This window comes from Manacus candei, unplaced genomic scaffold (genome assembly GCF_025592945.1).
Source record: "Manacus candei isolate 608988 ecotype Guabito, Panama unplaced genomic scaffold, ASM2559294v1 h1tg000237l, whole genome shotgun sequence".
NCBI classification, from domain to species: domain Eukaryota; kingdom Metazoa; phylum Chordata; class Aves; order Passeriformes; family Pipridae; genus Manacus; species Manacus candei.
This window is the reverse complement of record NW_026138285.1, coordinates 1-137001: the sequence shown is the minus strand read 5'-3', so window position 1 is coordinate 137001 and position 137001 is coordinate 1. Positions and strand designations below refer to the sequence as shown.

General features: G+C 40.2%; 2 protein-coding genes and 2 long non-coding RNA genes across 5 annotated transcripts in view; 1 reads left to right on the top strand and 3 right to left on the bottom strand.

The window, feature by feature from the left end:
• The window catches only part of LOC127464570 (cytochrome c), a 1610-nt gene extending 233 nt beyond the window's left edge, over nt 1-1377 (bottom strand). The window contains exons 1-3 of the mRNA XM_051774909.1: nt 1253-1377; nt 326-502; nt 1-157 (exon numbers count right to left, since the gene is read on the bottom strand). The exon at nt 1-157 is cut by the window's left edge and continues 233 nt beyond it. Of these exons, the coding sequence (XP_051630869.1) occupies nt 9-157; nt 326-494 (318 nt within the window). The 5' untranslated portion in view covers nt 495-502; nt 1253-1377 and the 3' untranslated portion in view covers nt 1-8. The remainder of the gene's footprint in view (nt 158-325; nt 503-1252) is intronic.
• Nucleotides 1378-35921: 34544 nt separating this feature from the next.
• Nucleotides 35922-39545, bottom strand: NPVF (neuropeptide VF precursor). The gene is made up of 3 exons (XM_051774910.1): nt 39392-39545; nt 37853-38201; nt 35922-36970 (listed from the first exon to the last, which is right to left on the bottom strand). Exons 1-3 carry the CDS (start codon nt 39527-39529, stop codon nt 36963-36965), a joined length of 495 nt encoding a protein of 164 aa, XP_051630870.1. The 5' UTR covers nt 39530-39545; the 3' UTR covers nt 35922-36962.
• Nucleotides 39546-60359: 20814 nt separating this feature from the next.
• Nucleotides 60360-83472, top strand: LOC127464573 (uncharacterized). The gene is made up of 3 exons (XR_007901452.1): nt 60360-60560; nt 81396-81533; nt 83268-83472. It is a non-coding gene; the product is annotated as an uncharacterized LOC127464573 (long non-coding RNA).
• On the bottom strand, nt 72788-106534 carry LOC127464572 (uncharacterized). 2 transcript variants are annotated; one of them, XR_007901450.1, is made up of 5 exons: nt 106223-106534; nt 105726-105866; nt 86396-86561; nt 73114-73313; nt 72788-72857 (listed from the first exon to the last, which is right to left on the bottom strand). It is a non-coding gene; the product is annotated as an uncharacterized LOC127464572 (long non-coding RNA). The 2 variants fall into 2 exon arrangements; XR_007901451.1 differs by lacking the exon at nt 86396-86561 and having other exon boundaries at nt 106223-106526.
• Nucleotides 106535-137001: the final 30467 nt, after the last annotated feature.

Sequence of the window (137001 nt, the reverse complement as noted above, 5' to 3'; positions counted from 1 at the left end):
GATAACTTTTACTTTGAAGTGGCATCTTTGAGGTATGCTATTAAGTCTGCTCTCTCAGCCTTCTTCTTAATACCCGCAAAAATCATCTTTGTTCCTGGGATATACTTTTTTGGATTTTCCAAATACTCCATCAGAGTATCCTCACCCCAGGTGATACCTAGAGAGAAGGAAAAAGAAGATAGTTAATGACTTTTATATTCTTGTTCTTGCTATTATTTCAGTGTGTTTATTATTTTAATTTTTGGCAGATTTTAGTACTTCTAGAACTATCATCGAGAACTCAGTATTTTTGTTCCTTAGCTCAAAAGAGCAGCTTTAAGTTTACCTTTGTTCTTATTAGCATCTGTGTACGAGAAGCCTACAGCTTGTCCAGTCTTGCGTCCGAACAGGCCATGCAGGTTGGGTCCAGTCTTATGCTTCCCTCCCTTTTCAACTGTGTGGCACTGGGAACATTTCTGAACAAAGATCTTCTTGCCCTTCTCGATATCTCCCATTTTCAGCACTAGACCAAGCACACAGAGGTCAGTATTGCCATTTCAAGGTCAGCGACCGAACAGAAACTTTAAAAGTGCCCCGCTGGTTTACAAAACCAACATCTGTTGCCCATGGGCCTGGGAATTCTCCAGCACACGGTGCATCCACAAGCTATAGCTCCTGGGTTTGAAAATTAGTACAGAACTACGTATAAGATATCAAGGTGTTAAACATGCTTGAAGAGCAGGAAAAGCCTTCCCTCAGACAAATCGCCCCACGGCGCTTGAAGGGCACGACGACAGCTTGTGAAGAGCAAACTTAACACAACGCCTACATACAGCTCGTACACCTGGAACAGGAGAGTTTGCTGGTGACCAACAGCCCCGTGTAAAAGCACAGGACTGTTCGCAGGCTTTCCTTTCCAGCGGGAAAAGCGCACCAGTAGGGCCGGAGGGCGGCGGGCACCGGACTGTCCCCGCGACCCCGGATGACCCCAGAGTCCCTGTTGGCGGGAGCGCCCAAGGGCGCCCGCGCCGCCTGGCCCCGGCTCCCCCTGCGCCGAGCTGACCTTGGGCTTCTCCTCCAGGTCCCGGCCCGTCGTGAGGCCGCCCGGTCCCGCCGTGACCTTCCTCTGCCCCCCGGCCACCGCCTCAGGCCGCGGCCCCGGAAGGTGGAATTGGGCTCAGGACCACCGGGCGCGCCGCCCGCTCCCCGCGCTCCCCGCCCGGCGCTCGCCGCCCCCACACACAGCCCGGCTATCCCCGGCCAGTGCCCGCACCTGCCTACCCAGCTGCCTCGCTGTGCCCTCAGACCCAGTGACCGCGCTCCGACACCTCCCGCTCGGTCTGCGCCCAAGGACACGCCGTACTCCGCCCTATGTAACCCGGCGCCGCCGCCACCAACCTATGCCGGCGCGCGGGACCCACCGCCCCCTCGCGACAACCAATCAATTGCCGGCCCCTAGAGCTCTGACTGGTTGTAACGGCTGTCCGTCAAGTTACGTCACGGCGCCGGGCGCTAGCGGGGTAGGTTGCGACCGGCGGGCCTGAGGACTTCCTTCCTGCCCCCGCCCCCACCGCCGGCGGAAAGGCGTCACACGTCACTCTGGGACGTACGGCGCGCGTGGGAATGGGGGGCAAGGCTGGGAGAAACGGGCTCTAGCGCATGCGCACAGCGCCAGTCGAAGCAAGGGTCGCGCGGTCTGGACGGGCACGTGGCCACGGAGGAGCGGGGGGCGGGGCCTGGTCAGTGACGTAACGGGATCTACCCCCCGTCCCCGCGCGCTGTGGGGGCTCCTTGAGGGAGCGCGCGGCGGGGCGGGCGGCTGCGAAAGGAGCGGGCAGAGGGCGGGCGGGATCCAACCCGCGTGTCACGGAGCCAAAGTGAGGGTACTTCCCCTCAAAATCCCCCTTGGTGACACTACCCATAGCGCCTGCAGTGTGCTGCCACGTGGGGCTGGGGGGAAGCAGGTGCACAGCTTTGTGGGATGCCAAAATAGTACTGTCCTGAGGAAGATGAGAGGCTTACAGAAGGGACCACTGCCTGAACGTATGAAGGTGTCTCAGACGTCAGCCCAGCAGGCTGGGCAGCGCGGTGGTGCTTAAAGAGAACGTGTTGATATTCGCATAGTGTGGGCTTCCAAGCAGAATATAAATAATGAATTCCAGACATGACTGCCATCTCACTCTGCTTGGCAAGGTGGAGGAAGAGCTCTTAGAAAAGCCCAGTGTCATAACGTCCATTGTTCAGAAGAGGTGGACTGTTTACCTTAACAATGGACATTAAAACTGTGAGAATTTCCCACTGTCTGGCATTTGAAAAATTTTTTTTCTGTGTGTGCTCTTATGCTGTGCTGGAACTGGTGTAAGTGTGCGCCCGTAATTGCTTGTGGAGCAGTTCTCATCTGAAGTGCCAACATGAAACAGGAGTGAGGACAGTAAAAATACATTAAAAATACATCAAAGGTTCTTCTGATGGCAGAATTTTGCAGATAATTCTAAGATAATTCTAAGAACATTTAGAAATCATCACTCCCTAGCTCAGACAGTGTATTCCCTTCCAGTACTTGTTGTGTCTATAGCACTCTTTTTTTAGACTTTTTACTATGATTGTAAGGACTGAATTCGATTTAGTAAGGCTTCTGTGTCTTAGATGATTCCAGGAGCCAGATGTATTAACTTAATATCACAAGACACGTGATAAAACCCCTGGTCTCTCATATTTTTAAAGGAGGAAGGAGCTGAAAGCACCTTTTAAGCTGCTCTAAGAAATTACAGCAGTGTAAATTCTTAAGCTTCTTTAAGCACTTGATGTGGACTGATGCCCAGCTGACATCTATTCAAAGGTTCTCCCTTTCTTCACAGAATGCAGACTTCAAGCATCTGTAGCTCTCTTAATTTCTGTTGCATTTTACCTTTTAAATTTTTTCGTACTGAGCATTGCACGTTGTGCTTCATAGTTAACCCTTCTGATGCACGTGGAGGGGCATTGTAGCAATGTCTTTTTAGGTTTTTTCCAGGAAGTTGTTTTTGAAAACTGCAACTTAATTCAAGACAACCAAATTGTTTTTTGTTAAACTTTTGAAGTAAGAAAATAAGGCTCTTGGGGAAAATATTGAACCTGTGAGGTTTTCAGTGCTAAAGATTAGTGTACTGAAATCAGTCTGTAAAATGAGCTGTTATTTTCTGAGCCTTACACCTGATGTCTGCAATGTGACTGACTGCCAGCAGTCATGATCCAACATGATACAACAAAGAGTATTTGTGGGTTTGCATACTGTATTGTTACTGGAAGCAGAAGTTCTACCTGATGTAAAAAGACTATAGTTTAGAAGATGTGTTTTCACAGTAAAAAGAAGTATCTTGAGTGGAAAGGATTTGTCTTGTCTGATTAGGTCCATTTGGGCATTACCAAGTGTGGATTTGGAGAGACACAGTGGTAAGAGCTGGTCTGTAAGTAAAACAGGAGGTGCAGGAGAGGGGTTGTTCAAACTGCCCAGTGTTTACTTTTTGAAATGTTCTCTGGTAGGACAGACTAATAGTGAAATTTTACTCTTCTCTGCTAAATATGGCATCTGTAGTGTGTGTGTGAATCCCGCACATGTCGTATGACTTCCTCTGCAGGACAGAATATGTTGTGGGACTTCCAGAGGCAACACTGAAGACAAAGTCAGGGCTTTTCTGGCTTTGTGGTTTGAATTGCTGGAGTAAACTACAATGACTCAGGGTGCATTTTCAATGCTCTATATTTTTCTACATATATTAACATCCATTAGACTGTTTGCCTAGAAGGCTCATATTTTAGTCTTTCAGTTATGCACTGTGGTTACACCTGAAATACCTTTGCCTTTTTACTAGCTCAGGCTCATAAAAAGGCACACTGGAACAATACTTAATTTGCAATCAGAATTCTGAATGTAATTCTATGTAATCCTGTCCTAAAGGAAGGAAAAATAAACCAACTGTGTGAAGTCCAATAGTAAAGAAAATATATCAAAAGAGCCATCTAGCTCTCCTTTGGAGGCACACTGCAGATGAAAGAAGAAAGATGGCATTACCTTATGGACCTAGACTGGAACTCAGGAGAACGTGTGATTTTTTTTCTCAATTCTGTGATAAACTTGTTGTTTGGTCTTTGGCAAATACCTTAAGAACCCATTTCTTGTGTTGAAATCTTCAGGGATGAGGTGTTTGAATACCTTGGCCTCTTTTCATCCTCTTACCACGTGGAAGTGGATTAAGCCTGAGCTGCTGCCAGTTATCAGTGAATTGTGCCAGCGTTGGGGAGTCTGTGATTTGTGCTGCAGTCACAGTCATGTGAGCCGGTTTTAAGAAAGAGCTTGAGTTATGACCTGAGTCATAAATCTTATCTCGTCACAAAACACTACTGACTAATTTGCACCATTATGAATTGTTCAGAAGACCTGCTTGCCTTTTTTTTTAATTTTATTTCTTTTTTTTTTTTTAATATATTAACCTTTGCAATTGTTTGGGAGAAAGGTGTATCTCCATAGTTTTTTCAAATCCTTGTTTGCCAACATGAAAGAATGATTCTAGGCTGGGTTTGAAAAATCCTTGATGCTAGGACTTTTCAAAACTGTTACAATGCAAGTCCTTTCATTTGGAATATACTCATGGCTTTATGTTTATTTTGTCTTTTACCCATTCACTCAAACAGGTGACGAAAAAAGTTAGGAAGCATTAGAGACTGAAATGCTAGGACAAGAGGGCACGATGTTAAGCTCTAGCAGGGGAACTTTAGGTTGGATATTAGGAAGAAATTTTTTATGGAGAGAGTAGTCAGACACTGGAATGGGCTGCCCAGGGAGGCGGTGGATTCGCCATCCCTGGAGGTTTTCAAGATGAGACTGGATCACAGAATCATGGAATCATAGAATCAGATGGGTCAGAAAGGCCCTCTGAGATCATCAAGTCCAATCCTTGATCCACTACCACCGTGGGTACTAGACCATGGCACTAAGTGCCACATCCAGTCTCATCTTAAAAACCTCTGGGGATGGAGAGCATGTGACTAGCATGTGACTTTTTAGCTTTCTCAATCATATTTTGATCCACTGCTTGAATGAACTTTAGCAGTAACTGTGCTGAACAATCCTAGCATTTGATATTCAATGTATGTATGCTTTAAGCGGATGAATATTGTCCAGACAAATCAGCATGGCCCAGGGTAGGCCTCTGCCGGTCACTTTTTGGAAGGCAGAGGGCAATACAACTGCTCAATTTTGAATTAATGTAAGCTGCTAATTTGGATTTTAGTTTCCAGAGACAAACTTCTGAAAGTGTTCTTTGAAGCGTTCAGCATCATAGAGCAAAACATTTGTTTCTTCATCACACTAGAGAAAAAGTTAGGCAGCTTTTCCATTACAGATACAGGGATTCAATTATTAGAAACTTGTAAATGCTATTTCAAAAGGGATTTCCTTACTTGGATTTTTTTTTTTTAATGCAACACAAAAAAAGCAGGACAATTTGGGGATTTTTTATCCAGGCCCATTTTGAACTATAACTAAGGAAATGATGGCACCTTACTTAGTTACCCTGCTTCTTGTAGGTCTGTGCTGTTTGAACCTGAAAGTGCTGTAAAGCCAGCAGAGCAGGAAACTATTCCTTCTGTTTTACCTGCATAATTGCTTGGTCAGTTGTAATCAATCAGAGCTGTGTATGTAAAGCCAGGTAATGATGAATTAGCAAAACGCAGCTCAACTTAATTTGCTCTGCTTCTATACCAAGTTGTGCTCCACTTGCGTGAGTAGCATTGAATGCAAACAGTATCTTTTCACTTTTCTACAGGCCACAGAGAATATAAAAACTGTTGAAGACAACAAACACAGAGTTTTTCAATATAAAACTATTCTATTCTTTAGAGTAAATATTTGCATTAAAATAGAATCTGTTAATGTTACTGATGCACCCTGAAGGAAGAAAGGCAAATCACTCCTGTAAGTGGAGGAGGATAAATCATAGAAATTCTGCCGAACTTACACTGGTATGGTGAGTAAGGAAACAATAGTCTGCAGTGTTAATACATCACCTTTGAATACACATAGTGCAATAAGGACAGTAAGTTGATGAGTTCAGTGAGGTTGCCCATATTAATACCAGCTGAACATCTAGGCAATACTCTGCAGTGCTGTGCCATTCACGTGAGAGCTGCCAAGTTGGTTTATGGAGACTGCTCAAGGCAAAAGGTCTTTTGAATTGCTGTCTTGTGTTGGTGCCAACTTAAAATGATAAGGTAAAAAGTAAGCAGATAATCACAACTTCCCCGTCTGCAAACCCTGAACAACTCATTAATCCATTACAGAAGTTCTGTCAATCAGCTCTGTCAAGACTGATTTAGTATACTGAACTTTTACCTCTGCTTTAGAGTGAGCTTTACCCTGTGCTTAAGTATTATCGAAGGGAAGGTTTAATTCTGCCAGCTGAATCTGATAATACTCTTGTCGGGGTTGACAGAGAACCTGTCAGCAGCCTGGCAATTAGTGACGAGGAATTTTAACAACTTTTAGGAAATATTTACTGTAATGGCGGACGGAACAAACGTAATGCAGCCCAGACCAAAGGTCACCAGTCACAATGTGTATAGTGTCACCAATAGCATGTCACAGCATGGACAGTGTCTGCAGTGTCACCAATAAGAGTGTGTGCAGTGTCTACAGTTTTTTATGCTTGAGACTTTTGACCAATTGTGTTGTGGCACGATAGTGTACAAAGAGTATAAAAGAAACACTTGAGAGCAATAAACAGCTTCCTGTTCACCTTACACCTGGACTACGTCTGATATCTTTGTCGCTTTGGCCGTTCCGACATTATCAGCGACATACTCTTGCCAGTATTACTTGTGGTGGAAGCACAAGATTCTTAGTAAATGCAGTATTTACTCATTCCATGTCTTCACCTAGTTCTCCAATTAATATGCAAAATGCTTTCATGTGGTAGCTATCCAGGATAAGGGCTAGGACCTCTTCCTTAACAGAGATATATTTTATTGTCAAGCATTTTTATTGCTTAGGAAAATCAGAATTAATGCACAATCCTCCTGAAAAACCTCAGATAATTTACAGTTTGTGTCCTTCGTTAAATGACAAAAAACAAATTTCTTTGAGAAATTTAGGGGATAACACTTAGTAGACTCTCACCGCTATCCCAAATGCTTACCTGTGAAGTCCTGACTCTATTGTGATTTCCAGAGCCCTTACAGCATGTTGGTTGTTCTTGGAGACAGATTTTATTCTAGCTGTTTAAAAGTGGAGTTGAGGGCCACTATCTTTGGTGGATTTGAATAATACATGTGACCCTTTTCTTCAACAAAATTAGGAAGCTGAAGGATAAAAAGAAATAGGTAAGTATAAACCAAATATATGTGCTGGATGGAAAAAAGTATTTTAAAGACTTGAAATACCCCGTGTTGCATCATGCTCCTCTCCCTCAATTGTCTGTTTAGCAAGTGCTAATAAAAGTAAAATCTGGTAGAAAAATGTATTTGCTAAAATATTAGTACTCAAGTGGAAGTTTCAACAGGTACATAATTCAGCTGAACACAAGTAAAATAATTTTGAATCAAGTTCTCCGTGGTAGTCACATGTGGTAGGCAGGGAAAGCTATGTAAGCTTTCTTTTGTAGTCACAATTATAGACTGCCTTAAAATGGACTGCCTCTTATTTCTTCCATTGCCACATCTGTAAACAGGGTGTCTACAAAAGCTGTATCTTTCTTTTTTGACTGCTGTTCTACATTATTCATAGCTTTTATCTGTCATCAAACTTCAGGCTGTATCCCTTTGGGAAGAGATCTAGTGTTTAGCCAAGCTGAAGAATAGTAAACATGTGATCATTCATAAACAAATTCACTCTTCTGTTTTATGGACCAGCCCAGTCTCCATCATTACACTGGGCAAGGCACAGTTGGAGTCAAAGAACATCCACAAAGAGGACATCTATTTTCTTGAAGACAGGGAAATAGACACCAGCCTGTCAGTATGTTGGCAGGAGATGTAAGGAGGAGCAAATATCTACTGTTGCCCAAATCCATTTTTTTGGAGGTCTGCAGAGCACAATCTGTGCTCCTGAATGAAGCACACCCCCCATCCCCACCCTCTACTCTCCCAAATATGTGGTCAGAAGCTATTATTGCTTCTTCTTGTCTCCAGAGCTACTGATGCCTAATTCATGACCTGCAAGTGTTTGGAACAGTATAGGAGCTCTCTGTGTAAAAATGTCTTCCATGAAAGAGATGCAGAGAAATTTAATTTAAAAAAAAAAGGCCTTTTGCTCTTTTCTGTGTGAGCTACATACTTGGAAGTACGTGTGTGTCCTTGCCAGTGCACAGCCTTCTTCAGGGAGTCAGAGAGAATACTGGCAGCTTCATGCCTGAACATATTACGTACAGGGGAAATATTTAATATATTCTAATGAAACACCATTGCTCAGAATGACAGATGAATCTGCATTTTAAGCTGTAGATGAATGTTCACTATAAAGACAGCTCTGCTGATAGAAAAGGTTTTTCTGTGAGCTGCTGCTAATGTCTCTTTTACCTTTGGAAATTGACCTCTGATGGATGTGCAAACAGAAATCCTCTTCACTCTTTTGGTACAAAATCAGCAGAATTAGATCGGATCAGCTTTGTAATCAGCATAAGTTAACCAAATGATGTGTGATGAAGTCTTTTTGGGAGCACTCTGTGATCATCTGCACCACTAGATCTGCAAGACTAGTTGTCTTAGGCTGAGAGGTGGTAACAAGCAGCTGAGGGCTGGATCTTATACCAGAAAAAAACCCTGCCTTTGCAGAAGGCCATCTTTCCATGGCCAATTACAGGAGCTCTGAACTAGTTCACACCCCAGCAGGGAAGATTCTTGTTGCATTTTCTGTGCATGGTTTTTACAAACAGCAACAGCAGACAATAAAGCTTGATGAATTGTGAAGCTGGCTCTGAACTCATAATGTCACCATCAGGAATAACTGAGTGCTTGTAGATGTCTTGTAAAAATCCAATGCAGTACAGTTAGTTTCCAACCCTATTTCTCTCACTACTTTTTCTCTCCAGAGTCTTTCTGGAAAGACTCTACAGAGTCTGTCTATCTCTGTTTCCTTATTTAACTTACAACGATGCTGCCAGCATTAATTACATAATAGCTACAATGAGTTTTGTAAAGGTGAGATGTGGACAAGGCACAAAACTTTTAAACACAACCTTCTAGTAGTAAAAGTCACCTGAGTGTGATCTGGGTTATTGGCACTTAACCAGAGATTTTTCCTTCAGTCTCTGAGAACTGGAGTGTCCACATCTCAGAGGAAGTAAAAACATATGGAGGGAATAGCAAATGAAGTTAAAGTATTTTCCAAGTGCCAGTGGTAGCTGTCCCCTTAGCTAGTAATTCTGAACCTGCTAAGCTTTGCTGGAAATAGGTCTTGGTCTCTGATGACACTCCTGTTGTGCAAAAATAGGCTTTGTAAGTCCACCTCCACACGATTAGTGTTTCTTAAATTGACCAATGATCAATGAAAACTGATTAAAAATTACTAGTCCTAGCATTACATATTCTGTGAAAACATTTTGGTTTTGGATGGACAAATACTCCACTAAAAATAGCTCATGCACCCAGTTACATATGTAGCTGTACAGCACTGTGCTGATGACTGGGAATGGCAGCTACGTAATGCGAATTGACCTTCAACTTAACATTATCAGCTTCTACTCTCCTGAAAAGCTTCTTCTGCATGCTAGCATATGCTTTTTCTGTTTCACCCCGTTATTGCCAAACTCTTCCTGACAAGCAGTACCATGGCACATAGGGGTGCCGGCTTTCTTCTGTCCTAAATTCCCCATAACCATGTGTGGTCATTAACTGCCAAGGACTCTTCATCAGTTCATGCAGGTGATCTTTAAAGTCTTCCAAAACAAAGTACCTGTCAATTGTAGTAGAATGCCTACAGGAAAAAGCAGATTAAGAACAAAAATTTCATGCCCTTTCCTTCCAATATGTTATGTAAAACATTCTCAGGGTAAAATGCTGCTGTTAAAAACAAACACCTCATGATGGCTTACATAGTGTTCTGTAAATAATGAAGTCCAGGGCTTCATCTCAGTCTTTGTAAGGGATAAGAAGAGTTGTTTTTTCTCCCTGAATCTTGTTCTACCATCTATGTAGTGATAAAATGTTTAAAAACATTCAACTCTTATTCCAGGGCTATTTCCGTTGTCCTCAGCAAAGGTATAGCAGGCATAACTTTGGCCCCAAAAGTGCTAGTTTTTGATCCCACTGATGCTTTTTTTTTAATTTTCATTTTTGTTTCCCTGCTTTGGACTGTGAAGAATTATTTGTCTGACAGAAGATATCAGATGCACTAAATGATCCATGTTGCTTTTGTGGGGAATAGCAGCTATGTTAATAGCTCTCTTGGCTTCTGAGGCTACAAGGTAGTCACATGAGTTGCATTTATTCATCATTCTCAGTGCTGAGATACTCTCCATGGAGACTGCAACTATCAGCATATATAGATCTAATTTAAGCCAAGGTGCTCACCTTGACCACTGATGTATTCAGATTCTGGCTCTGTTAAACTTCACTAAGAAAAGAGTCACGGCTTCAGTGGTGTTTCTAAGTAAGTTTCAAGAATAAATGGTAAACCAGCAGAGCACTGTCTTACCTCTGGTCTTCCTCAGAACAACCGTGTCAAAAGCCTTGCTAGAAATATTGGTATGAGAAGGCTGATGACTGATCCCAGTGTCTCAATCCTCAGTGTCTCGATCTGAAGTTTGGGAACACGGTGTACCTAGAAATGTGTGCAGGGTAGGGCTGAGATGGGGGAAATGGCAGGCACAGTTGTCTTGCATTGGTTTGAGTTGTTAGGAAGAAGAAAAAAAGAAAGAAAATTTCCTTATTTCACATTTCACTGAGTTTTAGATTAAATATGACACTTTGCAAGAACTGGGAGATATATGAGAATCAGAAGGGTGATATCTTAATTCTTTAATCCTCTTTTGCTTGCACCCTGAAAAGAATTCCCAGTGATGCTGCCCTTGTAGCTTTTATACATAATCAGTCATACTGATTCTCATTTACTTTTATGGGACTTAAGGGAAGGAGAATGTGGACTTGCTTCTTGCACAGCTCCAATTAATAGTAACTGAGTTTTTGCTTGTGTAATCAAAATTTGCCTCATTTATTTCTGGAAGGAAGGAGGATAAAGTTAAACTGGAGATTTTTATGGGATACTGAAAACTAGGATTTCATGAAGTGCCCACGTTCCTGTGGCTATTCTTTTCAGCTTTCAGTTGTTAAGGACAAAATAACTAAAAACTTTTAAAATCAGGGGAATAATGAAATCTGAGGAAAACTGAAGCAGTGGTTTATTGCAGTAAGAGAGACTACCAACCTATCTGAATTCTTCTAAACTTTACCACAACTGCATACAGAAGCTTACTGGGAGCAAAGACCTTCGCCCAACTGCTGTGTAAAGCAAAGTCCCAACCTTATACAGGAGCCAAATTAATTCTGTTCCTGAAGTTGTGCATCATGACATAATGAGACATCTTACCAAGCTGGGCTTTTCTGAGACTTCTCTCTCATAAATCTGCTTTATGAGAGAGAAGCTGTGCTTTGTAGGTGCTCCCAAACGCTTTAATTCACGTTAGGTAAAGAGGTCATGAACAACACAGCCAAGAAAACAGATTAGCCCATAGGCAAGTCAGCAAGATCGATATTTGTTAGGAAAGTGGGTGTGCTGGGCAAACACTGCTAATCTGCTAAAACTAATCATTACATGCTTCATTCAAGAGAGATATTTTTGCCTCATAGTGTTACTGTTGCTTATTGCCAAGGAACCTGCACTGTGCAATTATGGCTGTAAGAGGAACAACTTGCCCTTTTATTTCATTAAGGAAAGATAAGATAAAGTGGAAACATACTTAGCCATATTGCCTGGTGTTTTGCAAAGCCTATATTAGGGAAGGAATGTAATAACTTACCTGAAGTGACCCACATTCATTTGCATCTCCCACACTTTTATCTGAATCAGTGCAATCAATATACATTAGGGACTAATCAATGTGTAAGCAGTGCAGACAAAATTCTTACTGATACCACTTATTACATGAGGAATGTTTTGTGTTGCCAGGTGCCAAAGACTGCAAAAACATCAGGAATATGTGATGTGCAGACTGTCTTTTTAAAAGGAGTGAGGAAAAAATCTAGCTTTTACACTTTTATGTAATAAATTCTATATTAATTAACAATGATATGTGGTACTAGTAAAAATGAATCCTTTTGTCATTAATGCAAAACAAAAATCATATCCTGTTTACACTTGCAGAGAAAATACTCATTCTTTCCATGCTGATAAATTATTTATATTTTTACCTTGAAAACTTATTTTATGCTTCAAATATTTTTGTTTAAACAGCAAAAGAAATACTAATTTTAAAGGGCAAGAATTTCGTCACTGAGCCCAGCTAAGAGTCTCTTGGCAATTGCACTAAGCCAGAAAAATATCTAAGATTAAAAAAATAACTAATTTGCTTAATGGTTCTTTGTGGTATAATGAAAAAGAAAAAAAAATGCCTGAAGGACAGTATTACTAGGCTAATCTAAGTGGTTCACCTGGAGCTCCAAAATCTTGTGTATTTGTCTGGAAAGAAGGATCCAGCAGTGTTTCAAAATTTGGCACTGAGATGCTTTCAACAGACTTTTGCTGGGGTCTTGCAGTATCACACAAGAAACAGTTGCTGGTATTATATTATCCGCCCCTTTATTTTTAGTCCACACAGGATGTGGAGTCTATCTCTCACTTGAAAAGAAGTCAGACTCATGCTGGAGGGATTTATACTCCTCATTTGGAAAGGCCCAGAACCAATCCAGGAAGTGGTCCAGATGGACAGCATCCCATTTCCCTAGCAATGGGTGCACTGTGGGCACTCTTTAAACATTTTTTGATAAAATAGTCATAAATGAAGCTTCACATGAGAGGGAGTATCCTTATGGAGACATTGACTTCCCTGGAGTAACTCTGCAGCTCCTCTCCTGATGTAGTGCAGAGGATTAGGTGGAGAGACACACTTGTTCAATAACAGCAATAAAAGACACATTGGAACCTGTGTGACCTTCATGAGGGTCTCCCACTTAGCATTATTTTTCTACTCTGCGACACATACTAGGAACCTCTAAAGATCTGTTTCTTCTTTCAAGTGTGGTTTTGACCTGAAAGTGATGCAGCATGGGGAGCCTCATGACCTTCACCTTCTTTGCCAGATCAGGCCAGAGAACATTTTGCTGCTCTTCCCTCTTAATTTCCCCCACACTCAGTAAAATATTCAGAGAATAAGACGTATCACTCTTACCAATTTTAACAGAAAGGGAATTATGACTGGAGAACAAATTGTTTCATATGTGTAAAGTGACTTTCTCTGCAGCCTTTTACTCTTGCAAAGGGAGGCAATCTTGCCTAACCTTAAAACCTGCTTGGTCCGGGATGTGCGGGTCTGGGAACCACCACAGGTCAAGGAGCTGGGGGACAGACAGAGGAATGTAAGTTCTGTGTGGCATGATAAACAGTGAAAACATGTTAAAACCCACAGGGGAAAAAAAAAAACACCACAGTTTTCATTCATTCTATGCTGTCACTGAACCCACTGACAACCTCATTGGTGTGGCTTGTCAATGGATGGACAGCTGCCAATGTCTGTGTGTATAACTAGGGTTCTTGGCAGTGGCTGAAGGGTGTTTTTCAAGGCCTTTCCTGATTTTTGCAGTCTTGTTTGATGTGAACTTGAGGACTCATTACACATTTAGAAGGGAGGAGGCAACTACTTTCCTCCAGTACGTTTAACTGGCGTATGTATGTGACTCACTGCTAATGAGCTTAGAAAAGCACATCTGCACAAATCCAGTGATTGGATCTAGTGCAAAACTGCACAAGGATAGATAATGTTCATCCTTAAGGCAAAGGCATAGTTGGCCCATGAAAGTGTGCAGTTATTGCAAATACCTGATAATTAATTTCCCACAAAAGATAGTAATAGCTCAAAGGAGTTCTCACAGGCTATAAGGTAAATAAACTGAGTGTTAATAGCTCCCAGGTAGGTCTGCAGAGCACCACTCAGAGGATATTTTTCAGGAAAGTTTCCATGTGGCTGTCACTGTTTAATAGCCCCTGTTGGCAGGAAGAATATTTGCTCTGAAAGATCTTGGACTATGAATGTGGAAGACTTCTTTTTTTGTGTGTTTTGCTTTTTGTTTTGAAGGATAGATTCTTTCCTTCAACTTAAAGGTTTTGTGAAGACCAAGAATATAGAATATTATAGGAAAAGAAAATGCAAAAACTAGGACAAAGCAGAAAATATTTTTAGAGACCCAGCATATTTCAAGTCAAGATGTGAGTGCATAATAATAGAGAAAGTACTCAGTGTGCTGTTGATCAAATAGAGTCCAAGGTTATGTACTTTTCAGTATGTATGGGGACAGAGTTCGATCTACTCCTGTGAAAAACCTCCTTCCTCCTTATATAGCTCCATAGGACATGGAGTCACAGCAGTCCCTGGTTTCTTCCTCTTAAGGAAGAAAATCCCCAGACAGGTGTTGTGATCTCTGCCCCAGCCTGTGTACCTGGATGATCCGTTCCGGTGAGCAACTGTCACGAGGAATGCACCTCACAGCTGTATAAAAGGGACTGTGAAATCATCACAGAATTATTCTCAGGTTTCTAATATACTTATCAGTGCTAATATGTGAGGTTATTAATTTTCTACCTTTGAAGAATTTACATCTACACTTTAAACTACCTTAATCTAAAATCTCAGTAGTTTGATCAAATTTAGGTGTTTTGCTGGTGCCATCAAGTGGCAAAATGTTGGATTGCAAAACTCCAGCTCATCCAAATTCAGCCTAGTACCTCTTGAACAACAGCAATGAGGAAAATAGCCCTGGACAAGCAAGCCTTCTCCAAAAATACAGATGTATATAAATATATATGAGAAAAATGGACTGAAATACTCATGGTGTCATATTACTTCAGTTTGATCTGGATTCTAACTAGTAGAAAGGCTAATATTTTTGGATATTACTAGTAATACCCAAATACTAGTAATAAATATAGGCAACCTGTGAAGCAAACTCAGAAACGCTTGTTGAAGAGATACATAAACTGAAGTGGCACAATGCTGTATTCTGAATTTCCTTTCCAAGTGTGTTTGCTGTCCTTTCTTACTAGCTAATCCTTTTAACAGAACATGGCCCTTTGACTTCATATCGTATCTGCACTTCATATCACCAGAGTGTAATGAATATTCACTTTGCTGATATATTCACTAAATTCACAAATTGGTTAACAGACAATTTAAACATACAGTTCATCGTTCATACACACACATCACTTTTTTCCTCAGCTGAGTGATGTCATAGTATTGTTGAGTAGGAAGGCCTCTGTGCAAAGAAAAAGCATAAATATATAAAGCTTATCCTCTATTTCCTCATAAATTTGTATGTTTTTGTCAGATGACTCTAATAGCAAAACTCATAGACGATGAGTTCTGAAAATTATCCTGGGTTTCAAAATCTACCTCATGCAGGGCTGGGTTTTCAGAAGTGCTGAGCACCCATACCTGAATTTAAAGTTCCTGAGAACACTGAGCACTTCCCCCCATGAAAGCCAGGCTCTCAGAGACCCTCACCACACACACACCCCCCTAACACTCAGCAGGAGCTGTGGGAATGCCTCAAGTGAGCACAGCTTCTAACTTTTGACACTATAATGAGTTATTTCTGTATCATGGGGATCACTTTCAGCTCCATTTGATGCCAAAGAGCTCACAGCATATAGCCAAACTGTGTGGTACTTTTCACTGACGAGAATCTGAAGAGAAGACAGCTCCACACCAAAACCCAAAAACAACAGAAAAGGGTGAATGAGAGAGCCAAAATGATGGAATTGCAGTTGGAAAAATCAATCATAACCAGTAAGATTTTCCTGGTATTAGAAAAAGGCTTACAGTTCTCACCTGCCTTTGCTAAAGCTGAGCTTCACTCGAAGCATTTAATCAAGTGTCTTTTGCTAGAAGGAATGGGTGGCCTTAATTGCATGGCTGAAGAAGAGATGCTGGCTGCAAGAAAGGCAGAGAAATGAGCTGAATCAGAAGATATTTGTTTGACTTCTGTGGCTGGTTCAATGGGTTTGAGTGTTATGACACAATTGAACAGGAATATACTGATAATACTCTGGCTCTAACCACACATTGATAATGGTTATTGTCTTTCTTCCCTTTCCTCTTTAAGCATGTTCCCCCATTCACACTACCAGGGTACTGTGTGCACCTGTGCCACGGTGCCGTCGGGTGAGTGATACCGGCGTCCATGGTCAAACTTAGCATTCCAGCTCTTGTGCAAGACTGTGTGTTCAGAAGTACTGAGCACCTCCACCTCGTTCCCCTTCTTCCCTCTCAACCCCATCACACCACAGTAGTACCCGACTTCCATCCAAAGGCCAGGTGCCGTGCACCCTTCTGAAATGGACAGCTGATGCTGAGGGAGCTGCCTTCTGACAGACTGTGCCACAGGAGGATGCTACTATGGAGCAGCAGTGCTCCCTTTAGAGCCAAATTCAGGGATTTAAGAGGTCTGAATGCTGATTTGGGATGATCAATGCATATGTCGGATTACCATGGCACGACTTCTCTTTCCAGCACTAAAATGGAAACCTACTAACCTGGCAGCGCTTAGTTTTTGCCTAGTTCAGTGCTTGTGAAGATGCACTTTTCACTGCTTCTTTGTTTGATGCATGCAGGTGGCCTGGCTCAATAAGAAACACATTACATTTGAAGTCTTTCGGAGCAGTGCTTCTGCAAAGTGGCAGTAGCTGTATCTGTAGGAGGATGTCTTGTTCCTTGTGCTTTGAATCAAAAGGTGGATGACTTTCCCATTCATATGTGTTTGCTCCTCTCAGAAGAGTATGTAATTGTAGTATTTTGGCTGTAACTTGGAGAGGGGCCTGGTTGTGCATGGGGTTTGGAACCAGAGATCTCTTCCAATCTGAATTCGGCTGTGACTCCACCACCCAGAAAAAGAAGCTTTCATGAGCTGTTCTTCCTGTGTTCTCCCTGCATCTTGGCATCTTCTGGGTAGCACTGGGCATTGCTTCATTTCGTTCTCCTCTTAAAGCCAACTTTTCCAGCTCCTTGCCATCATATGTAAAAGCCACAGATTAGTTATGCAGAGATGCACTGGAAAATATATTCTTCATTTTTTTCCTAATAAATTTCATACGCGTCATACAAAATGACTTAAAAACAAGCACAAGCGCTCACACCCCTCTTATAACTAGTTTTAGAACCACAGAGTCAGTAACTTCGGTACTTGCCTTATGTACTATACTTTCACAGCCAAAAGCTCTGCACATATATAGAAAATACCAATATCAGCATAATTTAATAGTGCATTATTTACTAGAAAGTTATATTTAAAACAACCCTAAGTGTGGGATGTTATTTAAATACTTTTATATGGTTCTTATGAAAAAACTGTATTGCCTCAATAAAAAATCGATTAATTCTCACTGTGGATATTTCCTGAAGTGTTATTTACAGGGTATATAGTAAACATATTTATTTAGGCTTCTTATGCTTCCCCTGCTGAAATCTGTGGCGCTACTATCACAGGCACAACCATGAAAATACTTCATTTGCATTATGCCTACTTCAGCTTTCTCCTCTATAACCGCTTTCAGTAGTGTAAATTTTTAATTAATTTCTAGCCTGTATCTCTGGTATGTTTCACGGAGGTCAGCGAAACTGTTGCTATTGGGGTTACTGTAGCCCTGCTGCTTACCTGTTTTCTGTGTATTACAGAAATTTAGTGTGGAGGAGAGGCTACTCTATTTTGCCCCTACAGTAGCACCACCAGCATTGTGGCTACCTGGGTACAGGTAGCTTCAACTTTTCTGTGGTAACATTTCACTGTGAGAGTTGCCCAAGACAAACAAAAAATGGATGTCATGAACGTAGGTTTATAAAGTAGCTTGCAAACCTCTTCTCCCTTTCTGACTGCTACGCTGGTTTTCTGAGATGGGGCATGTAGTTGCTGTGACTCATCTACTTTCTCATGAGGTGTTACACCTGAGTTGGCTAAAAGCTTCCCTCGCTTACGATGTGAGGGGAGGAATGCAGAGACACAGACTATATGCCATCTAGGCAATTTCCACCTTGTGGAAAAGGGAAGGCTTGTTTCTGGGCTTCTTTTTCTCTTCAGAATGGGATTCAGTTGGATTGATTAGGGACTTTACACTAGTGTGCCTGGACAACAAATAATCCAAGGGATTGCATATTCAGAAAACAAAAACACAAGAGCAATGAAAATTCTTGTTTCGAGATCATTATATAATCTTGCACCAATCGTATCACTATGGGATCACAGCACCTTGCCGTGCTTCTGAGTTGGAAGTCCCATCAGCATCATTTAACAAGCACAGGTGCTGGATTCTCCCCCTGGGATGTGGTAGTCCTGGTTATATGTACAAATGGGGGGATGAAAGTCTGGAGAGCAGCCCTGGGGAAAGAGATCTGATGAGTTAACAGTGTGCCCTGGCAGGCGTAAGAGTCAGCTTTATCCAGGGGTGTAGGAGCAGCTTAACAAGCCAACAACAACCATCTGGATGATAGAAGAAGAAGAAGAAAATATTAAAGCAAAAATGTTGTGGTCCTGAGTGAACCAGAGCTCAGATTAGTGTGTGTGTGAAAAGAATCTCAAGGTCAAGCTGGAAAGCTGCTTGACATGATTGTTCTTTGTGGCTGAAGGCAGCCACAGGAGTGTCTGTGTGGAAGGTGTGCAATAAGTAAATTCTGACCTGACTTGATAGTTTGGACCTTATTCTGTATATAAATGGAATAATAAAGTTACAAGAGAGTTCTGCCTGGACAAAGTCTGTCTCCTGTGGATTCATTAGCTGAAAAGGGTGCTGAGTGAGGGACCTTCTCTGCACAAGGGTGCATCCAGCACAGCACAGTGAGCCAACTAAGGGAAGTGACTGTCCCACTCTACACTGCACTGATGTGGCCCCACCTCGAGCACTGTGTGCTGTTTTGGGTGCCTTAATATAAGAAGAACATCAAACTATTAGAGTGTGTCCAGAGCAGGACGACCAAGATGGTGAAAGGCCTCGAGGGCGAGACTTACAAGGAGTGGCTGAAGTCTCTTGGTTTGTTCAGCTTTAAGAAGAGAATACTGAGGGGTGACATCCACACAGTCTGCACCTTCCTCAAGGGGGGCAGTGGAGGGGTGGGTGCTGATCTCTCTCTGGTGACCAGTGATAGGACACAATGGAATGGCATGAAACTGTGTCAGGGGAAGTTCAGGCTGGATATTAGGAAAAGGTTCTTTACTGTGAGGGTGGTCAGACACAGACACTGGAGTAGACTCTCCAGAAAAGTGATCATGGCACCAAGTCTGTTGGGGTCCAAGAAGCATCTAGACAATGCTCTTAGTCATATCGTTTAGTGTTAGGTAGTCCTGTGAGGGGCAGGGAGTTGGACTTGCTGATTCTTATGAGTCTCTTCCAACTTGAGATATTCCATGATCCTTTTACCTAGAGGTTATCTTATGTAACACAGAGGAGAACAAGGGCTGGGAGGCATGTTTCCAGTCTTTGAGTCACGTTTTAACTCTTGGATGTCGGAGTCTGCATCTTCCATTCCTGTTCTCCAAGGAAGACTGCAGGACTATTCTTGGACTTTTCTGAGCCCTAAGCAACATGTTCTGCTTCCAGAGCTTCCTTAAAAGTCAGTAATGGTGATTTGAAACCTACCCAAGTACAGTAGATTTCAACAGAGATTTGGCATCATCATTTGCTCATCTATCAGGAAGTCTTTCTTTTTTCTTTTTTTTTTTTTTAACTTATGTTGTTGTAAAGAACAAGAAGTTTTGGAACCGGTTTCAGTGGAGGTGGCACCAACCCCACTATATTCTAAAGAAAAAATTGGCTGTAGTAAGAGGCTAGGAAAAGGAACCTTGACTCCAGAAGCATACCCCAGAGTTCTACCCCTCAGCTATTGTCTAGATAGATCTCTTCTTTTACAATAGCTTTCTGAAAAAGCTGAGCACTGACTTTTCATTTTTATACCTATGGTATTTGTGGATGCTGTAAATTAGGTCAGAAGTGAGATCTTCAAGGTCAGGAAGGGTGTCTGGGGGAACAGCCAACAGGAAATAATTATCAAATTATGGACAAAACCCCAAATATGTAAATTAGGAACTTCAAGTGTTTTCAACAAAATACTGTGTGGAGATTTGTGAGTACCAATATATTTCCACATTATTATTTAGGTATTGTGGAAAGAATAAAAGCTTAAAGTGCCCATTTTTGGAATGCAGATACTTGCACATCTCTACATTGCTGTCTGGTTCTTTTCTTGGTAAAAGCACTTCCCTTAAATATTTTGACGGTGAGAAGTGTATGTGTAGCCTACACTGACCAAGAGTCTACACCACTACCATAAGGCATTTATGTCTTTTGTCCTTTAACAAATGTACATGGAGGTTCTTTGTTCTCTTGTCTTCTGGTAGTACAGGTAGTGCAATTCCTCCATGCTTCCTTTCTGCTTTCCAGGGAAGATTGCAGCAATAAAGGAATTTCCTGAATTCTTTATATCTGAAAGAAAAAAAACAGAAAAAACAACCCTCCAAAATATCTTTTTGTGGCAGCAACAGTGATGGTTACCTGAAATATTTTAAACAATGACAACTTGGCTTTATTTTCATGGCTCTGACTTACTCAGCTTATTGTGAGTAATGCTGTTATGGTGAACTGTCACTAGGAAAAGTTAGTACAACACTGATTGGCAATTGTTTAATGAAGGTTGGATGAAGTCTATTATCTTTTGATCTGTGAGAGGAAGAAAGAAGGTGATAGATACATGCAGCATGTACGTCTTGCAGTGTAATTGAGTCCCAGATGCCAGCATGTAGATACCTATGCTGTCCTCCCAGTACTACGTAAGTGGCATATGGACAGCAAATATATGCAGTAGCACAGATGGAAGCTTCAGTATCTAATTCCCACTGATTTCAGGATTTCTTATTTATGCCTTTGAAAACTTTTCCTCTCCATCTCTAGAGAGGGGGGAGAAACGTTATTGTTTAGTAGCTGTAATTCACACTGAATGCAAGCTGTGTCAGCCACTTCATATAGATGTGCTAGTGACTGAGGATACTCAGTACATTTCCATATGTTGGTGTAATTTGAAATCAAGCAGTTTGATGTGTTTTGATGCGTGTTCACCTCACATAGTTCTGGTTTACAGAGTTATAAAGTTGGACATCAAACTCACAGAAAATTTAAAACTTCCTTTTCTTTTGGGTTGCAAGAATTTTTCAGTCAGGAGAATACATGCACATCCAACCATCTTATTAAGGAGTCAAGTCCTGCAAGGAGCAGGAAGTTGTACTCATGATTGTTATGGGTCCCTTCCTACTTGAGATATTCTATGATTCTGTAATTGTATAAGAGCCAAAGTGAGTGAGCCCTTCCATCACTGAGTGACCCCCATTCTTGTTTAGCTACACCTTATCTCTACCACCATCTTTTTCTGATATTGTGTGTTTTTTTACTAAGGAGTGAAGCAGCTGGACATGGCTGCAGACCAGTAGGAGTGCCTTTGTTGACCACAGTGTAACCACAGCACTGCTATCACAGCATAGGCTGTGGTGAATCATGGAGATATTCTGACTTGCTCTGACAGGGCACAGTTTCTTTGCACTATGTTCCAAAGTATGGCATTGCTCTAGGTTTCTGGATGTGTGTTCCTGATGGAGCAATGTGTATCAGCTAAAGAAATTCTTGTTTAAGCAGAAATGTTATTAATCTTTTCTGGCACTGAGCATTACTTTGGAAACGAAGGGGAAGGGGTGCTTCTTATTAATCTATACTGGGAAAAAGTGCCAATCTACAGGTACTACCGGTATTCGGGCTTATGGTGTGTTTCAGTTGTAAGGTTCCTCTAATTCTGATTTTGTCTTACATTGTTTCAAAGGTAGAATAACATCCCCAAGCACACATCTCTTAAAATGTGAGAGGAAATAGGCTCCTTATTATGTGCCTATGAGCATTTCAATGGGCATTACAATCGTAACATTGGTTTTGAGTATAGACTTTTAAGTAATTTACAATAACAGCTCCAGAAACTTCTCTGTTTGACTCGAACTGTGGCAAAGTCCTAGATATCTAAATAAATCTTAGGAAAATCTATGGGAGAGCTCACAATCTACAACACACAGACAGGGCTGGTACATTGTGGTTTGTTCTCCCTGGTTTCTTGGCAGTGCAGTGTCCTTCTGTCATGTAATTCCTTCTGTGTGGTTCAGCATCACTGCTGCTGTCTGATGCTGTTCCTTTATCCATTTTGCCAGGGAGCAAAGGACAATATGTTTGTACAGTATGATGAACCAAAATAAGAATCTCATGTGCCATAGATTATCAGAAAACTTTTCAGGTTTTTAGTTTCTGAAGGAACCGAAGCATCTATTTCTTAAGTTCTATCTACAGCTTTATTTCCCCTTTCTGAAAGTAGGCAGGCAGATGCCAAGTCACCTGTGTTGCTGTGATGTTTGTCTTCATTAGGCCAACTCTCATTGGAAACATTAATAAACCATTCCTGCTGAGTGCTATCTATGGGCTACTAAGTTGCAGAACAAGCACTTTACCTTAGACGTAAAAGAGAAACATTGTATACAAAGATCTGATCATCTATTCAAGTCAAATAGGACTGTGTTAAACCTAAAATATTTTCAACTCTCCTTCTCACAAAGGATCATTTATAGCTGATATTGAAGGTCTCAAGGACACATTAAAAAATGTCTCAGCCCAGAGACTGTCAAAAGAGGGCTACGTTGAACACATTTTTAAAGATTGGATGATGAACAATCCTTAAGAGTCTCAGTAATATAGTCAATGATTTAGTAGAGACTATTAGCATTTATAACTTCCACAATTATAGAATTATTCTGCATTATTTTTAAAAGCTGAGAACAACTGTTCTATCTGTTTATTTGTTTGTATTTATGTGACTAGGAAAAAATGCAACATTTTAAAAACATGTATGGTACTGTAAAATGTGCAGCCATCTTCTTTCCAGGCATGGATTGCTGATTTCATGTGAGTGTGTGTTTACAGTAGCAGAAAAATGTAGCTAACTTACATGCGTTACAATACAGATTTTCCTGTTCACAGAGAAAAGAATGTTACAACCTGTCTATGTTTGTAAACCTTTCATGTTTGTGTTTCAGAGTTGGGTCTGACATAATTGTCACCTGAAAGATGCTTTGCTAATGCATTCAGATCCTGACATCACAGCCCATTTTGAGCATAATATTTCCTTTTATTTGGTATCTTGTGTAGCCAACATGATTCCCACCTGTACATTTGTTACAATTTAGATCAGGTCTATAATTCAGCAAACTTTCAAGTCTATCAATAGTTAAAAAAGTGCAGATGGAAATTCACTAAATTCCTGTAACTGGAAGGAACACCGCAAAAACTTGCCTCAGGGCAGAGATATAAGTGGGAGGCATCAAGACACAGTTTGACAAGTGTACTTATTCAATAATATCAAAGTACTGTGACTGGAATTCAGATGTTGTATATGAGACATTACAAATAATGGAAGAAGTTATCAGTAGTAGTAAACCAGAAGGCTGTCAGAAAGATGGAAACTAAGACCTGACTGTGCTAACAAAAGAGATAAAATCTCACATGAAAGAACACTGGAGGATTTGAGGCTCACTCTGGAATCTGTAATGTATAGGAAAACGAGAAATTTAGATTAAAAAAAAATTGTTGGGAGTACCAAGCAGCGTAGAGGTTCAACTTTACAAACCTTTGAAAACTGCAGGAATTCTGCCATATCCTGCAGCCTAGCTAATAGTATGACTGAACCTGCAAAATACAATAAAAACACATTGATTCCTGGAACTTCACAATTACACATTAATGACTATGAAAGCAAAATGCAGAATTCCTGTAATTTTAAATTTTAATTGAAAAGTTTTTCTCAGTAATTCTAGGTCAACCTGTAATCTAGAAAAAGATATTGTTTAAAACAGGAGTAGATCAAAGACTAGCATGATAGATGTTGGTGATTCATTTTTGAAATATGCTCATTTTTTCCAAATTAGAAATGTAATACACATATTGGTTTTATTATTTATGAAAATTATTTCAGGAGAGTTTGAGCGCTAAAGCCACAGTAAAATGTATTTTAGCAGTCCTCTTTTCAGCTGTAATGAACATCTTTCCTAGGAAACTGATGGATTATTGCACAAAGTAGAGGATATTTTGGTTCATTAAAGGAAAAAGAAAAAAATGTGTCTTGCCAGAAAAACATAACTATGAGAAAATACTTTTGGTAAGAGTAAACTGATCTAAAATACTTCTAATGGAATAATTTACCTTTAAAAGTTATGTTCTTACCTGTCTTGTGAGACAGTTGGACAAGAAGGAATTTGAAGTAGAGTTAGTACCTCATTTGAATCAAAGGTTCTTGGTAGGATTTCAGGTCCCTCATTTTTTCCACAGTATTGGTGCAGGTCATGTGGTAGCATCATATTTCATATATGAACTTTTGGGAGAAGATGCAGGATAAAATACCAAATGTCAAAGAATTTGTTAGTCCACCTGGATACTGAGGAGGAAACATGAGTTCTGCCTAATTCTGGCAAGCGTCGACAAGAAACAGCGGTTGCTTTTACTACTGCTACCTGGTTATTGTACTGGGCTATAAAAGAAAACCAAACCAAAAAAAGGAGGCAGATTAAAGAGATATGATGCTGTTGCTTTCTGTTATTGATGAACATAAGCTAGAAATAAGCTATCAAGTAGTCAGAGGAGGAAGTTTGGACTTAGAAAGTCTCACTTGGTGAATTCAGATTCACTATAAAGTTCCAGTCTCACTCTGAAAAGGATATTAAATCCATGATACTTTTAAAAGAAAATAATTTTTTTTCCTTAATTGCCATGATTTTTATTTCTACTTCTGTGCTGACAGGAAATGCTTTAGTTCTTCTTTCACCAGTATTTCAATACTGGTTGATTAGCTACTTGTGAGAAGTGCTGTGTTAGGTCAGTATAAACTCCTGTGCTCTCCAGAATGCCATGTGGGCATTTATACCTAAACAAGTTGCCTCTGTTGTGAGCCGCTCTGTTGTGCAAGAGGAAAGCATCAGGACTTGCACTTTTTACCCAGAGAGGCTCTGGTTCACAGTGACAAAGAGTCTTCTCTCTGAGATGGAGTAGATGAAGAAGCACTACTGCTTCCTCCCCCATCCACCAAAAGCCAGCAGAGCATTCCCTTGTATCTGTGCCCTGCTTCTTCTGGGAGAATCTTGAGGAAGGCCCCAGGAGCCCACTTGCCCTATGACAAGGACAGTAGGGGCATGTAGTAATGTCTAGTACAAGTTTACAAATACAAAGGGAAGCACTCTGCTCTCCACAAGCTGTGACAGAACTTCTTTTGACTAAACCCCAGTGGCTCATCACGTGGAGAAAGCTGAGAGGCCTTTGTTTGACCCCCTTACATTTTCAGTTGTATCTTTAAGCCACTTCTGTGCTGCTGTGCTCTTAATGGTCTGCTAGGTTTCAGATATAGATTTTAAAATGGCAAGAGGAATCTGAGGGGTCTCAAGGAGAACAGTGCAATATATATTCATCTCACTGGGGGACATGTTTGCCATCCTGACTTATGCAAAACTTTGACAAAAAAAGATATGATCAAACCCTCTCCTTCTCTGGAATATGTCAATGAAATGCAAAAGACTTTGCTTTGTCTTATTAAAATAGGAAACTAATTTGAAAATATTTTAAGTATGTTATTCTTCTAGGATATCTGGGGGTTTGGGCCATATGGTTTTGAAGAGAAGAAGCTGATGTGGCGTATTCAAGTGAAAAAAAATCAAATTAGTTCTATCACGCTGGCAATTTATAGAGTGTTGGGTGGTCTGCTATATGCTACATGAGCACTGGGGGAATCTCATCCTGGTGATTCAGATTCAAGTACAATTGGCTTGCAATGAGAAAAATATTCCGAGTTGTTCATCCACAATCTGCAAGTGGGCAAGAAACAGAAGGCAGACATTCCTTCCAGCAGAACTGCTGTGGTTCTATAATGTAACACACTTCTGAGTCCACATTATTCAGAACTTAGTAGAATTTCCTCTCTATCTGGCTTTACTAACCTTTCTCAGACATGTATTTCTGCCTACCAAAATTACAGGTGGAGCGTGTGACCAGTAGATTTTTTGCCTCTACCTGTCGCACATATGGGGAGGTGCCACATTTCGTAGGTTTTCCTTGCAACTCCACAGCAGCAGATGCCCACTGAGGCGGGGATCTATGCCATCAATTTTACTTCATCAGTCTCCTCGCATTTTAATCATCATCCGTAGCACCAGATCATGATCTCACTGCGTTCAGCTCCAAATCCACAATGTACATACAGACTTACACCCCTCTTGCAGTCTTACCCAGCTATCAACACAAGTGCCACTGATAGGCAGTACCCATACGCCCTCATCAAAAGGGTACTGAACGTATATGTACCATGTCCCTGCAGCTGCACTAGTCCAAAGCCACCATGCAAATCCTAAAACTTGCCTTCGTCTCCAGAAAAATTTTCATTGCACAGCACTTCCAGGTGACAGGCTTGGGGACCGCAAGTTCGTATCCATTCACACTTCCCTTTAGCAGCAGGATCCAGATCAAGGTCCAAGACATCCCTATGAACAGTGGTCTCTGGATGAAGTCCAATGCATGCAGAAAGACACAACACTGTCTGTTCAGTTCTGTTCCCGGCAAACTGGCCTGATTCCTTGGTAGAAGAAGCCAAGGGGATTACAACTCAGTGGCTGAAGTCCCAAATCCTTATTGATCTAGGGGAAATTACCCACAAAAGAACTTACTAGTTTCCAGGATGATATCTCTCCAAAGGAGGAGCCATGATCATACATATTTCAGCCCCAGAGCTTTCATAAATTCATGGTCAAGAGAATGAATCATCTCACTATGAGGCTTTGATGAGAAAAAGCTTCCAGTGGGAGAAGGCAGGAAGGTATAGGAAAATGATACATTATTATTCTGAGAAATGATACCTATACAAAAATTGATTTCTAAATGTAATAACCTGTGTTTACAGAACCCCAAAGAGATATTATTCCAAAAGAGGAGACAATTTTTGGGGAATAGCCTCTCTCATCCCAAGCTTTATTGTCTGTCTCTGTGGAAGAAAACCTTAATAAGAAACTGTGAAGGGTAGAACTCAGAACCAAGCCTGCCTTCTTGTTCAGTCCAGAGCACTGTGACTGTGCTTTGTCTTGTGTTCTGGTAGAATTTGACATCACAGTGAGAGGGTGTTTGGGAACTTCTGGAGTGACATACAGAGAATGAGACAGCTGGTGATGCCAGCAGGTGGTTAACTGTTGTATGAGGGGGGAGGATGTTAGAGAACACCTGGCATCTGGATCCAAGACATATATAGGACGATGTGCAGTTTTACCTCTCCTGAATAAAGCAGTAAATACAACCACAAGTCAAACCAGTTACAGAAAATTTGATTGGGAATAATTGAGTGAAATCATGTGGGTGTCAGTTCCATTTCTGACAAATTGGCTGAGCCTAAGTAGATTTCAAGTAAGGCAGGCAGCACAGCAGCAGGACTTCTGTGAAGTGTCAGTTTTTATTCCCACTCTTGGAGATACCAATATTCTTTGTTTAGGTCCTGTGTGGGATTTTCACGCCATCCTTCAAACAGTTGGACCTGGCCACTGGTGGAGTTTGGATTCTGGTTAGTTGGCTTGCTGGATGTTTCTGCCTTCCTGTATTTGACAGACATGCTGATAGATTTTGATCTGGTTTACTTTCTTCTGCTGACCTTTTCTCTCAATGTGGTTTTTGTTTGAGTTGAATTGGCATCAAAATAAATGGATATGTTTGAAAAGAGTGTTTTTGTTCTCTTTTTCTCACCAGTCAGAGCAAAATTAGCTGGAGGTCCTACTTTTCTTGGAAAAGCAGTGTGAAAAAAAAACCTGAAAGCATGTCTTTTGGCAAGTGATAATACATAAATATCTTTTCTGAATACCTATTAAATGCACTGTCATGTTATTAATATCCAGTAGAGCCAGTAATGTGTTTATTATGATTTTGGACCACTGGTTTGTTTTTAACATGGATGACTTGACCATCACATTAAAGTGAACTACTCTTTAATATTTGTGCCATGTGCAAGTGATATAGCTGTATCAGTGATTTCCATAGTTCACAAGTTCAATATAATCTGAAAAAAAATATTTTCTGTGTTTCTTTTTCATGCTTCATCCTAGTCTAGAGCTGGATGTATGGAAAAGCTAAGCAGAATCTTTTCATTCATTTCATTTATTACTCAACCGTTGAAAAATCTCTGTTATTTCCTTCCAAAAAAATACTATGGAAGATTTACAGTTGTGGTTTTAAGATACGATGGGAATGACCTGCCTCATTTGTTGTTATAGAGGGTGTGCTGACTGGAGGAAAAAGGCTTAGGACATAACTTCTACACTCTCAATCTTCACACAGAAGAGGTCACCCCCACATGTAAATCTATCAGTACCTAAGTTATATGTTTCACTGGCGCCTGTATCTTTAGATTAGTGAGTTTCTTTGGAAAACAAATAACTGTGATGGTGAAGGTCCTTCATACATCTCTGTATAGCTCCCTTACCAGGCTGCAGTGGATTCTGTGCTGATGTTCTCTGCTGATGTGACAGTGCTGTCAGGGAAAGATGGACATCACAAAATCACAGATTCGCAGAATGTTTGAAGTGGGAGAGGACATCTGGAGGTCGCTCAGTCCCTTACTCAGACAGGGCCACCTAAAGTAGGCTTCCTAGGACTGTGTTTCCAAGGAGGAAGACTTCTCAGCCCCTCTGGACAACCTGGCCATTGCTCAGTCACCCTCACAGTCTAAAGTGCTTCCTTGTGTTCAGACAGACTCTCCTGTGTTTCAGTTGGGGCCCATTGCCTCTGGTCCTGTCACTGGGCACAAATGAAAAGAGCCTGGCTCCATCTTCTTTGCAGCCTCCCTTCAAGTATTTGTACACATTGCTGAGATCCCCCTTGAGCCTTTTCTTCTCCAGGCTGAACAGTCCCTTTCTCTCAGCCTTCCGTCGTATGAGAGATGTTCTAGGCCCTTCATTGTGTTAGTGGCCTTTCACTGGACTTCCTGCAGTAGCTCCATCTCCCCTATTCTGGGGAGTCCTGAACTGGACCCAGTATTACAGTTGTGGCCTCACCAGTGCTGAGTAGAGGCTCCCTCAACCTGCTGGCCACTCTTCCTCATGCAGTCCAGATACCATTTAGCTTCCTTATAGGAAGGCATGGTGTTGTCCCCTGTCCAACTTGGTGTCCACCAGCATCCCCAGGTCCTTTTCTGCAAAGCTGCTTTCCAGCTAGTCAACCTCCAGCATGTACTGGTGTTGGGGTTGTTCTTCCCCACATGCAAGACTTTCCATTTGCCTTTGTTGAATTGCATGAGGCTCCTATCAATCCATTTCTCTAGCCTATTCAGATCCCTTTGGTTGGCATCATGACCGTCTGGTGTATCAGGCACTCCTCCCAATTTTCTATCATCAGCAAACTTGCTGAGGATGCACTCTACCCCATAGTCCAGATCATCAATGAAGACATTGAACAGGACTGTCCTCAGTATTGGGTCCTGGGGTACACTGCTCCTTATTGGACTCCAACTAGACTTTGTACCACTGATCATCACTCTCTGGGCCCAGCCATTCAACCAGTTTTCAGTCTTCTCATCCAGGCTTTAATTCATCAAGTCCTCTATGAGGATTTTATGGGGAATAGTGTCAAAAGCATGACTTAAAGTAAACTGTGCACTGCTCTCGCTATGTCTACCAAGTAGTCATTTTACTGCAGATCATCATCAGGTTGGTCAGCCATTACTTCCCTTTGCTGAATCCATGCTCCCAATCACTTTGTGCCTGGAAGTGGTTTCGAAGGTTGTTCCCACACTCTAGCAGTTATGTGGAAAGTCAGATAAAGAAAACTATCCCTTTTGCTGGGGCAAAGGGAGGAAGGAGCCTTACAACAGGGCATCCCTTTAATTCAAAGAATAATCTGCCTTCCTAAGCAGAATATTCCTCTTGCAGGGATTAAAATCAATTGATGGCTCTGCCAGACAGATGAAATAGCAATTTGTGGTTTGCTGTGGTAAGTATATGATCTCAGGTCAGGGATCTTATAACCTTTCAATTGACTAATGCAGAAAAGATGACTTGCTAAGGCAGTCTTAAACCAGTACCCTCTCCAAGGTGTATATTCTTCAGATGGTGAAATGTGACATAGCCAGTGGAAACCAAAAATAAAAACATAATTTCTAAGTGAATAAAGCTATGTTGCCTACATGGTGGTGGGCCAAGGAAAGATGAGTCCCATTCAGCTAAATAGGGAGAAAAGTAATTTATCTAATTAATGCTTTCCCCCTAAAATAGAGGGATGTGAGCATTTCAGTGAAGAAGACTGAGAAATCATTCTCTGGACTTCTTACTGCTTTTAATAGCCATGATATTGTGAGAACTACACATGCATTCAGTTCCAAAAAGAGCCAGATCAAGCTGTTTATTGAAGTGAGAAATTATACGTATTCTTATCCCTAAGCTGGTGTTAAAAGGCAAAAGTTAGAAAGCATTGATACACAGCTTAATAATACACACTGCAAGAAATCCTCTCTTCAGGCTTTATGTCAAATGCCATTGTAATTTTTTAGGTGTTTTTCTTTTTTTCTTCTTTTTTCTTTTTCTTTTAATTTACTTGTTCTAGGAATAGTTATTTAAAGACAGAAAGTTGAGATGACCAGATTTGTTAAGGCTGAAAGTTCATTAGGTAGATTTTGTAAAGCTGACTGTGTAGTTTGCATTTTCCTAGCTCCTCCAGGAGCTTCTTGTGGCAATTTACAGCCCAGGTTCTGTGAGGAAATACCGGATTCTCCCAGAAATCAAGCTTTAGAAGGACTGTTCTTTCTGCCCTCTCGTGGCCACAGGCCAGTTTTGCAGTTTTGCAACGATGGGAATTCCGAAGGCTTACATAGCATTTCAGTAATTCCAAATGTCTTGCTTTTACTTTAGAGAACGGACACCAAGTTTTGTATCTCCGAGTTAGGTTTTCTGTATACAATGTATTTATGTGTATCTTTCATTTGAGCATAACAGCTGACTATTTAGATTATCAAATTAATTACGTACAATTCTTTTAGTTTTATGTCATAAACCAGAATATGAAGCTGTGACTTGCATGTTAGAAAAAACAGTTAAACATTTATTTTCTAGGCACTAAGGTAGTTTTCTTCTAGGGCTTGTGCCCTACTTTTGCCTTGTTAACATGAAGAATGTTGCATAATTGCATGCGGCAGCTTCTTCACACACAACTTTGGCGAATCTTTAACTTATTTATAAGTTAAATTGCACTCAGTTTCCACGTCGTGTCATGTCAATCGATCGATCAATCCATACATTGGTTCCACTGGAGTTACTTTAGATTTAACCCAGACTGATGGTAGGATCAGGCCACAAGGTCAATTTATATTTTGCAAAGACCTCATACAGTTTCAGTGTGATGATGTGTCCCTTGTATGAATAATGCTGTCCAATACAGGCTTATAGAGGGTTGAATGGTTTTAGTTAAGGCTGCTGCTTATCAAATTTTCTGATAGTCAAGTATCCAGAGACAGAATAGGTACACATGCATGTACAGTGATGTCTTTCATGCTTATTCTCTGGTGAGGGTCTGAACAAGAAATTTCGTAACAGATCTATGAGAGCATATAATGCAATAGTGATTTAAGAGAAAAGTATTAAAAAAAATAATAGATTATTCACTGTCAAAATAATACTAACAAATGAGAATATTTTTCTGTTACATGTTGGAAAACAGTGGAAAAAACCCCTCATTACCTTGTATATTACCTGCAAACTTTTTCCTGCATGTTCCTTTTCAGTCAGCCCAAGTTACTGTATCCTCATCTCAGTGATTTCTGTGATGACTAAGAAAATCACTTTTGCACATGTTGCAGTGTCTGCACCATCTGCACTTAGCAGCAGAGGCAAATAAGATCCAGAAAAAATTTATCGCTAGTTATACATCTGAGACTGGGGTGGGCTCTGCAATCCTCCAGACCACTCTTGTGGATTCATTAAATCATATGCAGTATAAATGTGCAAGAATACATTTGTTAGGAAATATCTTGAAATATAGAACTTCTAGAAGCATGTTGTGGTGGCTGAGCTGACACAGGAAGTACCATCTGAAAACTGTCTGCTCTTTTCCCTTCCCCTGCTCTTTCTGCAGACTTGTCACATCAAGAGCAATTCAGAATCACCCGTGTTCACTTCTTTCAAGATTCCATAAACCATATGTGATCCCAGTATATCTACACTATAGATATCCTGCAGTACCTCCACTGGTACTTTATGTCTTCACACACATCTAAATTAAACTTCTGACTTTTCTTTCATAGCTGCCTGAAGAAATCAGCTGCCTAATTAAGCAGTACCATTTCATTTGAAATGTTGCTTGAGGGAGAGGCAAACCTGCAGCTCTCAGAATTGATGATGGTCTCTAAAGGCAAGTAGGTACTTAGTCAAAATGGTAACCACAGTGAAAGACAAGCTCAGCACCCAACATATGCTTTTATGTTTTCCTTGAGCCTCTCTCTTCAACAGCAGTGTTTAAAGAAAGCTTGTCTCCATTCTTTTACAAGTAAATTTCTCCGTATTGGCCATATAATAAATTCCAAACACTTTTATTACCCCAAGATGTAGATGTATTTTAAATATCCACAGAGCTAAGCAGCTAGGAGAAACAGCTGATTTTAAAAAGTTCCTCTCTGTTCTCCTTCACTAATTCATCCAAATAGGAAGTGTTCCAGGTCCAAATGCTTCAAACCCAGAACAAATATCCTAAATATGACAAAATAGGGGAAAATAGCTAAGTAGTCAGCATATTCCAGAAAATGAGAACTGTTAAATGCTCCTGCCTAGCTGTGCCATTATTGCTATTGACTAGGAAACCTTCTGTTGTTGCAGGTGACCTACAGTTGGTAAGGGACTTGGGATCAAAGTTATAAAGGTATAGAAGGAAATAAAGATTCCTTTGTGAAGTGTTTTGTCTTAGTCTTACATTTCCCAAGCCTGAAGAACTGTAGAATCACCATAAAATGTTTGGGTTAAAAGGACCCTCTGAAGATCATGTGGTCCAACCTCCTGTTGAAAGCAGGACCTTAAAAGAAGTAATTGTCTGCCAAGGTGCTGCTATGTGAGACAAAGTAGTACTTAGGTGCTTCTGAAAATTTGAGATTTAGCGAAATTAATTTTCTTGTGCAGAATTTTTCTGACCTATCTCTGTTTTAATCACCTGACTCCTTCTTTAAGACCTGTAAAAAAAGGAAACAACCTTCTGGTTTTCCCTTCACCTTATGCACTCTCAGCAGGTTGGAGGATGGTCATAAAGGGATGGAATGAACTTTAATAGCATTTAATACTTTCTGTTTTTAGAAAACTATTATAACCATATACTTTTCTAATATTACAAATACCATGGTAGCCTACAAAGTTGTTTAAGTTTTCTGAAAGCCTGTCTAGAATATTTATTTCACCAGTTAACTTTAGACCTCTAAGTGAATAATTTGGATGGCAGCTGTAAGAGACACCCATTTTTTGTTGGTTTTCACCAAAATTTTAATTGGATGCAGTTCTGAGTAAGGCCATAGGACTGACCTTTTGGCGAATTGTTGTATAGGATAAATGTACATAGATATGAAAAGAAGAAAAAAACTTATTTGACACTGTCTGTTGTTCTTGAGATAAAATACACATAAGGATACCATAAGCCTCTCTCTTCTCTCTTAATGCACAGATTTTTCTCATCCATACTCTGTCCTACGAAAGATCTGAGTGGCACTAGCTGAAGCCCTTCTACACTTTATGTGATCAGGAGAGCAGCACAAATGCAAATCAGGTATCTGTGGTTGTCCACGCATCTGCGCCAGATGTACTTTAGTGGCTGTCACTAAAGAAAGTATTACCAATTCCTGCTTGTAGCTGCTCTTAAACCTGAGGCAATTTTTAAAATGTCCTGTTTAGAGTTTGAAAGTTTCTAGTGGTCTGTGATTGCTAAGGCTAGCCCAGTTGTAATATTTTGAAGAAAATGCAAAAGGCAGTTGCAAAAGCAGTTGAAGGGAATTTAAGATTGACAGATTTCAAATGCCAGGTTCCCAAGTCTGGCTCCTTCTGAGGGTAAACAGAAAGTGTCAATTTACATTCTACTAAATCTATCCAAATGATGTATTGAAATCGACCACATGATGAGCCCTTGGACTTATAAATTAATCAGTAGATTGTCAGCTGTCCTCTCTATAAGTTTAAGTCAGAATCTAAAATAAGCCTGGTGGTTTTGCATGGAGACTTTAATAATAGACATAAATATTACTTGTATGGCAAGGAAGGCTGGGAGCACCTGAACCCTACTGGAATTCATGCCAGTAAGCATCAATTGTCTGTCAATTGATTTACTCGAGTCCTTTCCTTGCTTTTTCACAATTCATGAATAATATTTATATATGGATAATAAATAATCTGGTGAGTGATAACTAGACCAATGTGTGTTGCCTGTTGTGCCACTTCTTCATCCATTGCACTATCCAGTGATTGTTTTCTTGACTCACATACTCTCAAGCCAAACAAATTTTGCACAGCATAGCATAATTCCTCCTTTATGTAGTTTTCACCTGGCTGTTCTTCTGCTGAGGGAAAATAAATCAACAGCCATCTCCTGTATCCATGCTGTGAAGTTTGCAATAAGAGGGCCACCTGATTGTACTTGCTGCTGGGCCAATGTTTGGGCTTCTGCTTTCCTCCCATAGCAGCCATCATTAATGCCAATTGATGTGTACCCTTTCCCTATTGCTAGGTGACATGTGCCTTAAAAAGGCAGCTTCTATTGCTGCTCAGGGATTCTCACAAACCTTATTTACTCTTGGTTCACATGATGTGCAGTGAGGTTTGCAGGACCAGAAACACAGCTCAAAGTTCCGGGCATTTCCTTCCGCTGTTCGTTTGACTGTAAATCACTTAAAAGATCCCAGTTTTCCTGACTCAAGAAAGAATAACACCTGTTGTTGTGGCAGGTTTTTAGCCTGTGTCTTGGACTTTCACTGATCAACAATCTGTTGATCAGTGTCCTTCATCATGGACTTGTCCGTAGTACCAAAATGTTATACTGCAAAACAGGTCTTTTGCCAGACCTTGTTAGGTAAAGTGCTTTCTGAGGCTTAGAGAGAAGCCCAGGGATTGGTTTTGGATTCTTTCATTCAAAAGATGCAATCGCATTGTTTTTAATCTGTTTAGATCTCTTTGTTATTTTGAGTATGAGTGAGTAGAGAGAATAGATATTCTCAGGACAGTGGTCTGATTCCTTTGGGTTGAATTAGACCAGTTATAGGTTGAACAAATAGTGTTGTGTTTCAAGTAGCCTCATTAACTTTGTAGAGGAATGGCAACTCAAGCTCTGTCCCAACTATGAATTTATCTGATCAATTTGATTAGGTTTTTTTTCCAAGTTTCTCTAAAGATATGTGGAATGTAAGGATATCTGGTTACTGGTTATTCAGCACAAAAGACTAAGTAAGACAAGAGACAGGAGAAGTAATAAATTAAACTCTTAGATACCTTGAGCAAGAGGAGATAACAAAACTGTAACAAAGAGCAGAACTCTTAGATCACTGCTTATGGGACTCTAGAGGAACCACTCAATGACTTGAGGAGGTTCAGCCAGAGCTCTGTATCTGGTATCATGGATCTCATGGGAAAGTGCAAAACAATGAGATATTTGAGAGGGCTTGTAGGATCTTATAAAACTTATTATGGGATGTTGTAAAGGATGTGGGAAAGTGCTAGTCTTGTTTTGGGATGTTTAGGGGAGCACAAAAGACAGTTACAGGAAGGGATCAAGACAGAAGGAGGGAGAACGAGCATAGGAAAATGGAGAAGAGGAGGGATAAAAGAGACTGACTGCATGCAGTCAAGCTGCTACCAGTAATTTTAGTCAGGCTATGTCCTGTTCCTGGTCTCATGTCCTTGTTAAACTCAATAATTGAATGTTTTCCTATATGAGTGTGCATGGACACTGTGAACATATGCGTGTATGATCTGCTAGTAAATCTCAAGCCGGGCTAGTTGGTGAGTTGAGTGAGTTGAGTGAGTGGTCTGCTTGACATGCAGGTCTAGGGGGAGGAACTGGAGAGATATATTGTCTGGATACAAGCTATTGAAGAGACTGAGCATTGAATGGCTGCTGATGAAGGGACCCATATGTGTGTGTGATTCTAATATCAATTTAAAGCTGGACTAGCTGGTGAGCAGGAGAAGAGATGTTGGAGCCACCTACCAGAGACATGTTGTCTTTGAGATTTATATCTAACATGACCCATAAACAACAGGAAAAGTGCTTTCTCAACATTTTACTTGATTTTGTTTAGGCTACTGGTGATTTTGATCCTGCTTCTGTTTGTTATTCACATTGTAGGTTTCTTTTTATTTGAACCATGCATCTTTATTCATACTATGCTTCTTTTGCTTAAAATGCTTTGAATTATACAGCCATTGTTCTGAAATTAGGTTTTACAACCAACAGGATATGAGTTACACAGAAGTAAATAGAATTTATATTACACTGCCACTGAAGTAAAGTACTACAATAATCACTACAATTATCATTGCCTTATATGTCAAAAGTTTGTACATAATTAATATATTATTCATAACATGAAGACAGGTTTACATTTAGGTTCACGTTTCCTTTTCATGACTTTTGGTTTTGAACACACATTGCAGCTTTTCCAAGTCTTTCAGATTTCATCTTCATAATTTCATCCCAGTATTATTGTGACTCTTAGAATTCATATCCCTAAAAATAGAAGACAAATAAAACAAAATCTCTTCTAATTAGGTGAGACAGTGAGAAAGGAATGAAAGGAATCAAATTAAATAAGTAAAAATTTTGGCTTCTGATTTATTAATTGTGTTTCCTGGCCTGAACTTCTACTCTACACATGTGTCAGATGCAAGTCAGGGGTAGCCAAACGAAACTTGGTTACAAGACAAATGGACAGTTCCAACAAGGCAACAATTCTGATAAGAAGGATGGTTATTGAAGAGCTGGTTTCAATTATTCTTAGTAATGGGCAGGAAATAGCTTTCCTATCCTGAAAAAAATTCTAAGAAGTCAAAAAAAAATTTTTCATCTTAACTTGGAATGAACAATCAAAATTCCAAACATTATCGCTGTAAGACAATCTGGGAAAAAAATAGCTTGAGTGAGAAAAAAACATTTTCAAAATGCTGCTATTCAGCTTGGTATTTTGTCTCTTTTTTTAACTCTAATTTGCATACATTTAGAAAATGGAAGAGTAATTTTTAGGTAAGTTTGTCATTTTATAGTGCTGAAATGGGATATTTTAATGATTTTGAATTTTTTTCACCAAAGCTATAAATTTTCAAAATGGAACCTGATCTAAAAAAGCAGCAAACGTTATCCTGTCATATGAGTATTTTCAGATTTGGCTATTTGGTGACTTTTCATTAGAAAAGATTTTATGAAGAGATTCTTTATTCATTCTTTTGATGAAACTTTTTGATGTGATGAACTGCAAATCTTTCTTTTTGCAAATCAAACTTACATTGAAATGTTTAGGAATATTCCTTGAGGAATTCTAGCTGTATTTGATCATCACTAACCTATGATTTAACATGCATTTTAATATATGGCGTGAACACTGTGTAGTATTACCTGGTTCAGATTCCTGATTGACAGTCAGTGACTTCCCAAATCTCTGTGGCAAATTTAGAAGTGATTGACTGGAACTTCTAACAAGTGGAGATCTCCCAAGCCTGTGTGATACCTTTGGAGCATGATTAGGTATGTTGTCTCCAAAAGCTCTTCCAAATCTCAGGGGCAAATTAGCAAATGGTTTAATGCTTCTTTCTTCTGGATAATTCCTTCCAAATCTAAGAGGTAAATTAGCAACTGAATTTGGCATCTTGTTTAGAGTAAAAGGGTTCATGGTATTTTTTGATGCCCAGTCTTCCATTTCTTCAAAATTGAGACTCCTCTGCATTTCTTCCAAAATATCTTTAATCTAAAGACAAATAATTTAAAAAAGAATAGTATCATTTTATAGGGCATTACTCCAGCTACCAGTCACACAAAGCCTTCATTTTCATCTCACCTTAGAAAGCTGATGGGTAACAGTCTTCTTTTTTTTTTTTGAATGTGTAATGCTTTTTAGCTGTGTTTGCTAAACTCCACATTACCTGTGTCATGATGTAAAGGGTAGCTGTTGCCTGAAAAATAGCTGTAACAGCATGACCCTTCTTATAGAGGAGTATTCTTCCCTGGGCATATTGAAAATCAGGCACTTTTGTTACAAAAATAAGTTTCCAAGCCTTAACAGCAAATATGTACAAATATGGTTTTAAATTTCAGTTAAAAGACACAAATGCCACTTAACCTAACTTCAATTCCTTGCCCCTCTTTGATGACTTCCCAGTTACTGGCAGAGAAGGGGAATGAGCCATTCCAGTTCATACTTCATGATTAAAACATTAAACAAACTATCCCTCTGATTGCACCTGCACACCCTTTCTAGAAGTATGTAAAAGACAGTAAGCTGAAGACCAGAGGATTTCACTAGCACAATTGAAATTGTATTTTGGTTTGAAGAATGTTTATTATACCAATGATGATAAGTCAAAAAGACAGGTTGGCTTTCATTTCCTGGGGAGTATTTGCAGGGCAGATATGAAAAATAATGCAGATGAAGTGTGTAAATTTCATTTGGCATCTATTGAGACATAATAAATGTGCAACCGTGCAAAGAAATTTTTATGGTCAATTCCAGAGTAAAATGTTAAGACCATTAACTATATTAGACTTAAAATGTTCTCTGTTTATTATTATTCTTTGAGTATTACAAGCATGCCTTTATTAATTTTGGATTAATAATCTATCTGTTATATTATGTGCATAAAGTGCCTGACAGGAATATTAATTGAGACCCCACTGTGTAAGAATCATTTCAGAAAAAATCTCAGACTAATCGCAAATCTGTATTGCAAGAAAATTGAAACATTAATTGATTTACGTGGTATATATGTCCAAGTGAATGAACTTCCTGAAAATTCTTTCAGCAAGGTTTTTTCATACTGCTAGTGCTGTAATGCTGAATGCTGCACAATGAAGTTAGGAGAGCCTCTGCCAAAAAGTCCAATATTCTCAGGATCTGATCCACAGTTCCCCCAAATAATGTCATAGTAATACAGATCTTACCTCGTAATATTTATCATCATCTTCTCTGCTCTCCAGACTGGACTTCATTGGTTCACTTAGGCACATACTAGTTGATGTTAGAAAGACCACTGTAGCTAAAGCAAACAGAATAAACTTCTTGGTTGAAATTACTTTCATTTTTCTCAGGTTAAGCTTATTTAGAGAGCTCAGAATCTGTACAGAAAACTTCCATCTTTTTATATAATCAGAAAACAAATTTTTTTTTTTTGCTATTACATCAGTCCAATTCTTAATATTAATTAGGGAACCAATTTGAATATATTTGAAGAATGTTCAGAATTTCTTTTGTGAAGCTTTTTAAACAACATAACTTCTTATTAGGGATACGCTGACCTTACAAATGTTTTCTTCTGATGAAGTATGTCTTAATTAGCTAATTAAGCAACAACAGTAAGGATATACAATAGTCACAATGCTTCATCACCAGTAGACAAAATCACCTTGTTTCTTTCTTTTGTATCAGTGTCTTCAGAAGGACTATGAAAGGAAGCTTTCTCCATGTAAATATTTTTCTGCTTAAATGATCCTTTTGGATCATAGAATGCTCATTTATATACTTACGTAGAGCTAGGGACATTTGGTCCATTGAAATTAAGTGCTGTCTATCTAAGTTGGTGATCAGGTTATAAGAGATGTTATGCGTCAATGTGATCTATTTGCGTGCATAGAGTCTATGCTCTAAATTGGACAGGTTAATTTGCATTCAGAATGGATTAGGCACATGCTTTTGAAACTCTGCCCATCAGTTAAAGTTTTAGAACTTTCAAAGGTTATGTTACATCTATATTCTTTAGGTTATATTTCCAATAGTATTTTTTAAAAAGGCATCTGCACTTTGCCGCATGCAGTGAAAACACTGGACTGCTCATGCATGTTCTGTCCCAGAAGGAGATTCAAGATGTACACTAAATGTACCCTTAAAGTTCACATTGAATCAGTTGCTACATGGGCTGGTGAGCCAGACTAACATAAAAAAAAAATATTGTGTTGTTCTTCCATTTGTTATTCTTAAATTCTTTAACTGATTTAAGTTAATACTTAAAATCAGCTACATATGGAGGAAACCTGATTACTTGTGATAAATACTCACACTGGAAACTGGATTCTAGACATGTTATTTTGCAATTTATCACCAGGGTTGTAAAATGTCTGTTCCATGCAGCACAGGAAACATTGTCTCAAGAGACCTTGTTTTATGTTGTGGCCATCATGGATAGTATGGGCTGTTTATCAATTGACAGTATGCTACTGTCTTTGCTGGACAATGAAGCTGAAGAAGTCGCAAGTAACCTCATTTTAGAATTAAGGTGGCTGTTTTTATGGGTGCGTGCATGGAGCCAGTTCTACCTTAGATTCCCTGAAACTGAGATCCTGAAAGCCATAAACAGCCTTCAGAGGGAAATCCCACTGACAGATTTAAAAGTGAAAAGGGAACAGTTTCTCATAGATGAACTTCACCAGGTGGAGGGGTGTGAAAGATTCTGCTCATTTTTTATGTGACAGGAGACCATCAAATTGTTAAAATAGATGAGAATGGTATCAGCAAGCTAATTAGAAGCCCCTGTGAGAAAAGAATGAATTTTGATCAGTCACTGACTTTTGTATGCCACTTTCCCTTGTTGTTGTACATACTATTTACGTAATCTCCTCTTTGTTTCTTTGCTGTGTGCAATCTTTCTGGCCCTGGCTGACAGCAGAAAAGGTTGGGTTCAAACATCATAGAAATCATAGATTTTTTGGGGGTTGGAAGGGACCTTAAAGATCATCTAGTTCCAACCCCCCATGCCATAGTCAGAGACACCTTCCACTACATTAGGTTGCTGCAAGTCCCATCCAAGTTGGCTTTGAACACTTCAGGGGATGGACTTCCACAACTTTTATTGGCAACCTGTTTCAGTGACTCACCACCCTCATAGTGAAGAATTTCTTCCTTATATCTGATCCAAATTCACTTCTTAAGTTTAAATCCATTCCTATCACTTGTCTTATCACTACAGGCCCTTGTAAAAAGTCCCTCTCCAGTTCTCTTGTAGGCCTCCTTAAGTTACTGGAAGGTACTCTAAGGTCTTCCCAGAGCCTTCTCTTCTCCAGGCTGAACAAACCCATCCCTCTCAGTCCCCATAGGAGAGGTGCTCCAGCCCTCTGATCATCTTTGTGGCCCTCCTCTGGACCCACTCCAATGGACCCATGTCCTTATTATGTTGGGCAGCAACTGTCTCTTTTCACCAGGGGCTGAATGTGGGTTCCTGGCTCTCTGAAGCCTCATGTCTGGGGGCTTCCATCTGTGGGAACAGATGGATTTTTCAAGTTCCTTTTCTTTATAGCTACAATAAAGACAATAATGAATGCAATTCATGCTCTGATATCTATCTAACGTGGTCATTTACCACTGGGCCTTCCTTTTATCTAGCTGCTGGTTTATGAACCTTGATCGATGGTCTCTCAATTAACTGTGTGAAGATATTTGCTTTCTAAATTAAATGGAATTGGCAAGATCCAAAAACTCTTCTGCATTTTTTTGGCACAAATACAAATTTTGTTTTCCCTAGACAGAACAGGAAAATGTATTGATGTTGTCTAAGCCAAATCAGGCTTTCTTGACATTCAGCTTACCTCCTATGTATGTTGATTTTCTAATCAACATAAAGTGAAGTTTTCAGGTATTTTTCATGCCAGACAGTCAGGGAATTGTATGTCCCTATACTTTCTTATAAATTAATTTGCCTTTAATTTGCCAGGAACTCCTTGGAAACTTCAAGTCAAGCAGTTACAATGATTGTTCATTATCTTTCATGAGGAAGAACCTAGTGCTCAAGTACTAGAATGGATAACGTGAGCACTCTTCATCAATGTGACTGAAAATTCTGCTATATTTAAGCCGTCTTCCGTAGCAGCCTAAACTGGCCCAGCTAACTTCCATCTGAGGCAGCTGAGGTATCCTGGCATGATCTATTAAAATTATTAATTTGCAGGGGGAAGACACATTTATTGGAGGCACATTGTGTTGGAGAAGTGGGCTGTTTATTCTCGAATTGCTCCAGCTTGATCCACAAAGGGTCTGATTAAGGCATATAGATGGGAAAGGCCTCTGAGTACAGCTGAAAACAATTTTCGAGTTCTTAGCCTCTGGTCCTACATTTGTTTTGTCTTGCTGTCTTACATCACTCATCAGCCAAGCTCTTCAGAGGACCTGACCATAACTGGACTTCTGTTTTCAAAATTCCCCAGTTCAATAGAAATGAGCCCTGCCATCTACATGTGAAACAGGCCTCACAGGTAGGGCTAATTTTAAGAGTTTTCTCGCAAGTGCATGCTACAAACTAGGACAAGGTAACGTTTGCTTCTTTTTGTCTTTACATTTAGTGTAGGTAAGCACATTTGGCACATTTGACTCTTTATTTAGTGTAAGTAGGCACATTTTGGCACATATGTAGGAGCATTTTGGCTAAGTAGTACAACAATAAGGTGGCTCTGATTTGTCACAAGTTGATGGATATCTACTTAAAAAATTTGACATTAAAATAGAATTAGTACTAATGGCAAAAGTAGCTCAATTTCATAAGCAACTCCAGCGCAGTTATTTGACTCCAGTAAAAGAACAAGTTTTAATATTGCTCTTTCTTTATATAAGAATATACTGATAAATCCTTATCCATTATTAACAACACATTGTGTGAAAACTGCATGTTATATGACTCATGCCACCAATAAGCATATGTGCATTTCCATAATGATAAATCATTCATAATATATTCATTTTGCCATTATGTATTCTATGGCCTATCCTATGGCTCATTTTGAAGAAAGAAGATTTAAAAATGTATAATTTTTTTTCATTGGCAAGCAATTCTATTCATTTTTCACCCATTCCTATGGCATGAAGTGGGTTTTGCTGGCTTTGTTCTGTTGTGCTTCGGTTCTGGTGCACAATGCAAGGTGCATTTGCCCTGAATATATATGACTCTAAGCAGATAAATATACCTTCATTCCACTCAGTATCCTGACACTGTTTACAGATGTAGGCTGGATGTCCCTTTCATACTGGTAATAAATATTTCTGTGATCAGAGGAACCAGTGAAGCTCAGTTTCCCATGACTTTTTGATTGAAGATTTAATGACAATGTATATTCTCTGAGGTCCAGTAACTATTAACCTTACTGTAGGATGTCTGCATGAGCAGCGTGTCTATTCCTGCCAAATTTTACTGAACTTGGCTTCTAGACTTGAGAGTTATCAAGGGTGACTGACAGACACACACTTATGGACAGAGAAACAGATTTGCCTCATTTCATTAGGAAACCAGAACTAAATCAGAAATGACTCTGCTGAAATACCACGGGTATAAAGCCTCAACATCAGTACAATTACTGAGGACACAGTGATAATTTCTATCTTTATTAATGAGGCATTAGCTCAGCTATTGGGATTTTTTAGAAGAATAGGGGAATTCACTCTACTATGAAAGCCCCCTTCTTTGTGTACTATAGGTTGGTATGGAAAAATAACATTTATGAAACCATTTTAAACAACATTTTCACCTATATGTAGCTCTAAGCTTTCCTGTTAGCTGGGTAGTAATAAACAGAGGACAAATGCATACAAATACCAAGGTACAAATAATCTTATTTTAATGTTAACCCCTAGGAATCAGTCACCAACTTTTGAAGATATTTTCCACCTTGATTAGCTGAATCCAGGATACAGATGTGTAACTTCACCTTTTTTTTTCTTTTCTTTCTTTGAGCTTTTGGAGCAGCAGAACAGCATGAGAGACAGAAAACAATGAGAGGCTTGAGTTATTATGGTAACAAGCTGAAAATGACTTTGTCTTCTTGGTGAATAAGGTGTGAACAATAATTCCAGATTAGACAGGTTCTTCAATTATACATTGGTGCTAGTAATAAAATAAACATGTTTTCAATAACATTTGAGATATAAATACGTTCTTTTTTACTAACTACTCTGCAGAGTGTAGTACTGTCCTTACCAATCTACTACAGCATGTAGCAGCTCTTGCCCATTCTTGCCTATTAAAAATTAAAGCCTTTTACCATATATTATTAAAAGTGCTTTGGTTGGCTGCAAATCAAGAAAGACTTCATAAAGTCTTACAAGAACAAGAAATCTGATTAAAGCTACAGTCCACAGGCAGCAATGGAAAGTGCATGAGAAAAAAATACAACAATAAATTATGTCTTAAAAACTCCTTCAGGACTTTAAAAAATCATTAGTAGATTTTATTTGAATTAACTATTAGCCAAAGGACTCTTAATAGATTAATTATTCCATGTTCTCCCTTTACTTTTTCACTTTGGAATCTGTGTTAGTTATAGATTCAAATACCTTCATTCTTTGTTCTCCCCCTTTTCAGAATGTTTTTTTTTCTAGAAGTATTGTACTCATTTAATAGTTCCTCTATGCCTTGTGTATAAACTCTGAGGAGTTTGAAGATTAGGCTGTAGGTTAGCTGAATTGTGTGGTGTGGGGTCTGATTTTCACTGTAGGAAAAAAATGTAAGCAATTTAGGAAAGGAAAAAATTAAGGGAAAACATCCCTGGGGAGAGAAAAAGGCTGCAAGCATTTTACTGACAAAGCTGGAGAAGCAGGTCCAGATTATTTAAAATAAAACCTCTCTCTCTCATGTAGCTTTTAAAGGGAAAAAGGGAGAGAAAAATATGTTCTTCTCATTCTTGCTGTTTTACGATATTGATGTTAGACAGTATTCTGGAATAGAAAGTAAGAATTCATTGGAAGTCCTGGACTTTGCATGTGGTGGTGAAGGAGCTGACAGTGCCATCACCGAACTTCGTGTTGAGTGTTAACCACGAGGCTTGTAACATCTCCCTGAAATTTTGTGGGATCTGCTGCTCCAGCTGGATCCCTACAAATCTATGAGACCTAATGGGGTTCATCCAAGAATCCTCAAAGAGCTGACTGATGTCATTGCAAAGTCTCTCTCAATGATTTTTGAGCGGTCTTGGGAGTCCAGAGAGGTCCCAGCTGATTGAAAACTGGTGAATGTTGTCCCATTTTTCAAGAAGGGCAAGAAGGAGGACCCTGGACACTACAGGCCTGTCAGTCTCACTTCAGTGCCTGGTAAAGTTATGGAAAAGATTATTCTGGGAGATATTGAAAAACACCTAAAATACGAGACAGTTATTGATCACAGCCAGCACAGCTTCATGAGAGGGAAGTCCTGCTTATCAAACCTGATTTCCTTTTATGACAAGGTGACCTACCTAGTTGATGAAGGGAAGCCAGCAATGTAATTTTTTGGATTTCAGTAAAGCTTTCAATACTGTCTCTCACAGGATCCTTCTGGACAAAATGTCCAGCACACAGCTGGATAAACACATCATGTGGTGGGTGAGCAATTGGCTCATGGATTGAACACAGAGGGTAACAATAATAATGGGGTAACATCAGACTGGAGACCTGTCACTAGCGGGGTTCCACAGGGCTCCATCTTACATCCTGTGCTCTTCAACAACTTCATAAGTGACTTGGACGCAGGACTGGAAGGGATATTAAGCAAGTTTGCAGATGACACAAAACTGGGAGGAGCTATTGACTCCCTCAAAGGTAGGGAGGCCCTGCAGAGAGACCTCATCAAATTAGAGGACTGGGAAATCACCAAACATACAGAGTTTAACACAGGGAAGGGCCAGATTCTGCACCTGGGATGGGGCAACCCTGGGTGTGTGTACAGGTGGGGTAATGAGATGCTGGAAAGCAGTGCCATGGGAAGGGACATGGAGGTCCTGGTCAATGGCAAGGTGAATACAAGTCAGCAGTGCCCTGGCAGCAAGGAGGGCCAACCCTGTCCTGGGGGGCATCAGGCAAAGCATCGCCAGCCGGTTGAGGGAGGGGATTATCTCGCTCTGCTCTGCACTGGGACGGCCTCACTTTGAATATCGTGTGCAGTTTTGGGCACTGCAATATAGGAAAGATATTCAGCTCCTATAGAGCATCCAAAGGAGGTCAACGAAGATGGTGAAGGGTCTTGAGGGGAAACCGTAGGAGGAGCGGCTGAGGTCACTTGGTCTGTTCAGCCTGGAGAAGAGGAGACTGAGGGGAGACCTCATTGCAGTCTTCAGCTTCTTCGTGAGGGGAAGAGGAGCAGTAGACCCTGATCTCTTCTCTCTGATGACCAGTGATAGGGCAAGAGGGAATGGCCTGAAGTTGTGTTAGGGGAGATTTAGGTCAGATATTAGAAAGAGGTTTTTCTCCCAGAGGGTGGTTAGACACTGGAATAGGCTCTCCAGGGAAGTGGTCACAGCACCAAGCCTGACAGAGTTCAAAAAGCATTTGGACAACACTGTCAGGCGCGTAGTGTGACTCTTGGGGATGGTCCTGTGCAGGGCCAGGAGTTGGACTCAATGATCCTTGTGGATCCTTTCCAGCTTGACATATTCTGTGATTCTCTGATTATGTTGAGGAAAAGTGAGAAGGAATGTGAGGCAACACAACCACCATGCTGGGGCCATGGTCAATGGCTGGAAATTACTTTTGAAGCTTGCAGAGAAATAATAATTCACAATTCTATCTCTAAAGGTCCCCAACCCACCAACATGAGCCTGGGGAGAAGTGGGGGAAACTTCTGACTCATTTCAGGCATGCATCTTCCAGTGCCAGTGTCAGAGATGTGGTCATCTCTGACAAACCAGGCCACCTGATGCTTCTTGCCAGCTCCAGAGGCCTGCCAGCTTCTTCCAGCTTTTGTTGATGTTGACCAAATAAGCTGGAGCCAGAAAAAGGCTTGACAGATGTCTCTGCTGTCATCTCACCTAGGAAAGAAATGAGGACTATCCAAGAAGGCAGGAAGCCATTGAGCAAGCCTCCTACCAGGTCTTCTCAGCTGGCTGAAATAGGTCTTGGGAAAAGAGAAACCAATTTGACAGAAAACAGACAAGATTACAATGTAGACAGTTGTCTGATTATTGCAGATCTTATGCAGCTTTCTTTGAAACTTGCTACTGGATATTGCTGGACAGCTTGGCTGCTTTAGCATTGACATTTTTATGGGCTTGTGAAAAAAAAGTCACTTTTTTACCCTACTTTTCCTCCATCTCAATTTATATATATATATATATATATATATATTTATTGTTAATCTGAAATATAAAGGACAGATGCTTGTGAAGATCTGATCCCTGTGGTGTGACTATGGGATCAGAAAGTTTCTAATGGGACGACTTGGAATGATAAGGTACAAGTGAGTACTGGAACCCATGCATTGGCTGTTCTGCAGCTCATTGTGGTATCTCAGGGCAGTTGAATGAAGAAAGCTCATGAAGACATACATGCAAAAATAAAAGCACTGACAGGACAAATCTATCCCCATGCAGGATGGGATATGCCATTTTTAAATGAAAGAATCTAGAGGGAAACACCAGGATTACTCAGGTTTAATTGCTGTGCTGATTTGAGGCCAATATATACTAAAATGGCTGTGTGCAACCTCACTTCATTTTGAAAGAGAATATTTTGAAACTGTTGCACAGGGGTCCCTAATTTATCGTAAAATCATAGAATATGCTGAGATGGAAGGTACCCATTAGGATCATCGAGTCCAACTGCTGGCCCTGCACAGGACACCCCAAGTCACGCCATGTGCCTGAGAGCGTTGTCTAAACTATGAGTAAAGAACCTTTATTGGTCCTTCCAGGAGTTACCAGTAGTGTCCAGCATTTCTGGGATGGCCTGGAAATGGCCTGGAAGAGTCACTCTTTAATTATGTATTGGTTTAGACATCAGAAACTTTTAGTAAGACGCTGTTCCTCAAAATCCTTATCAAATGCCAAGTCAGTTCATTTGCTACTCAGTTCCCTGAACCTCACACTAATTTTCTTAAGAGACAAAATCAAGGGGTTTTAGTCCAAATAGCAAAGGAGTTCTGGTGGCAGTTGCTGCACTGTAAAGGAAGTGCCAGGAGCAATGAGAGCTGTGTGTTGTGCCAGTGCAGTAAAAGAGTAAGAGGCAGAAAGTGCAGGAGGAGCAGAGCAAACTTGGGCAGTCTGTGCAGGACATCGATTTAAATCTTAGTTCCTTGTTCTTGAATGTAAGAACTAAGTAAATTTTGAGTTATAGTGCAATAATTCCATTGCTGCATTGTGGTGACTGTGTAAGGCCACTTGAGCTCTCCTCTTACAGTTTATGATTTCACCACAATCCCCTGGTGGATTTACAGCCTTGTAATTTTTTACAGTAGTGAGCTGTTTATTTTTCTGTTTACAACAGTACATCACTGGAGAAATTGGTAACAGCCACCTAGTTCTATCAGATAGTTGACTATAGTCTTGCATTTGCTTTTGTAGCAAAAATTAAAATTTTTCTTTAGGAACAGGCTGACAGAGGCTGGGGACAGAGAAGGGAAGCTCCTTTTCTGGCTCTCTGTCTCTTTAAAAATTGTTTAATTTAGCAACTCTTTGTCTCGATGCAGAAGAGCATAATGACTACCAATTTCACATCTCTCTGTGACAAACAGCTGTAAGACTCCTACTTTCACATGGATTCCTTTCTCTTTCTTGCCCTCCTGCTGTACATTAATTTCTCAATTAAAGTTCATCTCACCAGCCTCTCACACAGGATATCACTGTAATAGAAAGCTGAGGGGAGGTCAGTGTGGAACACCACAGGTGGATGCAAGGACTGAGCAAGAGGCAGGTCTTGAGCTTGATCTCCCCCTAACACAATGCCACGGATTTTGGTTCAGAACAGATGGATGTAACCGTTAATTTGATTAGTTGTGAGTGTGGTAGGGAGGTAATCACAGCAAAAGGGGATGAGCACAGTAGGTAGGTAATTTAAGTGTCATATGCTAGTCTGCTGTAGTGTCACAGCCATATTCTGCTCCACAGGTAACTGTGCCAATTACTTAGTGCAAATAAATAAATATAAGCATCTAACAATCAGCTCGGTTGGCCAATCTACTCATTGTACCCTGAGCACTGAGAGAGAAGACATCACAAACTTGGCAACAGTGCTGGAGAGCTGCTTAAAAGAGTTAAGTGTTTGAATAGAGAGGTAGGGGATACCCAGAAGCTTTTGATTTTAATGGAAGTAACTGACCTTGGCATTCAGAAAAACTCAGTGTCTCTACTAATATCTCTCAGTATAACTTCCAGTGATTTTACTGTAGGTCAAAAAGAATATCTGAGGCCAAAAGGAACCAAACCTCTGCAGACTAATGGACGTATAATAGACATGTTTGCAGGACTGTGGTTTTAGATGAACACAAATTATTGGAAAGAAGTTTTATTACAAATTATTTCTAATTCTAATTAGAAAATTAATATTGTAGAGTCATAGGATCAGTTACATGTGGGGGATTTTTTGTTTCTTTTTGTTGCAAAAAACAAGGTGCCGGATGTGACATATCATAATCATTCTGTCTTATTCTTGAGCCTGAGATGTGAAGTTATATACTAAAAAATCTATCTTGATATCTACTTTGCCAAGAATCCTAAGATTGGACATTTGCTTGGGAAAAAAGCCCACATGTCCCCTACCTTGACTCTAAATCTACTGATTTAGATTGTAAGTTGGTATTTTCAGGGCGTATTTTTAATTAAACTATAGATAAAACCTTAAGATGCTTAGACATTAACAACTGGTTTTAGCTGGTGCTGTACTCAGCACTGGTCGATACAATACATACCACAATTTTTAGTCAGAATTTTGTATGCTCTGTCCTAGGTTAGGCCATGGTAGTGCCTAAAACAGCTCATAATTTTCTATATTTTGCTTATATGTAGACCTTCATTATTGGTAAAAGTATCTAAATTGGGCTATTACACAGTTTGGCTAGCATTCTTCCTTTGGCCAAACACTGTTGTGTGCAAACGAAAGAGAAAAGCCACGCCAAAGGATTTATTCAGCAATGTCTCCCTTTAACCACATGAGGGCATGAGATGTTTATTTAAAAGAGTTTTTAGGCATATGATTGGGAAATGTATAAGGATAGGAAGCCTGCCTGGTAAACTGGGATCAGAATTATCACTTGCTTTTTTTTTGCAATCAAAGTACGCAGCAAACAATTATTGAAAATGACATTAACCTAAAATATAGTAGCAAACAAAAATACAGCATGGAAGGGAAAGAATATCAAAACAGATTTTAAATATCCCCATTAGTTAACCTGGCCTTTAAATATAGTTTTATGATTCTCTGTAAATAAAATCTGAAATCTTCCATATAACCCTGCATGTATGACTTTAATAACCTGAACATTTAAATTAAATGAGGAGGCTGCTCTGAGATATAGCAACCTATATCTGGAGTAAATCCATTTCATTAATTGCCTAGATTACATTAATTTTTGTCATTGACTTGCAAGATGAGTAATATGCTCTATACATCACAGCCCAGATCCAGCAAAGCACATAAAATCATAGTTAATGATGTTAAGTGCTTGAGTAGTTCTCCTTGAGCACATGCCTTAAGCTGAATATGTATTGAAGTGCATTCCAACACAGAGAAAGTGGTACAATCAAACCTTTAATTAGTTTTAAAATGGAATTCAAAATGCAATGCAATTCTTTGCACTTTACATTGAAAAAAATGCATGCTTTGAGACTCTCTCGGGACAGACATGACTAAACCCATTTATCCACTTTGGTTTCCAAAGGGAATGAATGTGTATTGTTTTCTGCTGTTGTTCTACCCTAAATTTATAAATTTATTTTGCTCAGTCAACTGGTTTGTTTACAGCAGAATATTTATAAGGCTATTTCCAAGTCTATTTTTTATGGATTTTTTATTTATAAGATAATTCACCGATCTTATTTGTATTTTAAAGGTTGGAACCTTTTTACTTCTGTTTCTGTAATTTTAAATCAAAGCAAAAATGATCAGCAGTCACACTGTATAAGCAAGTGTTCACAGTACCTGAAAGCTTGGTTTTTTTCAAAATAAGTAGAAAATTCTTTTCAAAATAAGTAGGAAATCAGGATTTTGTACTGCACATTTTCGATCCAGGTATTTGATCCAGCTCACACATTTCAGAGGAACTATAAATCTAGGTCTTGTATTTCATGCCATTTTGTGCTTTCAATTCTGCAGTATTTGCTATGTGCCTTTGACATACTGATACCTGTCTAAATAAAATTGCTGCACACAGGTGAATTCAAAATCCAAGAGGGAGCACTGTCCTGATCCTCTCAGAGAGAAGAAACTGAGAGAAGGAGTTATGAATTCAATCCATTCTTCAGCAAAACTTGAAGTACTGTCTTCTTTGTCTTTGGTATAAAAGCCATTACTTCTTTGTGGTAAATGTATTTCTACAGGGAGTCTAAATAATGCCCAGAGTAATAGCAGGCAGAGGCAAAACTATTCCTGAATATAATGTGGTTGGTACAGTACAGCAGAATTTGCTCTTGAACTAGCAGACTGCAGGTGTTGGTTACTTTTACCTGGGCTACAAAACCTTCCTATGTCAATGTCTAGGGTTAGATCCATTTTGTTTGCTCCAATGGTTGAATCTTGACATCTTGCATTTTTAAGTGCTCTATGAAAGCTTGCCTGAAAATCCTTCCCAACAAATGATAAAATCACTTGAGACTGCTGATCCACTTGTACAACAGAGAAGCTCACACATCCCTTGACTATGTTGTCCCTCAGAGTTAAAACACAAGTATGTGAGAGGAATTGCAACAAGAAGAGGATGTGTCCATATTGCATTCTTACCCTGGTAAAATGGCTACTGATGCTAAATGTGCACTTTCAGTCCCCAAAACAGTCTATAGTATGTTTGACTGCATTTCTTTGATGTTCCCTAATGTGTCTGCTCCTTGCTAGCAATGAAGCACTTGCATATCTTAATCTCCAAAGCTATCAGCTCATCTCCATGCTCTCTTAAATGAATGAGGCAATGAACACGGTGTCAGATACTGTTTTCCAGTAAGTTTTGCTGATCCACTAATGCATCGAATATATTTGAATTTATTATTCACATAACTTTTTATGGAATACTATTATGCCAATTTGGTTGATAGCCACTGTAACCTTCTTGGTAAGTTACAGCATGGTGAGGTCACTATTCCTGGATGTGGTTTGCTGTATCATGCACTGTATGCTGAGGCCATACCATCCTCATATGAAGCAGGAGAGAGCAGCTAGTTGTTTTGATTTGTGGCTTTTTAAAAAAGATGTCTTGTTTTCAAATGGAGAACTGATTAGAGTGAACGATTTAATATTGCTCTTCCTCAAAAGCAGTGTGGTCTTGGGAAAGGATCAAACAGTCCCTCTAAGTTGGCTTCGACCTTCCTGACTTCATGTTGTTTTTAAATGAAATGTCTGACACATTCTCCAGCTGGGTTGTTATTTTGTTCTTCTTGACAAAGTAATTCAAAATTCACTGAAAAACAAGCTGAATGGATGAGGGATTTTTTTTTATAGACATCTGTAGCTTCCTTTCAGAGCCGATATGATCTTTCATCTAGACAAAAAAGGCTTTGATCCAGACTCTAAGATCGCCCTGTCTTCCAGTTAATTGGTGTTAGTGAGGTAGGTTTGACAGTCCCTAACACAGTCTGCAAAATTCCTTACTCTGTTAAGACCTGTCTATTGTGGCTCAGTCAGCTCAAAGACATCAGCTTTTTCTCATTTGACTTCTGTCCCACTGGGGATGGTTACAGGTTTTATTTGCTTTCATTATTTTCTCTTGTAAAACCATTGAATGCCAACGAAGCAAAATACCTGTGAAATCAAGCTAAAGCATTGTCTTACAGATTTTCCTGTAACCTTTAGTTTTCACAAAAACTCACAGATAAGAGAGGAAAGGAGAGGATCATGTCAAAAAATGTGCTCTTTTAATATCTTGCCCGTTCTTGGGAGTGGTCATATCTGCTTTCCTTTTACATATTTGCTAATTGAAAAAAAAAGGCAAGCATCTTTCCTCCTACCGTGTGTGCATCAGTTGTGCACTGTGCATTTTGAAGTATTATTCTCTAAAGAAAAATGGTCATTTCAAAATCCCAATTTTACTGAAAACAAAATCTGTTCCCTTCCTTCATGGTTGGACACGACAGAATAAAAGAAATCTTCTCCACTCTGTAGCAGTTGGCACTGATTGTAAGAATTTGGCAAAGAGATCATACTGTGTGGGGCTTTTTCTCAGGCTCCTGTGTTAATTCAGACTGTACACAGTGAATAAACAGAGCCCTCACAAACACACTATTATCAGAATGAGAGAGGAGACAGGAAAGAAAGACATAAAATTAATTTCCTTTTCTGTCTGGGGGGCACTGCAAAAACCCTTGTCACCTCCATCAGGGACCACTGCAACTCCAGATTGCCATCCCTAGACTGCAAGGAATATTACAACCGAAGAGCAAAACACTAACAATTGCACTAAAAGAGCACTAATATTACACCTAAAGAGCACTACAATTTCCTGTGTGGACAGTCCAAGTTTCTCCTGCTGAAAACCTTGCTGCTTCGTAATCTATCCTTTTCCAATGGAACTAATCACCTTTTTTTCTCAGACAGTCTAACAATTACAATTACTCAGTTAAACTTCATATTTAAAAAAATTATGTACCCAAAAGTGTGTCAGCTTTTTCCTGCAACAGTGATTAGTCCCATACATTGCATTACGCTTTTACTTAGATCCTGTCCACTTCTTTAACTTTGCAGCTATGGTAAAGCTATAACTTCACCAGAAAATGCAGTTTTTTCACTTGTTTGTGAGATGGTGGAAATGAGCAACCCCTGATGAAAAAGCACAGGTGAAAAGGATCCTTAAATAGGTGATTCAATCAAATGCTACCAGAACATGCAGCTGTCATGTTCCTGAGAATCTATGGGCAGTGACGATTTGCCAGCTATTCTTAAAGTACAAGCAACAATACAATAGAGAAAAAATCCCATTTAAGTATCCTGCTGAGCTATTGCAGTATTGCTTTGGGTGCCAGCAGGCAGGTCCCCAACCCAAAAGCTATTGACCATTGCATTACTGAAAAGTCTGACTCCAAATTAACTCAACATTCCAGAGCTATATTTTGGAAGGAGTGTAGTATCTTCGTGGTGTGTTTATTGTCTGCAAAGCTAGGGGGTAAGCTTACTTGTGGCCCTGGCATCTGATCATGAGAGCATATATGAATTTCAATATTGAAAATACTAAAGAAGAAAGTAGAGATTCCTCATCTGCTAGGCATAAAAAGCACAAAGCAAAAATCAGTATTAGCTGATATGTTTGAGAAACTATGTGACAGCTATGACCCTACAGCTTTTATTGATCTTGGCAGTTAGAGATTTAATATTGATTAGAAACTGATATACCACTGACATGCACATATCCATTTTCTTCTGAATATATGTCTCATCTTTTTTCTCCAGGTTCATGTCTAGAGCAAAGATCTCAAGAGTTCAATGCACTACTCAATAGTAGCTTCTGCATCCCACAGCTATTTTTTTTTAGTGCAGCCTATTTCTAAAAGCTGATAGGAAGGTAGTGCCTTTGAACTGAAGTGAACATAGATATCTGCAGAGGATAAGGTTTGATCATAACTGAAACTCAGGTTTGGGAAAAAAAAGGCAGAAAAATTAAATGAGGCTTCTATATTGATGAAAAAAATCCAAATCGCCATTGCAAATAAGAAGAGAAGCCAGCACGTAAATGAAGACACACGTTTACAATTATTTTGCTAATGAGGGCCAAGACAAAAGACTGTTAAAAGAGCTAGTCCTTTGCTCAACAAAGAAGAGATATCGAAGGACAAAACCTCTTTTCACAAGTAATGCTGACATGCCCAAGTTGAAACCATCTGTGACAAACACATCAGTGGACATTGAGATTGTTCAGATGTGGGTGACTTTCAGGTTTTGTGGAGAAGACAGATATATAGCTCCAGTGGCTGGATCCTTGGGTGAGGAGCTCAGTTAGTTCATGATGGGGTTCATGGCCATGCGTGTGTGTAGCTTGGAGGGCTTGACCAAGCTGCCCTAGTCTGATCTGTTTTCCACACCAGCAGCTTCTGCCTCCTGTGGGATGGAGTGTCTCATCTCCGTGAGATTTGCAGCCTTCAAACTGCAGCTTACATGCTGTTCCAAGGGCTTCCTGACTTTCTGAAACATCCTCAGACTGCCACTTTTAGCAGTCACAGTTGCAGAAATGAGGGACGTGAGGATCATTACTCCAGTTCTGCAGCTGTGAGCAGTAGCTCCAGAGTCTGAAGAAGAAAACATAACATGACCAAGTGCAATAAGCAGCCACTGTGTAGGGGTTGCCATTAATTTTGGACTGCGGATTTTTGTTTGTTCCATTGTGTTTAAGAGGTGTAACAATTTATTTTTAGCATAGTAGTGTGTAATTTTTCCATTGGCTGACTTCCTTAGGAAAGTGTTACAAATGTAGTGATTATTCTCTAGTATCCTGAGACAAGTGCCTAGCTGTTTCCATATCACTACTGAAATCTGAAACCAACGAGAGATTTGGGGCAGTTGTTAATATATACAGTACATATATAAACTCAAAATCTCCTACATGAGCTTAGGGTTTTTCTCATGTTTAAGCACTTAGGATTGATTTAAAGCGACTGATGGAATAACTAGGCTTTATGCATTAGACATGAAAGGCATTTGAACAAATTCCAGTTTGGCATTTAGGTCTGGCATTTTCAAGATTTGCTCTTAGCTCACTTTCTTTCAAGAAAATTGGGATTGTGCTTTCCTCAGCTCTTCAAGCATTTCCAGATAAATACCTTTGGAGAAGAGAAATCTGGCTAAAGAATGTGCTTGCTTTTTCTTCTTATTCACAGTTTCAGCAAGTTTTTGTATTTTTAACCTCTTCAGGTCTGAATTTGTGAGAAAGTTCAGTCATAGGCCAAGGAGCTTCATTTACTTATCTCTAAGATTTTGGACTGGCATAGATATAATCTCATTAGGGTATCCATGGAGAATGACATGCAGGGGGAAGTAGCTTCTATTGTTTACTTGTACTCTATGTTGGGATAATCTGTGAAGCCCTAGTGGAGTTGTAACTCTGAACATGCTGATCAGAAGCATTAAGGAAATTAACATAAAGCTCTATTAATGGCTTAAGGGAATCTGACTAAACAAACAAGGCTACACTGAGCAATAAGTGTGAGTCTCAGACTGCATGACTTTCCTCATAACTACTCTAATTAATTGCTACAAAAGATTAATTTTATAATACAGCATGGATATCAAAGGGAATGGCTTAGTGATTTAAGTGTTACGTGTCTCCCCAGGAGATTCAGATTCAGTCCTTCATGCAGCTGTTGTCAGCCTTCCAAAATATAATAGCTAAAATGAATGTCTTGTATTTTACTGCTAGAGTTTCTATGGAATAAAGACCTCAGATGTTCTTCTGCTGAAGTCAGTGGTAGGTTGCTATTAATTGCATTAGAAGCAGAAGCAGGTCCACAAACATAAAAACCAAATTCAGCTTTGAAACTCTGTTTGCCCTCTTTCATAAATTTAAAACCATGTCTTCACACAAAATATCCTTGCCAAAATTCTGCTTTCCAGCAGTGGTCCAGCTATACGTGGTGACATGAGCTTCGTACAACTAATTTACAAGCTCACAAGTTGGATGTATAATTAGCTGAAATTGATTGCATCGGTTTCTCAATCAAGATGTGGCAGAACTGTGATTTAGTGTGTTTGAAAGTGCAGCAGAGCAGGATCCTACCTAGGCTATAAAATTTCTTATGAAATATGTTAAAGGAGATGATTGTAATGGCATGGCCTCTCCTTTGGTCACTCATTCAATTCTGCCCTAGTCCAGAAAAACAGTGATGTGGGGTTCCTTGGAGGAGTTTGAGCCCAGTAAGTGCTTTCTTTTTGGATTGAAGCAAAGGGCTTTTTTATATGCTGCTCTGCTGCTGCCTAATAACCTGTATGTAGGATTCTGAACTGGAACTTTCAGGTTAGAGGACAGAGCACTTGCCCAAGAGCTCAGGCACACAGAACAGGACTCACACCAGGTAACACTATTTGTCTAGTTGTCTGAGGTGATTGACTTTACTCCCTTCATGATCCGCAGAGAAAAATATGCACTTTTCAGGTGCAATTCCTCTGACTTCAAGACTTGAGTTTTAGGAGAAGGTGAATGGCACCCAGACCGACTCGGTAACTCTACTTTTGGTTAAAGGTTTCCCAACTGCAATCAATCTGTTGCTTTGAATAGTTGCCAGTATTGCCTTTCAGTGGCACAACTGAGCCTGTGGTATCTATATGAATAGTTTTAGTGACAGCAAATATAAGACAACATGACTTTCATTAGTCCCAGTGAAGAGAGTGAAGTCAAGTCACATAATCTTATATTTGCAAGGCCACACACATAAGAAGTGCCCTGATAGCTCAGCTGATGTGTGATACCCTAACTGTACATCTGAGCCCAAAGGGTCATCAACCAGGCTTGTTAATCACCTCAGTGAAGAACTGCCAAGCAGAACAATGTCCCTCTACTTGTAGATCTTGGCCGAAGCTGTTCTTATTTGATGGCTGGCCTGATCATTCCTCTCCAAAAACTTGTGAATGGAATCCAATAATGATTCTTGGTTTGTTTGCACAAGTGTTTCCATTGCTTCTCCCTCACTTAATATTTATTTGCATGAGCCAAGTTGGAGGCTTATGTTTTAAAGAAAATGAATGGTGAAATAAGACTCTGAATTCAGAATTAGGAGCCTAACTAGGTGACCTGATTTTTAAAAATGTCAATTGCCCAGAAAAGTCTTCCAGCTCTAGAGACCATTAAGAAAATCTTAGCTTTATAAGTTTTATTACAATTATTATTTATGGTATGTATTGCCATAGTATCCTGGCAGCGCACAAAGACCCATTGTGTGAGGCACTGTACGACCACAGAGATGAAAGTTACACGGATTAAAATTCCTGTTCCATGCCTGTTTCGCGGTGGAAACAAACTCAGAATATGCACACCTCACACAGCCCCTCTTTGGAAAACGTCTGTCAGCTATTCAGATGTTCTACTTTTAAATGAGACAGTCAAGCAGTAGCCTTCGCAGGGCAGAAGAGGAGCCAAGAAGCTTTGTCCTGTGCACCCCATTATTTCTGAGACCCCTCTGGACAATGGTTAGAGACCCTCTCTGTTGCTCTCCATCCCTGGGCATGCCACAGTTGCTCAGTACGAGCCCAGCCAGCTCTCTGCATGCAGCACTAATGGCTTTGGCTGAACTGACAGGTCCCCTTATTTGCGGCTGTTTCTGTGCCTTTCACTCCCGATCAAAAATGTTTACAAAGGTGCAGTCAGGGGATGAAGGCGAGGGGAGCAGAAGAAAAAAAAATCCAATTTTGTTTGGAAACAGTTTCAGAGCTTAATTAGTAAGGAGGGGGGTGGGAAGGGGGACTGAACAGGTGGTGTATTATTCTGCCAGGGATCTTCAAATGGGAAGGAGTGCATATTGTTAGTTTGCTGCAGAATGAAAAATGAGAAGGTCGACAGTACCTGGATACCTAAGATTGGGTGAGCTGCTGAAGTAAGGTCAGAGTTATATGCACATACATACTCAAAAAAATCTGCATAGAAAAAAAAATTCCTTTTTGCCCACAAGGGGACAGATCCCAGCTCCGCATCAGAGATTTACATGGATTCATATTCATTACATTAGCAGTAGCCACATTTAGCAGTGATTCCCAAAGGAGCAGGAAAATGATGGCCTTGAAGAAAGCTGCCACATTTCAAACTCTCCAGCTGTGCCTTGCCACCATTGCTACATTCCACTGCCAAATGCAGTAATTTATGAATTTGTCTTTTTTATCTGAAAAAAATGTTAATTTACAGAATGAAAAGAAGAATAGGAAAGGACTAACATGCCTAGAAAAGGAATGTCTGAATTTTCTTTTAACTGCTTTATAATTATTTCTCTGATGCTAAAAATGCTATTTGTGTTCATAATATAATTATTATTTCACATTAGATGCTTAGAAGAAAGTAGGGATGCCAACAGATACAGCAGTCCAGCTTACAAAAATCATTCTAAAGACATGGTAGCCCAACAAGACTGCTACAGAGTTTGAATACATAGAGAATGAATTATGAATAGTAATGATTTTTTGTTTTGTTTCTTTAAGTACTGAGCATGTGCCATAAAAGAATAATAGATATTGCAGTTGTTTCAAAAAAGCTTCTTTATGTTGCATAGGGTGGAACTTTGTGCATGTAAATCTGTTCTGGCAGGGCAAACTAGGACCAACACATTTTTTTTTTTTGGTGAAATTACTAGAGTAAAGCAAAGTCCTTGTAATTTGTCTGGCACCAAAAGGAAAAAATAATTATTCCTAATTAAATATCTGCGCCTCCTTTTGCATTGTTGCTGAAAGTATCATGCAGAGCTGTCTCTGGGACCGCTGAAAGAACTGACATTTGCAGGCTGAAAAACATGCGTAATAGTCTAACTTGTGGTTTCATTCTGTTTTGCAGTGGTTTGGTTTTCAGTCTAAGGGAAGTAAATCATACTGCATACATTTTTGGATTTTATGGAATACCTTAAGGCAGGAGATTAAAAGCACATCGTCCTGTAAAAGTTTCTGTACCTTGTGAGGCACCAGCTTGGTAGAGTCCAAGAGCAGCTTTGCCATGGTTTTCTTACATTGTAGATTAATAAGTAAGTTCAGCACTGTCACTGAGATGCAGAATAAACCCTTTCTAACTCAAAGAGTTTTGCTACTGTGGTGTTTAAAGGAGTGAGCATCCTGTTCAAATGAGAGTAGTTCACATCCAGGGATATCTGCCAGTAGATCAGCAGGTAGACCTGCATTAAAAGCTTTTTGTGCTCCTTTGTGAAACCAGGCATTTATAATGTCGACTAATTCTGGTGTCTTCCCCCTGGTGTTCAATGATTCCTAGTTTTATGGGCTACTTATTGAAGCAAAATTCTCCATTAACTTTTATAATGTCTCTACCATCATAAAGTCTCCTGCTCTGTTGACAAAATGAAGGCAGGGCACTGACAAAAGTTAATAATCAGCTCAAGATTCCAGGAAGGAAAGGTACATTTTGTACCTTGCTGGTGAAAGAGAAACTGTATGGGGTGAAAAAAATACCTCCTTATGGAGACTCTGCCCATCTTGTTCTGCACAAAGGCAATGCAGATTGACAGCCCGAGGGGAGACAGGATTCTTCCTATGGTCTCTGTCCCAGCACCCCTGGCACTGCAGGTGAGAGGACCCCACATGCTGTCCCTGCTGTATGTTGCCTGTGGCTTAGCAACCAGGTGGCATCTATGAGCGAGGTCCTCGAGTGCCTTTGACAGCAGGCAGAAGGTGCTTTGTTATGAGTCAAGGGGAAGGCTGATGTTGTGGGCTTAGTCAACACTGAATTCTCTATCTCTAGATATCTCCTAGGTTCCCTGCCAGTAAGGAAGAGAATAAAACAGTTCTCTCAGAAGGTCATTCTCATACATCACTGATCCTTCTTGTTGAACGTATTTCCCTCCTTAAGGGCTTCTTCTGTTCACTTTGTGCTATTCCTTCTTTTCCTTGCTCCCATACTGAAAATAACAATCTCCTGACCTTGTAAGTTTGTTTGCTGCTAGTATTTAGGGACTGTGAAGCAAAGTCTACTTTTACTTGTAAGCCTTTCATAGTGCCTCTGATTTTGATCATGGTATGTAGGATTTACACTTGTGTAAATGAAATCAGTACATGACCCATGACAGGGGCTCCTTAGTGGTCTTTTTTCTAGGCTGTGCAAATTAATTTTTCTTGAGTTTCCTCTCAGGATAGCATAAATTATGAGGCAAAATCCTATAATTCACTGCTGGGCTAGCAGCAGTAACTCCCCCTCTACTGCTTTCTTGCCAAAATTATGGGAGAATAGCTGGTGGTCTCAGCTCACATTTGCATGGCATGAACAAGAACAAGACAGAAAAATGCTTGCTCAGGTGGCATAAAAGTCATGTACTTATTGTTTCCACTGATTTGCTTCCAGTGTGGGAAACGCATTGGAGAGCACAGAGGCACTGTCTTGTGCCCTCTTGCTTCCTGGTTCCTCTTCATGTGTGAAGTAAAGAATATTAATGTTATGTAGAAATTGTGTGCTGATGAATGCACAAAATATTATATTGGATACCCCTGTTTGCTAAAATTTCATCATCAAGGCTTCTCTTTTTTTTCTTCTCTCTTCTTTGATTCAAGAGCTCTCTGTGTAAATATTAACTGTAGCTATCAAGAGGCAGAGCATTTCAAGAGACCTGGCCATTGGATGCCAACCTTTTAAATCATGATAATATTTCTTCTTGCACTGTGTTCTAAATGTTATGCCCTGTACTCACCCCACACAGAGACTTCTGCCTGATGGAAGTCTAAAAGACACAAGGCTCATCACAAACCCTCTTGGTCTGAGGGCTACATCTGCACATACTGAGACTACCTGTTACTCCCTCTGACTGTTCACCATCAGCCACCCCCTCAGAAGACCTGGAGTGGATCAGGTGTCAAAGAGCAGAGCCTGAGAGGCAAGAAGCCCTGCAAATCCACTCCCCATTTCACAGCAACAATGTCACTGCATAGGCTGATGAATCACATGGTAAAAGTGAAGAAGCTGCCAGATGAATGTATTGGCTGATACTGTTGTACTGCAGTCAGACCAACCCAGCTGGCTGAAGATGCTCCTGGCTTCTAACACAAATCCAGTAATTCCTTGCATTAAGTAGGCAGAAATTACAGCAGCCTGGATTTTTCAGTTGTTTTGGTAACTGCTCAGCTTCATTTCAATTTGCTAATATATCATCATGCTTTTGAAATACATTTAACCTTCTTTATTGGCTTCCCAATGTAAAAGTATTACTATAAGCTCACTCATATTTGACAACAACTGGAGTTTTTCATGTTGAGATTCAGCCCTTACTCTCTGCTGAACTGTGAGAGTGAGTTACTACCTTGTAAGTGACTCACATGTATTTATTATTCTGTGTATAAAGGTCAGGTTTTAATGTTCTGTGTGATATATTGACGTGGCTCAAGATCAGGCCATCATTCAATCTTGAATGATAGATCTTAAATTATGATCCTGTGGAAGAGGAAAGAAATGAGAAATCACAACTTTTGTTTAACAAGCCTGAAAAAACACTTGCACATATGTGAGCTGGTGGTGGAAACCTGCCAATTTCAGAGGCTGGTTTGCTAAGCCATAGTATTGTGGCTCATGGAGCCCAGCTCAGAGAATGGAGACGGAATTTTTAGAAGCCAGATTCATTTCTATGTTTGCTTTCTGCTGAAGTCACTTGAAATGGAAAGATGCAGTATTAATAGATAGCAGGGCTCGTAGCAGACTCTAAAAGGAGAGTCCCCAAATATCTTTCTGAGTGTGTCTTGACATTCCCACATCTGCAAGGGACTTCTAGGTGACCTTACCTATACCTATGCAACAGAGTTGTCCTCAGGTATCTTTCTTCCTTATGCATATGCATAGCTTTTAGGCATTGTTCTGTTGAGTGTGCCAATAACCTTTGTGGATATTCCTGCAAATGCTCATGTCCTATGATAAAATTTTCAAGAATTCAGATCCTAGGCCCCAGAAGAATGTTGAGATGGCAGAAGGGCAGCAGTGGCACTGCTCTGCTTCCTGCCTTCCCACATGGAGGTAAGGCAGTGGTTACAAGAGGGGCACGAGAAGTGTGGCTTTCAAGGGTAGAGGCAGGACTAGAGCATAAAACACATCTTCTGGTGCTCCACCAGCTTGACAGTCCCTGTGAGCTCTACCAACAGTGTAATACAGAACAGGTTAGGCCACTATAGGGAAAAAAAGCTGTAAACTAGCTCAAAGCTGCCTTCTTATCTCTCCTCCCGAGTTGTTCTAGGACAGAGTTTCATGCAGTTGAAGATTTAGCCACGAACCTTATATTTTTAAAATGTTTTACACAGACAACCTACTCACCCTCAAGAGACTTCAGAAATATAAGAAAAATTTTTTGTTGTGATTTCATATCTGATGAGGAGGAACAGAAATTCTTCTATTCTATTAATCTGCTTTTAATGTTGCTGACAATTAGCTCAAACCTTACTCGGTAAGTGGCAGTTTTCAGTGTCAGCACCAACACTCTCTGACTTCATTCAGAAATTAAAGATCTAAGAAATATTGGTTACACATAGCTGTTGTGGGTTTGGTTATCTGGAAGAAAATATGGAACTGGAGAAGAATGTAATCCATTATCTGTTTTAACTTGTGTCTCTCTGTATCTTCATGTCTTATACTACCTGAGAACAGTAATTTTATGCAGATATTTATACCAGGGTTGTGATAAACAAAGTACAGAAGTGCATAATGAAACTAAGATTGGGCAAAATTTTACTGAATTTGAGAGCTGGGAACTTAAGTGGGAAACTGAGTGGCAATGATTTTAGTGACTTTCTTTATGTAGATTTCTGCTACTGCACTTTCTCTGTCCCGTTAGTAGTGATGGGGTCATTCTACGTTCATACTGCCATAAGGGAGAATAGAATTTCATGCAACTCTGTCTACTGTTGGGAAAGTAAGTTCCTTAGGAAAAATAATAATAATATAGTTAAATGTGGGATCAGTGTTTGACTGGAATAGTTCAGTACCTGTTATTCTTATTAATAGAAAAAATCCTACTTACTCTGTCATGCATATGGAAATATGACTTCCTTTTAAACTGGAGAAGGAAATTACAGTAATGAGATTGGTTATTTAGACAGGGAAATGTTGGCTGCGTATAGCAAATGAGGGCTTCCTGCCCCTTCCACTTTGGATACGTTCTACGGATGTGGCCCTTGTTGATTTTAGTCTTAAATATTATTATTTAGATTTGACTTATGGTTATGGTACTTCTGAGTCAGTAAAAAAATCAGAACTGAGTGGTCTTAAAAAGTAGTTTCTTACTAATTCTTAAGTAAAATAAAATAATTTTTGTAAATCACATGGTAATTAGATACACCATAGGAATAACTGTTTTCCAGTGTTGTCTAAGTTACCTTTTTATGACTGCTGTATACATGAGTTCCAAATCAGTGTCTTCATATAAACAGTCATTTCTTATATCTCATCACTATCTAGCTGACTTCTGTTATATTCTTCGTCTCAAGTAGGTGAATAATTTATACTGTTTATTGTGCACCCAGTTTACAAAAAATTCTACTATTTCTCTCAAATAAATCTGAGAATTCAAAATAAGAAAGTGTTCAAAATATCCCCAAAATGTCAAAATCAAACTCTATCTGATGAAAACAAAACATGAGAATTCCTGTGTTGCAAAATTGAAAATAACATTCAATCTTTTAAATCAGATCGAATCAGATTTTTTTTCTGTCTCCACTGAATGGCGTCTTGAAAATCTTATTTAGCATTTCATCAGGGCTGTAGTGTGCATTTCTACGAGGCCACACCTGTCATTATATACTGGGTGCATCTGATGCCTTTGATGCCCTTAATAGGTGAGGAGGTTGCCCAGGAAAGATAATTTAACAAAGGTATTCAGCCTTTAGAGAGAAGCAGAAATATGGAAAACACAAATGACAACTCTGCTCAAGCATTGTAGCAATCAGCTGAGCCCCCATTAATTTCATAGAGTCATAGAATGGCTTGAGTGGGAACGGACATCAAAGATCATCTAGTTCCAACCCCCTGCCATGGGCAGGGACACCTTCCACTGGACCAGATTGCTCAGAGTTCCATTCAACCTGGCCTTGTACACTTCCAGGGAACAAATTCTCTGGGCCACCTGTTCCAGTGCCTCACCACCCTCATAGTAGAGAGCGTTTTCCTAATATCTACTCTAAACTTACTCTCAGTTTGAATCCATTCCTCCTTCTCCTGTCACTATCTGCTCTTGTCAATAGTCTCTCTCCATTTTTCTTGTAGGCCCCCTTCAGGTAAGGGAAGGACACAGTTGGGGTACCCTGAAGCCTTCCCTTTTAAACTGATCCAAAATATTTTCTTTTGATTTGGAAAAAAACCCTCAACCCTACATTGTTCCATGCAAACTGCCCTTGCCAAACTACACACTTTGCTTGCATTTTTTCTGTCAAAATGTTGAAATGTTAAAAAAAATTTTGGACATTATTGATATCTTTCTTCTCCCACATTCCAAGTGAACAGATAAAACTCATGCACTTTGAATAACGATTTTATGTGTCTGATCTGATTGTCCTGGTTAAAAAATTGTAATCCTTACAGCTACACTGACAGCTGTATTTAATGCACAAAAGTTAGGGAATATGCATGCTCTGCCTGGATTTGTGAGAGGTCGGAAAGGCCCAAGCCAAGAATTCTGTGCTTGTCACGCAGTGCGGCCATACGCAGCTGGCTTTGTCGGGGCCAGCCTGGCTGGTGTCTATACAGTCTTGGCCAGCATTGCACTGTGTAAAACCTGAGCAGATCTCACACCAGAGAAGGTCTTTGCTTAGCACAGAGCATTAAGGGCTGGGGAATGTCCTTCTGCCTCCACTGCCAACCCAGCACAGTTGCAGAACCTGCCTCATTATTTATTCATTGGCATAAAAAATGTTTCTCTGCAGTGTGACATGCACAATGGAGACAGCCTTGAAATTAAATAGCTTTCTGCACTTGCTAGTATACCTAGGCAACATCATTAGATCATGTTCATAGAATTTGTTCATTGCAATCTGTTATGCAAAACGGAGAAATATTTGGGTCAGATGGATATAAAGGGGTTTGGAAAATATATTTGCTCTTCATTATTTACATAAACAGGAAATTATTTAAAAAAATCCCAAACGTGAAATCTTTCAAAATTAATGGCAATTTTTTTATATTTATATCCAGAAACCTTTTTTAGTTCTGTGCGTCTCAGGTTTTCAGGACTCTTCCATTAACTCAGAAATGAAATCCCAAGCCTTAGCTGTGCTCTCATTTTATTAGTGTGATAGAGTGATAATCTCACAAGGATCCTAATAAGTGCATGAGAAAAAAAAGAATGAGCTAAATGGGGATGTGAAAATGATCTGGCCCAATGCTATTATATAGGTCTTATACTTTTTTTTTCTGGCTGTTCTATAATAGGATATTTGCAAATTCTTCTCTCAGCAGGTTTTGAACATGAACTTGCATTACTATTCTTACAAAATAATAAACAGCTTTGGGCTATAAAATCTCTCAAATTGTTTTCCACAGAAGGGATTTGCATGCTGACTCATTCCTACTGTATTTATAACCTATCGCCAAACCACTGCAACTGCAGGATTTCTAATAAAGCTATGGAAATTACATGCATTGCAATGGGAGTTGAATACATTTACATTTGTTGTATTTTACCATTTCAAAATTTATGGCAGATTACCTTGTTTGTGCATGTCTGACTTAAATGGTTGTTTTTTATAGCAGAAAATAGTAGTTTATGGTGGTATTCCCAGTAGAAGGCTTTTATGAATCCACCATATGGAGTATTACATAAAACTAAACTTGTATCAGCAGTGATTTTATGTATAGTAAGACAGGGAACATCACCAAGAATTAGTAATTACAGAAAATGTCCAAAACCTTGAAATTTTATAAATGTGGGTTTGTTTAGATTTGGGGTTTTTTGTTCAGTTGGTTGGGTTTTCTTCCAATATTTTTTAACTTCTGTCAATAAGTGCCCAAATCCCTGCTTTTTCATGCAGGAAAAATCTTCATTGTCTGCAGCAAATCCTGGGCAATGCAAGAAAATAACATTTACTGCAGCTGACCATCTCTCCCTGCAACCTCCCTTTAGGGAACCCTTCATGGAGTTGTGATGTTTGGCACATGAGAGATGTGGTGATTTATGTAGAAGAAGACTAAGGATATCTGTACAGTCTTCCTATTTTTCCAAACACCTATGTCAGCTCATATATTGCAATCACAGCTACTTTCTTCAACATTGGTGATAGAAAATGGTCATTTTGCTGTGTCTTCCTACGAAAGTAAGGAGCAAACTTCTGCTACCAAAAACTGCAGCCAGCAAAAGTATCATAATTCTGTAGGAGAACATGAAGATGAGCAAGGCTATTCTCATGGAAATATGTGTTTGCATAAGTACTGACATCAGGAGACTCTGCACAGCTTTCTCAAAGAGGACCTCATGGATTTGGGAGTCAGTCAGCCAGCAAAAAGAAATGTGCCATGAAAAGTAGGTAACCAGTCACACCAAAAGAGCAGCAGATGGTGCATCCGTGAAGCAATTGTCACTGCCAAGAGCCTGGCATATTCTGCAGGCTGAAATGTATCTGCCTCATTAATGGAGCACTTGGCCAGGGAATATCTAAGGAAATCTAGATATCTCTGAAAATACAAGCTGTGAGGTTTATATTTGAGATGTAAGGAAGAAGATGGAAAAGGGATGGGAAAGAGAGCCAACTGTAGGTATCCAATCCCGCTTCTTATACTGGTCCCAACCCTAGCAGGAACTCCTGGGCAGTACAAAGCAGGTGTTGACCCCAAGGCACAGTGTGTTAGGGATGGTGACCCAGGTAACCATTGCTTTTCTACAGTTTTCCAACCCTGTGTGGCAACTCGCTCGTTACATCAAATTGGTTTAGGAATGAGACCATATGGCCAGCTCTGCTCACTGTGGGGAATTCACACATTAAGGGAACTGTGCATTTTCTAGCAGTGAGAAAGGACCAAATCTGAAAGAACAGTCCAGCCCTTAGGACTTGATAGCCATATCTGTAGAATGGCACCAAAACCTACCATATGGGTTTGCTGTATAGCTTTAGGGTAATTTGTGTGATCAGTGCAGAATTTCATATTCTTGTTCATTTTCCTACAGAAATCTCTCTTACTTCAGAGTCTTGAAATCAGAGAGGATTTCAGATCAGGCTGCCACATGTATATCGACATATCCTGGGTAGCTGTCAGCATCTGAAACATTTCAAGATCAAATAGGGCTATTTTATAATCTTAGCTGACCTTTTTAGAAGCCTGGAGCCTTTGTGGCTCAGAAATCTTGCCGCTTATATCTGTGGAAAGGATGTTGTGTGAGAGAGCTCACTCTGCGCTTTGCTCTGGGAGAAATCCTCAGCCGGCTTATGGGCTCGGAAACCCAGGAGTATGTGCTACCATCACTGCTCCCACCAGCTAAGAAGCTGCCTCTTGGCCTCTCTAATGAATTGAATCACTCTCTCTTTGCTTTTTCATTAGCTGATGTATCATAATCTTACAGCTGTCTTCTCTCGATCTAAATTGCACACTAACACTGTACATTATTGATTAAATGAGTCTACAAATGTCTTTTTAATACTGTATGGGTTGATCAGTCTTCTCAGTTAATGTGTAGCACCTCCAGTGGGCTTTAAAACCTACTGAAGCAGCTTTTAACCAGATCTTACTGGGAAAGAAAGAACTGCACGAGAGTCTGTGCTCACACGCACGTCGAGGTATGTGTTTTGGCAGTGGGGAATTAGTAACGATTTCACTTACTATGCTAAAAAGCTCCCTGTGTTCACAGATTTGGATTTTGATAATCACAACTGCTGATCTTACTCTTTGCAACTAAAACAATTCACAGGAGATGGTTGTTATGTACTCCAGTGGCAAGGCTGCACTGTAACAGTTGAGCTAGTTTAACAGCTAATTTGGCTTTTTGTGTGACTTTTTTTGGAGGACAGGTTTCAAAGTTTTTCTTAATTTTTTTTCTTTTTTGGCTTTTAAGAAATTTTATATACACAGGACTGTAATAACTACACTGCCCAAGTTTGACACTTGATAGTAAAAATAATAGCATTCTGTCTTTTTCAAGTGAGTCTTTGCATTACATAAATTACTTTCAGGAATTACTCTAGTGTCTATTATAACTAGTTTGTTTATTATTGCAATTTTCCTTTTGCTTTCACTTCTTAAATTCCTCTCTATTGCCCTTCATGATCCAATCTACATGCAAGTATTGTTCCTTTTATAATGCAGTAGAAAAACATGTTTGTGTTTTTGGGTAGGTGTCATTTATATCTGGTTTCATAGTATTAGAGAAAATTGGGCTGAAAGAGCCTGGATAGATCACCTAAAATCTACCCCATTCTATTTTAAACAGGGAGACAAAAATGAGGTTTTATATGCACATATTTCCTGAAATACAAACTTTACCTTTTTTTTTTGTGCGAATGTTTTGCACAAAAAAAGGCACTGAACCAATAAAAACAGAGCTCTAGTCAAAAGGAAGAGGTCTTGTGAGGGCATTTGTGCTCTCTGGGTGCACTTCTCACGAGGGGCTTTGCTGCAGGTGTATAGCCAAAATCAACCCAAAGCATTTTCCCTCCTTTGTCATTATTCAGATGGACATCTGCATTACCACCAAATAGACTCCAAACCTCTGTGCAAATTGGGTTGGTATGGGTACATTTAGTTCATACAAAGCTTTGAAAGGCAAATAAATGGTTTTAATTCTTAACTGGTAACAGGGCTGAGAAATGCCACCTGCCCAGTGACTCTTGGAGTCACTGACCATGGAGAAATGAACAGTAAGAAAAAGAAGCCTCAAGACAGGGCATCAGACCTGAATTAAATGAGAAGGTAGCAGCTAGATTGGAGAGACTGGGGAAGGCACAGCAGCAGGAATAATATTGAGAATGTGGTTGGTTGCTGCTCCTGCTCCTGGGTGATGGACATCTCCAGAATCCATGTAAGTTTTAAAAGATGGAAAATTTTACTTATACCTCAGTAAAGCAGCTTCTCCCAGGGAATCAAACATTTAGCTCCTTGTCAGATCCTTTGAGCCATACATTAGCAATGAAAAAGTGATATTGCCACTATCGTCCCTGATGATTCAGCAAGGAGCAAAACATGATAGCCTTTCTAACAAGGCTGTTATTCAGATATATCACTCAGCTTCCACACTCCAACTGCTCACTGGTTCAGAGTGTTAATGCTCTGCATATTGTGCTTAATAGAATTTTAAATTATTTTGATTAAAGTGTCAAGGGATGAGGATTTAAGATTGATCAAAACTACTTGCTTGTGCTGTGGCAGTTGTTAACCAGACACTTTCCAGAACAGGCTTAAGTGATGTAACATTCAGACACGAGAAATACAAGGAAATGCTTCTCCTAAGTTCATACTGGGGGACTAAGAGGGAAAGGAATATACTAAGAGAACATACATTTCACAAACAGTGAATGACCTGGGGTCCCAGTCTTTCTTTAAAGGAAGTTGATGGCACCTTTACCATTGCCTTCTGTTCAACGGCAATTCAACCATGGATGTGCAATAATGAAAATCCAGTACAGAAAGGTTTCACTATTTTGAGCAGACATTGCAAGCATTAAAATATGATTAGATAATGGAGAAAATAAACAATGGAGGTTTGTCTGACTATGAAGTCAAGTATCTGGAAGTAGAGTCAGTCAGAAGTAAGCTCTTGCTTTGAAACTCACCTACGTGGTAGGGGCAGGGCTCTTGAGTGATGGTTGTTTAATTATGGCGACAAAGAAAGAGTAAGATGTTCCCATCATATATTGCTTTCAGCTAAAAAGAAGTATTTTGACATGTGTAACTTTTAATATGCAAATAAATGCACTGAAGTTAATGTAAGGAGAACATTCACGATTCTTGCATGTGTATGTGTGCCTCAGTCATCCTCTGAGTGGAATCTTAGAGTACATGGTGCCAAAATCATTGTCTTAGATAGCTAGTTTGTTAATATTTTGACATGAATCAGAGTACAGTGGCCTGGACTGCACTAGTAATGCCATGAAACATAATCTATTCCAGTCCTCTTCAAGGTGATGCAGTGTTCTTCTCTACTTTGCTTCTAAAATAAAGAATAACACTTCATACAGCTCTTGCTATGGCATTTAATTAAAAGATAATTGCTTACAATCTCAATGGAATTTGCATCCAGATCTGTAAATGACCATATGGCACTTTATGATAGAATATCCTGGGCCAGACTGGTTGGTATGATCTAGCTGCCCATGTTCCTTTAACAATGCAAAGCAGTCATAAACTCACCTTAAGTGTCTGCTTACGTCAGGTTTACAGCCACTCTGAGTGACTGCACCGCTGAAGCCACCTCTTGCACTACATGGCAGGTTGTTTAAAATGCATTGTTGAAATTACAAGCTTGATGGGAAATAGTGTTGTCTTCCACTTGGTGTAACCTAAAGAGTAATAATAATTGAAGCTGCTGCTGACTAGAATTATTGCAATAGAAGCAAATGTTTTGATTGTTGACCTGTTCAGCAATTAAGCGTGAGCTACAATAACAGTCAAAAACCATTTACCTGAAATGGCTTAGTGGTGGAGTTGGCGGTGCTAGGTTAAAGGTTGGACTTGACCTCAAAGGTCTTTTCCAGCCTAAATAATTCCATGACTCTATGATTCTGTGAAATCGGACTATTTATTGTCCACTAAGTAAATCTTAGATTAAAATCAGGAAAATAGGTGATGCTGTGAAAATTTTTTAATAGATTAAACTAAAGAATATAGAAGATCCAGAAGCTGAAAATGAAAATGTATGATAGAAGTCCACCTTAATGGTTCTTGATTTGTGTGAGTTGACAGTTACATCTGTGGTCTGTTGTACAACACAAAGAGAGCAGGAAAAGAGCATTTTAAGTACAGCTGTGTTTTTCTATAGTCACTTTCATAATAGTTCCTCAAAGTATGCTTTCAGAGAAACAACAAATATGAATATTTCATATCAATCCACAAAAAAATGTACCTATCTATTGTTGCATAATACAAAATCTCTGCTTATGCACACTCCTCTAGCCATTGAACAGTCTGGTGGTCTGAAGGCATTTGACGTATTAATTTCATTCTGTTTGCAGTGGGGACATCCAGAACTGCAGCCATTTAGCAGACAAATGAATATACAGAAGCATTAAAACATATTAAATACTCACGTATGTGTTTAACTGCAAGTATATGACTAATCTTTTTGAATCCAGAGGCAGCAAGGCATACATCTCTAGCAGATACTTAAGAATTTTGTTAAATGGAGATCATACGGCATTAGTTCCTTTACTGGAGTATTATATGGTGAAATTGTCACAGGGATTTTGATGCAGGAAGCAGGAGAGCAGTGCTGCAGTCACACTGCCTGCCTTGTGCACTCTCACTGCATTCACCATGTAGCAGTGTGTCCTCCATGAACTGTTTGGACCACCTACAGGCACCTGTAGGATAGACCTTAGATGAAATATATGATGACACCTGTGAGTTGTCAAAGTTGACCTTACACCGGGAATGAGAAAATCTTGACTAAATGGAAATTAGGGAGAAAAAAAAGGAATTTAGAGCTGGGGGGACACTGCAGGTAGAAGCAGCACTGAAGTTTTTGTGCTGTATTTCACGGTATGGAGCAACTTCCATCCCTGTACGCAAGTCAGAGTGCAGCCTGCACCAGATCAGGGCTAAGTTGGCACTGTTGCTACTGCCAGATCGATACATACCTGGTGGCTGCTGCTATTGAATGGACTCAAATGCCTTGTAAAACAGGGCAGATACCGGATTGAATCAATGAAGGTGTCGCCCGTCGTTCATGGACCTTGGATCCTGGCATAACCAGGGAACTAATGCTGCAAAGGTAGAGCAAAGTTAGTTTTCTAGAGAAAAGTTACATCATAATTTACAAAGTAACCTTTACATGGTGAGGAAAAGGATTTTTCACAGTGACAAAAGGCAAGGACCTGGATCTCGTTCTGAAACTTTCCATTTTTTATACCTCTGTCTGCATTTAAATTAAATAGAGGGACACATCTGCAGCCAACAAAATTATGTAAAAGCTACCCATATAAAGACAGAGATTTCATTGAAATATAATCCATATATTACCTCAAAGGAACAGTTGTCCAGAGTTAATTTCCGGGTTAATAGGCTGTTACTGCCATTTTCAAATAAAGCAATTAAAAGTAATATTCTTGTACTGATAAGGATGATCATACTGCATTGAATTGTCAGCTTATTTTGTTCAGTGTTCTCTGTCAAAGAGCTTCTAGTACAAATTACTTTAGGCCGGGGTGGAAGAAGTCTGCCTAGAAAAAAAAAAAAAAAGACTTCTTTGAAGCAAAAGGTAGATTTTTTAAATTAAATTTTGAAGTAATGAACTCTACTTCTTAACTTGTGAGGTGTGTGAAAAGTGTTCCTATCTAAATGTACTTTTAACAGTTTTTCTGAACTGAAAAGCAGAGGTGAAATGAGGTGTTAATCATACATAGACATGTTTTCCTGTACATGTTGAATGCTCTTCATGGTACAAGCATAATATATTAAGCTTTTTGTGGAAACTCACAGAATATTCCCAGTTCTTTACTGCAAGAAGATCTGTACTATATACGCAAAAATCTGATTGTGGAGAAACAATGTGATTTGTCATGGGGAATTATCATAACATGTGAGCTAGAAAACTTGATTTTCCCTTTGTAAAATAGCGTGACTGTCACATATGTCCTGCTCCAATTAGACACTGTCTTTTTTGGGTTATCATCATGTCAACCTGCACTTGTGAAAGCAACTTTGACGAATCTGAGGGAAATTTAAAAGCAAAGGAGATATTAGCCTTAGAATTTAGCAGGTGACATTAATTTGGCAGAGAGGATATTTTTTGTCTGTTTGAAGAAGAGAAAGCACTAAGCAAATCCCTCTTATTCATGCTACTTTGATGGATAAATGCCTATGCATTTTACAACAGCAAAACAACTGTACTCAACTACTTTGAGGGACCTACTAGACTAGAGCAATGCAAAGTTTCTTACTTGACATTGTTTTTGTCTGATGAAATCTCCAAACTAGCTATTTTTCTAGGGTGACTGATCTAGCAGAAGAGCTTGTAATTGTCAGTGTCCTGGAAGAGTTTTACTGAACAGGGTGAGTTGATTTCACCTGCATTCAGTCATCAGTCATGGGCCACACAGGGAATCCTGACCTGGGAATGTACCTCATAATGATGAGATCCTGATGTTTCTGTGTCTTTATGGATCTACAACACAGATTTGCAGTAGAGCAAGAGGGATTCAGTTCCTGACATTCCTGTTCACAGGCCTCCAGACAGTCTTTGGATTTATGGGACTCATTGCTTCAACATCCCCTATGTCAGTAAACCTTTTCATCCCTGAGAAAACACCTGCGGCTTTTGTTTAATCCTTAAGACCTGTGAAAGTTTTGACATGTGCCTAAATAATGCTTTACTTTGAAAGGTATAAAAAATGATCTTGCAGTACAGCCTTCCCAGTCACTGGCATGTATTCACCAAGTGAGGCAACATAAATAAAAAAGTGGCAAAGGTCTCTGTTGATTTCAGTCATTCTAGGATATGAAATTCTTGATAAAATTAATCCTCTGGGATCTGATTCAAAGTCTCAGATGCAAAATGCACCTGTCTTTAGAGAGTTCAGGGTCCAGGCCATACCAAGCAAACTTAATTGTAAAGCCAGACAAAGCACTGCTGATTTAAAGCACATGCTTCCTTGCTCAGTGGTACCGGGGAGGGACATAAGGGAGTGGACTTCTCAATTCCAGTGAAGTTGCTTTCGAAGTGCACAGGGTACTTTGGGGTTGTGCTTCACACAAGTAGTGGCATTCCTTCATCCCCAAAGGCCAGCTCAAGACCTGTGTTCTTCTCAGTTCTCACATCAAACTTGTTTTGACGGCGTAAATTGTGGGTTTGTCTTCAGACAGGTTTTTGCTGGAGGGACATGATGGTGCTGAGAAGGATGTAAACTGTCCTCTGCTGCACACAAAGCCTCAAGAGCACATGAGAAGCACAAAGTAGTACTTCTTGCTGTCAGCAAGTGACACTTTGCCTTTCAGACTGAAGTTTTTAATTAAAATGGGCATTTCTGGCAACCACAGGACTGCTGAAATGTGACGTCATTTATGACTCCAGCATTAAGGAGTTCACTGTCCATGATCGTAAAACAGATTCCAGTCTTGATTTGATATTGATTTAACAGTCAGCATAAGTTTGCCCTTTAATATGTCAGACCAAAGCATTAAGAGTATTCTTCTTTTGGGTTTCTCCATGGATATTACCTCCACTTCTTCCAAGCAGTGATGTCTGGCATCAGACCTCTGTCCTGCAGCACCACTTCTCTGGAGCAGCACTTTCTGCTATCCTGCACTGCCTCGTACAGTGTAATCTCCTCACTAGTCTTTTGCACCTAACTCAGACTAACGCCATTTCTGCTAGAAATCTTCTGTTACAGTAATTGCCAAAAATTGGCAAATCCAAGCTGTATTTCTTTCTGCAGATGCTGCTAATTTCTAGTGCTGTGCTCAACCCTTCCTCTCCAGCTATCCCTGTTCTAATGGCTTTAGTCTACTCTTGCAAGTCTCATTTATTTTCTTGCTTCTTTTTGACACGGGTGATACAACACATTACCTCTGATTTGTCTGCCTCCTCTCCCCATGTTTCTGATATTCATTTAGAAGATGTTCACTTTTCCAGCTCTGTTTTGCCCCTCAGTGAGCTACACTCAGAGACTCACATCAATGTCTCTTAATGGAAGTTTCTTATTCCCATACCTGAATTTAATCTCTCATATACTTCTTCCTGGATTTAACTGTAATTCTCCTACCATCTTTTGTTTCTTTGTTTAAAAAAGAGAAAAAAACCATGCAATATCTTTTGGGTTCTGAGAGATCAGGAGGGACCTGGTCTTTTCAGAAAAGCAGTCAATCCCATCAGAACTCCAGAATTACACTTTAGACAGCTCTCCTGACATCAAGTGAGGTCAGTTTTGATAACTTACTGCCATTGTGAGCTGAAATGTCCTGATAGCAGTATATAAATTTTTTCTCTCAATACCACCTCCAAGCCTAAATCCTTACTTAGCATTAGGGGCAACACTGTGATTTAACACAGAGTTTGAGTATCTCCTCTCTATACTTTTCTCTGAGAGGCTGTTTTGGTAGAGCTGAGGAGGAAAGGATCATTTCTTTTAATTGTAAGTATATGACAGTTGGGAAAATTTGTATTCATACTGTATTGTGCAGCTGTTGGGATGGGGAGACTCCTGGGATATGTGATACACTTTGAATGTTTTTTAATTTTAGTTTTTCATTAAATATTGAGGCTGCTGAAAATACAAGGTAATAATATGGTACACCTATAATATAAATGGAAGTAAACAGATGCACTAGCAATATGCTTATCTACTTAAACATATCTTGCCCTTGTATATATACATCCTTGCTACCATTTCCTTTTGTTTGCCACAGGAAACTAGGATTAATTTGATCAGACATTTTAAATCCAGGCTTGGTCAATAATGCTGGCTTTCTGAACACAAGAAGTAGTTGTCTCTGTGTCACCATGCAGAAGCTTATGGATGAGAAATGTGTAAACTCCACTTTGGTCCTCTGCTTATTCTCCTTATGAAGCCAAAGGTGGAAGCAGCTGTTTTGTGATATTTTCCTGCCATATATGTAACATATCTTGGAAGTGAAGCTGACTTCAAATAAAAGCTTTGTGAAAATTGGTTGCTTTTTACTGATCATGGTGGAAAACATGGAAGTGGCAAAGAAACAGTACAATCAGAGACAGACAGGAACTGTTAGTTTGCAAAATTATTTCTACATTAATTCCCCCTGCTGTTAATACTACAGAAAAATCCCTGCTGGTAGTTGTAGTACAGGGGTTTCAACTACAGCAGTCAAGAAAGGCAAATTTCACTCACAAATTTCCACCCAGACAAGGTTTAAATATAGTTAGATGAATCAGGCTTCTGTTTTTAGATCTTGGTGCCCTGAAGTAATACCTAACCCCCACTCCCTGCAAGCAAACAGGGCATCATTTGATTCTTCCACATCAACTACATATTCTCCAACTGGTGAATAAGTTTAATTTTGTCCTATGATTACCCAAAGTAATCTACCCAAAAGCACCGATATTTCCATCGTCTTAGATGATGACAGCCCATGATTTACATGCAGCAATGTGATTCTGAGGGATCTTGCAACCAGCTGAAAATAAAGGTTTAATGATTGAATTATATATTCTCTCTCTGTGATAGAAAATAAGACAACTGACTTGGCTATCAGACAGATTACATAAGCCCAAGTTAAGTGGTAGAATAAAAATGAGTGATATTCCTTCTAGACTTAAATGCAGCACTAAGTAATATGCCCTTGAATTCAGCATAAAGCAATTTCCTCCTCTTTGGTAACAGCTAGGGGGCATTCCGAATGCAAATAGAGTCAGCTTTGCATTTTTAATATTTCTTATATACATAATTCACTGCCGCAGTTTAGAAACGTTATTGCTACCTCTTCTGTACATTTAAATTATTTTACACCTCTGAACTTTCATATTAACTTTAATGTCAGCTCTTAAAGTGTATTTAGTACAGGCGAGTTTGTGCTCATGGCTCTTGAAATTCACAGATTGAACAAATATGCATCCAGGCACAAATGTACTGTACAGTTTAACCTGTGTCATTTCACTGGGATGTGGGAGGTTTCATTGACTGCACACATAGTTATACCAGAGCCCTGAAAATCAGTAGGTAACAAATGGGAGCCAACCAAGAGCAATTGGTATTATATCACATTTATGTGAGGTCCACTCTGCATATATGACGATGAGTATAATGAAGATTTTAGCTGGTCAATAGGAAACAATGCTTTTTTAAAGTAGCTTTCGAAAGAATAAAAATTATGGATGGAAGAAGATGTCCACAATGGAAGGAATACATCCCCTCAATAATATGGAATTAATGAATGCAGTCCTTAAAGCCAGGAAGTATGAGATGATTCTGAGCGAGATATACTTCATTGTATGTTTCAGAAGAGAGAAGTGGTTGTGACAATCTTCTCTGGCCATGAACGCTCCTAAAATTTTTCACTGCAGAGGAATAGAGACAAAGATTTACAGCATCTTGCTTGACTCATTAAACTTCCTCAATTACAGGCTGACATTGTCAACTGCTTGAAACCACAGATCTCAGGGATGTGATGGCTTTGCTCAGGGTGATGGCTTTGCTCATCTCTGGTCCAAATGTTTTTGAGGGCATAGATCTCTCTGTCTCTCACTCGCTCCATGCTGGAAATGGTGCCAGAAACATCCTTTCTATTGGTCCCACCTCTCCTGCAGCCCATCAGAGCAGGCAGGTGGGGATCCGGTTATGTTCCTTCTGTGGGAAGAAACATCTTCCCTGTATGACAATCTGAGATGGAAAGTGAATGGGGTCATCACATCTCCTGATCCACCTCATCCCTACCAGACCAGTGTGGTCACACAGGAAAATATATGGCAACCTATACCAAGTGTTTCCCTGGATGCCTTTCCTAAGGGTGGCAAAAATGAATCTGGACTGAGCCAACTACAGTGTTTTGAGTGCTGACAACTGTACAGTCAATATGACTGGTACTTTTAGATTACAAACTGCCTTCTAACTAAAAGAGACTATAAATGAAAAATATGGCCAAATTCTCTCTAGGTTTGATTCTACTGATTGTTTGTCAAAGCAGATGAAAATCAAGACTGCTGCCTCCTGCATTGCAATCGATAATACATGTCCTGCCTCTAATTCCCCATCAATTTATGCCAATGTAAGCCCGATGGGATGATGGAAAATCCACCCCCAGCGTGCACAGATTTTGAGGACTTTACACAAGCTGCTGTAGCTCTGCAAAGCCAATGCAGAGGCCGTAATAGGGATGACAGTCACAGGGACACTGGTAAAAGCGTGGAAATGTTATGTACCAAAGCTGGTGACTTCTGTTACTGAAAAGGAGGTTGCTTCTGGGCTAATTGTGCCCTGGCAGGCAGCAGCTTAGAGCCCAATCCTGTATATTTTCCACTGAATGGGTAGTGGGGTTAGTCTTCAGTTTAATTTCTCTCCTCTCATCTGAAATAGTTGCTACTTATGAAGTTATAGTAGGAAATAAAATGAGCTCAGGGTTTACACTGATGTTACTGGGCAGCCATGAGAGTCAATAAGACAGTGAGATCAGGGCTCTGCAAAGCTGGTCTAGCTGAGACCAGGACTTGGGATATGTATGAAAATGCGTTGCTTGTCATCAGTGCACAGTGCTCCCAGCAGTGCCCAGTGCAGTAAATGGGGAACCACAACTGGAGCAGTGCAAACAGCTCAGGGTGCAGTCAGGGATCCACTTGAGAAACACCTAGGGCTGCCTGTGTTCCCATCCTTCTGCAGTGAATTACTGCCCTTGAAGTGGGGTGTTGTCACTGGGCCTGCAACTGCTCCAGGTAAATGAAATATGTTCATTTTGATCACCCCAAGGACCCCTGTCATTTAACTGTGCCTGCAGCTATTCACCCTATTTGATGCAATAGGTAGGGTAGCTAACTTAGTAATTGCAGCAGCTGTTCCGCAAACAAATACCTGACTTGAGCCTAATGTTTTGGTTTGCTGGACAAACCAAATGAAGAATTGAATTTGGATTGAATCAGAGGTTACTATTATTACTTTAAATGGCAAAATAAATATCCTCCTTCAACCTCTGCCCTTATAAAATAGATCTATTTAACAAAATACCCAACCTTAGATGCAAAAAGAACAACTTAACAAAATTGAAGTAGTTCATTTTGTGGCCCTTGTAAGAGAAAGCCTTGGGCTAGATTCATGCTGACTACCCAGAGGCTTAGTGGTTAGAACACTCCTCCAAAATGGGAAATCTGACTTCAGATCTGCTCCTCTCCCTGAAGGCAGTCATAGTTCCCTGTCATCAAGGAAAGCCTTCACTACCTGCAGTGCTATAAGGCATGGAGATAAAAGGCTGGCATTTTGAGTGGGCTGGGGTGGGGAACATGACTGGTGTCTTTAGCTGATGCTACTCTCTTTGAATAAATTGTTGGAAACAATCCATGTCTGTCACCTTTACGTGAATATGTTACCTGTCAACCCAGAGAGCTGTGTGCTAATATATTTGGAGGGACATCTTTCAGTATATGCACTGTATAAGAATAAAATTGCTATGCTGAAGATTCATGTGAAAACCTGGGCAAATCACTCAACTTCTTTGTTAGAATTGGTTAAAATAACTTCACTTGATTTTGCAGGAATTTTGAGGATAAGTTAGTAGTGTGGGCAATACTCAATGCAAATTTTGCTGTAAATAACAGTGCACTCATTATTTAGTAAGTTCTTTTGTAAAGGGGCTCGTAACATAGCACATATGTCTTATTGTACTAATAGCCACTGTGTTGAGTCACAGAAAAGCTTGTATTTGTGCAGCTGTTAAGTCCCCCTTTGTCCATGACTCCTCATTTCCCTCTGCTCTAGAAAAAGTTGGAATTCTTCAAAGAGTGACCTCCTCAGGCGTCACCTTTCCTCTTATTTATTTCTTGATTCTGCTGTCATTCATTACATTAAAGGTTAGGGAGAAATAACTTTTACCTTCTGTTCTAATTGATGAATGATGTGTTAACTAATCAGAAAGCTTTTCTATAGCCATCCTTAAAGCAACAGATGTATGTGGCTTGGGAGAGATTTGTTGAACAGCTTCAACCTGTGCAGAGGATAAATGTGTGGTGACATCATTATACCTTGCCAAATAGAAATTATATCATTCTTTCTTTTTCGTTACTGATGGTTGATTTATTTCTATGGTTTTCATTTTCATGAGATCCATTCATTGCCTCTAAAGTTAAAACCTTTAAAAATTGCAATACGTGACTAAAGTAGTTATAATAATTTGCACATGATCTTCAGCATGTTGCCTTCTGAAGTTTTCTCCTGGAAGTTACTTTTAATAGAACAGTACTATGATGTGCAGTATGGTAAGACAAAAAGAAATATTTGAAATTCACACTTGGGTTCATTTTTCAGCTTGCCACAAAAACAGCACATTAGGAGTCAGAGGACTCAGCACATAAGGAGTTAGGATGTGATTATAAAGCATCGCCACTGGTTGCTGGAGGATTTTATTTTTGCAGTGAACTTGAAGCCTTAGAAGAGAGACAGTTGTTCTGCACAGCAGTTTTGTACCATAATAAACAAGAAAATGTTTCCCTCTCACCCATATCTCCCCAGTATATTTTGAGCTCTTCCCTTGTTTGATTGCATTTTTCATATAGTCACTGAGATGGATCAGAATTTCCCTGAAAATTTCAGTTATTACTGAAGGTTGCATTTTTTCCACTTTTATTGCAGCGTACAAATCAGAAGCTAAAAATAAAGTGTGCATCTGTTTGGATAATCTATTTCCCCAGAACAGATTAAAATGACAGAATAAATCTTCGGTGTTCTTGGAAGAGCTTTGAATGCATTACAACAAGAGATGAAAACAAGGTGAGTTTTGCTTGGCTAGGACCTCAATGAGGGAATTAAGCTGATGCTGTGTCAGGGCAAAGCTGGTAAGATAAAATAGGGGTCACTAGCATGTACTACAGAAGTATAAACAGAAGATTAAGGGTGACATTTCTGCCAGAAGGCCTTTATGTACAGTGGGGAAAAAAGAGATCAAGGTTAGTTAGAAAAGAAAGTCAGGAAGACAAAACTCATATAGAAGATCTCATGGTGCGAGCAGGGTTTCCCTGTCCATGGCAACAACTTGGAAAGCAAGGGCTGATTAAGTGCTCATCTTTGTACCCTGGAGTAGGGGCAGGCAAGACATGGATAAAATGTGCTAGCAAGTTCTCTGCTTCTTCAGATTCCAGGCAGGAGCTTTTAGGTTGAAACTTCCCTGTACGAGAAAACCTTAAAAAAAAAAAAAAAGAGACCCTGAACATGTGAGCTGATCCTCAGAAAAGCTGATGAGCTAATCCCAGCATGCAATCCATTTTGAAGGGATACACGCTCCAGGAACAAGCTAGTGGCTGCCTCTGCTAATGATGCCACCAGCATCACTGCTGCTCCTGCCAGGAGTAGTAACAGGAAAATAACAGTGCAGTAGTCCTGTTCAGGTGATTCTTTACTGAAATTTAATGTAAATAAGTGTCTGTGTATTGTTTTAGGAGTCAAATTTTAGCATTCCTCTTGCTGTCAGCAACCTTTACAATGGTCAATTATCCTAAGTGCAAGAAGAAGAATGAAGATGCAATTTATTGTAAACATAGAAAGTTTAAGTGCTATCACTAAACTACAACTAAATCCACTTTGGAAAAAGCTGTGCTTAACTTCACAAGAAGCAATGCATTTGCTTCAGGAACAGCAGTAAAAAAGTTAGTGGTGTTTTTACAAGAGAACTGGGAGCAGATGATCATTCAAGTCCCTTCTGGCCCTAAAATCTGTGAATCTAGGAAATGATGCCTCATTTTACAATCTAAGTCATTAAAAACACACTTTCATTATTGAAGTAATGACATTTCTTGGAAACGTGGCTACTATCTGCTAAGATGATATACCAGATGATCCGTGTTTTACTGAAATTCATGAAAAGAACAGTGTTTGTTACGAGCATTCTTCTTTTTTAATATTTCCACAAGCTCTAAAATATAGAAAATATAGAGCTCTAAAATATAGAAAACCACTCAGTGTTATATTATAAGAAGTGACCAAAGTAGGTCTTTGTGTTACTCCTCTTCCCCATAAGAGCAAGGAAGGCATGAAGCACTTACAAAGGGAGAGGTATGTCTGAGGATCACAGTCACATATACACACCTGAATAACACATGCAAAAGGAATTTGGTGGGTGGAGAAGGGGAAGAAAGGTGCTAAGCATTAGCCAGTACTTTTAAATCATCTTAGACATATTTCAAAATACTTTTCAATGTTTTCTCAGTACTGGGATCATTCCCATCATACAACTTTCTGACTGGAGTTCACATCCTTACCCTCCACCCAATAAGGAGATCTTGGGGCACAGCTGGATTTCAAAAAAGGGTATTTCCTAACCTTATGGATTGTACTGGGCCAGACTACTCTCTTCTATTACATGCTTTTTCATTTTGCTGGGTAAGACTGAAAGATGCTCTAAAAACTTCAGGACCAACTTACAGAGATACTACTCAATTCCTATGGCCTATAAGTGTGTGCTTGCAACAGAAAACATAGGCAGGCAGTCTTTATTTTTATCTCTTTCAGTGCCTAATCTAAGGAAGATGGACCAATTTAACTTGAATTTCTCGATGGTGCTGTAAAACATGACCAATTAAACACATCTGATGAGCCTCCTGATGAGCTCCAGTGTTGGCACTGCAAAGTAGCATTTACCTTCCTATGCATGAGGCTGTACTGGCAGAAAACTCTTCTTCACATCGGCACTTCTGGGTAAATAATAAACTCAACCAGAGAGGATGAATAAAGGAAGAAAGTAATTTTTCATCCTGAATGAGTACAAGGTAGGACTGAAGTACATGAAACAATTTGCTTGAGAAAGTGGTTCAGTAGAAACTTCTGGTTTTGATGAGCTGTCTCTCTAAAGAACTGGATATACTTTAACAGTATCATTTCTGATTTATCTGCTGTTGCCAGATAAATTTTCTTCTAGGGGAAGAGCAGAATTCTCTTTATTTAATGTACCATGTCTGGAATGTGGACTAGATTCAGCTACATGTCGCTTATAATTATTTATGTAACTTATTAATCACTGGGCTGTCACTCAGCTGTTTATAAAACACAAAAGAACACTTGGAGCCTGAAAAATTACATTTTTCCTCCCCTATACCTCCCCAAAGGCCTCTTGCACTTCTGAGGAGACCTCCATTTAAATAAAAATCTCTTGCCCAGTCTAAGTAGCAAGGAACTCTGTAATGATAATTTAAAGAACATGCTTGTACTTTGTGCTTGGCAATTGAAAGATTTGCTTTAAGGTGCTGTAAAACTTTCTTTTGAACTTTCTGGCCAGTGTCCTTGGCTCTTCATTTAGATTTTTTCCCCAAATAGGTCACAGGTAGGGTCCCCCTCCTGCCTACTCAGCAACCTGTTTTCCCCATACTCAACATTTGGAAAACCGCAGCATCTCTCTGATGGCTACCCATGTATCGTGCCTGCTTGAAAGTGGCCAGTGCATACAAAAGTTAAGATGCTTATAAATAGACATGCTCACATGTACTCACACCCTTGTTTCATACATCTCATTTCCCTCCTGCCCCCCTCTGTGGAAAGTTCATCTGTGTGGCTTTGTGCAGCTCTCTCCTGAGCTCCTGTGCAGGATAACTCACAGCTTGTCTTTCAGGAGAAGGTACTATCCCAGTTCACAGAGACCAACATCCGGGCTTGTAAGTGGTGCACAGAAGAGCAATGATTCCATTCAGCTGAATTACATTTAAAATTTGATTATGAATGGCATCTTTGAGGCAGGCTATTCATCATTTGAGTTCTATGTGGGTCCTAATGTCTTGAAGCTTCATAAAGGCAATTCATTAAACAGCTTTAGCCATTCCAGGATGTGACTCAGCGGGCTGGTAAAAAACAGTGGATGGCACCCCACTGCTGGCCAGGCATTCTTGCATTATTGTGTCGGGCTGCAGTATACTGGCAAGGTGCTTGTCCTTTCTGTGCCTCAGTTCAGCCAGTGGTGTAAAGGTTTTACCTGCCTTCTCAGTGATTTGGTGGGCTGATTAGCAACATGTTTTCAATTCTTGCATGAAAGGCTCTGCATTAATCCATGCCACAATTTGCTTTGTTTGCTTTTACCATTAAAATTGCTTGTTTCCCCCAAAGATCTGCCATCTGTCACTGTTCATCTTTTACATTTTTTTTCTCCACATTGTTTTTGTTCAGCAAACACCAATGCCTGACTAATCCTATTTCCCATTATCAGCCCTTGGAAGTGCACTGAGGTTGGGGAAGTTGCACAGTCTTGCCCCTGGCTGGATTCCCTGGGATCCGAGAGCTCACCCTGCAGCCTTGCTCTCACTGCAGCCACTAATAACATCTCGGGGTTTTTTCTTCAAAGGGGTTTCCCAGTCTTAAAAAAAAAAAAAAAAAAAAAAAAAAAAAAGTTCTGTGTGCCCCACACTGCCATAATCTGTAGGATGTAACATAGAATTGTAGGAGGGAGAGGCAGAGAGATGAGACGTTGTGTGGGTGGATGTAGGCAGCTGAGGGGGACTGCTCTGTGCTCTCTGCTTGGGTAATGATATGGTATCCTTGGGTATCTTTGTCTGCACTTGACAAAGGAAAGGGGCAGGCCTTGGGTGACAGCTGGGATGTACAGCTGTGAGGCGCAAGCCAGTGTCTGAGTAGCCAGTTGCAAATGATTTTTGTGTTTTCATAATCCTTGTGAGTAATATCCTGTCAAAGTCTCATCAAAAATTATTAGTCCCTCCATAAACTGGTACTTCAATATGTAAACTTGCCTTGTAATTAATTCTATGAGCTATGCCCCTGGCACCATAGAGCTCTTATTTCATTTTAGGGGCATAATTGATTAGGCTTCCTGTAGCTGTGATGTAGACCAAGGATGTCGCCACCAAACAAGGAGTTATTTGTGACAACTCATTTGTGAGGAGATATCTACTGTTTGCCAACATTAAGCATACACATAAGGCAAAGTAAAATATTTTGTATTTTACTGCTGTGCACTGTTTGAAGTTAAAAGAGCGAATGGAAAAACAAAGAGATTATCTAATTATACAGCCAAATTAGTATGGTTAATTATGATATATTTGTAGAGTATCTTTTATTCTCCATTGTAAAGGTTTTTGTTCTCCACTAAATTCCTTTGAAGATGTTTGCCTCAGTATAGCATCAGATGACATTCCTGTCTGGGCAACTAGATTTTGCATTGCTAAAATTTCCTTCTGTTTCAATCGTGTCAGATGCTTTTCTCTACTTCCCACAACTATTATGGTACAATGAAGTCTCTCTCTCTCTCAGATGTGCCTTTTAACAAATACAGAGTCCATCTTGATGCCAATGGTTTAGTAATAGGTTTTCCCTTCTTTTCTCTCCCTGTTCAATATTTGAGTGAATGTTACCTGAGAGAAATATGTTGGACACACAGGCAGTATTAGCTTAATTTATGGCTAGCATAAATGAGGCAGTATTTCCTGTGGGGTAAGGTCAAAAGGGCATTGTTTTCTATTAATTAAAAACAGGCCCATATAGGACAATGCACGAACGTAATAAAGACATAACACGTATTTGTGTGGCCATAAAGAAAAGGAGTAGGGTTATTCATAAACCACCAATCATAGCTGCAGTCTCTCCCTGACCCTGACAACTGAAGCAAAAAAAGAAATTATACTATTTTATTGTTTCCATACCTTGCTTATGTGAGCTAGGGAAGTGAGCTGAAGGTCTGAGAGAGACAAGTCCTTGGTTGCTGCAGCCCCTTAAAGCCTGTAAGCACAAAGTTGAAATTAAAAGTGTCTGATGCTTGCTGCCTCTCCAGGGGAAGCTATGTATGGCTGAATTCAATAGGAACTCTACCTGAAATAAAAAGAAAGAAAAACCTCAAAACCTGGATGTTTTAAAAATGAAACTAAGAGAGTAACAGAGGGAGAGTCAGAAGAAATGAGAAATGCTACCCTCCAAAACTGCAACAGAATGATAAATTACTTTTGCCTTTCTGAAACCAAGCTAGAAAACCTCTGCTCACCTCTATTATCTACTTCTGGTCTCTGAAGGTGCATTACCATATTAATTCATTGTGTTATACAATTTGAGCAACTAAATGAGTTTACCTTATGCCCTCTTAATAGCATTTTCCTCTAATGCTAACTTTAAGTGATACATTTGAGGGGATACTTGAAGCAGAATGCATCACGAAAATTTATTTAAACTCAATTTTGTTTACAAATTATGACTTAACCCTTCTTGATTAACCCAGTGTAGGAAAACCCCAGCCCCTCTTTGGATGCAACATCTCTTGGCATTGGGAATACTGTCATCTTCCAACTATTGTGAGGTTTTGCAGGGGCTTGGAAGGTGAAGAAGGACTGTTTGCGTAAAAAGACAACCATAGCATCACAAAGAAAATGAGATGCATGATGAATCAGGATGGTTACATCTGCAGCCCATCAGAGAGTATGGAGTGGTGCTGTGCCCCGCATCACACCCAGCGTGTGCCAGGGTGCTCAAATGGCTGCATCATGAGTGGGCTGCATCATGAGTGGCCTGCAGTGCTAAACATCAGGAAGTCTTCCCTAAACATTGAGGTTGTGAGAAAGAGGATAAAAAGTGGGTTAACTCAATTTTGATAACACAGTTACTATCAGAACAGGAATTTTATGTCCTGTGAATGTGGTACCAACAGGGATCCTCTGTGCACTGGGTACAGTTTTTTTCTACATGCATATGTATTTCTATGTACATGTAAATGCATACAAAAAATACGCTGACAAGCAGCTTATAAACAGGAGCAGACACCTGATCTGTGGCCTCATTTCTTTGTTCATTCCTTCCCCATTACCCAAGGGACTGTGGAACTCATATCTCATGGAATTGCCCCAGGATTTATGAACTGACAAGCATACCAACTGTAAACATATCCCTGTGTCACACTCTTAAAAGTTTCAAGGAGTGAGAAGTCTGATTGGAGTCTCTTGATACAGCTGGTCCCCAGTTCTGTTTGTTCTCATTCCTGGTCAGGAAGATTTCTGTGCACATAACAAAATTCTTAAATATTCTAGTTTTAACAGAGGTGAATGTTTATCAAAATGACCATCGTGCAGCTCCCCTCTATTCATCAGGGCCTCATTCAGCAAAGCCTTTGAGTACATTCTTTAGCTGAAGCATATACTTCTGTATTTTCCTGAAACACTGAGGATGGATGTAATTTCATTGGATAAGTTCCCATTTCAGTCATCCTGGGAGAAACAAAGGCAATACTATGCAATTTAGGTATCTAAATTTCAAACACAAATGTTTTGCAAACAGTCTGAAAATCAGTCCTTCAGTGTAATGATTACCAACAAATTCTGATCTGATAGCTGAAACTCATCTCATGGGCAGAAGAGAACTACAGGTCTGTTGCATTCAGTAGAACCACTCTCACATGTGAAGTCGAGCACCTATGTAAAGTTTTCAGGCTTGAGGTATACATCTGAAATTATGCTTTTGTCCATGAATGATTGAAACTCCAATATTATAGACAGAATTATTACATTGTTTCAAAAACCCAATAATAGATACTACAAATGTAATCGTTCTGATTCAGATTCTTAAAATGTAACATTGAGATGAACTCAGCTCCTTTGTTTGGCTGTCTGGGTTGTTTACCACTCTTGGGGTTTTGGTTTGTTTTTTTTTATATTAGCAATCAAGTATTAACTATTTACTATGACTGATAGAAGTAACATTAACTTATTGCCAACTGGAAATCAGTTCCCATTTGACCTTCTGACATGTACTAACCCCCTTTCAACTTTAAAGAGAATTTCATCCCATCTTTGTGTCATTGACATAAATTAGTAAATAGAAAGTATCTTCATGTGACACTTTCCATTGTAAGTACATCGTCAACAGTCTTATGTTCAGTGATTTTAATTTAATAGGTTTATCCCTGTGCTAGATATGGTATTCATTTAAACTGACCTTACTTTATTTGAATTATTGCTCAGATTTACACAAGTACAAATGACCTAATCTTCCAAAATACGTTTTCTGATCGACATAAGCAAACAGTCTGAAGAAGCAATTATGTAAAAGAAATGCTTTTAGGCAACAAATGGGTCTATAAATAAAAGACCGCTTCCTAATCACAGGCTAAAATTGTGTCATTTCTCCTTTTTTAATAAAAAAAAAAGTTAAACTCAGTGAATTTTAATGTTCCTGAAAATGAGGGGCCAAGATTGCTTCGCAAAACTGAGTACAGCAAAATCAAAAGCTGCACCAGCTTTTTGCCAAAGTTCAATCAGCATAGCTGCATCTGACCAGTACTGCCTTTCCAGGTCTGCACAGATCATCAAGAAATTACATGGAAAAAAATGTCCATTTTTATATTTTCAACCTGTAGGAGGGAATGGGATTCTTTTAAAGGTCAGACCTTTTTTTTTTTCCCCCAAGTGAAAAGCAATGCAAAAGTATACCACCCTCTGTACGTTTGTGCCTTTTCTATTTTTTTCATTGCCAGTACCATGGGATGCCATTATTTATTTGGATTAATGCATATTTTCCTAAATAAAGTCAGTATGTTGGGAAATATTTGTTGAAAAATGTGTCTGAAAGGGAACTTTTATCCATCCTTGGTATTTGGGGAAAAAAGCGATTGTTAACAGTTGGAAAGGTATTATTAGAGCATGTACTATATTGTGTCAATGGGCATGAGAAGAAAAACAATAGCTGAAGCTTGATACTAGAGACATCAATGTAGGCGAATTATTTTCCCACAGAATCAAGACTACTTAGCTAAAGACAATGGATAGTTGCACAGTTGTACATTGGTATGAGCAGAGTCTCAAGTCTAGGAAAAATAAGGTGGGTGAAAAGGCAGAAGTCACTTGACATGAGGAGAAATTACACTGCTAAAAGAAGAGAGGAAGAGCAGCATGACAGAAATAAAAGTTGGTTAGAAATATCTATCTGTGGAAAGAAGACAAAGAGATGCATCAATGGAGAGTGCATGATAGAGAGATGAGAGGGAAAGAGAGGACCTTAAAAAAAACCTGAAGAAATGCAGGAAGGCAGAAATGCTAAAGCTGAGCATGAACCCTAACTCCATATACTCCTCCAAGAACCTGTACCTGGTTTGCTCTGGCTTGTTTGTAGGTGCAAGGGTTGGGCTGTATCTCAGGCAGGGAGAGGACCCTCAGATGTGCGGGACCAGCACTGGAAGCCTGTGGAAAGATGATGAAGGAAAAACAGTTTTGCTGGGAGAGGGGTGTGTGTGTGCGCGTATGCATGTGAGGTTTAAAAAAAGATCTTGCAGCTGCAAGGAGAAATCATAAACTGCTAAAAAATTGAAAGGAAATCAGATATTGTCCCTGTGCTGCTCAGAAAAAGGGTGCTGGAGTGAGACAAATCGATATTTACTAGCGCTTTCTAACATTAACGACAGTTCTTTGGCTAAAGAGAAATCAAAACTAGAAAGGAGAAGTTATGCAGAAATTAGTCGTCTGCTCTGTGACACTGGTGAATACCAGGAGCTGTTTCTCACCAAAATAAAGAAATTAGAACAGAAAATCTCAAGTTTGGCTCTGAGGTCAAATGCTGCTCCATTGTATTTCTGTGGAAGAGTAAACAATTTCAAGAGCTGAGATTTTATGAAGGCAGAAAATTGACTTTATATTCATAAACTGATGACCTTTTACCTGTTAAAACCTTCTAAGTCTTTTCTGATGGTCGTTCCCAGCATTCTGGAATTCAATTGAATTACTTAATGGCTCTTGCCTGCACCAGAATACTTTTGGTCATGTCCAGCTAAGATATTGTTTTCTATGCATGGGATATGCACACCTCTACTATTTCCACAGGGAAATAGTAGAAGAATGGGCAAAAGCATTTGAGCTGATGACCCTTCTAGGTCTCAAATCCCTCTTTTCTTACCACTTTCATTTTAAAGCTGGTTTCCTGCTTTCTCTTCATACTTGGGCTGCCTCAGCAGCTCAGACAGCATACCTTCATTGACTTTCTGAGCTGGACTGTAGGTAGAAATGCAAATGCTGTTTGCGGTCATCATGCTGGTTGGCTGCCAACGCCGTGAGCTGCACTGTCTCCTATTCCAGGGAACACAAATACTTCCAAATTAAATGTTCGAGATGTTGCTTACATGCACATTTTGTGAAGATCGTGATCCTTGGGTGTGATGCTGGCTTCCTGTCTAAGATAAGTGACAAATTATTTTGTCTAGGGGTACTCATTAATGCAAATGTTTTCTCTTCTGATTTCCTTTGTCTCAGGAGATAGTATGGAGTATCAGGAGGACACATCTTCCCAAGTCTGTAGCTCTTTAAAATCCTACTAACAAGAATGTCTTTTCACATGAACTTTAGTGTTCTTTCAATGTCTGCAGGTTACTGTAACACTTATGATGAAAGACTCAAGCAGAACAGACTGTTTTCACCTTGATCTTGCAACAGCTGCTATAGGGGAAGTGCAAAAGGAGGTACCCAGGTCCTAAGTAACTTATGTATTGTGTAAATGAAAGGCATGTCTCTATGGGACTTAGAGGAGCTAGCATGGGGCCACCTTGGCATCTGTCCCCAAGCAGGTAGGATGGTCAGGTCCCAGGGAGACATGTTTGTCACATCTCCAGGTGACTGCCTACACAATGTGAGCAGAAGCTGAGCTTTGTTGATGTAAATCAATACATCATTTATGTTGCTTGTGGCAATGCCTTTCTAACTTTGATGCATAATATGAGAAGAATAAATGCAGTGTCCCTGGAGAAATAAGTGCCTTTTAGATGTACAAATAAGGCGGTTATTTACACACTTCTCCCTGGCAGGGAAGAGGGAGAAAACACTAGGCACAGTAGATACAGCATGTTAAGCAAATATTAAGCTTTGTCTCCAAAACATGTTCTGCGTTTTCTAAAATAAGTATGCTTGTACTCGAGAGAGAAAAGAAAAAATAGCAAAGCGCAAAGAGATACAACATGAAGTTTTAGGTTAGATACTTGCTCATTTTCTCAGTCTTCTGAGTTTCTCAAATACCTCTCCTTTGCATAGTTTGGATCATGCAAGATGTTTCCATGGTGACAAATAGACGTTATGTTTATTTACTGGGCAGCAGGGAATGACAATGTCAGCAAATGACATTTCTGTTCCTTTTTTTTTTTCCAAGGAAGATGTGTTTTATTTAATGAAGCTGGCAGCAGCAGTAGTTTTTCAGATATCCTTCCCAGCCCTGCTTTGAGAGTGTACATGCATGAGACAAAAAATAGGCAGCAGTTACTGTGGCTGTGTGATTCGCTGATCAGCCTTCTGAAGCCTTCTACTCTGTTCGGTATGCACATAGTTTCTTGTGAACAACACTGCCTGTGAACTGTCTAGGAGATTTCAGGCTTTACTCATGGGAAAGGACCTAAATATTTCTTGCATTAGGTGCCTGGCCTTTTCTTCAACCCTCCCACACATCTGTTCTTGTTGACAGCTCTACTACATTGTGCATAAAAAATGGTCTGATAGCTAAATCTCAACCATGTAGTTGATACTGCTCTGGTAAAAACAAATAAATAAATAAATAATCTTAGCAGGCTGTGGAAAGCACAAAAGAAATTTTCAGAAGGACTGTTCGGAGATAAGAGACCAGGGTTTGAAAAAACAGCAGAGCTTTTGCAGGTTGTTTGGTTCAGGAATTTTATACCCATTGAAATATTTTTCAATCTGAAACCCTCTGCAGCCCCTCAGGGTTTCCTATCAGCTCTATTGTGTGATGTGTGGCCCAGTGGGAAAGCAGAAGGTGGTAGATCTATTAATTGTTCCTTCTCATATCCATCTCCATAGCAAAGTAGTGTGAAACTTGCCTCTCCTAACCCTGGGGACCTACAGTGCTGGTGCCTGGCTTCACCTTGATAACTCTGTTCCCTTCATGGGCCATGAGGCAGGGACTCTGTTTCCCACTGGGATTCAAGAGAGGTGTGAAATTATTGCCAGGAGCATGGGGCTTTTGTGGTTGATCCTTTCCTCCCTCCTACCTTGTGTGCTTGAACCAGAGCTGGCTGGTATCTGTCTGTGTCTGTCAAATACGGGATGACTACAGAAACATGACGATCAAGAGTGTGAGTTCAGAAAAACTAAATAAATGTATGTCTGGAGGAAAAAAAACCAATAAAAAACAATTATACCCACCCCTCTAAAAAAAAAACTCAAAAAACCAACCCAAGCAAACAAACTCTATCAGTTCAGGAGCCATTGTGTTCTGGGTTTGGATGCAATACAGTTAATTTTCTCCTCAATAGCTTGTATGGTACTATGATTTGTTTTTGTGATGAAAAAAAAGTGTTGCTAACAGAGGGATGTTTTAGTTACTGCTAAGCAGTGCCTGCACAGCATCGAGGCCCTTGTTCCTCCTCACACCACCCCACCAGCAGGCAAGCTAGGGCTGCACAAGGAGCTGAGAGGTGACATAGCCTTGACAGCCGACCCCAGCTGACCAAAGGGATATTTCATATCAAATGATGCTGTGCTCAGCATATAAGAGGTGTGTGTGTGGGGAAGGGAGAAGGGGAGCTAACAAAGATACACTAAAATGGTACCTACGTGTTACACAGACTTAACATGTTCTCAGCAGAAGCAGAATCCCCTCTCCATTCAAAAGATGCATAATCTGCACCAGCAGAAACACAAGTCAGTGCTTTCCTACAGCTTCTTATAGTCTCACATCTATGTGTGTATGCATGTGTGTATGCATGTGTGTATATATATACGTATATATATGTATATATATACACAGTTGCAAAGAGAGGAAGAAATTGGTCTCTCTGTAACTGATTACAAAATCAGCATTTCTGAGCTTTGAGGTGGTTTGTTCTTGCAACTTTTCTTTTTCTTTTTTTTTTTTTCCCCAAGTGTTCTCTGTTATGGACCTCTCCTCACATTTCTTCATCCATCCTTCTGCCCGCTGCACCTTGGGCCCTGGGCCAGGATTTGCTATTTCCACTCAAATTTGCAGAAATCTAACCCAGAAAATATTAAATATAAGCAGAGTTTATTCATAGGCCATAGCAGACACACAAGTAAATATGTTCTCTCCTTTAAGGCACTGTAGCTCTGTTTATGCCCTGTTTCCAATTGTCAGTGAATTTAATTATGGAGATTTGATCCTTACATCTTGAAAATATATTTGGTGGGCTTTTTTTTCTCTTTCTGACTGCTAGGTCAGGCCCATGAAAAGCTGGCACATCTCTACAGTTCCAGGAATGTGAAAGAGAACTTTCACTATTGCATGAGATTTAAAAATGTGGAGTCCTATTTGCATCAGCTCCTTGACAATCATGTTTGTGTGCTTCAGCAAGGAAGTTTTCTGACTAGATCCCTAGGATGGCTATTACATTCCCCCTATCAGGGGTTCAGAAGTGTCTGTGTAGTTGCCTTTGGCCTTGAGACAAAAACCCTTGTGGCATGGTATCAAGGAAAGGAGCAGAGAATAACAAGGAGAATGAAATAATGACTTGGCCAAGCCAGAAAATGTGAAATTGGAGCTAAGCCAAAACCAGCCCTGAGACATAGTTTGAACTGTGAAAAGCTCTGGAACAGCTGGCCCATTGCTCGCTGTGGGTCAGTGGGTGAGCAACAGTGCTGGACCAGGGAAGCTTGCACCATCCCTTCAGCTCAGGGTAGGGATGCCAGGCATCAGTCCCAAACCTGACTGGAAGCCAAAATGGGAAAGAAAAACATACAGAATTTACTGAGTTTTTGGATTGCATTTGAATAACTCTGACAATTGATGGGGTGCCAGGACTTTCGGTGCACTTGAAGTAAAGAGCAGGTATTTGATTTTAGACTGTGATGGACTTCTCTGGTCTTGACAAAGGACAGTGAGTCCTCTGAGAAGGCTGACCATGTTTAGCATGTAAGCTGGTAAGGGGAAGCTCTGGTGCAATCCTGCTCTCTATGAAAGATGATACTAGCAGACAGGGTAGCTTTAGATATCATCACAACTCATCATAGCACTCTCCAAATTTTCCCTCCCACAAAAAAACACATGCCTTTTGGAGACTGAGGATTTATTGGGGAATTATGTATTCCCATGCTTAGTGCTTTCTAAGGGTCAGGTCCAATGCCCTTGAAAGTCTGTCAGTTTACTGTGGTGTTTGGTGGCTACAGCTCAATGTCTTTTATATGGTTTTTACCAACAACTTCCTAATGATGTTGTGACACCTCATGGCATTCCTCTGAGATTGGGCTTCACAATGAAAGTGCTTTTCATGCTGAAAAGGGAGGAAACTATCTGCCAATCTGGGTTCTGTGGGCTACATATAAAGCTAGGAAAAAAACCCAGATTTGAAAAACTGATTTTCTTCTTCTTCCCACAACGAACCCACAAAATCAGTCTTCTGTCAGCTCTTGACCATCCTGGTGTATCACATGCAGGCAAAGACATGCTCAACATTGAAAGACAAAGGTGGGAAATGAGGCAGAGGTGTGTGTTACAACAGGAGGGAGGAGTGGAAGATGGTCTGGGGATGGACCTGCACCAACCAGAAGGACGAGCAGATGACCATGAAACAGACTTCACCATTTGACACTGGATGTTCCATCCGAGTAACAACCTCAGTACTCATCATTACAAAGGCTTGTGTTTTGTGGAATAAGATCTTGCTGGTTGGCAGAATTGACATGGAGGGACACTCAGGAAAGCCTTGCCCTTACTAAGTGCTGAAGGCTTATGGAGTCTGGGGAATCAACATCAGCGTTTCTCTGTTTGAAACATTGTAGTTCTTGATCAATTGAGTTTATAGTTTCAAGTCCTGGCCATTTATATAGTTCTAAAACCAGGCAAGGAAACATCAGCTAAATAGATAAGTGTTCTATGTAAATCTACTCACAGAAGCAAGTGAGAAAAGGTAAAAATGTCTTTCTATAGTATACAAGCTTTCTTTCACCTCTGCTTGGATTCGTGCAGGCAAATCATAAGTCTTCCATGTAACTCTCATATTTTCCTGTTGTGTATTCCCAGATTCACATTTGCCCAAACTTGAACTTAGGAAGAGAAAACCTGTAGCAGTGCACTGGCTAGCACAAGCTGCATAGAGACAATCCTGCTGGAAGTTACCACTTATGTTGGAAAATAAGAAGGTTTTCCCAACACAGACAATTCTGTCATCATTCAAAAGAAAAAAGGTTTCTTCTTAACCTAAGTGACTGGATGAGGTAAAGTCCTTGTCAAGATGATGACTGAGGTTACCAGGATTGAGCAAAATCCTACTCTCTCATAGCCTTTAGTTAGACCCAGGCCTCAGGTCAGTGCAGTATTAAATGATGTACAACTGTCACTCATTACTGGAATTGCCCTTTGATATGTTAGTAGACCCGTGACCCTTCTTAAAAACATTCATTTGCACAGCAGCTGCTGGCATGGATAATTACAGGAAGGCAGGAAGGGTTGAAATGAGCAGCATTTGCATTACACATGATCAGTCTTCAATACAGGAAGTTTGGTGGCAAATCATGAAAAGATAAGTGTGCATGTGCCTGAGTAGGATCCTCAAAAAAAAAAAAACAACAAACCAAACACCAAGAGATCTGTCAAACAACTTTAAATCATAAGCTTTTTCCAAAAGCATTTCCAAGAACAGTGTCCGGTCTCCAGTGTGGAGCATGCTGCTGCAGCAATCATTTAAAATTCTGCTAAATCATTCTGCAACTCTCTAACCAGCACTAATAGCTTTTAGACTGGCTGGCAATCTCACTTCAGTAGGAAGCCTTGCACAGGCTTCCAGACCATTTATGTATGTGGTTGAGTGAGAGAGAGCACTGCAGATTTAATTTAGTGCCCTTGGTGCCTTTCAGTAGAATATATATATGTTAATCACTTGTGACTTCTGGTTTGAGGGGTGGGAGTTCATCTGGAGTACAGGAAAATCAAATGAAACTCATAAAGATGAAAGTTGTCTTGATTTCATTTGCTGATTTTAAACAGCAAATTGTTTCTTACTCATCCTTGCATGATAATTGGTAAATGTACTGAAATGGATTATTTCAGTTTCAATGGACTCTCTGGGCAATCATGCCATAACTGGAGTTCAGAATGTGCCCTATAGGTACGATTGCTAATCACATTGCTCAGATAATTTCTGTCTGGGAAAAACACATTGTATTTTAAAACTGGCATATTGCAATGAGGAAGCAGGGCCATATTTAGCTGTGTTTTCCATGGGGCCCCCAAGCTGATGAGAGGCTGTAGCACATCCCTGAAAATGTGAGCCATTGACTCAGCTGCAGGGAGCAAGAAATGGGAGTAAATTGTGTGAGATGAATGAGACTCAGTAGGTCTGTAGGCAACATTACTCTGCAGATGAGAGTCACTTCATCAAACATTAGGCTTTGAATATTGCACTTTAATTTGGTTGAGTAGTGGCTCCCTGTTGCCCTCAGAGGGCAATTTATCCTATCTGATGCCAAGGGCTTGCATTTCCAGAACATGAGTGGCCTCCCTATCTGTGGATAACTTACCTTCTGCAGGTGCCTTTGAGAATGGATGAAGCATGTCTTAGCACACTCCTTAGGCAACTGTGGCTAGGATCAGAGGTGTCATGCCAGGGGCAGAGTTTGATCCAAGAAGCTCCAGGATAGAATGATTTTGTTATAAGAAACTAAATCTGGAGTAGGGATGAAGCTACAGGAGTCCATGTTGATGCAGCTGAGAGCAGACCGTGCCTGTAGTTAGCAGATTTCAACTGTGGGGGCACTTAAGGTATTCTTTTATCTCACATCTACAGAAAGCAAGGAGGAATTGTGTTAAATGAGTGAAAATAGTGCAAGGGAGCTCAGGGTCTAGTGGGGACTGGGAGCACCCTGTGCTCAGAATGGTGCATAGTTACCTGCAGTCCATGGGCAGACCTGCCCAGGTGGCACTGCTGGTGGAGGGGCATCTGCCCTTTCGTCCTTCAAACACAGCAACACAGTGATGAGCAGTTCTGCTGAAAATAAGGGAAAAACAATCACCCAGCCACAGCTGGTGCCTCTCTCCTCCTCTCCCACATAGCTGCTGTTGCCATGGCAGCAGTCATCGCTGTTGGAGGATGCTCTGGAGGGCCTCCTCCTCCTCCTCGCCTGCTGTTCTCACTCCCCTAGGAATATCATGCTGCTCCCATAAAGGAGTCAGCAGCAGGTTCCTTCACTGCCTTCCCTGACAAAGTGAAGTGCTTGGTCTCCCCTGTCCTGAGAGTCTCTGCAGCAGCCTGGTCGTTTTGCTGACCATTGGCAGCACCACACAGAGTGACACAATTGCCTGCTCTTACTGCAGCAGGTGTAGAGGTACTTCCCAAGCTCTTGGTCCAGTCCTGTGCGTGTCATTGCAAAATATGTTCTTGCACTTAGCATGTATAAGAGCATTCTACAGGGTGATGGCATTTCTTTGAGCTTTTAAGATGCAGAGAGCAAGTTTTCTATTCCTCTCATTGTGACAATATGAAAATCTGCCTCTCTTTGCTCATTTTTGTGCCTTCATCAGACAGTGAGAGTCAATAAGGGTTTGTACACTTAGTTCTCCCAGTTCTTCCTCAAGAGTGCACTGTTTTCTGTTTTAATTCCTAAGCTGTACTACTGAGCCCTGATAACTCTCAAACACCAACAAGGACATGGAGGAAAAATTTTAAGGGGTGTTGCTTGCAGAATTCAGAGGATGTGGGATGGGTAGATCTTGTGGACCAGTTACCAAAGTATGTTCAGGTCATTTCTGCAATTCGCTTCCAACTTCTCTCACTTCACTTCTTCTCTAACTAGCTGAAGACCTGGATCAGACCTGCCTATAAGGTTTAAAGCAGGGTTATGGTTGTGGCTACCCAGAACTTTGAGGGGTTGTTGTAGCAGGCAGACATTCTGGTGTAGGTATTGTCTTTTTACTCCCTTATCCTATAAGTGGTTCTCATGCATAGGGGATGAGAAAAGGAGGACCTAAAGGTCCAAATGGCAGTTGTAGAACAACCAAAGATTTCTCCATACAGGAGAAATTATCAGATGTCTTCATGTTCAATTGCATTTGTTCTCTCTCTGCTCCCATAGAAAATTTCAACTGTGATTGTAGAGTTGATATTATAAACTTTAACTTGGTTTAAAATAAAAAAAGTACTTTGAAAAATATTTTCCTGTTTAAATCCAGACTAAAGCTAGACTGTTCGTTCTCTGGGAAATTCAGACCAAAAAAACCCTCAAACAACTTCTTACATTCCCCTCAGCAGGGATTTTCTTAAAGGAAGCTATTATAAAACTATCTAAAATGTCTCACTTCAAGGCTTTCAGAAGGCAACATCACTGGGGGAGTTCAAGTTCTGATATCAATGAGGTACCTCTTCCGCTGCTTCCTACTGTGGGACCCAGCTCTGCACTCTGTGAGTCCTGGTTGATGACCTGCAGCCACAAGTGTTTTTGAGCTCATGGTCCCCTTCTGGGAAACCTGAAGTTTTTTCAGCCTGCAGGATTTTGATGACTGCTAGGTTTAGCAGAGAGAGGAGGGGAGAGGGTGAACCGACAGGAAAGCAGACGGTGCTCTGCTGGAGCCCCTGCAGGGTGAGTGAATATCACCATTCCTTTTCCTGAATGAGCAATTTTTAATGGAAAATTGGTTTTTGTCAGAATTTTTCTGCTCAGCTCTTCCCTGTGGGTTTTTAGTGCCAGTTCTCCATTTCCTTACCCTTCCCTGCAGGCCTGTCATCCTGCCCAACCTGAGTCCCATGGACAGCAAGGTCCCCTGTCTGGTGGACCCACTGTGTTGCAGCAGAGCAGGAAGGTTTGAAAAGGGGCAGGCAACTGAGAGCTTTCCAATGGGAAGTGGGAGTCTGGGGTTACGAGATACTTAACCTGCAGTACTCAGAAGTCACTGTACCAGCATTTCCAGATAAAATAATCTTGGGTACTGGACAGGGATATTGCTCATAGGTCCCATTTTTTAGAAGAGAAAACCTTTCAGTTCTGAAGTAATCATGGAGTGGTTTTTTTTCCAAATCCATCTTTTTCTTAAGGGAAGAGAGATGTTTTTCATTACTATTTTCATGGAGGTGGAAAGCAGAGTGTCAAAAAGAAGAACAAAAGTTTTTAGATTAAAATTGGTTTAAAATGACCATGTAGAGGTGGACTGGGTATAGCTTTTACAAAACAGATAGTGAATCTTTAAAGGAAACCCTTGTGTTTGCTGCTGCCAAGGTTGTATCTCAATAGTATTGTCTCGAATTGAGGCTTAATAGGATTTAGATGTTATCAGTACCAGGATTTCTACTGCTAACTTCAAACTGAAATAAACTGTATTGGTGCAAGCCATACTTAGAGTTAACACTCTTTTTTTTTTTTTTGTGCTGGGCAGTCCATTTAGTGATGCTACATCAATTTAATAAAGAATGCACTGCAAGCCAGTCACTGTTTAATAGGAAATGCAGAAATATTCAGAGATGGCTTAATCCAGAAACTTTTTTTTGCTGCTGCTGACAGTATCATCTTTAAAATGAAAGAGGATCACATAATGAAATGCCTATGATCCCTTAGTGTGTGATAGTTCTCATGATAGGGTTTGAATTCCTCTGTTTTCCAGAAAATCTCCTGGCAGTTCCAGTCTACGTTGTTCTGCATATCATGCTGCATGCTGTTAGGGAGTGTTTTTGCCCCAGAGGTTGAAAGGATGATAGTGGTCCAAATGGTACTGGTATATCCCATGCCTCTGTCAGGCAGGAGCAACTGGCTGATTCTTGAAGAAATTATTCTGAATATTTTAATGTACTCCATACTCTGTGCAGGGGCAGTGTTGGAAAGCATTATTAAAACTAATAAGTCCAAAAGCACATATTCTCTCCTGTCAACATGACACCAGCATTATTGTGGTACACTTGAGAAAAATCCACAGCTTAATTAAAAATATGCTGATCCTGAGAACTGCTAACGTATATGGCAGGCTAGATATAAATTAAATTCATCAATTGTACAAATTAGCCATTTAATGAATAATATTAAAATGAGCATGATACTAGCCAAGTTTAAAAATAACCCATTTCAAGTGATGTTTAAAATTCTGAAGTAGAAACACAGGTAACATTATAATGGTTATTAAAATACTTCCTGAGTAGTTCTGCTCTGGAGGGGAAAAAGGAGGGGAAGCAGTCCGGTGTCTTATAGATAGTTAAGGAATTTCCTTCTTTATTAGTCATTTTGAACTGCAAATTTAGATCTGTCTGGGGAAAAAGACTGCAATAGATCAGATCAGCTGGGAATCAATAAAGGAAAAGACTTTTAATAGCCTAGCAAAAACAAAATCATCACCTCAAAGAAAAGAAACCTACTCTTAAATTCACAGCCAGAGCAGGATTGCTCATGCACAAGTGTGGAAGCAGAGGAGGTCTCAGATGATTTACCCAAGGGTGAAGAAAAGAAGCATATGAGATATTAACATTAAGTATTCTCTTCTGTATTGGTCTTTTAAGCAGTTACATTTAAAAATAATAATTGTAAAAACATGCTTTATAAAAATTAGCCCTCCTGCTTGTGAACACAATTTTAAAATGTAACTGATTTATTTTGTTTTCCTAACTTTATTGTATTAACTGGTTGCTAATAGTCTGTTAAAGCAAATAACCAGCCACTTGATGAGAATAAAGTATATTTTCAGACCTGTAAACCATTAGATGTCTTTTATTCACCAAGATCAACCAGCAGATCATGCTGGAGCATTGAACATTCGGGTGTTTGAGACCAAAGCCTGGGCTGTGGTAATAGCATTACTTTCCATAATAAGTAAGCCTTTTGTAGGAATCCAGTCAGATATCTTGGAAGGAGTAATGATGATGGTCTAGGAGATCAGGTAGGGAAGTAAGTACAAACTTTCTATTTCTCACCTGAAATGTCTCACTCTGATGATGCTGAACAACACTGGACATGGCAAAAGTTCTGTTCTGAGCCTCTGCACTGTGATTTAGGTTTTAGACATTACCATTAATTATTGAAACTCAGAAGGCTGCAAAAACATCTTGATTCATTGGCAAACTGACAAACATATGGCGTGTTTTGCAAACCTCTAGGTTTCTGTTCAGAGGAGGAGAACATTAATTGCATGCAAATTCTACTGGGAGTTCTGAAACCAGCCATCGTTAACATTGTTAGACGTCTTATCTGGGAAGCTTGGTGCATTTTAAAATCTGAGTTAAAAATTCAGAGCTTTTGTAAAACTTTTGAGAAGGAAAATGCTGAAGCGTAAAAATGCCAAAGAAGGGCATAAAAGTATCTGACACTCTTTGGTATCTGATGTTGGTACATCAAGAGTTGATTGAGAGCCTGGCTAATAGGTTAATATTTGTCTTTGTAGGTTAATATTTACCTTGTTTATATATCCTGGAAACTGGCATCAGAATCTGTTCTGTGTTGCCTGTGGCCTTCTACCATTTCTGGTTTTGGCTATTTGGTTGCCAGTTTGACATCTGAAGTCCTATGAACATCCAAACTTCAAGTGTAGATTCATTGAACTCGGAGTTTAATCAACACTGGCAATGGACCTTAGATGAAGGGGACTGTACTGTGATTATCAGCACAACCCAAAAAGTCTCATCAGAGAATGTTGCAAAACACTGTGTAGAAAATAAATTACCTTTCTTTTTCTAAGCAGTAGTGCGTGGCAGCTGTTCTTCACCAGATGAAGAAGTATGCTGTCCAGCCACCTCTCTGGCTGAGGATGGGTACAAAGTTATGGCATTACAGGTAGACATGGAGGGACAAGACCATATGGGCTGTTTTGACCAAGGGCTGTGGGGTCATCCTGCCTGGTGACCTACCCATCAGGTTTACTACACTTACATGAAAGAAGCTAGTAGAGCACCCATCACAGGCCATAACTTGCAGGACAGTAATTCTATTGCAGCATGGCTTCAGACTCTAGAGTGATGGGAGTTGTGATGCCCCTGACTTAAAGGATGGTCCAGCTGACCAGTCCACGAGCTTGTCCTGTAGCCCTGGCATGGGCATGCACAGTAGAGACTAACTCTGTGTAGGGCCTCTCTGGGACACAACACAGGGAAATCCTGGGCTGTGTTGTGGCACAAAGTGACAGGATGAGAGGAAATGACCTCAAGTTGCACCAGGGGAGGTTAGATTAGGTATTAGGAAAACTTTCTTCATGGAAAGGGTTGTCAAGCATTGAAACAGGCTGCCCAGTGAAGTGTTTGAGTCATTATCCCTAGAAGTGTTCAGAAACAATGTATGGATATGGCCCTTGAGGACATGGATTAGCATTGAGCGTAGTAGTGGTTCTAGGCTGACAGTTGAACTTGATGATCTTAGAGGTCTTTCCCAAACTTAATAACTCTGTGTTTCGATAAGTCTAAAGGGCCTGTCCTATTCACTAGGTCATTCCCCCACATCACTTTATGTTAGTACTTTCCCACTTTTAAATCCCTTTCCTGGCTTGTCTCTTTCAGAAGAGTTAAATTTTATCTTGTTTAGCAACTTGTGCATAGCCTTAATGATTTCTCTGTTAAGGGTTACCACTGCTCTATTCAAACCTCATATTTCAGTGTCAGTGGTCACCCTCCAGAAGCAAGACAAATCTCACTGTACCTATGTGCACATCCTTGAGAACACCCACCCTTCTACAGCAGCATTTGGAGCTGCGACTTCTGGGTGGATTTCCTTGCTTTCATCTTCCATCTCACTTTCATTATGTGTGTGAACTAGTTTAAAACTGAGCCCCAGTGTGCTTATAAACTGCCAGGTCATTGACAATAGTGGCACTCATTTGCTGTGGTTAATTTAGTACTAATAAGCTGAAACTGTTCTGCAGGGATTCTTCTACATGGAACATAAACTCCTTTTCCCTCACTTAAGAACACTTTCCTATGAAATTATTGCAACCTAATAGTTTTTGTCCTCATTCTAGTAACCAGTCTCAGTCTCTATTACTGCTATTTTCCCCAGCAGCTTTCCCTATAATCTCTATTTCAAGGCACCAAATCAATGATTACATGATATGCAGTCCATTGAACTGTCCATCCTGGGAACCCAGCATATAATAGAGCCCCTAATATCCTAGTGACACAATAAAAGTAGAATTTACTGCAATAGGCTAAATTCAACACTCAGACTCTTTTGATTTTTAATTTTCTTTCTTTATATCCAGAGATCTTATGGCAGGTTGGACACCTCAGGTACCTGTCAGAAATGCTGGGTCTGCACATGGATTTCCTGACCCTCTGCAAATGCAATAGCAACAGTGAAAAGGAGGTTTTACACTCTCCTAAAGTCATTATTCACTCAGCTCTGAAGACTGCAATTGGGTATGTTAATTGCCCTGGTCCCTGCATCTCTTTTTCTTTTAAACTTAATCTGTCCCTATACCCAGCTGATTACCAAAATTCGTGCTCCTTTTGCTCTTTTCTCCTTTTGCTTTTCCTGTGGTTCTGATCCTTCATATACAGTAATCATTCTTCCATCCACATTACTCTGAATGTCTTTCAAAAATGCCCTCTATGCTTAATTCCTACTTTGACTCACTGAAATTTTTACTAAAATAATCTAAACAGAACTGTAAACAAAATCCAACATGCATAAATGAACGCGATTCATTCCCTACCTTCTTCTGGTACCCTGTTTGCACAAGGCATTGCTTACTCTCTGAGCAAGTCTTGTGGCTGGTACAACTTCATATATATTGTTGATAATATATGCATTTTCACCAACTGCTGATGAGATCTCCCTGACCATACATTGTGTATATATGAAGCCACAGCTCAATGGGGCTAGAACCTCTAATTTAGTGGAATTTTTGTTAATAATCCACTGTAAAGCTTTCCAGCAATGTAGTTACCTTGTCTGATCTCTCTTTTACAGCATAAGTGGGGTCTCTTGTCTACTTACACTCCAGGAGGAGAACTATATAATTCCCTGATAAAATGACTCTTGTAATTTTATCCCCAATAAATTGACTGTGTGACATCATTAACTTCCCGCACATTCTGTGTGGCCATAAATAACCACCACTTCCACATGGAAAATCTTTCTGGCAGGCTATGTGTTGCTATAAAGACTTATTAAATAGAGTTATTAATTTTATATTAATTAAGCAAGTATTTTAACAGTAACATCATCGTCCTTATGTTTTCCTCAGCAGTAATCAGATTCCTTCATTGTGATAAACTGCCTGACCTTCAGCCTCCTAGCTTACTCACTTGGGAATTGAATTATTGCTTCATAAAACAGAGGGTTGATTATATAATCACTTAATTAAATGTTGTACTCAGTCATTGCTGAGCTATTCCTGAAATGCATTTGGCATCTGTACTCACTAGTCAAATTTAAACATCGGAAGAGTTATTTTTTTCAGATGTGCTTCTTTAAAGGTTATTATTTCCAATGTTCCTTTGTCTGTGTGGTCTGGTTGTTTTCCATGTGTCAGGCTCACTCTTAATCACAAAGGAGATGAAATGCTCTTTGTGTTGCTATCTGACTTGCAGATTGCAGTCAGATTCTTGCTGTTATCATTGTGAAGAATTTTTCTTGCTTCTGTTTGCAAAAGCACTTGGAGGTAAAGAACCTGCAGTCAGTTATTTGAAAACTCAGTTCTGAGCTGGTATTCAGGACCTCACCAGCAACCACTAAAATTGTGGTATTGAGCTGTGCATCAGACCTTAGAAACAGGCACAATCCCCCCTGCAGCCAAGCACCAGAGCGGTGCCACGGGGCTGAGCATGAGACAAATCCTTCAGTTCTGCTGTGCCCAGCCAACATCCTGGCTCTGTACATGATTTTCCAGTTCCTAAGGGAGAAATAGCAATGCTTTCACAGGGTACAGTCCAGCTGCAGGTCCCAAGACCATAAGGCACATAATTTATCCCATTGCCAGCTCCTGCAGTCTTGCCCAGAGCTTCACCCTTACAAGGCTGTGTGGTTTTACCCTTCAGGGACTCAGTGACAAGGGAGGATAAATAAAACATTAGCCTTGAGACTACACTTCTAGATAACATAAACATGCACAGACTAAGAAGTGAGAAGCAGATTTGTGAGGACAAAAAAATGAACATACTTGTCAGTGAAACTTCTCAGCTCCCGTGCTTTGCCTCGATATTTCTTCAAGCCTTAGACGATAGGTGCAGTGCAGAATACATCAACAAACTCTTTCTGCTTCAATATTTGCATCTTCTTGTCTTATCTGTTCCTGCATCCACTACAATCAGAAGTTACATCTTAGATTTAAACACTGATTTATCACATTAGTGTGACCACATGCCCTGGCCACATGGTACAGATGCATAACTCTACCAGAGGGGGATAGGGGATAAGAAGAGTTATGGGCAAACAACACTTCTTGAAAGGAAGTCCCAGTCTTACCAGGATCATGTCAGTTGTTCATTTTTCCTAAGGTCTATCCCTATACACAGCTGTCAGTTATTTCTCTTCTGCCAGGAGAAAGGAGGTGCTCAACTTCTCAAAGGTCATAAGATTTTCTGCTCTGTCCTTTTCCAGCTTGGGTTTTGCCCTCTCTTGGCTATATGCTGAGCAGTACAAATCAGACAATCTTACCTCTTTTCTTCATCACTGTCCCAGTTCTCCATATATAACTCCAGGGTATGACTCAGTCTCCTGCCAGCTTTAATAGTATTCCTTCTTTTAACATCCAGGGGAGGGAAGAAATAGGGCAGAAAGCACAGGTTGACTTCAAATTCATGGGGTTTTTATTGGTATAAAAAAGTGAATTTAAGAGCATTTGCTCTCTCTGTTCCCATTTCTCTCCGAAACAGGGATGTCTAGGAGAGGAAGGCAGTAATATTTATTCTGAAAAAAACAAGAATTTCTTGCTCATGCTCATTTTACTCAGCAATAGGCAGCTGCAGTCACTGAAATAGCAGGATCTGATTTCTGAATTAGACTCAGTATCCCTCTCTCTATTTCTTAATTTAAAGAATTTTTCTAAATTGCAAGACTCTGTGACCAAAAGGACTGAATCTCTTTTCATAAAGCTGAATCAGCCATGTCTTGGCTAAGTACTGTATATTCTAAAATATATTTCCCCCTCTATCTTGTTTAATTATTTCCACAGGATTAACTACTTTCTATTGTGTGTCACTTTCCTCTGCAGGAAGCTCTACATGGGGTAGCATATCTTCTCTTATTATGCATTTGCTTGGAATATAAATTGCTTTTCAATCAGATCTTTGTATTTCTAACAACATCTTCTGTATTGCAGCAGGTGCTTTCCCTAGTGGTTACTTATATGGACTCTAATGGCATGTCATCTGTCTATGCAGCCACTTTGCTGCCAAATATGTAATAGAGGAATTTTCTAGTAGCAGAAGCTTCTGGTAATTTTGATTCTTTAAAGCCTGAGACTTTTTTGTTTATTTTCACATAGCTCATTTCACTGGGCTTAAATAAACTAAATTAGGAAAGTTTAAAGAGTCCTTCTGGAAGCCTGATCTCATCTCAAATCAAGCTGCTTCCTTTTCTTCAACTTGATTTCATGAGAGAGTTAAGAACTAGTTGTCTGGGTTTTTTTCTATCCTATTTTAAAAACTCTGATAGATTGAAAGATTAAAACAAAATTAAATAGCTACTTTTTCACCCAACCAACAGTTAAACAATGAAACACTTAGCTATGGACTGTTGTGGAGGCCAGGGGTATAGACAGATTCAAACCAGAACTAAATGGATTTCTGAAGAATATATTTGATGGTGACTTTTAAATATATTTGATGTAGATGCAACCTCTGGTTGGGTAAGTTCCCAGTGCCCTGTTGGCTGATAGCCAGGGGCAAGGGGAGGGTGGACTGGGATTGTTGACCCCTGCTCTGGGACTTGGGCTCTGTGAGCCTCTGCAGCCTGTGTTTTGGAATAGGGTCCTGGGCTGGATGCTGACTCAATATAACCCAGGGATAGGGACCAGTCTAATAAAACTTAGGACTAGAAAAAATGCTTAGGGAAGAATACAGTGGGCATATAAGGTAGGTGCTTCCTAGACTTCAGGTTTCTGTTCTGCCAAAAAAAATCTACTAACTTGGTGGAGCAAGTGTGGATGTTGAATGAAGGCAGGGATCTGCCCTCCTCCAACCAAACAAGGTGCAGTACTGAGGGCACTGCTATCCAAGAGGAATGAATGTTGTGTCTGCTATTGGGCCACTTCTTTTTCTCATTGACTTGAGTTTCGTTGATTTCAGTACATCAACTTACCGGTCCTTCCGTTAATCAAAGCAGTGAGATGATCACTGCGGCAACTCTGAGGTCATGGACTCTGCCACAGTTTATATGTATGAGGGCAATAAGACAGTTGCTCATGGTCTGCAGTGAAAAATCCATTTCCTCACCAGCAAACAAAGATCTGCAAGTCCATAAAACTTCAGAGTGGTCTTGTTAGGAATACTGTTGGGTTTTGTACAATTTCTATAAATGAGGAGATTACTTTTTTTTCTACTTTTGTTTCTTTTTTTTCCTCTTCCTTCTCATCCTGAAGGGTGCCACAAAAGACAACAAAAATCAAAAGCAGGAATGGGAGAAAAGCTGTGGTAGGAGCAGAAATAACTAAATAACAGGACTGTCAGTGTCCATTTGCTTCCACAACATCTCCTATATAAGAAAGGGTAGAAAGATTTTGTTTATGACATGATATCAGCAATGACTATTGCCCTCTTCCATCTCCTGCTATGCCCAGTAAAACACTTATAAAATCATTTTGGGCTCTACGTGGGATTTTAGCCACTGCAGGCAAGTTTACAAATAGGAAAAGCAGTCCACCCAGGGCACCACTATCTCTCTCTCTGTTTAGTCTGCAGAGGTCTGAGGCTGCTAATATACATTTTATCTTTCTGAGGTCGGTGGCTGTTTGTGACCCGTTGTACAGTCCCCTGTGAAGCAGTGCACATATTGACTGAAGGGTGGGAAGGACTGAGTAAAGCTGCTTAGCCCTAAACTCTGCAAGGGCTGACAGCAGGACTGTGGGGAGGTGACAAAGCGGATGGCATTGCCACTTGGACCTGCCTTGCTCAGTTCTCTGTCACAGCCTTAGGCAGGGCAGCACCAGCAGAGAGCCCCGGGGAAAACAGTGCCAGCAGGAGCCTTTGGAACTCTGAAACAGCTCTGAAAAGTTTGTCTTCACTCAATGTGCCCACCTGAATTAAATCGTATGTGTGTGTGTGTATTCACCATTAATACATATCAACTAATGGATTTAGGAAAATACAGAAAAATTTGAAAAAAATTAAGACTTTCAGGGTGTAATATGAGCCCAAACTACACTAATGTGGGAGAGACTGGGAGAAGCCACACTCTGGGCAAGTTTTGGGTTTGATTATGCTCTTCTGCTGCCAGGCTGATTTCAGCACAATTGATTTCCTTCTGCTTGAAATTTTTGGTTACATACTGGATTTTTACTTGAAATCAGGGTGTTAAGAACTTAGGCTGAGACTCTTAACAATAAAAACAAGTGATAGTTATAAAGGCACTGGTTTTATTAATTCTATCACCAAAGTAGTTTTACTTTTCCACTCTGAATCTGCTTTTTATTCATACCCTTGTATTGTGGGAATAAATCCACTTGGTATTAATGAAATTTTATCATAATATGTGCCTCAGAAATATATTTTTAGAATAAATCTTTTCTTCCACTTCACTCTTATCTCTGGAGACACTGAATTCCAAAGATTTTAGTAGCTATAACACAAAATGATGGAACACTTGCAAAACAAAGATGCCTCAGTTCGTGCTGGATGGACCACCAGGAACAGCTGTATGTTCTCACTCACATTTACAGTTTTATCTTATAATTACTTTTGTTTCCTACGTATTAAAAAAAGTGAAATAAAAAAGATGCATCTATACAATCTAGTGTAATAGAGGAAGAAAGGCAATTCTAAAAAAACCCAGATGGTGGAGCTACTTCATTGGCGGTAACAGTACAGTGCTACGCAAGTTTTGCTTCTCAAGCTCTGCGGAAAAGATTCAGCAACAACAGAGAAAAATCCACAAATACCTCTGCCATCACACCCTAGATCTTATATTTCCTGACTAAAGAGTGTAAGGCAGTGTGCACCACATTCTACAAACCTTTCCCAGGCAAAAGTCTTGGTTCTTCTATGTATGTCCTCTCTTCCTTCCAGAAAAAAAAGTACTATTTACCTTTTTTTTTAACTAGTAACTCTTGAATGAATTACATGCAGTACACAGTGGTAAGCAATTTCCTATACATTTGCAGTGACAATATTTATACAACATCAGAACTCTCCCCTGTTATAGTGCAAAGAGGATGACATAATTTGGTTCTTTTTTATTTTTAATGCAGAAGTGTTAAGATCCATGGAAATATATAATGTATTATGCTCTAAAATGCAGAATATCAGGATGATTTTGAAGGGAAATTTTTCCTCAAAATAATTTTATTTCTGACAGTAATTCTAGAAAACAACAGTAAGAGAATGGTGAGCTGGCTACTCTCACTGTGAATTCCCTCAGTTTTAGTCTTAAAAAGCTCAGCTACCCGTGTCTGCTTGCAAACATACAGCAGACACACCACCATGTCAAGTTAACTGTAGACATTGCTAGTGAACCAAAAAGAGATTAAATACTTAGGAAACATGGGTCAAGGTTCAAATGTCCTGCTTAGTTGGGTGCAGGCTTTTTACTAGGTGCTGTGCTTTAAACACTTGCTAGGCAAACAGAGGAGCAACACTGACTTTTATTAGAGCTGAGCAGTGAGGAGCTGGGCATCAATGAGCAAGCACCTGGAAATATGTAGATCTCCCACTCCTGGGGTGTCATGAGACCTGAAACACTGGTGTCTTGCCACCAGGGGCCATACAAGACACCCATTGGGTGTGGAAGCCACTTTCCTGAGTTGTCCAGGAAAATAGGGTCATTTTCCCTTCCTCAGTGACCTGTCAGAAAGGTCCTCTCCTGCTCATAAGGAGCAGTGAATGGGGAACCATCCATTCAGCCACCGTCCTTCCAGCAAGTCCCTAGAGGCAGATCCTCTGTGGTTGGATGGGGTGGAGGCAAACATCATATTGTGGATTTTTCCAGGGGACCAGCTGAGACATTGCATCACTGTGGCAGCTCCCTGGGGTCAGTAGGAAAGCCTAGGGGAACTGCCGACTTTGTCAATAGTTGTTATTAGAATTTATATAGTCATTTAGGAAATGGGCCCATCTGGCTCTGGCGATTGGATATGGGATGTGAGCTTTTCGTCTCCAGGTCACCTCACAGCTGTTGGATGGCCCTGTGGTGTGTGTGACATGAGTGATGGTCTGAGGAGGAGACACGGGTCTGCATTATGCACACACATACATACATACCCATAAACACCCGAGCAATTAACAATATTTGGCACTCGCCTTGGAAACCACCTCTGAGCAGCTGGGGATCATGTAGCCGTATAGGCAAGCCCAAACTGTTGTACTTCTCTTGTAATAAAATCTGGGTATTGGTCTTGAAAAATCCATTTTGGAGCTCTTGGACTGAAAAGGTTAAGCCTACCCTGGAGCTAATTTCATGTCTTCCTTTAGTATCAACATTTGGAGAATCAAATAATTGGGCAAAGGAGAACTGGGTAATTTCCAATGAGTTTATAGAACAGATTACCTGGAAGATGTCTACCTGCCCCTCAGGCTCTCTGTTGTGCATAAAAATGAACATATACAAGAACAACAAACAAAACCATAAAAAACTAGCAAAAAAAAAAAATAAAAATCCAAAGAAGCTTGAATCTCATGATCCTGGGCTCTGCGACTCCTCTCTGCTCAAGTTCTCAGGACTTCCCTGGTCCCTTCAATGCAGAAAAGCACCCTTCATTTTGAAGGCATCACAGACAATTTGCAGATATTTTGCTGTTGCTGAGAGAACAGGTCTTGTAATCTTCTGCTCAGCACAACAGGTACTCTGCCCTGCTCTCGCTACATTGCAGCAAGTGTCATTTCTTGGGTGTTACGTTGTTGACCAAATGTACCTGATGCTCACCTGGAGCTGGAGCAAATACCCACTGCTGTCCCTGTGAGTACTCATTGGCTCCAGTGAGACTTGGCCCTGATTCCCCTTGGAGAATGCAAAACAGGTCTCACACATAGAACTGCATTGGGCTGCCTTTGGCAGTGCCTGGGTTCAAACCCTCCCACCTCCCTTTGGGTGTATTGTGTTCCTGTACAAGAAGGACTGCATGAAATACAGGCAGAAGTAGCATCGCTCATGACTAGATTACCTGTTGGGGACTCCCGAGTCCTGTGTTTTATCTGCTGCCTGTCTCTGGTGCCTAAGAGCACACCTTGGTCAGGTCACTTCATTTCGTGTCACCTTTAATCCTGCTCCAGTTTCCTACAAACATCTGCTCTAGCAGCACAGAGCCTTTTGCTGCATGCAGTGTTATCTTAAAGTGTCTGACACAACTGCTATCAATATCAGGGAAGCAAGCTTCTGACTCCTACATTTACATTTACATATACATACTTTTTTTATTTATCATTGCATTTGATATAATTTCAGTTTCCATTATGTTGTTTTTCGAAGAAAATTGATATATATTTGAAATTAATACCAATAGTACCAGCAACTAACGATCCTGTACAATGTTACATACAGATGTAGTTATGAAATTTCCTTAGTTCATGTAAGGTGAAGGTTAATTTTAGAACGGAATAAGAGTACCAGAGTCTTTAAAATAGTAGGGAAAAATGTTACCAGATGAGAAATTGTTCAAAATAAATTAAAACCATGATTTCAGTCATGTCTTTCCGGACCACGTTGATACTATACTATATTTTTTCTTGCCTGTATTCCTGTCAGAGATTTTCATAGCAATAATGCTAATTTCCAAGGAAATCCTTCCTTCTTAGGTTAACAATAAGGTAGTGAAGGTACTGTGGAAAAGCAAAATATATCTGATCTTCTGAAAAAAAAAAAACAACAACCCTTCAGTTTTACTTTTCTTTTGTGTTAACATAACTACTTATAATCCACTATATTATAATATTAGTGCAAACACAGTATGCTACATTATTTTGACACTTCTGGATGTGTTTCTTCTTTCCCTCCTGAGCTTTATTATGCCACTGTCAAAATAGCTACTGGTAGGAAATTTTATGACTTGTGTGGCAAAGGATGTGGTGCCAGAGATGAACAAAGAATGGGTCAGCTACAAGATCATCCATCTTTCCCCCTCTGGACCGCACTCCCCCTTCCTCTTCTCCTTGGAGGACTTCGAGGCTTTGCCGCAGAGCAGAGTGTTGCTGTGAGACTGGGGGTCACATTAATGCTGTGCTGGATACCTTCCCACTCCTTCATCCTTGTGAGGATACTCCTGATGCGACTGTCATTTGCCAGCTCTGATTTAGCACGGTTGGTATGTAGGAGACTGTGAAAAATAAAGCCAGTTTTATGTGAAAAATAAAGCTAGTTTATGTTCAACCTGTGTTTTTCAAGAGCACTCCCACTGATATAAAAAGGATGGGAAGATTTTTGAAACCAGGGTCCAGGCTCATCTTCCTGCGTGTCCTTGTTTCTGAGATGAAGAAAAGGTTGGTTTTTATCACCTCTATAAAAAAAGATCGTCATCCCATGTTTTTCTGTAACATTGGGCATGTTTGTTAAACAGTACCCACTGCAAAACCTTGTCTCAGGACACAGTTTTATTCTTGTACAGAGCCCAGGCACTTGGCCTGAGCAAGGCATATTTTCACCACTCAAAGTCTTTTCTTGTCTCTCCTGAACAGCAGCAGCATCGGCAAACTCCTAAAAGAGACTGCATTTCCTTCAGTTCCCTCCTGGAGCATAGTTTAGAGCAGCCACATCTCCCAGCCTGTTTTAGTCTCTCACAGAGGGTAGGGCCTGTTTTACAAGGTCAGACAAAAAGAAAAACAAAAGCTGATGGTGTAATTGAGAGGTAAGACATAGTTTCATGTCATGAGATGTAAGATGGGATACCCTATATGATGATTTTTAATATGTTTGTCTTTTTCTATCAAAAGTAATTTAAAAACAGAGGAATAGAAAAGCCTTGTCAAGCATTGGCTGAGGACATTCATGCGAAACTTCAGCTTGTAAGAAATGCTTCTAACAGTCAGCATATAGTACCTGTGTTCTGTAATAACTTTCATTCCTCCCCACAATTTATGTATATCAACATACAGCCTGTGTGAGAAAGCAAATCAAGTATATCCATGCAATAATTATAGTCACATTAGCCATTACTGGTGAACATGCATAAATGAGAGCAGCTCACTGAGACCTGCCCTTCAATGCTCGCTTAACACTGCCAGGATGACAGCGTTTCACATCCTATGCAGGACAATTCAGCAAAGCAGGAAGGATTTGACTCTCCTCGGCTTTTCAGACACAGACAGGTCTTGACCACAGAATTAACTAGTTCATTTTCTCTATTTTCTTCTCACTGTGCTCTGCTAAAATCCAATTAGACAAAGACACAGCACACAGAGCCTGTTTCCTGCCATAGGGCACTTCTGAGGAGACAGGCAGCGTATATTGAGATTGCTGCAGGAGTTCAGACTCAAATGATGATTTAAAGGGAAACATGTTGCATTAAGAAATGTTATGTGCTGCTTTGAATCCATCATTTTGCATTCACTCAGTTATTCCCTAGGTGGCTTGAGCTTTGGCAGTTATTGCACACATTATTTTATCAAATTAAATTTGATCAGGGGGAGGAAAGTGAGGATAGGGGCATAAGAAGTTTACAAGCCCTTGTTCTCCCATTTTACTCTCCCACAGCTTTTTGGCTGCGATGTCATCATTCCCCATTCAGGCAAAACCCATCTTGTCATCTTTTGCCCTAGGCCCTGATGCTGCAGCAGCTCAAGGGCTGCTCTCAGTAGGGTGGGTGGGAGCAGTGCTGGCAGTGGCTGCAGGATAGATGGGGGGGATCTGGTCCCTCACACCATGAGCTGGGGGTAACCTTCCTGCTGATGGATGATGGAAAACAAAGATCTGTCAGAAGGTGAACAGGATGTGGCTAACTCTAAACAGTGTTATGAAGTTCCTGTGGTTTTCAGGAACCACAACTTCAATAGATTATTGAGTCTTGAATAAAACGTCAGGAAGATTGAAAATCAGGTTTCATCTCAAAAGATGCAGAGAATTTGCCGAGCACGTGAAATTCACATTTATTTTATTTCTGCAGACTGCCAAAGAAGCCCTTATAGGCTCATGTTTCAAACTGGCCACAGTAACAATATTTGGGAAGTTAAAAATCAGGGTAGACTAATGGCAAACATTTAAAAAAATCTCCTACTGGAATTAACCATTTGATTCCTCACATGTGTTATTGATTCTGTATATGGAAAGGATGGAAAATCCAATGTATAGCCAAGGACATCAGTCACTGGACCAGCAGTGGCAGTGAAGATATCTCTGTACAAACCAGATCTTGCACTGAGCTGGAAAAGAGGATGGAGAATGGTGTTTGCTATATTGTAATATCATTTATCACTGCAATCATATTAACTTTGGCTTGCACTGTCATGAAAAACTATGTTAGCAGAAATACAAAACTTCTCAGTTAAACAAAGATAAAGTAGGAGTTAAAGGATTAACAGGATAATTTTGTTCGGAGGCAGCTGAGGAAGAATAAGGCAGACTTGTACAGAGAAGATTGTGTCTAGGACCACCTTGTTTTCCTCTTTGTACTGCAGGTTTCTAGTTTAGTATTCATATGCATTATTGTAAACACAAATGGTTTACACATCCTTATAACACAGAAATAGTCACATAGTAAATTAATTTAGAACATGAAAATTTTAAATTGCAAATCCAATTTGTGTTTATACCAAAAAAAATTGGAACACTCCAGAAGTGTGAAAGAAAATCTGAACTTGATATATTTATTGCGCATTCTAATGTTCTATGACCTTATGCAAAAAGCTTAAGAATTTATAATATGAAATATTTATGCAAACAATAAGGAAGTATATGTAGTTACTGTATCTAGGCTGTAAGTTCATGGTGAAAAGAAAGTCTTTACTTTCAGTGCACAGATCATTTGATAGCCTCCTGCATTCAGTTAGAAGTACATTATTGTCAATAGTTCAGTGAAAAACTTGCAAGAATTGTGAAGAATTTAAAAAGAATGAAGCTCAATTCTCTAATGCAGTCTATCTTATCTTAAGTCATCTGCTTATAAAAGCTACAGAATAATAGAGAGTAGTCTCTGTAACTTTACTGGGATATAGAACTGTACAGTAAGATTTTAATTCACAATTAAATTTCATTCAGTTGTTCAAAGACCTCTTGATTAGATTTAGATTTTATTAAATTAAGTTAGATTTTATTACGTTCCACAGGATTTAGCTGTAAGAGAAAAGAGAATTGGATAGCATACAGTCTAGTACTCCAATATATACTGAAATCACCTTTCCATTGCTGGTGGCATCTTCAGTCTCCTGATTCCTGAACATATTTAGCACTTCATTTTTATCCATTCCAAGCTCTGTTCCTAATAAGCAAGTTCAACAGTATCTGTGCATATGGGTTAGATAGACTGAATTTCTCTTCTTTAATACCCAATTCAACTTCTATTAAAGAAAACAGGGGTGCCTACTGATTTTATGGGGGGCTAAATCAGTTGCAAATCAAAATATAACTAGTGCAAGTGGGAAAGAATTTTGCAGCCTCAGAATATCAAAGCCCTTGGAGTGAAGGATCTGTGTGAGTGTCTGAGTTCTTTTCTGAGTAGGCATTTCAGACCGACGTCCTCATTAATGTTTAAGCCTCCAAAGCATTTTGAGTATCTGGGGCCTTTCTGAAAGTGGAGAAGTTGTCCACAGTGTAAAGTGGTGCTTACTATCACAGATTCAATTCTCTCTCTGCCTATGGATTATCCTTTAGTCTTCAGCAAGGTTCCAGATCCTTCCCAAATGAAGGAGATTTAACAAATATCTAGAAAATGTAAATCCTGGATGTTCTTTCCTGTCTTCAACATGGTCTTGCCCAAGCGGACTTCCTGAGGAAACTGTAAGTACACGATGCCACATGTTATTCATACAAAATCTTAGGTCATCTGCCCAATGACTGGATAGAAACCCTTTCACACCCTTCTAAAATTAACAGCACACCGTTTCTTTGTATTTTAATATGCCTTGAAAAAACACAGGCCTGGAAAATCAGTGGAGCTGTGTGGAATACAGTTTTGCTTCTATTATAACACTGGGACAGTCTAATGGTTACACAAATAATTACATTGGAACTGCAGAATGAGAATTGTATAAAACAGAAATCAAAACAGATGGAAAGTATGACTCAGCTCCTCTCTTCTTCACTCCCACCACACCTCAGAATTACTGTTTTCCCATAGAAGTGCTTTAGATCTGAAGTGCATCTGTAAAGATGGGACAAAAATTTTGATTAATATTTCTTCCCCTGTGAGCAGAAGTCTCTAAGCAGACCTTCTGTGAGTAATGGCATGGACAGAATCAAGAATGGATCAGAGCATGGGAGACTTTTTCACACATGTACTTGCCCATGGATTCCTCATGATTGTCCCATATCTGTATTCTGCTCTCAGTCCCTTCATTAGATATCTACCGAGCTGGTTTGGGAACCACAGCAATATCTATGATTTACAACTCTAAATCCGAACAGGTTAAGGTCCACTCTTTTAGCAGTATTTCTCTTTGTATTGCACTAAAAGACAGATTATGTTCTGACCCCAATGTTAGTGCTTCACCAGTTTCTGTCTGCAATGGCTACGGTATCAGTGAGGGCAAAAGCAGGGTTTATATTTTATTTCAGGCTTTGAATTTGGCTGCAGCCTTGGCATTTCTTCAGAGCTGCACAAGGACTGGACCCATCTTTACTGCTGGTGGCAAAATATTACACTCCAGCTAGCAAGAGGAGTGCCTCACTGTCCTGAAACTGGAAAGGGGCTCCTGTTCCAGCTGCTGTTGCTTTGGGTACCAAAGAAGTATAAGTACACAAGACTACTTTGGTGGTGTTATTCAGCAAGACACCCCTACACCCTCATCTGTTTTATTCAAGCTGAGGCTTGTTCAGTAAAGAATAAGAGGACCAGATCTGATGGCCCTGTTCCCCAGGGCAAAGCAAAGTGCATAATCCCATGAAAACTGAGTGCTAAGTCTGGTTTTGTGTTTTTTCCCAATCCACTTTCCTAAAGCCAGCAGTATTTCCCTGGTCATGCAGTCTCAGCCCAGGACAGAAGGGCTGTTCCCATCACATAACAGATCCATACCTTCTTTTTCATTCTGCTCTGTGCCCATCCTGTTTATCTCTTCTGAACTGTGTATTGTTTCCACTTTAACAGCTCCTGCCAGCTGTTTTCTTTTGGTACCTTTTATTGCAGATAGAATTTCAAGGGCTTCCAGGGGGAAGCTGCTGAAAGCACTGCAGCTCTCGGACTCACTTCAAAGCAACTTTCATCATTTTTCACGCGCTCTTTTTAGGACTCTTCTTCTGTTCTTTCCCCAAAACAGATTCTCTCAAAGATCACACTGGGAGATAGCACTATTTATGGCACTTCAGCAGGAGACATCATGTTTTTTGTCCAATTTGGACATATCCACTGTCCTGTAAAGGTTAACAACAGAGAGGTTTCCTCCCCCTCTCACTTGTAGTTTGTTGTTGGTAGGATTTTTTCCAAAGGAACGGGTGGGAGGGAAGGTTATTGCTGGAATTTAGCTGCCAGAAGCCTGAGGGTCAACTTTAATTTAGTTGAACCTCCCATCATTAAAGAGATTGCAGCTTCTGCACTGGACCAGGCAAACTCATCTGTGGGAGGCCCTGGCTTCACACCAGTGGTAATTGTGGCTGAATTATTCTTACAAGCTGCGAGGCTTTGTTGTTGAACTTAGAGGGGAGATAGCCCATCAGTTTTGCAATTATGTCTGGGTGGAGAACAGGACAGAAGAGAAAACTCCTGCCTAAACCATGCCCTTGATGAGCAGTCTGCCATCCTCCCCAGACTGGTGGGCACAGGGCAGGGCTGTGCCCTGAAGAACTGAAGAACTGAAGGCTGTGTCCTGAAATGTGATGGGGGGGGAAAAAGAGCAGTAAGTCTTGAAACAGAGGGTTGAATGGCCATGTTGATGGGAATGGCCAGATCCAGACATGACACAAAGTGTTGTGACACTGTGAATTCAATGCAGATACACTCCTCCAACTGGGATGCTTTCATGTAGACCAAGTACAAGGAGGAAGTAGTTGGAAGAGCAGCTTGTGGCACGGCATACCATTGTATGGATCTTCTTGAGTGACATACCACAGTTTGAGCCATTCAAGAAATAAAGAACAACAAAGAACTATCTAGAGATTTGTCTATTTAAATGCTGGTTCTTCTGCTTGACCACCCATAACAATCACTGAAAAGAAGGGGATATACTAAGTGTGGCTTGCCATGTTTGTGAGGGCTCACACTCCATGACCACTAGCACAGTATACAAGGTGGCAAGAGCAGTGAACAGTCAAAATACTTAACCCTCCTTTCCTATTGTGCATCCAGAATTTAACAAGGTGTCATGAGCTGAGAGCAGAATCACACATCTCTCTATTCAACAGCTATGGCTCAATGTATCACAGGAAACACATCCCTCTGCTGCCTGCAAAACTAAGGATAGATTTCTGTATTTTGTGATGCAAAACTCAGCAAAGGACACAGCAACCAGTCAGGACCTGGGTCCAGGACTGAGGCAGAATATCCTGGGCATTGTTCTTGTTCACTAGCAGGCAAGAGGTGATTCATGACTGCTGATTCTTCTCTGCTGTGAGTTAGCGGTTTTGCAAAACTTTCTGCCTCCACCAGCGGCTTGGATGGTGGATTCTTGAGGCACAAATTAGTCCTGAATGTGCTTTGCCCCAAACCTCTCTACTTGAAGCCATGAACACCCCATGGCCCATCTTTCAGTCCTTGTGTCTTAATTCTTAAATAAATCAATAAGTGAAAAGCAACCTCTATTTCTCCGTACCTGTCCATTATTCAAACAAATGAGTTTAATGATACAGGACATCTTGTATCTATAGCTACCAAATATTCCTGAATGATATTGCCCACACATTCATGTGGAAGACTGCCAAACACATAGATATTTTTTCTCTTAAGCATAGAAGGCTAAAGGACATATTGAAGTTAGTTGCTGGATTTGTGCCTTTGGAGCACTTTCTTTGGGTTATTTCAAAAACAAAGGCAAATCTTTTCCTGAATTATAGCTGCAAAGAGTGGGGTAGAAAATTAAGCTGAACTTGAAACATGTGGGATGGTTTCCTGGCTGTTTACTGGCATGAAAAGGTGGTGTGATGTGATAAAGCAGATGAATTTTAGATGAAGTCCATCTTGATTTCTGGGTATGGAGATCCTGGGCTCTATTTGAAAACTTCTAGTGAGTTCCTGGTGACCTCAGTTAGTCTCTTTCTCAAACAGATACTCCACTGAAAACACTGTCTTAGAACCTGTTAGGTAAAGCATTTTAAATTTTCCAACTCTAAATCTCAAACTTTAAAGAATTTTTACCATCAATAAAACCCTGAGAACTGCACAGTTCTGAGGTTTTTTTTTTGTTATATATTAAAAAATTCTTATATAAACAAAAAATGTGGGTCTACAGTGAATCCACAGTTTACCAGCCTGAAACAACCTTCTTCAGGAACAATAATGAACTTTTGGTGGAAAAATGCTTTTCTTGCTGTATAAACCCTGCATACATAGGATGTAGATTACTGCAACTGTTTTCTTGCATAAATGGACAGCTGAGGGCAAAACATTACACAAAAATTGATGAAACTCACAGAAGCTATAAGCACACATTTCAACTAATGGAGGCTTTTCCCAAGGAAAGGCAGTAGCAGTATCATACTGGCAAATCTATCACGTCATTGGGCTATGAAAGTTGTAAGAAATATTCTAGGATACACTAGTATATTAAAAGAGGAGGCCTGTGGCAATTGTAGAGACTACAAGAGCTCATAGCCTAAGGCTTACTCTGATTGCAGGGAAAAACGATCTTGTCTTCAATTTCTCAAGATACAAACCAAATGCCTTACAAATTGGTCACATTCCATTTAACTCATATTAATCTACATCATGTTGCCTGGAGGGTCAAACCCATGTTTTGTTGTATTTTTCTTTTTTCCCTCTAGACTACATCTCTTTTTTTGTCTGTAAAATATGCTGAAAGCTGTACAAGAGACATTTACAAATATGCTTCTCATTACCAGTGTGGTCTTTACAGTAATGCCTATACAATCATGCTAAGGTGCTTTGCTTCAGGTTCATGTAAATCGTGCTTGTGGGTCAGCCCATTTTAGCTGTGTTAGCACTGCGAAAGATTTTGGTCAGCGAAAGATTTTGGTCAACGAAAGAAATATTAGACATAATTTGGTTGTTTTGACTCCAGAGATACAGAGATCCCTTAAATGTAACAACAAGCTTGTTAACTGCTGTGTGTAGAGTCAGTTTATCAGGAATTTCCAAGACTCTCAATGCAGACCATGCATGGTCCCCTAATTCATCCTCCAAGGAACAGCCTTTAGGACTGGAAGGTAAGCACTTTTCCTCTAACTAGCTTGCCTGTGAAGTATCCAGTGAAAGCTGAATTAAATGTTTTGGGGTATTAAGAAAGGCGTTAAGCCATTTTAAGATTAAACTGGGCACATTTTGTATGCTCAGAGAAAAACTTCCTCTCTTTGGTGCCAATGAAAATAGAGAGAACCTCTTAAACTTGTCTTTTGGTCTATAAATACTTGATACAAGGAGGTCAGCTCCTATGTCCTAACTGTAGAAAATGTTGCTTTTTACTATGCCAGCTGGGATTTCTCTCTGATGTGGTCAGAGTAGCATGGTCAGGATATGCCTTTACAGTAAAAAATTTGAGCATGGATTAGAGATACATGGAGATACCCTCAGTTTACTAGTGCAGGCTTTTCCCAGAAATGCACAGTGTACCTGTACGTGAAATGACTCATCTCGAACTTGGTGTCCTGATGTTTTCAGGTCTCCTGTCTGTGATTTCCAGCTTCCAGAAGACCCTTGATGAGGCAGATGTGTTTTAAACCATGCCTTTTTAATGCATTAGCTTAGACTGTCCCTGCCAGAGGTCCTCCTCCTCATGTCAAAGTTCCTGGTGTCCTCCTTCCTTATAGCCACTGCAACCTGGCGATATTAGGTCACTGTTCTCTATTGCAGGAGAAGGATTTCCATGGAGATGGAGTGCAGTTGGGGCTCTGCTGATGTGCAAACATCCCTTTTGGGGGATCCAGGGGACAAAAGAATGGCTTCCCTGGAGGGCTGTGAAACCCATTCACTTAGATAACTCCCACCCTCAAGGAATGGATAGTCTATGGACAGCCTCTGGCATGGCCTTTGAGGGGCATGCTGAGATGTTTCCAGGCTTTGCATGCCATCGACAAACCCGTGAGTAAGCCTCTAAGCCCCACTGAGCATGGGCTCACATATGGCTATCCATGGAGGTGTGTACCTGCACGAGACTGACTGGACAAGGTGCTGTGTATGGAGGTGAAGCATAGTGGTCTGCAAAGGACACTGCTCCTGGCACGACCTGCTGGATGCAAACGTACCATTTAAAGTTCATAGGCATTTTTATAATACATCCTGAGAGAAAAAATTTTGACCCAAGGACCTCACAAGAGGAATCTGAAATCACATATGGATTCACCACGCCTTCACTCTCTCTTGAAAATACCAGCTTGACTGAGTCCCCAACCTGACTGAGTGCCCAGTTGTCTCCCTCCACACTGATCCTGGGTGGGGGAGAACCAGACTTGTCATCTGCACCCTCGAGTTCCCTGATGTGACAAGCCATATTTGCCTTTAACACAGGCAAAGGGTTCACCTGCTTCTTGATAAAAGAATCAGTGCATGAAACCATTGCCATGGATATGAACAGACACAGAGAGGAGAATGGGAACAACAGCAAACAGTATGCTCCTCCCAGAGCAATGCTCCTGTGTCTGCCCGTGCCACATCTGTGTTTTTGAAGGGAAATGTCATAACATTGCTAATCAATAAGAAGAGTGACAGGACCATTTGTCAAGAACGAGCCAGCATTGCAGCTGTTGCAGTCATCCTCTCCCTGGGCTTTGCGACAAGAAGCCTAGGGAAGGACCTGATTATTTGCCGGCGGCAGCCCCTGCACGCCTGCGGGCAGGCACTGTGCGAGGACAGCTCCGGCCAGCTTGTGAAGATGCCGCGCCAGCCTTGCAGCAGTTGGGCTGAGCAAGTGGGCAAAAAGCCTGGCAGGAAGTATAGAGTTTCGAACAAAAGACACCAGACACCCTGCAAGGGAGAGACGGTCCTGGGTGTCGGAGGAGTCTGTTGACCTTTAATCTTGAGACCGCTGTTGCATATGCATCGCGTTTGAACCGCAGACGCTCCTCGCTGCTCCACCGGTCAGGGCGACAAGCGGCTGATCTTAGAGGAGGAGATGGGGCTCAGGGAGAACTTAATGAAGACTTTAAGCTGTGGGTTGCAATTAACATGGCCTGGTGGTGTTAGCGTGGGGGGGGGGGGGGGGGGGTCACCAAGCTCCTGCAGCTGCTCTGCCTGCAGTAATGTCCGCGCTGATAGGCACAGCTCTCCTCCACAATGAGAGCAGTCGTGCATGCCGAGTGGTGTCGGCGGAGGTGACAAAACTGAGCTGCCCTTTCCCACCCCATTAGAATAATTCTTAAATTAGGAAATTTATCTTGATCTGATGGTCTATCTGTGTGTTGCACTGCCACGTATAATGCTCGATCTCTTTTCCCTAGATATCTCTGGCCAGTAAATTAAAAAAAAAAAAAATCACTATAGTGAGTAGCATATAATATAAGGAAATATAGAGAAACAGCCCTTCTTTTTCACACCACAACCTGCTTTTTTCATAGGCAGAGTTTGGCCCTCAACTTGGTCTCCACAAGGAAAAAAAGCTGCCTCCTGCAAAACAGAGATCTGCTTCTCTGTTCCTGAAAACAGACAATCAAAATAGAATCCGCATGTCACTTTTGGCGTCTGTACCCACCTGACAGGATCCCTACAGGCTTAAAATGATGCAGGCTTGAGCTTGCATTACAGTTCTGAGCAATATCCACCAAGATGCAAATATAATATTGTTCCCACGTGAGATTTCTGAGTTCAACAGTAAATGCTGTTTAACTAACAGCAAGGACAAGGATCCTCACCCAGTGTCACCTTAGCAGCAGCTAATGCCACCTGACGGTTCCTTCCTGACTGCTGGGTTCAGATCACAATGCTGGAGCTCAGCAAAGTGCAGTCAAACTATCTGTTTTGTAATCAAAGTTTCTTATAATGGGAAAGTGCCTTTTTTTTCTCTTATTCACTGTTTTGAAAAAAATTGTCAGTTCTGGCAGTATTTTGTTTCCAGAACTTCTTGTCCCAAAACAAAGCATTCCCTTAAGGTTGAAGTGGCCCATGTGAACATTTCTGGAACGGAATCTTTTCAGTTTTAATTTGGAAATGATTTTTTCCCACATGCAATTCACTGTTATTATTCTCACACAGAAACACATCGACAAGCTTTCAAAGGGCAAACTTGGACCAAAATGCTTTGATTTCATAACAGCGGAAAGTTTTGGTTGACCTGAAGTAACATTTTATCAGACCTCCATTCCACACAGAATTTTGCTTGCACATAAATATTTCCATTTTTGGGGGAACCAGGCAAAATATTTCCACTCATGAAAAGGTCTGGTTAACCTTGATCTTATGAGTCCTCCCAGGAGCTAATTCTTCCTCCCTGCCTCCAGCTCAGTCTAGAAGCAGATAAGGTTTTGGTACTGCCTACTGTAACAGCAATCACTGGATTTCACCCCCTTGCAAAACCACTTATATTGCCCTCACAGCCTCCTCCAAGGGCGAATTCATTACAGCTGGGAGGTCTGATCAGAATGCATGAAGTGCTACAGCAATGGCCAGGCTTGAGAGATAATTCGTCAAAGTATTTGTCGTTTCTCATCTTTTTAAATATGCTGCAAGATCTTCAGGCACCTGAATTCTGTACTAGCAGTCCAAGAAGTGGCCAAATAAAGAGATGAAATTTTGAAGAAAAAGGGTAGGTCAAGAAGGTTGAATTCATTTTAAGGAATGATATAGCTTTCACAACAATATATCTACTAACTCTAATTTATAACCCAGGCTGCCCTAATGCTTCCATATCCCTTTTTCTTTCTGCGGTTCCAGTTCAGTGAAGAATTTCAGCATACACTTTGATTGACAGGGCAGATGGTAACACTGTTTGCCACTAATGTTAACCTATTATTTAATATATCTGTTAGTTTTATTATTTTTAACAGGATACTAGTGACTATAAAGTTTAATTGACCTTTTTTGCCAATAAATAAATCATTGCTGGTTTCAGCAGGGATTGTACTTTTATCTGCCAATAAAAAGCTGAAGGAAAACTCTTAACTACACTCCTTCCTCTTTCCTTTCCTCTTTCATCTCCTTAAGCCTCTTCTTACGAACAGTGCCCTGGACGAAAAAATTATCCAGTGATGGAAGGAGCAACTCTATATATGGATAAGTTAGGGTTTACACCAGAGGAAGAAATGGGGTTTAAATTGATTGCATGGGAAATTCTGCCTCTTGAAGTCCTGACATCAGTGGAACTGAGATTTTATCCCAGGAGAACGCAGGCTTGGTTCCCATCTTCATTGCACAGGCTTTGCAACTTCAGGGCCCTTAATGTCACACTTGTGCTTCAAGAAGGTGGAAGAAGGGACAGTGGAATCAGGCTGAATATATTAAAAAATGGGAAACTTTAGTGAAGAAAAATTAATCATGAATATGTTTAGAATAAACTTGCCCTACTTTATTTACTGTTGAGTGATAAAAAAAGATTATGCTATGCAGTTTTACACTTTGTACCAGGAGCATATGATCAAAACAGACACTAGAACCCAGGAGAGGCTCAGTGAGTTCTGAGGGGATAGCCAGCTGCACTTTACCAGAACAAGCTGCTGTTGCTCCTGCCTGCTTTTTAATGGCTCCCTTCCTCTTGGTTTTCTCATCTCTCTGATTTAAGACTATCACCTGACAGATTTTTATTTTCCCTCTAAGCACTTCAGGCCAAAGCCATTAGAGAGTAGAAAAAGAAAACTCGGTTTGGTTATCTGAACCTTTTTGCTTAGCTGACTCTGGAGGTAAATCCATCCAACCAGAGAGAAAGAAAAGTCTCATTTTTCAAAACTGTGAATTCATTAAGAGAACTCATATGCAAGAAAAGCAGTGAAGCTGAACAAAATGGAGATTCTTCTGGCTGAGAAAGATTTTCTTATGTTGTTATAAGCATCTACGGCTGAGACACTAAATTTCCATTTGGGTTGGGTTTTTTTTTTCATCTGACTTCCTAACTATGTGGCTCAGGTTTTCTAAGGGCTGGGGTTCAGGAAAGGAAACTTGCAGTTGGATAGCTAGGAGAAATAGTGAAAAGCCTATGAACAGGCATACACAGCATGTGCCATGTCACTATAAAATTAATATGTTCTTCTGGGTAGAATTCCTTAGCTTTTTGCTCTGCCACACATCTGTCACAGTTCTAATTGCTTGAGAAGTAACAAACTAATATATGTATGTATTACATATGCAGACCAAAGACACAAAGAGCTCAAGAAAAGCCAAACTAGGAAGTGGGATTTTTTTTTTTTTTTGCATGGATCACAACCCCTGTCAAACACAGAGCAGAACCATCATTTCCCTTTTCTTGTCCTATTCAGTGGAAGCAATTAAAATTAAGAGTGGCTTCAGTGAAGGTGAATCCAGTGGCAGGCTAACCTCAGCGAATAGGGCCTAGTCTGGTTATTAATAAATTTCTGGGTACAGTAATAAGAACAACACATCTTTTAGCTGCTGCAGAATTGATATATCAGGTTAGGTCAGAGGGGCTGCTTTAAAATCAGTGGTTTGAGGAGCTGGGTTAGAGTTCCTATTACACAGAGTTCTGGTTGTACCACTGACTGCTCCTTTAGAAACCCCTGGCTTTCCACCAGACATCTGAATGATACTCCTTGACAGTCTGATCCCAAAGAGAGAAAGGCTCTGACGTGTTAATATGCAAAACCCTTTCAGAGGTGAGAACAGAATTATTACTTTTCACACTGCAGTTGCAATGCCTTTTCTGGTAACAGCATCAGTCAAACAGACAGGTGCTGTAGCTATGCTGGTGTTATTATGGAAACCTGGCTGTCATGGGTAGTAGGGACACAGAAAGTACAAGTAACCAACTTGTACCTTCATCCAGTGACTCCAATGCCACAGCAGATTTCATGCTGTGTTTTGCCATCAGTTTAATGGTGAATTGGAAAGGAAACATGGGCAGCAATGGGCTGAGAGCCTTGGTATGGGCTAGAGTGTCTTTTCAGTCTTGTTTCTTCAAAATTTTTTTCATTGTTACTGGAATAATTTTCCTCCATCTTTCCATATCTTAGTCTATTTGTGGAAAATCTTATTTGCCCTTTTGCCTTATCTACAAATTTGAGTGATACCAGTCTTGTTTCTTTCTGTGGACCTGGAAGGCCTCTTGCTCCTGCAGATGAAAAATAATGAATTTACTTCTCTGTCAGAAATGACTCATGACCTAAAGTGCCTTAATCCACACATACTCTATTCTTTTGACACTAGAGTCTGGGTGGAGGCAACTGTCTCTCTTAAGATTAGGGCTGTCTCCTTGCATCATGTTAGCTTTAATGCAATGAGGTATTCCTAGGACAACTCACCTCTCCCTTAAGATCCTGTTATCCATGAAAGAAGCCTCTTCTAAGCAGAGATGACAACCTGTGGGAGCTTTTTTTTGTGCCAAGGGAGCCACATTAGAGAGGGTAACTGCTTCAGTATTGTTTGGAAAGGTGCCGAGCTCACTGGCCTTGGTCCACTAAGGCAGGAAAGCACTGTTTTAACTTCAAGCACACGAGTATTTGACTTCAGTGGGACTATCCAAGCCTGCAACATGAATGTGTATGAGAAGACTGGTTCTCAGAAACTGCAGCACCAACAAAACTTCCTCTGTCATTTCCTTTTCTTTCGGGCTGCCTACCAATATCTTGGATTATTATACAACTCCTCATTATTCTGGCAATTTAGACAATGTACAGCTTCAGTCCCAGTCTTGAATCTGTGTCTGACTTGAAACTATTTCTATGCTCAGCTACATGCGACCTCTGGACATCCATTGGTTTTGTTTGCTCTTTTTTTTTTTCTGTGCCCTGAGACTAGTAGAAACAATGCACAAAACCAGTGGAGTTCAGGTAAAACTCAGGTTTTCCACAGCACAGTATTTTGCAAAATAGGCTACAAAAATTTATATTAAATCTTTTTATTATAGTTTACAGTAGTGAGGAGAAGGGAGGAAGATATTAAAAGACCAAGCAGCTCCTAGAAGCAGTTTTTATGACAAGTCAGCTGGTTTGAAAGTAATGCGACTGGTGACCTCATGCCATTTACTTCACTGTGCCTGAATCTAGCACTACATCTCATTAATGCTGCACTAAAATGAATGAAACATTTTATTGTCCTCACACCTGTCTTTCACAGATCAGAGAAGCTGTTTTACGTGGCTGAGGAGCACCTCAGATTCTTGCTGCCACGGAATGCCAAATATTGTTTTGGATGGATATAAATTGTCAGAGGATAACTGCCGGAACTTCCCTTTGTCCCTCTGATGAGACTGGGCAGTCTTTAGGATAACACTGATTTTAGTTCTGTGTTCAGAATGTTATCCTGTGAAGTTTTCTATGTCATCCTGGATAACTTGAAAATGACATGTCAGCTTTACCAGTTTACTCTGAACAGTGATGGCAGCAATTCTTCATTGACCAGTAACAGCTTTGGGACTGTCTAATAAATGTTTCTGCACCAGGTAGATATTTCGTGAGCTACAGGTGTGAATATAAGAGGTTTGTGTCAATGCGGGCTTTCCACGGGATCATAATGTGATGGATAAATTATTCTGAGAAGATGAATGAAATAACCACACTTAAAATTCAACATATATGAAAATATAGGCCAGAGTATTTTCAGTCTTGTTACAGAGAGAAGAAAGACTTATATCTGAGAACTGCAGGATTTGCAAGTGCCAGTGTAGGACACTTCTTGCGGATGGGAGGTCTGGTTTTGAAGGTCATTGCTGCTCACTTTCTGTTTAATCTGTGCCAGCTGAAACAGGGAGAGCTCCAGGGACAGAAATGATGAACACATTAGCACCTGGCACCTGCAATCCTTCCTCTACTATCCTGCATGGCAGGGAAGCATCTTCTGTTGTGCAGCAAGTCCTGTAATGATCTCATTTCTACTCTTTACAGATAGTCTTGGAGAGATCCTGACTCTGGGTCTACAGAGGCACAAGGAGAAGACTCTAGGGGGAAGGACACAGTAGGTTAATGTTCACAAATTATAAAAATACCAAGGTATTTCTCTGACATCAGTAACTCTTCCCATGACCTATTCCTTACCTACAACATATATAACTGTCAACAGTTGAAGGGATGAGATGCCTTACATTCAGTGTAGGTGAATTCAAGGCTAAGCCTAATGGCTACTATCCCTCCATCACAGAGGAAAAATGAACAGCAAAGTTAGCCCATTGTCATAGAGCATGTTTCCTGGCATGTATTCCTCTTTCTTGACTCTTGGAACTTTTAACAGATGTAAGTGACTGACACAAAGATACAGGAATAAAAGAGAACCTCAGCAGTTTCCTAACTTCAGCCGCTGCTGACCTTTGCCATGCCTTTTCTAACCTCAGTGTTTGTTAACTCTGCCATTTACTAGGCAACCTTTAGTAGGTAAGTCTATTCAAGGACAGGATCTCTGGGTATTCATGGGCTGGAACAACAGGTGCTCACGAGAGCCTAGAATACTCGAACGGGTAAAAGGAGGCCCTTGGCCCACCCTATGGGGATATGAGACTTTCCCAGGGGCAGCACTGAAAGGGCACCTCTCTGGAAGAGTAACTGAATAGGTGCCCCGATGTTTCTTCTTCCTATTTTCAGCTGCTGCTGACGAAAGCTGGAGTGTCAAATGAGGCTGTGAGGACTGGGAAAGCATCTCTAGGCATCAGTAAAGAGCTGCCAGGGGAAAGGTTGTATTGCAGGCACACAGGGACACTCTGCAGCCATAGCAGCATCCCAGAAACTGTTTTCCCTGTCATGACATAGTCTAACAGCTGAAATCAGGACCACCAACTTTGGCAGTTCTTTGACAAGCAATTTTTTTACTTTACCTCTCTAGAAGATCTTTCAGATAAAACAGCCTAATGCTCTCAGTTACCATGTGAGCAGCTTATTCAACCAATCTCTAACCTCCCAAGAGCACTATACTGTTGCTACAAAGCTCAGAAAAATACTCCCCATGGTTTCTGAGATGGGTTTCAGGATAAATAATTTGCTCAAACTGTCTTCCCCTTTTTCTGGCAAACTCAGCTCAAACCTGAGTCCAAATGGAGATACTAGACTAATCATCAGCTCCCGGGAGCTGAAACCTTCTCCCTCTTCCAAATGCACAACTTCTGCTTGCTGTAGCTTTTAACCCTGAACCCTCCTGATGAATACTTTGGAAGTATTCGTCTCATCACTAATCCAACTAGTATTTAAAATAAGCAAATGCATATTTAAATTCCAGAGAAAGGCAAGGGTTTGGGTCCTAAATCATGATTTTTTTGCTGAAGAATCTCTTACATGTTCCAACTTATGCCACTCCAGCATGACCTGTGTATGGGATTCTTTAGGAGAGAGAGTAGAAGCCTGGGGTTTCAACACAGCTTAATCAATTTGTGTTAAAAAGAATCCATTTAGGCAGAACAGTATAGAAAAAAATAGGAATATATACTGTCAGTAAACAATATAGAGATAACATAAAATCTATTCTCGTAGTAGAAATATTGCCAGTGGTGCTGATAGGCAAGAAAATTAAAATAGACTAATGTTGAGCACTATATTAGTCCTGCTTTAGGTAATAACTAAGTCACTGAGTTGTCATCTCCCTATCAAGGGTGGATGTTAAAAGGGGTGAGGAGGGGAACATTACATTAAAAGAACTTAAATGTGTTGTGCCTGTCTTGTGCATGCAAGGGCTGCAGGTCTGCTCTCCTCAGACTCAGCCTATGCTCCCTATATGCCCCAGACTAGCAGGTATGGACATAAGCACCCTTTTGATTATGCTGCTCTTCAGCGTTTTAAGTTTGGAGAAACAGATTCGATTATTCTTCCCCACCATAATGTCTTAGACTAAGCTTTCAGATACTGAAGTGTTTCTTCTTTGAATGTAAATTCCTGGTGATGGTGCTTTATTTGGTTTGTAAATGATCACAGAGAGTACAAATTCATAAAGTAATAATAGTGTTTTGTCTTCTACCTTACTGCTTCTGTTTTTACTGACACATCAGCATTTCTGTGATCCAATGGGTCACAATGGATTGATGAGGTGGACATCATCGTAGGATACATTTGACTTTTCAGCTTGACTAGTTAGGTGCCTCTGTAGAGCTGGATTGAGTGGTTGAGACCATTCGTAAGCAAAACTCGGATATGTTTGCAACTATAACAAAATATCTCTGCCACCATATCCCCAGAGAGTAAAGCACAAAAAAATTTGCTTTGCAAAGATACAATCAGGCATAAAACACCCCTCCCAAATGTTGTGACTCCTCTACCTCTGGGAATGTCCAGGTCTCTGGTGTAACCATTACGTTTCAGAGTTGCTTGTACAGTAACTATTCGCTCAGAAGGGTTCCAAAATGAAGTGCTCTACATATGCATAGGAAACTAACCCATAATACAAGGGAGGTACATACTGGCTCAGGGGGGCATGGAGGTGGTCCTGCCCTTGCATCAGGAGACAGGGCTCAAGGTGTCCATGGCTTTAGGGAGACAACCCTGGGAGGGAGGTTTCGCCAAGAGCCCTGGAGTCTGCCTGTAAAACCCGTGGCTGCCTGTCAAGAGCACAGCATTCCAGTGCAGCCCTGCCTCCACTCTGCCTGAAGAGCAGAACCATGGGCTGCTGGAGGGCATGCATGGTTAGGGGCATCACTTCCTGCCATTCAGGCTTGCTCTGATGCCACTCTTGAAACCTGGAACAATGCAAGGACCTTGTCAGGTAGCCCCTTGAGGTCAGGTTTGATTTCAGGGGTATATGGAGCAGCAGACAGAAGACAGTAATTTCCTATTGTATTCTGGCGATGAAATTACTCACATTTTGTATGTTTCTGCTAATTAAAAGACAAATTTTTGCACTTTTATTTATATTTTCAGAAGTTTTCATTTGGGAGACATGTTATATTTAGTTTACCTCATTGTTATCATCACCTTAATTATTTTTATAACTGCGAGTTTTTAAGGGAAACAACCCTTTGTATTGTCACACCTGAGTTGTCAAGGGAAGCAAAGCCTTATGTTTGAAAATAGGCTGTGCCCTTCTGACATGTGGTGGTATAAATGACCCAAGAACGGAAAAAAAGGTACAATGATAAAACGGTAGTCAGTTACGAAGTCTTTTCTTAGGAAAGAATTCCTTGAGATCAATTTAAAAAAAAAAAAAGGCAGACAAAGGAAAAAGCTTCATGCTTTTAGAGATGTATTTCACAAAGTTTCTGAATAGTGTTTGAGTTCACAGCTCAGATGAACTGTCCTTATGTTCCTAAAGGCAGAATTTCTTTTTCCCTTGAGGGAAATGAAAAGTCAACAGAAGACACTATTGAACCATTAGATCAGTGGCCAGATCTAGCTAGGCTTTGAAAAAGGAAAGTATGCAGCAACCCTAACCTTTAAAGACTCCTGTCTTAAAAAATTCAGATGTAACAGGATAAAGATAAAGGTAATAGCATGAAAAGATTTCAATAGAGAGAAAAGAATAAAATGTCTGACAGCAAAATGCTAGTTAAAAATAGATGAGGATGATTAAGATACTGCAAAAAAATTATACACACCAATTTGAAAAGGCAAAGCAATTCTTACTCTATTAAATTGGGTTTTAAAACATTTCATTACTCCTAGATTTGCAGAAATATTTCTGTACCCTTCAAATCCCCTGCTATTCATCGTCTTCTATGCTTCATGAGAATTGAAAAGATTGTATAAACGGATGTTTGCATGTATCTTTTCTTTCCTATTTCACTCTGTGTTGGAGAATTGTTTAATCAGGATATTTCATCTAGGTTTTTTTTTTTCTCAGTCAGTACAACAAGTACATTTCAAATCAAGTTTGGTATGCACTTCCTGATTTTCTTTTGGAGGTCATTCAAAGACAATATCAACATTGTCATCTCATTTAATTCTTAGAGGAGAATCTATTTTGTTTGAGCCAACAGAGATCTCCCACTAAAGTACAATAGAGAAGAACATTGTCCTACTGTGATTAAAGCTGTGTTCAGGGCAGCAGGTCCTTTTGGCAAAGGATTCTGAGACTCTGACCTTTATCTTCCTCTTGAATTGCAATTGCCTCCTCCTTCGCCCCCAAATACATGACTCGTCTTTGAAAAAAGAGAAAAGCAAAACAAAACAATGTTTTCAGGTAGGATAATAATTTCTTTTTTTTTTCTTTTTCTTGAGATGTAGCTAGATGAGAGCTTTGTGATGAAGCAAGATGTGTTCCAAACAGGTGTCACTGGGGGAGTACATTCCAGTATGGGTTTTGTTTGGCTGGTTTGTTTGCGGTTTGTTGCCATGGGTGATGGGACACTGAGTCTTCCCATTCCCTTAGCTTGGTGTTACTTTTCAAGCTGAGTCAAGCCAGCAAATTGCAGAGTTTCTGTGCTCTGCAGCTACCTTCAATCCCAGAGGGGAGCCCTTGGGGTGCTCATCCCCCTTTAGAAACACCAGAGACCCTCCTTCAGGTTGGCAATTGAGTATGTGAACACTGTTAAATCCTTGGTTTATATTCAAGATATCAGGACTCTCATGGTCTCTATCTGAAAGGGTTTTCTCCAAACAGAGTTGAGAGGGAACCAGGAACCAACTAAGCCCTGGATGCTGAGTGAGTGACTCAGCTGCCTCGGGGATGTGTTCTCTCAGGCACGCATGCTCTCTGAATACGTGTAACAAAATGATGAAATTATACTTAAATGAAACCTTACTTAATTTTCCATAGGTAAATTGAATGACTGGATCTGTCATGCTGAAAGAGATTCCCTTCTTACCACAAAGTGGCTATATTTATTATGGAATCAACATTCGGATTTTTGAATAGTGTTGTTTATAACTTAGAGCTCACATTTTTTAAGAATATTTTGATTTTTAATTGAAACATCAAAAGAATTTGATTTAAAATATTGAAAACATAAGGAAAAAATATTTCCCATTTCTCCTCCAAAACCTTATTTTGGCCAAATCAAATCAGTTTTGCAAAGCATTTCTTATTTGATGAAACTGCACATTCTGAGGGAATGACAGCCTGCCAAAGTTTTGGGGTCCAGCTTTAACCACAGCTCTGATAACCACAGAAGGGCTGAGCTGGGCAAAAAGCCACCAGTGGAAAATCCCGTAGATATCTGTTTCTTCTATGGGATACATCTGGATGGTGTGAGGAAAATGAAGCTCACTTTGTATCCAAGTCTAGGGGTTTGATTTACCTCTACAGAACTTTTGCAAATGTCTTTGGAGCCGTGTGGGTTTAAGTCAGTCCAGCAGGACACAGATAGTTCTGGCCCCTGCCCAGGAAAGCGTTTGAGCACATGCTTTACTGAAACCATGCCATTAGTCCCCTCACAGGCTGCACAGCCCGGGCGGCCGAAGGGGGCTCTGCAGCGTCTGGTCCCAGGGAGCACATCTGGGGAACACATTCGGCTGCTTGAACTGTTACACTCGGCGCAGGTAGGGCTGCAGTGCAGTCTCAGTTGGGGTTGTCTCTAATGATGTACACGTATGTCATCTGGCATAATGGGGCCACGACCTGCCCTAATAACTGCACACATGCATACTGAGCCTGCATAAGAAGGATGTTGTTTGAACTGCGCTGTAACACACAGAGAAATAACTTGTGGCATACCCTGACTGAAGTCACTTAATCCACTGCCAGAGGGTAGAGGAGGTGTAGCGTAATGAGGCGATTTATGTTTAGCCAGGGCAAATGAGGCGCTAATACTGGGAGTCAGTCTGCCTAGAGGAAGCTAAGGAAGGCTTTTCTTTGCCCTTTTTTCATAAGCAACTGAAAACATTGAGCTAAATAACTATGCCACAGTTTGTCCAGAAGAATGTCAGATAAGTAACTGTATTCCATAATATGCTCTATTTATAGTACCTCTTCCAGGCTGTACCACTCGTACTCACAGGCTTTTTCAACCTCAGATTACTAGGCAGACGTAGACCACAACTGTCAATATCCTTCTCTCTCTGAGATTATGGTCTTCTAACAAAAAACTACATTACTACTTTGCTTCCAGCTGCAGCAACACAGATAAAATCAAGAGTCAAGTCAAAGTGATCTGTTCAGATCTAAAATTAATGAATCCCAAATCCAGAACTAGTTCTTAATCCAAAGGCTTTTTGAAGTGAAAAGTGTTTTTAATGTCATGATATTCCTTGTGTCCCTGAAGTACCAAGAACCCAGTCACAGATGTGTGGGTCATTGACTCCCTCCTGACTCCTAATTGTCACATGGACCAGTGGATGGCACATGCTCTTTGATGAAAGAGCCTGTTTGGAAAATGAGCAGTTGGCTGGTGGGAGCTGATGCCAGGACCTGAATGGGAGCAAGTGGTAACTTTTAGATACCGTTCCAAGATACGGTCATGACCTACTTATGTAGGAGGGGTATCTGAAAGTCATTATAAATCCTTTATCATGCTAGTTATCATTCAGAGCTGTTCACAAACATATGCAGACCAATCCCCCAAAGTTTTCCGTTGTATATATCCTCTTGTTTAGTGGGAAGCAACAATTTGAAATGTCAATAAACCAGAATGAGATGCCGTGCATTTTGTGCTGTTATAAGGGCTTTGCAATGTAATGAACAGGGCTACCAAAATAATTCTTTACAAGGTTTGGAGACCTGCTGTCCTAACACATACTATGGCAATAATGGGACCCAGCAACTGCGCTTGTCAAGCCACAACTCAGAATCTCCATGCTAGTAAAACTGGAACCCAGGGAATAAAATGAAAGTATTAAAGACTTGGTATTTTTTCATAGTTCGACTTCAAGAGGAGACACAGTGACCCCTTGCTTTCCAGGAATCCATTCCATTTTGTTTTAATATTCAGTAGATCTCACGTAGAGTTCGGGTTGTCATCTTGCTTGTTACAAGAAAATGTCAGCATAGACTCTGTGAGAAATGCCCCGTTAGCTCACTGAGTCCCAGACCCAGCTGCTTGGAATTGGCTGGAGACATTTTTAGCTTTTGAAATTAATAATTTGAAAATGATGCTGTCCCTGCTTCTAATGTCTCCATTCTGTCTTCAGCAGTAAAAGAAACTGTTCAAAACAGCAGTTGCTACACCAAAGTAGGACTCATTAAGTGATGTTGTCATGCAGAAGCACAGGTACTGGTGTCACAGATGCTATTTGGTAACTGCTTAACTGCAGAAGTAATAAAACAGCAGAAGGTAAGAATGAACATTAGCAGTGATCTTTATTCTGCTTCATGTTCTCAGGTTATATTAGATTCTCTCTTTGTGGTACAATTGCTGCAATGTACTACATTAAACTTCAAGAGCAAAAATTAAAAGCAGCTACTGTCACATGCATAAAATGCAGAATAGATTTATTTTTGACAAGGACACATTTCTAGGAAGAATATTGTGCCATGCCTACAAAATTTAGTAACCTCTCAAACCAAATTCAAGCCAATCTCTTCAGTAAAGCCCTAGTTAAGAGGAAGACTTGAGGTTGCCAGGTTTTAATCTTAATTGCCTTAAATTAGGGGTTAGCGCTGAAAGGAGCATTTCGCGTTTAACTCCTTCTTTGTGCAGATACAGTAACTCCTTGCCAGTGCTGTATATTAAAGACATCATTTTATAATGAGATGTGAAGCAAAGGGAAAAACATTTGCAGAGGTTATGGGAAGAAGACCTGGAAGGCTCACATGGAATTTCAGATGAACATCAAACAGTGGGAGCAACAGAAAGTTCTCTATGCATATTTCACAAACAGCCAGTAGCTCCAGTTTTCCAGTGCCCTGGGTTACGTTTTAATCCAAAGGCATAACACTCTCACTCTTTCAATAGATGATCAATCAGAAAGGCCATTCTTGGGTTCACTTACACTCCACATAGCCATGGTCAAGCATTCAGTACCTTTGACCTGACCTTTGAATGGAAAAATGCAAAGACAGCAAGAGTCAGCTTTAGAAAGAAAAGCACCAAACAAAAAGGCAGAGAAACATTTTCATAACAATAGGAACTGTTTTATAAAATGCTGACTACAAGCTCAAC

Coding starts and splice junctions, on each gene's coding strand:
- NPVF (XM_051774910.1), bottom strand. CDS start 39,529: ATGAAAGTAATTTCAACCAAGAAGTTTATTCTGTTTGCTTTAGCTACA. Junction 38,202..39,391: donor ATGATGATAAATATTACGAG/GTAAGATCTGTA, acceptor ATTTGTCTTTAG/ATTAAAGATATTTTGGAAGA.